Raw genomic sequence first — 143666 nt, 5'->3', positions numbered from 1 at the left:
ACAAGACCATACTCCCCCCAAGCCCCCTCCTTCTTCTCTTCCTCCCAAAAAGCAATTTTAAACTGCTTGACTGAAATCAGTATTTGAATTAGGATTTCAAATATGGACTCAGGCTTTCTCTTTAGCTCACTGTGAGAGAACAGCGCAGAGTAAATTGTTGATTGCAGCGAGCACACTGACTGCAATTAACTTCAGTATTTGCTAGGTAAAGAAGTGAGGAATGAATCAGATGCACCTAAAATGAACATGGTAGCACTAAACAATTAAAAAAGGGGGTTAAAACAAGGGAGAATTTTACCAGAAATTAAAATGTGGACTTCTACCTTCTTCCCCTTAGCCATCTGTAGTGGAGTCACAACATCAGGAATATTCAGTGTGAAGAAGGAAGCGGGGGAATAGGGCACAAATGTTGTGGTGAGAAGGCAAGTGGGAAGAAAGAGTTTGGTCTCAGTGGGTATCTCCCCTTTCCCAGCCCAATTCCAGCCTCGGGGCTGTGCTGAACATTGCTGAGCTCCCAGAGATGTTGCTCAAAGGAGATCTTGGATCTGGCCCTCGCTCTCTGTGTCACATAGTCTCTTCTGTGAGCTGCTTGGGCTCCATCTCAAAGCAGTCGTGCCTGGTCCCTCTGCACTGATTAGCAGGCTTTTCAAGACCCGGACTGCTTTGAGGGTAAGAAATCTGTGTCTAATTTCCAGATTACGTTTGTTTTCATGCTAACATTGCCCTCTCATTTAGTTTGTTCCTCTTTCCACCTGCTTACCTTGAAGATATTTATTGAGAAAGTTGTGTTCCAGCTCAGATGTGGTATTGCAAGGCTGACCAAAGCAAGTGCCTTCAGTCTCCCTCACACTCCTCATCACCCTGAACCTGCTCCAGGTTGATTGTCTCCTCCTGTACCAGGCATGGCAAGGGCAGGGGAGCTGGGAGTTGAGGGTGAGAGCAGGGCAGGCAGGGTAGTGGACTTGTTGGCAAGGCCCCTGTCCCACAGCACCGAGGATAGGTGAGCAGGGCACATCATCCACCAGTCACCAGGGTCAGACGCAGCCCAGTGATTGCAGACACGTCCATAGCAATGAGGCAGGTCTGAGGCCAAGCCAAGAAGTCAGTCCACGAGTCAGGGTCAACAACGCAGCTCAGGTAGGGACCAAGGGCAAGTGTTGGAGCTTAAACACAGCTCCTGAGCTGTCAGGTCAATGTCCCAAGAAGACTCCTCGCAGCCCTTTCTGTGACAGTCTGGTCAGCAGGGTAAGACAATGGCACCATGACAGGACTGAGCCTGCACTGGAGCAGCCCAGTCCCCACACGGGGGAGGGCAGTGGCAGAGCCCACTGGGGTGATTAGGAAGGGCTCTGGCAGTCTGTAAAGGGGGTAACCAGACCTCCAGCCATCGGCACAAATAAAGTCTTTCCACTGCTACTTATTAGTGATTCTCTACTGGAAATATATTCCCCGACAGACCTTGCATCACATTTTTCACATCTGTATAATATTTCTGGCTCATAGTTCTCTCTTGCTTGGCTGATCTCATATGAACTTCTACCATCTCTGTCACCTGCATTTGGCACATCCTTGTCTAACAGCAGAAAATCCTATTATTAATCCTGAAATATGTGCCTTTAGACATTTATCTGAACTTTGCTCTTCTAGTCCTCAATAACCTCCAGTTCTGAGACACTCTGACCCTTTTTTTTATTCTTTTTCTAATTGAATGAGTGCTTCTCCTGCTAGGTATTTGCTCACCTGAGTCTGCTGCTGGCCAGGAAGAGGAAAGGAACTACAGGGTTCTTTCATCCTGTGAGTATTTCTGATTTCTATAAATCTGTGACTATGACACAGATGTCCTTCTTATTTCTGTTTCGCTCTATTTCCTTCCATGCCCTTCTTTTCTCTTGTACTCTCAACATACTCTTTTAAAGAAGGAATAGTAATAATTATAGGAATCACGTTTCATTCAGAATTTCAAGTCTGGAATTGCATTTAGATGCTGATGCATATAATTTGAGCTGTGATTTTAAAAAAGTGTGCTGATTAGTGAGAGTTCTCTCTTTTACATTATGGTGGGGACACTTTGTTGAGTTGTATTTTGAGTAACAATTTTGTGGGTTTGCCTTGCTGCAGAAGTGAAAGACCCTTTGGCAGAAATGCAAAAATATCAGTTTGGTTTAAGAAAACAAGTTTGTCCTTTCAAGAAAATAATCTTGGTCCTAAAATTTAAATTGTTGATGATATGGATCGTTGCTTATGGAAGATTTTCATCTTGTAGGTTGGCAGTTTTGAGTCCAATTAAGTTCTTCAGGTGTGAATATTTAGTCCCATATTTCTGATCCTTTGAAAGCTTCGGGCGAGGTGAATTTTGGCACTGGCATTTTTCTCACGTGAGGTGTCACTGCAGATCTGCTGGGACCTTCTGCTTGTTGGGAGCACTTGCAAGAAGTAGAAATATTGGGTTTCCCAGGATAAATGTTTGTGAAAACTGACAAAACTCATGTTGTTGTGTATCACATCAGTTGTGAAAAGTATGTGTTTCTGTGTGTCTAAGAGAGAGAGAAGTTGAATACATAAAACTAAATACAGCAAAACCCAAACCTTTCTACATCCCTTCTCCCACTCTCTACAAAACCATGACATATTCACAAGACTTCTGGTTTTGGAGGGTCTGCTTTAAGATTTTTGGATTTTAGGAGTTGGTGAGCTGATCCCAACAGTTTCCTGTTTCCCTGTAGTTACTCTCTTTCCATGATATTTTGCTGAAAAGGCAGTCTTCTCCAAGATGGTGAAAAGCAGTGTGGTGACTGGCTACGAAGAAGGGACTATGTTTTCCGGTCACACAGTTACATTAGTTTCCACACTGGCACTCGAGCTTGCTCAAACACACTTTCAAACAGCAAGATCTTTGTGGCAGAGTCTAACAAAAGTCTTAGTCCCTAATGTGCTGCCAGGCCCAGATCATATGTGTGCAAATGACCCTGTGGTGTTGCCAGTGTCAGTAAGACCTGTGTCAACCCGTGGTCTGAGGGCTGTTTGCTCAAATTGTCTAGCTGGGGAGGGCAGCTCTGTGCGGTTTGCTTCTCTTTCAAAGTTTCTAAGAGGAATGTCCTTGTGTTAATGACAACAGCTCCCCTCTTTTATGGAGCACTGCCTTGTTCACTGCATGTCTTGCTTGTGCATGGAGAGCAGGCAGAGTCCCATGGGAGCGCTGCGTGGTCCCCCAAGCGTCTACTGGTGTAAGGTACTCCTGCTTTGCTTGCCTTAAGTTTTGCTGAACAGAAAGTTGTGGAGAATTTTGACTTCTCACCTTTTTAGGGTGAAAACTTATTGGAGCAGAGGGTGACCTGTGTAACAGTGCCAGAGCTGTTCATCAGACTGGATGTGTAAAGTGTGCTTTCCCCTGTGCTACTCAAAACTTACTACATAACAAGTCCATTAGCAGTGGGAAGAAATGCAAATGTATAGTGAGAACCTGAGATCATTACCTGTGAGTAATTATGGCATCTTTACTTTTCTGCTGCAGTACTTTCTCTGTTGAGAGTTTGTGAAATGCACTAGTAGTCAGCCATCAAAATATTTATTGACTTGAGCAGAAAAGGATAGTGGCTATGCATGCAGGTTCTCAAGGCAGAGAATGAAGGAACTGATGTGATGGGATGTGACAGTTTTTCTGTTGTTGATTTTCAATACTGAACCTAAAGCGCAAACTGCTGCCTGGGAAGGTGTTGAATGGGGACAGAGATCAATAGTCAGGTTATGCTCCAAAAAGTCTAGGAGATACAAATCCCCAGCTTGTATGATGGCAGAGCAGTTACTTGCTACTTGCATATATGACTTACTTTTCCTTCTAATTTTGTCTCATATTCACATTATTCTGTAAATTAAAGTGAATTTTAGTAGTCAGAGATACTCCTCAAAATAGGAAGTCAACTCCATTAAGGAAACTTGATGGAGATCTTTAAAATTGACAATAGGCTCTTAGCATTATTTGTTGGTAAAACTGAATGGGAGTGGCTTCACTCTGGATGGGATCTTGAAAATCCTTTTCATTTCCTGACAATCTCATTCTCATGTGTGAAGAAAAGTCACATGTTGCCAGACAGGGGTATTCCTGTTCATCTCTGCTGAAAATCATGGTTCCCTAGTGATTCTTCCCCAGTGCCTTGACACATCTGTACATGCCTGATGCTGCTGCTTATGTGTGTATAAAACAAAAGAAAAAAATCCTCGTTGCTAAGCTGCCTACCTCTGCAAGATAAACTAACTGAAGGTTACAACCTGGTGCTTAGCAAAGCTCTAGTTTTGAAACTCCATCACTACAACACTTTCATCCAGCTCCCTCTAACATTTCCGCCCGAAAATAGCTGTCACTGCCAGCACAGGATAGCTCACCCTGCCGGGAAGGCTACAGTGTGCAGCCTTTGGGGCTGCCTGATGAGGGTGGGCTACAGAGCAGGCAGCAGGGAGAGCTGATAGTGCAAAGCAGTCACTTCCCTCCCTCGTGCCTCTCTTCTTTGCCGCCTTTCACTTTCCTTGGAGGAGAGGCACAAAAGGAAACTCCACTTTTCAAGACTGTTCAGTTTGCATCAGGCCGAAATGTGTTTTCAACCGAACAATCACTTTCTGTGAAGACGGTGACAGCTCAATTGGTCCAAGAAGGGGGGTAGGAGGGGGTGCTAGGGTTTTCTTTCACTTCTTGTAATGTTAGACCATGTCAAACAAGACCATGAGACAGTTGAAACAACACCCGGTTTGTTTGTCTTGTGGCCTGGACTGGGGTGTGAAATATTAGGACAGCAGCAAAGTGTTTGCATCTCTCCACAGCTGGACAACACCTCCCACACAGCTTCTGCCCCTCTTCTCATTCAGCGGGGACCTCAAGAGCACCTTTTTCTGGATAAAGGCTCCCTTGGGTGCCAGGTTTCTGTCCTCGGACTCTCTCTTGAACATCTGAACAGATCAAAGGCATATTTGAAGAGCTTTGTTAAGCTTTCACCCTTAGAAGTTCCTTACTTGGGATATAAAGTTGATTGAAGTAGGATGCTCAAGTTTCAGGTTATCCCTGAGACTATTCTTTCATTCTAGGCTCCCTTTCTGTGCTTCTTTCCCTTAATGCTATTGCTACATTATGGTCTTGATTGAACCAAGCATAAACCAGTGCAGCTGGTAAACTTGAGAGCAGGGGAGGGTACCCACAACTTAGTTGTTATAAGCATGGAATATGTTCATATTTCCTTCTTAGTCTCTCTCTTTCCTCATAAAACACAAACTATGCTCTTTTTTCCCAATCTCTGCAATAGAGTAGTAGTGTTTATACCCTTTTCCTACAAAAGATTTTCCTAGTTTGTGAACAAGACCTGCTTTAACATGGAGTGTGGTTGTTGGTTTGTTTGTTTGTTTGTTTGTTTGTTTTTAAATTGTCATTACTAACTATTTTGGGAGGTTCTAAGCAGCAGCTGGGGCTGATAAAAGTCTCTAAGAGGTCAGTCTTGTCCCTACTTAATCTCTTCTAGAAAGTCTTTCTGTCTATCCCTACAATGACAGAACGCTGGTCTCACTTCTGCTCTAACTCTCAGAGAACAAGCAAACAGAGTAAGCACAAACTTTTAAGAGACCTCGTAGTCCTAAACAACATCCTGTGTGGACTGTTGAATCTGAAGAAGGAATGTTTTATATCGATCCTATAATGAACATATGTAAGTCAGTATGTCAGTCTAAGAGAGATGAGACTGGTAAAACTTCAAGCGTAATAAAAGAACATGCTGTCAATGTGAACAGATTTTTTTTTCCACTGGTCACATTTACTTGCCTTAATTCATACAAACATCTAAATAGGACATGTAAGGATCTGTGGTCCAGAGGGAGCTAACCCAGAAGGGTGTGAAGCAAAGTAGACCCAGAAACACAGCAGCTTTGTTAAAAGGTGCACAGCCTAAGGTGTCCTGTTGGGAATGAGGTGTATGGATTCAAGAGAAGCACTGCCCTGACTTGTGGGTAAGTTGATCCCAGACCCACACTGGTTGGCGTAGGCTGTGGCCCACTGGAACATGTGGGTATAGCAGTTCAGGTCTCCATCAGCTGTGGGATTTCTGCACTGTCCTCCAGTTTGTGATGCAGACATGACCATCATCTCCTATGTGACCTAGATCTTCCAAATCTAGTAGGAGTGCTGTAGATTATAAAAATGTCTTTTCCAGTCAGAAGCTGAGTGCTCCGTATAATGAGGCAAGTAAGCACTGAAGCTCTGCAACAGGAGTTTTGCTGTTTGTTTCATGATGCCCTTAGCTATTCTAAACTATCAGATACCAAAGAGTTACACAGTTTCTTCCTCTGCTAGGTGTTGTGGCCAGGCCCATTAAATTTAGAGAAGACCTTGAAAGTTTTGTTGAAGAGGCAGGGACTGGCCCTTCTTGAAGACTGAGGAAGCCTGTTTAGGCTGTAGGGAGAAGAGAGGAGAGGAGAGGACAGTTGAGTTTTCAGACAGGGAAACATCAGAGGATGGACAGACGACCTCTCTGGCTTGTTGGTTGAAGGAAGCGTACTGTGAGAGAGAAGTGAGGTGACAAAAAAAGTAAAAAGGTAATATCCTTATATGTGAATGGCTTTGAAGTAAAAAAAAACGGTTGGTTTGGGTAAAAGAGGCTGAAAACCACATCAATTCTTGCTTGTTCAGATCTTTTTTTCTCTGTCTACATATCTTCTCCAGAAGATAATAAAGCCGTTTAGACTGTGCAGTGCCTAGACATATCTGACACATCATCTCACTGAGAAACTCAATGAACATTAGTGTCTCTGTAGAAAGACTGTAGAGTTTACAGTATGTGTTAGCTCAGTATAATAGGAAGTCATAGACAGATGTCATCTTCCCCCTTTCTTTCAGCAGTTCTTTATATTCACATGATTTTTGAATTTTCAAAGTTATTCTGCTGCTGGTACTCTGTTGTATTATGTATTGGGAAATTACTAGTTGGTGAAGAAGGTGTGGAGCCAAAAAAAGCTAAACTCCTGTGCTTTGCTGCTCGGTGAAGGGAAAGAGTGAAAGGTTTTGAGGGTTTCCCTCAGCTTGAAAAACGAAAGCAGAGCTTAACTATGCATTGTCAAAGCCATGCTTCTGAGACACTGGGGTTCTGCTCAGTGGCAACTGGCTAATTTGCTGAAACTAATATTGTGAGTGTCTTTCCAGGCTGGCGCTCATGAAGATGGGTGCTTGAACCACTGGTAAATTTTGATGGTCTTGAAAGAAGTTGCCCCTTCGGAAGTGCTGGCTTACAGCAGCCAAAAGGTCCATTCCTGGAAAGGTGTGAGAAGGCTTGGCAAACATTTCCAGTATTCATACCTTCACCATTTATTTGTGATATTTGGTTGGTCAAAGCTCCCCTTAAATAAAGGAAAGCAACCTGACCAGCAGCAGCACTGGCACATGTATGAGACAGTTCTTTATTAAACAATTTCAGACATAACCCATCTAAGGATATGACACAACTTTCTTTTTCTTCAGTTTTGGAAGTAATAGTAGTGTTAAAGTTCTGAAGGGCCTGGGGCGAAATCAAAGCTCTGAAAGAAGGGTAAGGCCAGAGGTCAGTGGTGGAAATTAGGGTTTTGCCTTGGTTCTTATACAGGCAGTTTTGGCCAAGTAGTTGAGACAGGACCAAGAGACAGCACTAAGGGTGCAGTCTACTCATGATACTCAATGTTATGTCTTTGCACAGATTTTTTTGGTTTTTTTTTCAATTGATACATACATTTTGAAAAGTGACAGGGGATTTGGGATCTGACCTGTTTTGGTCAGCCAACTTGTCATAATGTCGAGCAGTCTAAATATAGCTGTACGAGATGTTACAACTGAAATCACTAGGCAAGATAAAAATATGTCAAATACTCTGTGGATTTAATTTCAGACCGAGCTAGTCTCCCTGTATAGCCACTCCACCTCTGTGTTAGTTGCTTTTATTTATTTCCTACAGAACAGACATTTGACTATATCTAAATGTTTTTTATATGCTCAAGTATTAACAAATTTTCCAAGTTTCATAGTGATGCTTGAAAAATTTTCATGTCCAGCATTAAAACATTTGGCTCTTCAAGCAATTCTGGTTTCTAGCTGATGTACATCAGTGGAGCTGTGCCAGCTTCCTCCAGCTGAGACTTCGGCCCTTCACTGCTGGCCATTTTGCAGTTTTCTTATCATGATCCTGTTTGAACCATCCAGACATATAGCACGAACTCTGTTAATACAGAAAACCGGTACTAGGAAATACAGACATCAAGTAAAAGAAGTATAAAAACCTCTGTGTTTTAATCCAAACCTTACAAAGGCATTGTTTCTTTGGGCACTTTCTTTGAAAAGACTACCATTTCAAACAAAACAGAAGGAAATTAGTAGGAAGTGATTATGGAGACAGGAAATCTGAAAGCCATGAAACTGTAAATAAAGTGTTATTTGTACTACTGTACTTGGTGCCCTGCTTTGCATTCCCATCACGAAATGTTAGACAAGGCTTTAGCGCTAGAGCAGAGACCAAGTTATTTGGATGTTTAAAAAAAAAAAAAAAAAATCAAAAAGGCTCCAACTGCATATTTCATATGATTAAAAGAAGAAAGTATTTTGGAAAATTATTTTGCATGGAATTCATCTGGGCAGATTTTTATCTGAAACTTGGAACCCCGCAGTCAGTCTCCATTGCAATTTGTTCCTCTCTGCAAAGGATGTGACTTGTTTAGACATCAAACACATATCAAGTGACTTGATGTTAGTATTCTGAAGCATCAGCTCTATGGCAGATGCCAGTGCTAACATCATTACACAACTCATGTTGCACAATGATAACCCAGTTCAGCAGTGCCTGCATTTATTGTTTATTTTTATCAGACCTATAAAGCTCATGTTTTCCATCTGTCAGCATTATCTTACGTGATCCATTAATACAGCTAAGAGGGACACATTACACTATACACTTGGATCTCAGTTAATGAACCACCTTTCCCTATAGTAACCACAATGAATGAATGAATGAGCACAGATTTTAATTATGTCCATTATGATGTGTTTGCTTTGGCAGTGGTTACTGTCATGAAAAATTAACTAGCAAAGTTATCCCTACACCTTTAGTTGTTTGTATATGTGCATTCAGAAAACATCTCTTTCCTCTCCCTTCCTCAGCAGTATGTATTCTGTTTTCTGCTACAGTTTAAAATCTATTTGCAAAACTCAGAGGGATAATAAAGCAAAGCACCTGAGCAAGAGAGCACATACAACTCCAATTCGGTCTGAAGAGATGCTCTGAAGTATATGATCTTTACAGGAGTTAAGATCGTGTGTTTTCATGTTGTGAGAGGCCACAGAAATCCTGTGGTCACCAATCAGTCCCTGAAAGACAAAGAGGGCTGACAAAACCAAACCCGAAAGTCTGATTGCTGTTTCTCATTGCTGTTCAAGCAGAAACAGCTACTTGAAACTGCTGTAAGGCCTTCAATTCCCAGTTAAGAGTTTGGGTGTAAAATCTGGACCTTGATGTTGAAGGGTCATCCGTTTGGAGGGAGCTCCAAGGAGCCTGGTGATAAGACCTGCAGTGCATTCAGGCTGGCACATCCACAAGCATTATGCCTTTTGCTGGTGGAGTCAGCTCTGCAAGCATTAGTGAGTGAAGCAAGTATAAGACCAGACAGAGCTCGACAGAGCAGATAAGAAGTCAGCTCATGTTAGGAGAGTTTTAATATAGTTGGGTGGTACTATTTCAATGGCTGCAGAGGCAGATGAATGGATAATATGTCTCCTGAGAGCATTTTGGACCAGTCCTGTTTAAAACATGGATATGTGGCAAGATAAATAGAAGGTAGCTGAGCCCTACTTTTGCAAGTCCTCACCATTCTGATGCCTTTAAAATCAGTAAAAAACTCCTTTGCAAAGGGAGGGGGAAAGGAGGAAAAGGCAAGGGTAGAAGGAAAAAGTTAGACTAACTTTCCTGTGGCATACCAGAGAGTGTGTTGTGTAATACCAAGAGACAGAAGATTTGAGGTGGGCTTCTTTACCAATTTAGAGGGTGTTCTCAAAGAATCTTCAGTGTGTAGTTGTGTATGGCAATGCCAAAATTATAGCTGTAATTTTTCAAGCCCTCCTTCAGCTTTCCTGCCCTAAAGCATGGTTTGTTTTTTTTTTTCCCCACTAGTCTGGTGTCCTTGTCAACTTCCTTGGAGACTAGCATTAATATTTTGGGGGGTTGTTTTGCTGGCTGTGCTAATCGGGCTTGTCTCTGTTTCCATCAGGGCTTATTATCCAGCCTTCTCCCCTGCTCCCCTCCCCTCCAAGCAAGGCAGCAATCTGTTCTTTTTAAACCCTTCATCATCTTTGCTCTCTCCATCTCTGTTTCCCCAGATTTTAGAGATTGTTGACTATTATGTAACAGATGGCCTGACAGACCTCCGACTCTTTGCAGTGATGGCTAGCTTGGCGCAGAAAATAACAGCACTGGAGTAAGTATTCAGCAGCATAGATGCTCATGAATTTTAACTCCTCAGTGACAAAGGAATTCAAGGGGGTAAGAGCCAATCTATCAGTAGCCGAAGTAATTAGAAGACTTAGATGGCTCTCTAGTGCAGAGTATCCCTTCGCCACTACAGGCTGTTTATAGTAGATTAGGATAGTCTATGTCCCATTGGTCTCTAAACCATAACTGTGTTTCAAAACAATGGGACAGCTTAATCCAGAAATTGAGACATTCGAGTAAGCATCAGAGACGGCTGTTCTTTTGGCTTGTAATGAAAAGTACTTTGCAGCATCAAGCTGGGACAATGTATATCGAGCAGAGTTAAATTCTGATTTTTTTTTCCTATTGCATTCCTGGTTAGCATGGGAAATCACTTACACTAAATGACCGATATTCTGTCTCTAAATATTTAACACTTGGGGAATTAATTTTCCTGTTCTCTTTACCTCTTCCATTTCGTTTGTTCTTTGTTATTCTTGTTTCTGTATATAAATATATTAAAAGAGTTCTTGTACATGACCACAGTTTTGGCACCGTTGTATAGTTTTTTGTCACCTTTGTGAAGTTTCTGAATATATTGTTCCTTTTCCCTGAAATCTAGCTACCTTCCTTTCAGAAATATTTATGTGTCTGACCAGTTAATGGAAGCTTTTTCTGGTAAAGTAGGGAAAACAGGGAGAAAAGACAGGCAGCTCAGAATAACGTCTTCAAAACAAATCAGTCAGGTATTTAAACCAGAGCTAGTTTATATTATTTTTGAGATTAGATTAGAATAAAATAAAATATAATGCCTACACTAATGAACTGCTGGGGCAGATGAGTGCGAAAGTAAAGATGAGGTCAAATGAGCTTCCACTGGACTGAAAATAAAGGGGGATTTGAGTTTGAAGCTTGACTTCTCATAGCTCCCTGGTGAGACTGTGTTTATATGCCAGTCTGTGCAACCTGGCTAAAAACTTGTCAAGAAGTGTAGGAGAGCTGGGCATGTATCTGAGCGGGCAGCATACAGCTGAGGTAGGTGCTGTGTGTCTCCCACGCCAGGGCCACCAGCTCCACTGGGGCACAGCCAGGGGTACCATGTCCCCACACCTGGCTCACAGCAGGGAGTCTGGGGGCTTCTTTTAGCCCAGAAGTGTTTGAATTACCTTGAATAACCTTCATTTTCAATAGGAGCCATACCAAGTTATCAGCAGAGGGGAAAGTCCAGGAGTGGGATGCCAACAGAAATCTCTCCTTTCCCCTGTTAGATGTGCTCTGATACCCCTACAGGAGAGGGGTGGGCTTTCCATCCATGCTCTTGCAGTTTAGGAATACTTGTCTGTAAAGTCTGCAAAGAATAATTACAGTATATATTTCTCAGCAAAATATGTGCTCACTTGTAGTTTGCATTGGATCCTAACCCAGAGCTAGCCCACAGCCCTAAACACTGGTAAATGGTACAGATAATTCCAGAGGGACAAAATTATCTCTGAAGAGCTTGATTACCCCTTGTCCACTGCTCTTGCCTATACATAGGTACACACAGACACCCCCCCTGTCCCTCAACACATCTCCAAACTGCAGTCAGTGCTGTAATACAGGGAGACCCCAGAGACCCTCCATTGCCTCTCTGGGACATAGAAAATCACATACATAGGTAACAATCTGCCTAGGCTCTGTGAGCGTTAATATTGTCATTTAGCAGTAATAAATCTCTCTGCTTTAATTTGAGTGAGAGTGTCCCAAATGGCCATTTTGATAAGGTTTAGAGATTCTGGACACAGAGCTTTCCCGCTTTTGCAGCCCATAATAACTAGTGCTTAAGGTCAAACAGCAATGTCTGGTCAACAAAATCTTCCTTTTACAAAATAGCTTAGAATGGGATGATCAAATGGCATCATTGGTGCAAAACTGGCTTCTCTGTCTCTGCCTATTGTTTATCCAAGTATCACATATATGAAATAATTACCACAAAAGGAACCCCAGCATTTAGTCTTGGGCAAAAGAATCCTTGGTAAACAACAGAGCCATCTGGAGATATCAAGCAGTGATACAATCATTTTGTTAATTCTTATGTTGTATAGAATGGGAGACTTGAAACATGATCTTTTTCAGTCATTAAAAATAATCATTTCATTCTTAGGTCACAACTGTTTCTGGGTGCAGAGCACAGCAGGGGAGGGATGGAGAGATGCTCTTCCCTCCCCAGTGCCAACATGTGGGCTAATCTCACCTGTGGCCTCACAAAAGGAGCGCTGCGGACGGCTGCCAATGGCCAGTATTGGCTTCCCCAAATAGTCAAGAGCAAACTTTCCCTGTCATCTCAGGCCACCAGAGGAAAGTGGACAAGGGGACATGTTTCTGTTGCTCATATTTTTAGTAGGGGAAAATTGAATCTCTTCTTTTTTAGGGCTGCCAGAGGGCAAAGAGGAATGGCTTAGGGAGCTGTTGCTTGGGCAAAGTGCCATGGCCTGTGCCTATGTAGTTGCAGTTTTGCTCCTGTTCGCAGCAGTGTCTCAAAGGACAGGGACAGTTCAGGGTGTTTTTCACCTCCACGTAGCCAATCTGAGGCTGCCAAAGTCACTCCAGACCGAAAGTCGTGACTGTCTGGCAGCTGTTGGGTGGTCTGTATAAAGTGAGTTTGGTTTCAGCCCAGTTGCTGAAGGAGAAATGGACACTTGGCGAAGCCCGTTGCTCTGCTGGGCACGTTGGGTGCCTCGCAGGGCCATTCGAAGCCCTGAAGGACAGGGGGACCTGATGCTATCAAGAGCACCAAGTCTCTTGCAGTCATGGCTGAGGTCTCTCTTTCAGCAGTGGGAGCAAGGAAGGTTTTGTGATTTGGGGGGCTGCTGCCAGGATCCAGGAAGCCAAGAGATCTGCACCACAGGGCAGGTGCTGAGATCTCCTCTGCTGTGGTATCCTAGATGCAAAGTTGAGAATAGCACTACTTATTCTTTCAAGTGGGCATCCTCTGGGGACTATAAAGTGCTTGAGAGGAAGAGCCATAAAATACAACACAGAAAAGCCTACTCACAAGAAAAACCTGCAGTGTAACTACCCTTAATGGGTCCATTCTGCAACTCTGGTGAAATATTTAGCACCTTTGAATCACAAACAGAAATAGCTGGCTTCTCTCTCCATCTTCACTATGCAGGTATTTTTCATGCAATTTTGCTCCTTTTTTTTCTTGTAATAATACCCTCAAAACTTTTTCCATGTGATGTTTAGGTAACTACACCTTGTAGTTTAATAGTTCGGGGAACTTTTCTTAGTGGTAATACAGGGCAGCTAACCGAGAAACATAGTAACATAGAAATCTCCTGCTCAAATCATACCAGATATCCCAGGAATTCTCTGACAGGAACCATGCTATTCTGCTTCATTTTTGCTGGGCTAATGTTTACACTGTCATGTAACAGCAATAATAATAATAACAATTCTAAAAAAGAATCTTTTTGCATTATTTCTTATTGAATTTATCTTATTTAGACAAACCACTTTCTGAACTTTAGGCAAGTAAACAGGTAGGAATAACCTGTATCTAAAATCAATAACAGACCAGTGCAGCACAGTCTGCTGCTTCTTTGTGAGTCAAATGTTCCAGCCCCAAAATAAACATCTGCAAAAAAAAAAAAAGGTCATTTTGATCGGGCATCACATGTGAGAACTACCTAAGGGCAAATAAATGTGAGGATCACATTCTTATCAGCTCTTTCTGATAATAATAGCCTGGTCACAGGGGACAGTCTGTTAGTGTTGGCCCATTGGGTCAGATAACAATCCCGAGTCTCTCCCTCTCTTCCCCCTCTGTGACCTGGCCCATCTGCTTCTCTCTGGCCATATGGTACAGAAGTATCTGGGACTGGAGACATTATAGTTTCATGCATCTGAATGCTCCTTGCTTTCATTGAAACTTTGCTGACATGACATTCCTTTGAATATTGCCTGACAAAAGTGGTTTTGGTTTTCATTTCAAACAGAGCATAAATGAACACTGGAGTTTATAGCAACAGAGGAGATATCTATCAGGTACATGGGTGGGTAAGAAGGCCTGCCACACGTTGTCTCCCCAATTTACCTTACATGCAGTGTTATTTAGTCTGCCTCTGAACAACTGAAACAGAACCCAGCATATGCGAAAGAGTGGGGTTTGTTTGGTTTTGTTATAAATAAGCCCAGCCTGACAGCATACCATGGATGAAGCTCAGTCACATTGCTTTACAAAAAGTGAGGAAAATAAGTCTGATGGGATAAGCTGTGTTTGGACCAGGCATCCCTCCCCTACTCCAGACCAGGCAAAGTGGGGTCCCAGGATGTGGCCGTGCTCTGCCTTGCCATGGCTGAGGTCTCAACCCCGATGCAGCCTGGCTTTAGCCCTGTCACCGCTTCTGAGGGCCGAGCTGACCATGATCCAGTGGTGCTGGCCCTTGCAGGTCTTCAGTCAGCCAGAGCAGCATGGTCCCAAAACGTCCCCTAAGGACACATCCTATTCCCCAGGCAGTCCTCGGGCATGGGGAACACACAGGTATAGCCTCCTCTGAGGTCATGTTGCAAATATCCAATTAGGCCTAATGAGAGTTCAGCCCAGTCATCAAAGGAGGGAGAGACAATAGCAAATGCACAATACTCCTCTTCAGTGGTCCCTTTACTAAGAGGAGGATGTAATTATTGTGTGGGTTTTAACATAACAAAGCCTATATGTTCATACTGCGCCTGGTGTTCTGGGGCCCCTCTCAGCTGGGACCTCTGGACATCACATAACCACCTGCATGATGGAGGCCTGAACTGGAAAAGTAAAATAGGGATTATTACACAAATACTACACTACCACAAGCAGCTGATTTGCATATTCTCTGAGGAAAGTGTCCAGAGGCACAGCTGTCTTTCAGTTTCTGTAAAAATTTTAAATAGCAATAAAAATCCGAACAGCTGAATCCATACCTATGTCACTCTGTCCTCTCATATTTCTTGGAGAGTCACCTCATGTTTTCATCTGCCTTGTGGAAAGCCCCACAGAATATGTCATGGAAAGGTCCAGGGAATTATAAAATCAGTGAATCTCTCTAGGAATGCAAGGATCTTGGCTACATTTTCACTTTGTCAATCAATCCTGTGACTTCACAGTTCCAGGGACGTGACTAAAATTTGTTCATTTTAAAAAATTAGTGCTTTTAGTTATGACAGGCTCATCAAATCTTGAGATTTACTATCTGAGGCTATTTTTAATGCCTAGAAGTCAGAAATCAATTAACAGATTTCCTTGGGACATCTGAAAACTCTGACTTGATTGAGAGTCTCAGTACTGGAATTTGATGTAGATAGGCTGCCTTTCCTCCCAGACAAAGAGGCTGACTGCCTGCTGCTTGTGTAAAATAGACCCCCAACCTCATGATGTCAGAGTGAGTTTTGCCTTACCCTGGGCCAGCATTTAGTTGACCAAAATGTGTAAGTCCATCACCCTCTACAGCCAAGTCCGGGTGTGTTGGAAGGGATATTCACAACACTGTTGGGGGAAGAAGAGGAGGTAAAGAGGAAGGTAGGGAGAGAGTTTGCTTCATCCTCTCTCTCCCCATCCTGTTGGTCAGTGAAACACAATGAGACTCACATTATCTGAAAGGTAATACTGTCCTTTTGCTTTAGCAACTTTCTGGTTTCTCTTTACCTTGGAAAATTTTATACTTACAAAGAAAGATTTGGAACCTACTAAGCGATACGTCATTTCACAAATAGTTTTGCACCTCAGCAGTGATTGTGGAGTAACACTGCTGCCCCACTGCCAAATTGAAAACCAGCTTCCTCCCAAAATCCCAGGCTTGACTTTCACTTACTTTCTTTCCCTTCAGAGAAATTAATACTCTGAATCTGCCTTGTGTGTGCTGGGGGAGTCAGGGAGAGTTGAAAAACCAACAGGGTTATTGTGCCCATATTAAGAGTTTGAAAGGAGTATAGCTTTCTGATGGAACTAAATGCTTAAGTTTTCCATATTTTTTTTCTTATTTTCCTGCTATTACCCTTTTCTGACATATTCTTCCTAGCCACAAGGCTTACAAAGATGTATGTGCATGTGCATGCATGTGCATACACACACATATGCAGAGCCTGCACGTGAAGCACCTAGTGGCTGTACGGTGCTGGCACTGCTAGTCTATAATTCTATAATTGGTACAACTCTAGTCACTGATCTGGCCCACATCATAAAATCATTCATTTAGAGTAAAGGATCCTTCTCTCTTTATTTAAGCTTTCACTGCCTAATTTACAAAGGAAAAGAAGAAAAAAAAAAACAACAGAGAAAATCTGTCATAAAAAAATTAATACCATATCAGAATGATAACACATTTTTTAGATGATATGATAGCACCTATCATGACATTGTTATTTCCTTTAAAAAGGTTACTCCATCGAACAGAGATGTGGAGGGAAGAGATGAAAGCAAACATTTGTTTACTTGGCAATTTCATTTAGTGATGACTCAGAAACCCTTTGGATCAGGGCCTTCTTGTATTAGATGCTATATGGAGATGGTTTAAGAGTCATATAATATAATCATGTTATGTTGTATGCATCATATTGCAGAATTTAACATACAACAGGAATAATTGCTAAAGTGGGTTTCTCCACAGTCTCATCATAGCTGTGATCTGCCTCCCTCTCTACAACATCTTTGTTCCTTAAAATGTGTAAAAAAAAATAAGAAGTTTCAGAATAATGTACTATTAAGTGTTTATATAACCTTATGTTTTATTCAAGAGACTTATTCCTAGTTCACTGCATCACATACATACATGCACCCCTATGTAATATATTGTGGAACTGAAGTGGTTATTGCAGTATACTTTCCACAGTTTAAGAATACACACTAACAAGATCTCCAATACCAAATAGAAATAAAGTGCCAAATACTTTGATATTCACTATTCTAGTCACAAACACACATTGTTTGTTCCACCACTTCAATCCCTGGTGGGAGAACTTGCACAAGTGCCCTGAGCCTGTAAGCCTTTAGGAACTGTACTGTGCATTTATGAAGCATTTATACTGCACCATAAGAATATATAGTCAACAATAGTCTTCAGTGAATGAGATTTCTTATAGGAAATCAGACTCATGCTAATCCAATATCCTCTTGCAAGAAGGGGCCATACATGTTTCACACAATGATGCAACCAGCCCAGAAGCTGGTGATTAGGAGATAATGTGCTCTTGGGGAAAGACTCTTCCCTAGCTGGCGGATGGGGATGATGCCCTCAAGCCAGCGTTCATTTCTTGTTCTGACTTTTTGCTTCTAATGCTTGGTGCTTTGATGCTCTGTTCTTTTATTTTCCCAGATAAATATTCAGTGACTGACCAAGCAAACAGGGGTTTGAGTTGTAAGGTAGGAGTAAGGTTGGGGGAATAGAGCGTGTTAAGTACTGGGGAGAGAGGTTGATGAAGAACAACATAAAAAGTATGAGTGGTGAATTCCTTATGGATTCACTTCCAAACATGTTAATAGAAGAGTGATTCTTTTTACTGTTCTCTTTTCCTTTTTCTAATGTGAACTTTTCTGCATAAAAGCTATTTTTAACACACAGTTATTTTTGTATTTGCATAGAAAAATCTCTAGTGCTGCCTCAACACACAGTCAGGATTTCTTATGGTTTGTGAATATATGACTGAAACCAAAATCAGTTTGACACCCGTCTGTATAGTACAAAGACCAAGATGGGGTGCAATCTTGAACTTGCTCAAAGGTGAGTAATGCTAGACTGTTATCTTGTCATTAAGAATTTCTTTGAGTCCCTATCTGTTCGGCAACTCTAATTAATGATCATTTAACTGTACTGTCAGCCCCGTTTAAATCTGAGTGTTGCCAGTTGCTTCCTTCATGCAGGCAGCCAATAGGTGCTGGGGGAATCGTTCATGCATAGCATTGCCCCAGTGGCGCTGGGCCTATAGCATCCCAGTTTAATAGGGCATTCAGGGCTCATTAGTGAGGAAACACATCAGGAGTGACCGCTCCACTGCCACACGTTGCAACTAATAGCCTTGCCGAACAGAATCGTTTCTGTTTCTGCTCACTTGTTTTTGAATCCTTTCAATGTCAACAAGTGGTCATGTCGGCAGGAGCCCACCATTCTCCCCAACAGTTTTATCCGTTGCTCTCCTGAGCCAGACTTGTGTCCTCCTCCATTGTTCCAGTCACAATGGAGCCTGAGCAATCACAAAGGCTTCACAGCCATTCATCATCAGCTCACGAATTCTGGGGTTGAGATTACCCGCCAAACTTTTGGGCCATCATCTTGGCATAATGTGTGAATGCCCGTGAAATACAAATGGTTTCTGAAGTTTACACTTTTGTTGCAAACGCACAGAATGTTGGTTGGAGGGGCTGGGGCAAGGGAGCTGGACAAAGGGAAAGAAGAGGAAATAAAACCTGACATGACTCTGGCTAAAATGAGAAAAGATCCTGTGAAGGGGAGATAAGAGACAATGAGATTGCTACTGGAACGAGAGGTGTAGGAAGGAGCAACTGGGGAAATGGAGGTGTGTCCAAAAAAGTGTAATCACACTTTTGGCTCACAGATTTGGAAATGGTCCCATGGCTTTACGAGGAGGCACAGGCAGCTCTTGTGTTGCTGGGCTCCAGGAGGCACAGGGACAGGGAGCCCGTGTGCAAGCTCCCCAGATGCTGTCTCCTCCTTCCATTCATGGGAATAACCAAGATTTCTTCCTTGTCACTGGAAACATGACTGGCAAAAGCCTTGCTGGAAGCTGTCGTGGTTTGGGCCTGGTCGGCAACCAACCACCACAGCTGGTCATGCTCCGTTCCCCCCCCCAACCTGGGGATGGGAGAGGGAATTAGAGGGGTGAAGGGAGACTCACAGGCTGAGATAAGAACAGTTTAATAATGGCAATAAAATGAGAACAATGTCAATGATGAGGAAAAAAAAAAGAAATATATAAACAGGCAATGCACGGCGTAATTGCTCACCACCCGCTAACCAATATCCAGCCCGTTCCCAGCCAGCGACCTTGAGATACCAAGATCCCACAATCGCAATCCCGGAAGCGAGAGAGCTCCTTCCCAACCACCCCTCCTCTATACAGTGAGCATGATGTTCCATGATATGGAATATTTCATTGGCCAGTTTGGGTCTGGTGCTCTGGCTGTGCTCCTTCCCTGCTCCCTGTGCCCTTGCACACAGGCAGAACATAGGGAGTCAGAGAGTCCTTGAAGTCTCAGCAGCTGATGAAAACATCAGTGTGCTATCAGCATTCTTCTCATACCAAACCCAAAGCTAAATCCAAAACACAGCACTCATCTAGTCCCTGAAAAGGAATATTAACTCTATTTCAGCCCAAACCAAGACAGAAGCGTACACCTGCTGCTTGTTATTTGAATTAGGCTAGCATTTAGTCCCTTTTGTGCTAAATAGAGAGTGAATGGATGATTTACACCTGGAAACCTGAGATCTGAAGATGTACTGACTTTACCAGGGCCATATGGTAAAGGTCAGAGATGAGAATAAAAGCTAGAGTGTGTGTGTTCCAGTTTATTTTGATATATTATTTTTACAGTGTCATGCTCTTCCCTACATCTGAAACGATGGGTTTGAATCCTGCCTGTGAGGAGTCAAACTCTTGCATGAAAACCTTTAGTTCTAGTTGTTCTGGTAATTGCCACATATAACTGTTGGGTGAGTCATCACCAGCAGTAAAATCTTTATGAATCACAGTAAAATAAATACCATGAAGTCAAAGTCCCAGCCACAGCAGACCCCCATGCAGGGATCTGTTGAGTGAAGGACTCGCAGATATGTCCATAAACCATATCTTGCACCCTCAAGGGCCCACAGTATTCATTATCTGGGGGCATCCACAGCCCCAAGTTAGGTGCTGAAGCTGTGTAAGACTGAGGAGACAAAGGCAGGCAGGAATGGAAACCACAAAAGCTAAGCAGGGAACTATCTAGGCTCGAAGTACCCCCTGGCTGCATTTTGCATGTGGATGATCTGGTAGATGGGCACAGGGAACAGATTGTCAAGTCCTGCAGACAAGACAAGCAGGAGAATATCACAACAAGGACTCTCAGCAGGTTTAGGTGTAATCTAAGTGTGTTTCAACTGCTAGGATTCAAATGGGCATGCCCTAGCTCAGCACAACACCTTTAGTGATCCTTGGAAATACTAACACATGGACCCCACCTGTCCCTGGGGTTAGGCAGTAGTTTTGCAGAACTTATGTGCAGATGTGTCTTGTGGAGCAATGGAGCAAAATCCTGACTTTGGTAAATCAGATGGGGTTTTGGCCTCAATATGTTTACAGGTACTTGCCCCAGTCACTCCTACCAAAGCCATAGTGGTATACATCTATTCAAGCTTTTCAAGAACAGAATTTTTCTTTTTTCTTTTCTTCCTTCTTTTTTTTTTTTTTTTTTTTCGCTCTCTAAAGCGGCTTATGAAATAGGTAACTACTCCTTTTCACAGTCAAAGCAGGATATTCTGAACTGAATGTTAACTATACTTGGGAACTGAATGTTAAGTAGACTTGGGGCCAGCCTGAAGAAGGGGTTGAGCAGTTCAGATCTGGGGTTTGGGCTTCAGGATCGTAAGTAATAATATAGAGGGAAAACTGTATCTGGAAAATTTATAGATAGCCTCTGAAATTTCTTTAGTTTTCCTAAGAGTTGGAAGTTTTACATAAGAGAAGGAGAATCATGGTATGTGAAGATGTCTCTCTTGTTGTAGTTGAATTTTGCAGCAGTTTTATGAGATTGTTGATTAGCTGCATGGACTTGAGGGCCTTGAAATTGAAAATGTTCCAGGCTGAGTAGGTAAAGCATTCTGGTGCTCTTCACAAAGCTCTCCTCTGAGTTTCATGTAGCCCTCTACGGCTGGATATCAGATCTCCTCTCAAGTTCAGGTCCTGCAAAGTCTTAACTGTATGCAACTACCTAAACATAACCTGATCATTTGCTTAAAGTTCCTCACATTGCAATAAGTTTTGGTAATTCTGAAAGAGAAATACAGAAAAAGTTAAGTGAATGCCTAAATTTGTGGATCTGGGGCATACATGTAAACAAAGGAGTAAACTGACAGGTGTGCTTGCCTCAAAAAGCAGTGGTTTCTTATTAAAAAAAGCTTTTTATTCATAGCTTTCAAAATCACATCTGAACATATGAATGTTTCACTATATATAGTCAATGACTGGAAGTTGTTTTTCTTTAATATAATTTAACGTGAAAGTATATAGGACATAAAAAATAGCAAGTAGGGAATTATTCTGAGTTACATTGAGCAACTGGCTGGGGGCAGGCTTTGTCTCTGATACTGAAAACATCAATACAAGATACTGATTTCTAGTATCAGATACCATGCTGGTATTTCAAAATGCCACATCCACACCATGGCTTCTTTTCTTATCATCAGCAGATACGTTGTTCAGTGGTAAGTAAATTGGGTGCCTAAGGTGCAACATAGGTATAAAAGAACGTAAGTCTTGTCTTGCTCAAGGTCTTGCTTTGCATTCCACATTGGGCTGCAAGTGTTATTTTTAGGCCCAAAAGTTATATCTGGATTGAGTCAAACAAAAGTCTCCCTTACTTCTGTGGTAATGCAGAAGTTCATTCTATCTTCTTTTGTTCCATGCTTCACATCTGGAACTTCTGTGTTTAGATAGCAATATTTATGCAGTAGGGCTAACCTTAAATATAAAAATAGAGAAAGATAGTTGAAGAGTGGTGGTAAAAGAGAAAACTTAGGTTTCAATACCAGTCCCAGGGAACTGATAAAAGGGTTAATATGGTGATCAAGCATGAGCCAACCCAGTTTTCACTGCTGCATGCTCCTCTAAACACAGGGGATTGTCTTTGGTACAGAGCTTTTATGGCCTCAAAAGTGCAATTGACCTCACACTTTCTGGGTATGTGATCTTGATTTTTCTGATTTGGGAGTAATTCTGATTACCCCATGAAAAACAAAGTGAGCATACCCAAACACTATGTTTTTAGTGCAAACCAAACTTTGTTGCACAGTTGTTAGTTTCCTCTTTTTTTTTTTTTCTTTTTTTCTTTTTTTTTTTTTTTTTTAAGGGCAAGTAACTTAAAGAATAGCCTTTCCTTGTTGATTGCTCTACCATTCATCAGACAGCATATGGTTTTTGTCTTGGGAATCATCCAACATGTCACAAAGGAAGTGATACTGGACAGTTACTAGGCAGCTTTTGTATACTTTGGGGATAGGGGAAGATGGTATTTTAATAGATTTCCTTGGGGATCTCTTAGAAGGGTAATTTAATTGTTGAAATCAAATTTTGGACCCCTGTCACAAATCATTACCTTATCTTTCATCCATCTATTCCCTTGTTGTTCAAACTAATAAAACATGCACACTGCTCTCCATTCATGTGATTTCCTTCATACATTTTTAACTGGTAACCCTGGCTAATAATGGGTAGGTGGCCTGTTTCTGATTGAGGATTTTTTTGAAGCAATGGATAGTTTCTCTAGCTATCATATCAACAAGGGTGATAACATTCATTCACTCAAAATGAAAAGCCACAGAACCACATGAACGTTGGTGAAATTCAAGCAGAAAAATGACTGAAGGAGGTTGATGTAACCTGAAGCATCTCCTCAAATATTCACGTTCTGATCACTTGCAGGTGAATTCTGGGTGAGTGAGCCATCAGTGAAGTGATCCTGAGACCCTTCTCAGTGGAACTGTTTGTCACCATTGCAAGGGTGGTGTTTTATCGGTTCTGGATTTCTCTCAGTAATGTTTTCAGAAGTTAGTTTGCTGAATATTGTTGCAGCTGTTTGATTGAAGATGAAGTGCACCCTCTTCTCTCCTTTTGCCTTTTCTGTTTTATTCTTTCACCCCGGGGATCTCCACCTGCCCTGTGTTGGGAAAACAGCTTGTGGTCCCACTGCTTCACCTGCTCCTCACCAGGTCCAAGCAATGTGCCACCTGCAGAAATACAATCAGGCAGCACCTGTGTCCATCCTGTCCCAGTCTCCCCAGCCTCTATAGATTCTCTCATTTCCTCAGGAGCTTGCAATTTTCTGCTGTTGGTCTGAGTGCTGCAGCTCTCTTAAGGACAGCATGAAGGAGTGAGGATCTTCATTCTAGCAGTTCAGATAGTAAGGAGATGGGGAGAGTGAGGGGAGATTTGAGCTGGCAGCAGTAAGTTAAGGCAAGAAAAAACAAGTGGGCAGAATGTGCTATGATGTTAGTGGTGTTGCTCTAGAGCATCCTTAACCCTTTGCAAAAGCTCAAGTGACCTTCAAGCTGCTTGAATTTGATCTGAAGGCTGTTTCAGCCTTCTGGTTGCCCCTTGAATCGAGGAGTGGAGAATGGAAATGTGTGTAGGCTGCTTATTTCCCACTGTTCAACCACACTGTTCAGAACATGGGGGCATTGAGGGATTTTGGGTTAAGTGATTGTGGTTATTTATAGACAGGATTTCTAAGAGTGCTCAGGCTTGGCCCAGTTCTACTTGCACAGAGATAACTGGAATTGTAAAAAAATGAATCACTGCATCATTAAAGAACCCAAAGTCCTCTTTAAGTCACAGTGCTCTCTTTGTAGGCACTGAAAAACATCATCCATTCCTCCTGTTAAGTATTTATAATCTAAAAAAAAAGAAAACAGAATATTGAGGAGCATCAGGTCAAAAAATAAAAATGTGTATGGTCAGGTTGAGGAGGCGATAACTAGCAGCTGTATGCTGTTTGCTCACTTGTTCATTGGCCACAATTCTACCGTCCCTTTTTTTTTTTTCACTACAGCTTCCTTTCAAACTCTGTTCCCATTCATCTTAAGAAATATTTTTGAGCTTGTGTGAGCTCAGAAAAATTATATTTAGAAATGCGGTGAATGGCCTAAATAATAATGACATTTAGGTGATGTTTCTACCAAAGTGTAGCTACAATCCCTATCATCTTAGAGTGGGAATCATTATGGAAGTTAATAGGTGAGCTTCTAAAATAAATGGAATTTTCTTCTAGTTACCTCAGTGAAAAGAGGATCAAATCTAGTGCTTCATGCGCTCAGGAGCTGATGCCTCCTAAGTGCAGTTCTTACACATTTCTTTATTCCCAATGCTAAGAAAGCCCTGGCTCTTTTTTTTTTTTTTTTTTTTTTTTTATGTTTCATCAGAAATGTTTTTCTGGAACAAACCAAAACAAACAAAACCCAACCAGTCTTTTGTTGGTCACTCCACTTCCCAAAAGGGTCCCAGGCACTTAGTGACACAGCATCTGTCTCAGATGCTATTGAAGGCATTCAGCTCTTCCACTGACATTCTTTTATACTGTGGTATTTGACAAACCCGTACAACTAGGATAGAGGAAAGGGGAGAGACGTCTTTTGAATAGAGTGAAAAATATTTAAACTTCTCTCCACATGATTATCTGTTAAAATTCTCAGGAACTCATCCATGTTGTTTCTACTTGTTTTCTACTTTGGGGGAAGCTAAGTATCTATGTGTCTTTTCATTATTATTAAAATTATTGTTGTTGCTATTAACAACAGCAATTGGAATAATCCCTGTAGGATTTAAAAATTGAAAGCTGGCTGTGGTCTCCAAGCCTCAGTGCCCTTTAGCTAAATGTGTGTTCAGGATTAGACCCTAGATTTGTGCTGCTTAGTTTGAAATATGTTTTCACTAATTTTAAAGGCGAAGATGAATGAATATAGTTTTTTCCTGTAGCAAAGCCTGTGGATGGAGACTAATGTTGGTCTTTTGAGGTCTGTCCCTTTAAACCATTTAAGGTGTTTATTTTGTGTATGAAGAAAGACTTTACTGCTCTGAGTAACATAATCCTAGCTGTGTGTAGAAATGGTGTGTGTATGTGTGGAAGAAGGAAGGACAATTGTTCTTTTTGTTCTTAAAAAACAATGTTCCTTTTTATAAAGAGATTTTAGTGTAGCACTCTGTATTCTTCCTCGCTATAGAGAAATCCAGTGAAATAGTATCTATTTCCTCAGATTGCTGTCCTAGATACCATAACACCACATGGGTAGTAGATGTTCTAAATTAGAGGGGATTTTTTTATCACCTTTGTGGAAGTGTTTGTTCTTGTATCTTTTATTTTTCTCCATAAAAAGGGAAAAAAGAAGGAAAAAGAAAAACTTCACAGAATAGTAAACCTGAGACATGGATTCGAGTGCCAGACAGTTGAATGAACAAGATAATCGGGGTATTTTTTTTGACAGGTGCGACAGCCTGCCTATGACTGGCATTATAATCATTACCATTTTAATAAGGCTCTAATAGGGGGGCCGATAATTCAATGGGGTGTGAGGATCCTAATTCAACTCCCAATCCCACATGAATGTGCTAGAATTTGTGGGCTTTGTTTTCCTCTTTTGTACCCCTGAATGCAAATAATTACTGGCTATAGATTCAAAAATTCTTAGAACTGGAAGCTAAATTAGCTCTCCTAATACTGCACAAGAATGTCAATACTCAAGGGGGAAAAAAGGAAGTAAGTGGTTTTTGGTTGTTTTTTGTATTGCACTTGTGGTACTGCAAAGGTTCTGTAGCTTAAGTGGTTTGGTTGGCAGTGTGAATAATACCAGCACTGTTTCTAAAGGACGTGCAGCTCTCTTTTTCTTTTTTCTTTTTTTTTTTTTTTTTTTTTTTTTTCCCCCTCCCCAAAAGGAAAAGTAAATGTATTTGTCTGAAAATAATTTATGAAAAATCTACACTGCTTTATACCCGCTATTTTTGTTAATGTTGACTCTGTCTATTCCGGATGTGTCTGTCCGCTCTGTATTCTCACCTCAAGCCACTGCTGAATGTTCAGTATTTGTGGCCATGCTTTCACAGGAGCCCTTTGGGCTTTAGTGTAGTCAGTTTGTACGATTCAGATGATCTTACAAGACTATTTCAAATATTGTGGCAGTGGCCCACACTGTAGTTTGAGGCTGGAAGGCACTCTGCCTGTGCAGGAACTGCCTGGCACCTGCAAAGAATTTGTCTCCAAAGTTAGGAGCAGACACCAACCTCTGGTCAGGAGAATACTTACATTTGTGCTCAGTAGGTGTTTGAATAGCTGTCTTAAACCCAGGAGGCTAAGCAGTAAGAAACCCGTTCTTCCTTGCTCCTGCTGACTCCTACCTTATGCCTGACTCTTGGGACACAGGACTGGGCGAACGGGAATGGACCCCTCCTCACCCCTCTCCCCAGTAACAACCAGAACAAAAAACCCAAGTAAGCTTAAGGCCCTTTGTTTTTGTTTTTGGTTTTTGTTTTTTTGTTTTTTTTTTTTTTTTATCTCAGCAGGCCTATGTAATGAATTTCTCCATTCATTTGTGATCAATAACACATATTATAATTTCTAAATAATGAAAACCAGTGCTACATGGAATAGGACTTTGAAAAATGGAGAGGGATATTTCCATATAACCCCTTGCAGCTGGAATCAGTTTCTCCCACCCACTATTTCTGATCCCAAATTAGCTGTGGAGTCTTGCCATGATTTCAGTCCTCTTGCTCTTTTTGCACACACATTGCCTGGTGTATAAGGAGTATGAGCAGCGCTTGACGTATAAGGGAGTGAAAGATAAACAAATGCACTTTATACCATGTAAGAGCGGGAAATAACTACAGAGGACTAACTGATCTGGGAAAACCAGCCTGAACCTTTGCCCCAAACTGAAATGCAAAGTTTTGGAGGTTTGCCAAAACCTGGTTAATCTTTCTCCCTCTCTGCCTTTTAATGGTATTTATGGTTTTGCTGCACTTCCTGGTTTCAGCTGGGTCCAAAAGCAGGAGACTGAAATATCATTGAAGAGGCTATTCACAGTGTTTCCAGCTGGCTAGGGCCATGGAATGAAAGATCTCTCACAATAAGGTCTGTTCTAGAAGGATTTTTGCCCAATTTCTATCCCAAAGAGATTCTGATGAGCAGCCAAACTGTTAGAAAATTATCCTAATTAAATTGAAACTTCTAAAGTAGGCCCATCCACAAAATAATTGGCATCCTTTACCTGAGGAACCTGCAGACAGAGAATTTATTAAGTTTTTCTTCTGCTGCTTTGTGCAGAAGATGTTATTCATGCTTGGCCTTGGAAGGTTCCTCACTGAATTAATGTGAACACAGGCTATTTTTGTCCCCTTCAGGATAATTTTTTGATGCATTTTAAGATTTTTATGGACACTAAGCTTCAAACATAGACAGTTTCTGTCTTGATTCAGACATTGAAACTCATTCTCAATCCCATGGTCAATGTGAGAGTGGGATATATGAATGTTTTATCTATTATGATGAGAGCCTATCACTTCAGACTGACCTTAAATACTGATTTTACAAGCAGTCTATCTCAACCAACTAATTAAATTTTAGTTATCTCAGAGAGCTCTAGGAGAGCACCCTGGAGATTACTCAGAAATGCTGTATGAAGATTTTCTTGTTTTCAGCCCTCACTGAAGGGTCTCCAGACATTCTCTTCATCTTCTGAGCATGGTGAGTCAGACAAGGCTTCTTACCATCTCTAAAAAGTTTTTGCTCTCTATCTTCTGAGCCCTCAGCTCATGTTGTGTACGCAGGACTAGTAACTGTTTGATTCAGAGAAGAGGGTATCACCATCCAGAGGTGGAACTGTTACATCAGCATTGACGGAAAGGCTCATAAGCATGCTTTAAATATTGTGCTATAGCTGCATGAAAAGAAAAATTATTATTATTTTTTTTCTATCCATACCAATCGCCCACAAACTCTTGACCAGCAGATTTGATCTGAACATTGGACATTGTGGTTAAACCAGATTAGCTGGTGCTAAACAGCTGTCATTGTGAGGAAATACCATGTTTCCTCAGGCAGAAAATGACAGGAATTGGAAATGATCACTGACTTTCTGCAAGTAATGTAAAGAATATATGGAGATCCATTCTCCATTGCATGTAGTTGGATTTAGGCTAGATGTTGTTACAGAGCAATCTGAGATGCTGGGACAGGCTGTGAAGAGCAAAACCCATAGTTGGAGACATTAATCTTTTCCTCTGTTTTGTCTTACTTTTTGCTGACAGTGTGGCTAATTATTGTTCCTGTATAAGAGTTTTCCTATTTTGGCTAAAAAGATTGTTGAGGAGTTTGTGAAGAACCAACTGAAGATGTCCTTCTTCCTTTAGGCCTTATTCAGCCTCTCTAGGGGACAGGGTAATGTCTTGTGGCTTGGGATATGACCTTGAAAGTACATGAAGCTCTACCTCTTGGCTTGGGCCACACGACATGATTGACATGCTTCTAGGCACTTACAGATAACTTTATTCTTCTGTCTCAGAGATCACAAAAGGCTGGGCTGGGCTGGCTCCTGTCCTGCAAATGCTGTCGTCGGCGGGACTCTGTACTCTGTGACTGTTCTTGTCACTCGTTAGGTTCAGGGTGTCCATGGGATAGCTAGGTGAGACAGTCAGGGGTTAAGGAGGTCTACTGGTTATATTCAGTTCTCAGTCTCAGTTGCATTGGCTTTAGTCAGTGCTGCTGGAAATTGGACTTTTTTTCAGCTACCAGGTTTGAGAGAGACCCAGGCACGGATGACAAGCATTTGGCTTTGTTTGGGTAGAAGCAAAAACAAGCAAAAGATTATGTTGTTACATCTGGGTGAAGGTGCCAGAAAAAAAAAAATACAAATATATTAAATATTCACTGAGGGTATGTACTAATTTGTGACTTTGTGGGGAAGGTTTTAGGGCATGAAGTAGGAGTCTGATCTGAGCTGCTGCCAGGTGCTCTGAAAGCATGGAAGTGCAGTGTTTTCAGATAAACTCCTTACCCCCAAAACGGAGCCCATTTCTTTTGCAGGTCAGATTTGCTACTGTTGTCATCACTGTATAATCACTGTGCCTAGCTGTGGGCCCAGAGCTAAGAACGGTTCTAGAACAGCTGTCCTGCCCCAAATAGTTCATCAGTATGAGAATAATTTAAAAAAAAAAAAAAAAAAAGCAAGAGGAACATAAAGGAACGTTTATCCATCGTGTGCTAAAATGAATGTAGTGGAGGAAAAACTGGTTCTAAAGTTAGATGATTTGTTTAGCCTATTGAAAGAGAGCCTGGGGTAACTTATCTTGTTTTGTAGCCCTCCATGAGCTCCCTATTGCCTGTTTGAATGAGGTTTCTTCCTGGGTCATCTTTCAGCCATTGCACCCACACAAGACACTCAGGCAAATGCTCCTGTGTGTTTAACAAGAGTGGCTTCCAGGACGGAGTTCGTGAGAGACCCAACCAGGACTCTTCCCTCTTGATACCAGCCCAAATGAATCCAAACCTGCCATGAGACACAAAACAGAGCAAAGTTTGGCCTTCCCTGTTGAGGGTCAAAAGGTGAGAGGAAGAGGAGTGTGAGGATGCTGACTTTCCCTAATCAGGCAACTAGGAAGTATTTAATATTGTCTTGTTGATCTTTCCATATATTTAGTAGGTATTAAACTTTCTTGCAGACGGAAGATTAGTTAGGTAAAGTTCTCCAAAAAATATAGAAAGGAAGCAAACACCACCTGATTGGTAAATTCTAGTAATGTTATCCAGGCCCAAAGGATTATGATACAGCAGTTAACGTTTTTGTTTCTGCCTTCGCCACCTGGCTTGATACCTGGCCCCAGCATTTAACTTCCCTCTGCTGTTGCTTCCCCCGAGAAAGCAAGATCTAATATCAAGCCGTGTCTGAGCAGGTCTGTTCATCAAGGTTCATAAAGTGTTTTGGAGAAGGTGCTGCTGCTAAGAGAGCTGCTGTAAAAGTTTTGACCATTAGCATTTACTCTGATGTGTCAAAAGTAACCATTTTCCTAAGGTGCTGGAAGTTTCATTGTGTGAACATTAAATACAGAAGGTTTTAGAAATCATTCACCTTGAAGACTGGCAAAACTGGCATATTCAGTGCAGAAGTGAAAGTCATGTTTTATCTGTGTTGTCCTTTGTAATTATGCTGCTGAATAACAGAAGTATTATCACACCAGGGTTAGTGCCAGAGGATTACCCAAAGTTTTTCAAATGGGATGGTAAAGTAGTGCAAACAGGTGCACAGACAAAGAGCAAAAAGAGGGGGGAAAAGTGAGAGAAAGAAAGCTGAGGCCTTCTAGTTTCAGCCACATAGCAAAATTAATGGTTTCTTTAAGTGAATAGCATGGCTAGATTACTATTGAGTCTGTAAAATTAGAGGAATGAGTCAGATTCTTCATTTCACTCCTGTTTTAATTTAAACGAAGGAGGTCAACCTTATTTGTGCTTCACCTCAGAAAAAAAAAAATCTTTTCATTGGAATAATTTTGCAACGGACAAAGTGACTCGTAAGAATAATATGGTCTCTGAAAACTGCTTGACAATAGCTCCCTTTGCAAACTGGATCTTGCTAACCAGGACTTCTTTTTGAATGTTCAGCATGTGTGTATTCAGCAAGACAGGAGGATGCATTTCTAAATAAAGTTAAATATGTCTTTACAAGCAAAACAACAAACATAAGCACATGATCATTGTTATTCTTTTTTGGTGTTGGCTTTTTAATCTATCGTGGTGTATTGATTTATTTCTGTAGATTAGAGCCATGTGGACATTTCCTAATGACGTCATGTCAGAAAATAACAATGTGTTTTTCACAGTTCCTTTGCAAGATTGAACTAGGAGAAAGTTTTTGGTGCTACTTTTGAATATGAAACACTGTGTATCAAGAGGTGTGTTTCAGTATTTCCTGTAAATTACCACAAACATAGCTGTTAAGTGTTAAAGATTTGGATGTGGACATCTAAGGGAAGGAGGGAGAGAAGGGGACATTTGGGTCTTCCTCATGGGAAGCTCTCTTGCATGGTGGCTTTGAGAACATTTTGTGGTGGGAGGAAGCAGGACTCCAGGGATTTGGATCACTGGGAAAAGTGGCCCATCTTGCAGATTTCTGCATTAACTCTGTCTGTTGGCTCTCACTGAGAACAGGGCCATATTTTTGCTTATTGATTGCCCTGCATTTGAGAGAAGTTTCCAGGTAACCATAGAATTGTTACTACCACCTTGCTCCCCACAATGCCAGGAAAAGTCACAGAAACTCTGTATGAGTAAGTAATTGGGGGTGGGACAGGGGGATGACATATTGGTATTTCCCCTGACTAGTGCCCTATAGTGGGATTTCTGTGATTCTAAGGAAGTTCTTTTAGGCACCTATGGCTTTGCTTTCGAATTAGAGCATGGTGGTCCCTGAAAAGAGACATCCTGAGAATACTTGCTATAAAGAATTGTTGGTATAAAATCTGAAATTGCTGGTCCCTGAGTCATGTGGTGTGAGCAAATCATGGGCTTCGCAGCTATGCAAATAAACAGCAGCCTTGCAATGCCCCATCCCCTCTGCTCTCCTGTCAGCTCTGTTCTTGTGCATCACTAAAGGGCATTGAAATTGCACAAGTCAGTCCTCTCAACAGGCTCGGTGCCCTGCTGACTCACAAGAAAGGGGACAGCAGGGAGCTTAGGGGCAACAGAATACACATGTATGTGCTCACTCCACATGCACGTCCTGCCTGTCATCCCAGCAAGACCCGTCACCCTCCTGATTGTTGTTTTGATCCTACTTCTTCAGCTGACATGCTCCGAGTCCTCCAGCCAGGGTTCTGAAGGATTGGCACTTTCCTGTCCCAGAAAGAGCCCTGAGATAACACAGAGCAGACTTTATGGTAAATCAGATTTGGTTTCTATCTGAATTTAAAGTGGTGGTGTTGACTTGATCACAGTAACTGACCATTCCTGTCTTATTTTGTCTGTGTCACAATGTAGTCAAGAGGGGACATCTGAGATCAGACCTTGGTTTAGAGAAACTTGGAGACCAGAAATTCATTCCTGGTGGATTTTTTTGTGTATACATGTGAATAAATAGTACTTCCTTATGGTTTAGAACTTTACTATACCAAACCATTTTGGTTTTACCAAAACAAACTACAAACTTCTTTTACTATTTGTAAAAGATCAGTAAACTCAGCTTTGTTTGACAGGGTCTGCATTGCCTAACAGGTAATTGTTTTATTTGAAAACGCAGGGTAAGTCCAGTTGGATGGTTCTCAGGACAATTTTCAGTAGGTGAATGTTTCCCTGGTGTTCAAGCCCTTCATGAGATTTTTACTTCATATGTGATACTGCAGTATCTGGGATCATCTGAGGTGTTTAAGATAAGGCAGTGCTTCAACAAATATGGCTGACTGCAGAGCTCTCCACGTGGGGCATTCCTGCCTTGCTGGTTTGCCTGAAGTTCAGTGCAAGGATATGGATATGGTGAGGTTCTTCTATATTCCTCCTTTTCAACCCCATTCCCTAGGAAGTGATGCATTGGTAAACTGGCTCTAGGTCTCTGTATACCAGCTCGCTCTCTAATTTTTGAACTCAGCTGATGGGTGTTTCTTATGGGCAGGAAGTCTGAAACCTGATCTCAGCTGTACTGCTAACAACTGAACATCTACAAAGTGGGGAGGGAGAGGGACATGCAGGTCTCCAGCTGGTCTGCTGGGACAGCACCTCCTTCCTTTGACCTCTTGTGGGGCATTACTGAGACGGATGACAGCAAAACAGAGTTCGTTGTCAGGCTGAGAAGGTCATTCACAGTCTTTTCTGCAATAACTTAAAACAAAACCAAACCAAACCAACAACAAACAAACAAACCAAACCAAAACAACAACAACAACAAAAAAACCCAACCAAACAAAACATTTTATCTCATTTTATCTAAGCCAGATTGTCAGGGGACACAAATCAGTCTTTCTCCATGGATGATCCATTTTTCATCAGCAATGGGTCTGGCCCATGAAACTTGTCTAGATTTTGGATTAGTGTGTTCACAGGACTAATCAAATAATCTAGGAGAGTAAAGACCCTGTAGAGAAGTTTTTTCAGAGTCAAAAAACCCTAGCTGCTAAACAATTTGTAATGGAGGTTCAGACACACTGACTACATAATGACCCATTTAGAGTAGAGCACGGAGATTTTCTCCTAAATAAATAAAGGTCACTTGGTCAAGCAAGCTGGGACCTGCCCCTTATACAGCACGTAAAAAATCCAGGTAAATTGTGATTTATGAAAGTGCTGTATGACAGGCGTAAGTATGGGGTGTAGAGCACAGCGCTTGTCACATAACAAGCATAACTGTGCCCAGAAGTAACATGAGAGCCCAGGAAAACACAGCTAATGGAGAAATGGATCCTTGGAAAGGAGAAACAGTTTATTTTTGAGGTGCAAGAGAGTAAATATAATGAGAATAGTATTGGTTGTCAAGTTGGCTTGTGTGGCACAAGGTTTGATTTTCAAACCTCTGAGTGAAGCAATGTTTTCAATCTTCCATAGCAAGGGAGGAGAGTTACAAAGGAGACAAGCTGGTTTTAGCTTTGTTTAGTCATGGTTTTTTTTTGTTTGTTTGTTGGGTTGGGTTATTTTAATAATTATTCCTCACTTAAAGAATTTTTTTCTGGAGCCATCTGAAATAATTCTAAGACTTCTTGCCAGTGTGTTTATTTTGAAAGGGACAAAATCTAGAAAAGGCAATATTTTCATTGTGGTCCTCTTTACCTCTCACAGCTTGGCTGGACCTGAGGTCTCTGCTCAAGCCTTAGCTCTGATCTGGTTCATCCCCCTTATCCCACCTGCACAAGAACAGATGTGATGGTGTCAGACCACAGACAATTTGGCTGCTGTCTCTGTGGGGGACTGTGATACCTGGTGCTGATTACACAGGTAATGTGTGTGCCTGGCTCTCCTGAGATCTGTGCCAGTCTGTGCCGCAGGGTGTTTGACAACTCTAGCTGGTGTCTTCTGACCATGGGCATCGTGGCCCGGAGTTTGCAACTGGTAGACACCCCCCTGAATATAGTAATGTCATAACAAATGCACTCCTCTGCGCTGTGAAGGAAGCAATGAAAGTGCAGTGGGGTGGTTGAGGGGCCCTGAAAACAGAAAGATAGAGGAGACTAGGGGTCTGTGGCTGAGTGGTGCAGGCTTTCTCTTAAAGTGGTCTGAAATGCTGTATTCCCCCATACCAGGATTCAAAGGCATAAATCAAAGGGCGATGGGGGTGTTGAGGGAACATGCTCTAGGAGTTCAGCATCACCCCCTGGCCTAGAAAAGTATTAATACTCTCACTAGCAGGTTACATTTTCTTTCCAGAAAAAGTTTTCTGATATAGATAAAAGCACTCCAGACTACCACTGTTTATTATACTCACACACCCCTCTGCCCCCCATTTATGTATTCTTACAAATTTCAGCAGGAGAGACTGTACATCAGAAATGACAAGTGAAATGTAATTTTCTCTTTTTTTTTTTTTTTTTATTTTTCTTCTCTTTCTTTTATCTATCCTGAAGAGCACACTGCACCTGCAATATCAACTTCTTCAACCAGATTCCTCAGTGACCCTCAGCCTTAATTTGGAGGAACTGAACTCTGCATGGGAGAGAGGTCAGCTCAAGTATTGCCTAAGCTTGTCCCCACTCAGCTATGAGATCCCATGATCTTTTTGATCTTAATGGTCTCATTGGTTTCAGCTCCCTACTGACACACAAGGCTGGGGCTGGTAGGGGGATGTTGCAGTGTGTACCCAATGTTGGCTCCCCTTGCTTAGCCATCTCTCAAAACAAGCTCAGCTTCCTTCTTTGGTTTTGTCAATCAGCTTGGCAGCAAGGACAGACAGCAATAAAGTAGTATGATACAGGGTGGGGTTTTTTTCTGTTCGGAAGGTGAAGTTAAAAAGTGTGTAAAATCTGTTGTCAATATGCTCCTTGATTATTCCCCCCCCAACCTCCCCAAAGCTGAGCACAGGATCAGGAGAACATGAAGGCAACCACTAGACCTTAAGTTCAGGCGTTTTCTGAAACTGTCATGCAGAAATCTGTGCTCATATATTAAGTATCTGGGATACAGGGCAAGTGGATTTGCTTAAACTAACATTTTGTTCATTTGCAAAGTTAAAGACTGGTGCACAAACATACACTCACACCCTGCATATTTGCAGGTGGGAATTTAGCATTTGAACTGAAGTTCCTCTGAAACTCTGGCATCTTAGCAATTCTTTAACCCTCTGCTTGTAACTTACTCTCCAGAGGCTGTCACAATTTCCAATGCTTCCTAAGCATAGATCTGTGTGCTGCAGTATAGAGAAGTGGTGTGGTTTAACCCTAGCCAGCAACTAAGCACCACACTCACTCACTCCAGGACAAGAACATCTTTTCAAACTAGCTCCAGCCATGGAAGTACGGGGGAAAGAAAAGACCTTGCTCCTTAGCTACCTTCTACTGCCTTCAGAACATCACACCTCAAATACTCCTGTATCCTCAGCAGGTATCTTTAAATCTCTTTTTACATAGTGAGAAATAACAAAGTGGACTTTATCTAGAGGGATTTTAATTACTGACAGTATGTGAGTCTGTCATAAGATGTCACATTTTTTTGCACTGATCACTACAGACAAGAGGTAGGACCTTCTGTGTCACACAGACAGGAGGATGGGGAACCCTCCACTGCTTTCCGGAAGTGTGCCTTGTAGGCGAAGGGCATGTTTATCCTTCTTAAAACCTTGCTAGTATGCCCTTGTCATCCTCCTCTGTGAACTGGTATAGAATTGGTGGTCAAAATATCTTGTTGGAAGTGCTGTAGCCCCAGTCCCTTCACCTTTCCCTCCTGTAGATGCAGGGACACTCCACACTTCCTGCTCGTATCATTCCTTTCTCTCCTGCCATTGGTTCTCAGAAGCATCTTCCTATAACTTTTCTTTATTTCTGTGCAATTTGATACTAGCATTTTTGCAAAGTATGAAAAAAATGCTGTCTGTCTTCCCCACCACACATTTTCCTCTATATGGCCAGAGAGACATAAAGTTATTTTTTGATGTTACTTGAAATTCGAATGGTGAAAGTTCTGTACCCCTTCGAGTGGGAGCAGGATGTTGAGTTTTCACTGCAGGCGGATACAGAGCTTTTGTCCCACCACGTCCTAGTGGGGACAGTTTGCATCACCAAAGATGGATGCTCTGTCTGGTGCAGTGGGATCATCTCACCCTTGGCTTCTTTCTACATTAAAGGGATGAAAACAGCCCATCCACCTTCCACCACACTGGGCGTGAGCTGTGACTTGCACCAAGACGTCCTCGCAAAAGCCTAATGTGATTAATGGAAATCATGAGTTTAGGGCTAGCCAAATCTGAGCAGAAATTGCTAGATAAGAGTAATAACCTCATTGTTTTCCAGCAGTCATTTATATGCAACATTGACTTCTGTTCACGCAGTGCTGGAGCACTTGAGGGGAACTGAGTGCAGAATGGAGAAGTGAAGGGCACGAGGGAGGTGTGAGAAGGGTACTATGACACATCTGGCAGCTGGGTATCCCAAATTTCCTAACCTGCCTGCCCCTTGTCCTTCAGATACTGCTGACCTGATGGGGGATTTTAGGACAAAGTGACAAACTAACCCAGTGCGAGTAGGAAGGAAACCAAAATCTCCTAAGATCTTCCAAGGTAAAGTTTTCCTGCAAGAGCCACTATGGTGGTAACACAGAGGTTGTGAGGAACCAAAACTAATCAGCAGCTCTCATTGTGGTGGCCTGCAGAAGGCTGAGATGTGGGATAACACTGACTCCTTGTGAATGTACATTTTGAGAAGAGGTACCCCTAGAAAAAGGATACTGTGCACTAGTACTTCTGAAAATACACCCAGAAATTAAACATGTCTATGAAGGTACCAAAAAAGAGAGTTTTATACAAAACTATGAAGATTTCCAAAAAAGCTAGACAGCTACAATCGTTCTTGGTCTGTATATTTTATTTATATGACTCCATGGAAATATCTAGGCTCTGGAAAAAAAAAAAATAATAATCTGCTACTATCATATATATTATTCAAACAAAAAGCTATTGTACAGGAGGATGATAATGTCAGGAACTGACATCTTCCTCCTTCATTTATCTCAGCAATGCACTCTTAGTCTGGTGGCTGTGATATTGAGTATTGTCAGGCTGGGTTTCCACTAATTAATGAAAAACAGGCTGAAAGCACAAAGGATTAATTTGGCCTATTCAATCTGATCACAAACATTTTGAGAATCTGTTTAGTTTTTTTGAATGGTGTGAGGTAAATCAAGAGAAAAAACATCTTGTTTCAGCTAGTCAGCCGCAAAAGAAATGTGGATTTACCTAATGGGGTCAAAGCTAAGAAAAGTGGAGTGCTGTTCCCAGGAGCCAGGCAAGGCTGTTATCTTATGGAGAAGTCTCACACTAGGGCTCTAACAACTTCAGAGCTACTAAATATCCTTGTGGATTTAAGAAGGATGCTTTGCTTTGCCTTCAGTGGGAGTTTTGCACTGCCAGTATCAGGAGTATCTAACAACACCTCCTGTGCTTTCTGGCAGACACAGGTCCTTCTACAAGGATTTTGCTGTCTGTAATATGAAGCATCTGAGTTGGGTTCTCAGCTGGTGAAATCAATGTACTTGGCTATCAAGGAGACTGGCAATCTATATTCAGGTCCTACTTGCATAGTATTGAATGCCTTTGATTTAACTATGATCAGAAACTAGCAAAGAGGTAATTGGCATATGTATTACTGAAAAACACACATAAAACAATTCTTCTCGGCTTAGGATATAAATATGCCTAGGAGCTGGTGTGCTAGCAATGAGCTACTTGCTTGCTTCAAGAAAAGGTGTACGCTGACTTAATTACATGTTATGCTGATCAATGAAAGGTCAAAACAGTTGAATCAATATTTTATTGCACTGTTGTAAACTGTAGTTATAGCATATTAGACTATGAATGGCTGACGAGTTTAAAAGCATGTAATTGAATCAAAGTCTGAGTAACTGTTATGTGTGCAATTTAGAAACAGTTAATACCTTCAAATTGAGAGGAATTGTTTCTAATTAATATAAAAGCTGTTTATTTAAATCCTAAGCAGGCAGTATTTAAGTACAACAACAAGTCACTTAGGAATTCCATCTAAACCACTTTGCGGAAAGCTTTATGTTTGTGCTGAAATAAATCCAGCATGAAGTAACCGTACCTGCTTCATTCAGAGTTTAGAGTTGTTCTCTGCCTGCTGCTTTCTGTTTTTCTTCTTCCTGAATATGCTAAAATATTATTGGTCATGTTCCTGATTAAGGAATGATGCAAGTTACAGTTTGGCTGCAGTTTCCTGAACATTTATTGCCTGCATATCCTCAATCATCCATCTACAGCTGTTGTTTTGATGAGGTATCATGTATGTACAAAGTGAAAGACAAGCCCAGGCAAAAGGAACAATAAGTTCTTAAAAGTCAATAAGCTGGAGAGGTGCATGGAGACACACTGTGTGCTGATCGACAACATTTACAGACTTAACATATACTAGTGTCTAGAAAACATGAGAACCTGGCTTCATTTTCTCAACGGAGCATTTCAAGCAGACTTCTTATAATATTTTAATAACTTTGTAAGATTTTGAGGGGTTACAAGTAATGAGGTTAATAGAATCAAACGGTCTTATAGCCCTGTCACCAGAACAGTCACTGATATAATTTTTTAACTTTTAAAATTTATATTATTATTTCCCCTTGCTTGAAAGGGTGGTGTGGAATAAGTAATGATTTGATATTTTTTAAAAAATGAAACATACACTTAAAAGAATCTTTTTGCATAATCTGGAGTGAAAAAGTATCAAAAACCCAATTTCATTCAAATCCATCTTTCACCGGCTGTATGGTCCTCTCATATATTTCCACCAGATACCTTAATTTTTTCCCACTTTTCATCTAACCTCTCCATTCCTTATCTACGTGCACTGTGGTGACAGTAAGACCTGCAGCCCATCCCAGTTCATATCAGGATCCATCTGGGTCAAAGAAAAAGCCAGTGTTGGTGAAAGGTGATATTGGTAACTGCCTGATCCACCTGTCATTCCTAGAGTAAGTTGTGAATCTTGCCAAAGTCTCCTATGGGGGTGGGGAGGAGTGTGGAAAGTTGTTCTTTGCAATCTGATGGTTTGAGCTAGATCTTCTACTGAGATTTTGGCAGGGTTTGTTGAGTGGGTCTGAGTAAGGAGTCAGCAATGACTAGTTGAGTTATGCTCCATCTTTAACATGTCCATCACATGGTGAAAAAGTTTGTCCATTGCAGACTTTGGGGACTAAATGCCTTTATTTCATTTTCACCTGGCATAGTTGCAAAATTAGCCTCAAATACCTTATTATCACACAATTAAGAAGCAGAAAAAATTATTTACTGATTATTTCTTCCTTCATATGCCTTTCTCCAACCCTCTCAGCTGACCTCAGGCCCCAGCATTGCTTGCCCATTGCCACCTGCCCTTAGCCCAGGGATGACTGTCCTGAAGGTGAGTGACATAAACGGGAGTTTAACTGGCAGGTCTTTCAATGGCACGTATCATATTCCTCTGAAAGACAACAAACCAGTAGTTTAAGCATGTAGCTCTATTTCTGCAGGGCTTCCCTGCCACAGATGTTTTCGGTGGTATGTTTTGCAGCACCTCCATAATGTACAGCTTTAAAGTGTCTCAGGAGAGTAAAGCCTCGTATTTCAATTGGTGTGGAGGAACAGCATCATATCAGGACTGGGGAGCAAGGAATGTTGTGGTCCTGGCACATGGGAATGTTTACCATGTAAACAGTTGTAATATACAGGGAATAAATGAATCCATTTAGATAAAAGAAGAACAAGGTCAAGCCTCATCTGTCTCTCTTAATTTTTTTTTGTTTTGTTTTGTTTTTTCTCCTTGTGTAAAAGTAGTTGCACAACCTCCTAACAAACTTCCTTCTGCACATCTGTTTTGCTGTCTGTTGTGCCTCTCAGCAGTTGCCTCACACTGCATATTTTAGGATGAATGTGTCACTAAACCAGGGAAGGTAATTCCCCATAAAAATGATAAATCCCACTGTAAATTGAGGCCCAAGCTCTGCATTAAAAGCTTTTGGATTTTGACTACTGACTGAAATATAAGAACAACATTCATCAGCTTTCAGGATGCCTGGGCTCTAATAATAAGCTGGGTAGCTGGTGGTGTGAAGGTTATTGGGAAGATACATGCCTTCTTCAGCAGCTCTTGGAACAGGTCCTCTGTAAACCACAGGTGCACTAAATCAAGTTAGGCCATTTCAGGTTGGACTGCACGCCTTGGGGTGAATCCAGAAGGATTCACTGTCCCTGATCAAATATTGATATATTGACATACCAACTGATGTTACTGTAATTTGAGTAATTTATGAGTCTTTACTTAGCAGAGACTTAGAAGTATGCTAACTTAGAGCCTGAATTATCTCTGTGCCTGCAGAGCAGGTGGCCAGCCAATGCTCAGGTGGGGATTATTGCTGCCGACAGTATTAGAAAGCTTGCTTTGCACCTGCCTCCTCCTCATAACAAGTACGCAGATAAAAAGAGTCCGGTTCCCTGGCACTGCCAACCAACTCCTCCAATCTTTCAAAAACAAATATTCAACCTTGACTGTAAAATAAAACAGAAAATAAGAGTTACCACTACCTTCTATTGACTGTTGATTGACCTGAGCGCTCTCCAATAGCGAACATAAAAGATTAGATATCACTTTCCATACAGGTGTTTAAGCAAACCATTTTTTGTCTTACCAGGAGACTGAATTGTTCAAAGTTCTGGAAAATATATGTGTGCAGCTTTACATGTGTACTTCGTAAGAGGAAGGCACTGCCTTATACCTTCAAAGGTGGTGATTTACAATGTCCTGTCTAGTGTTTCCAAAATCAAGAGTTTTGTTTAAGCTTAGCAGAATGTACTGAAAGGTGATTTCTGACATGGTGTGTGTATTTACAGTGCAAATACAGGGACAGGCTTTTTAGAAATTAATTACTCAAAGTGATCTCACACAGGAAATAGCCAACACTACAATGGATGGGGATTCAGTCTTCTACTTCTTTGAGACTGACATAAGCCAACGGAAACTCCAACAAAGAGTAGGTTCCATGTGGTAAAGACAACTGGGGAGGGGAGGGCATCAGAGTGAAGACACAATTTCTGCTCAGAGGAGATGGGCACCATCCTTGACTGTCATGCATGGTTTTGAATCCAAAATTCACTAATGGTCTTTAGTAAAAAAGCTATGAAAATTTAGGAAAATATATAGAAAAGGAGACCATGTTTCTGGCAAGGAAAAGTTGTCCAAACTTGGTAACAGTGCTGAAAACAGCTCATGAAAATTTTAAGATCAATTTTCAGCAAGTACTAGTCATTTCTTTCAGTAAAGACTGTGCTGTATTCTTCATATCTAAGCCTAACAACAATTTTGGACTTGTTTCTCAAATGGTTTGCTATTCCCCAAAATATAGGGTTCCTCAATTTCTCCTTCAGTGCTACCGAGAGCAATCTTCTGCAAGAATTAGAGACAGAATTTTTGTCCCATAGTGATGGGTCACCATTGAACAGATATCACTGCAGTTGAATTTCAGTGCCAGAGAAACTTTCCTTGGACAAATAAGGCTTACTAAAGTGGCACTGAAGAATTAAGGGGAACAAAAATGGATTTAGCTTCAGCCCCCAGCATCAAAGGGAAAGGACATAATTTCCTAAGTGGTGAGCCTGCAACAAAAGGCCTACCTTTGCAGCACTTACCTCAGCAAAGAGAAAGAGTAAATCTGTCCCTCTGCTTTTCTCTGGAAGAATTAGTTACTTCAGAGTCTAACTGTCCTAATCCGAAAGGATTTATTCATCTAACAGTTGAAAGAAAAAAAGCCACATTGACATTTCTTCAAAGACATCTTTTTTTCCTAATTGAGACAGCCTGTTAGTTGGCTGCTGCTGTGATCTATATCCTTGTGGCTACTTAAAATTAAGGCAAGGTTGTCCTTTTCTTCACCACTGTGTTAGTGTAGTGTCTCATGACATGGAGTAGCCACTGAGGAGATGCAGTGTTTTAGTGACTGACGTGCTTCAGGGCATGGCCTTACGATGGTCAGTGTGGTGACAGGCTAGTGAACATGTTGTGGTGAACACAAGGTCAGGTCCAAGCTACTTGTTGAGTGTCTCCATGTGGACATTCTCTAGACCTGAGAGACCACACATATGGACAGATGTGGGATGGGTCTGGGCCACATGTGAGCTCTGAAGAGTTGGTACTGGCACTCTCACCTGTGCAGCACACACCACCATCACAGCTAGTGTGGCAGACACTCTTCCATATAATATAAACACAGTGATTTGAACTGGTTCTTTTTTTTCAGATTAATTTCAGACAGTTCTACCTAAAATTGCATTTCTCCTCTTTCATGTAGTCACTGTCTGTCTTGCCTTGGGGGTCAATATTCCTGCTTTACTGGACACTGATCCTAAAATGATTCACCTTCTTTCACGTTTGTTTTGAAAATGCTTTTCTATGATTATTCCTTTCGTAGTCATTTTCTTGACTGATGATTTGGGCTGGGAGATGATCAGTTGTCTTTTAAGGCCTTCATACTTCTTGGTCTTGATATTTTCTTTTCAGTGAGCTCTACAAATCACAACTGCCCATCCCCTCTTAAGAGGAAAGGGTTAAGGCCTCTTCTGGAGTTTACTGCAGGATGTGTATACAGAAGTTATATAACTTCTTCAAAACAGAAATACATTTACTAAGTGATGACCAGCTGTGAGATTTAGCCCATCCTAATGTGGTGTTGAGTTTTACTTTGTATGCAGTACCTATACAGTAGGCCACTATTAGCACCAGTCAGCAATAGAACTTTATTTTTTTGTTATTATGAAGCTTTAATTGCCACTGATTTGTCCAAGTAGAAATAGATTGTTTCACATCGCTTAAGGCTTTTTCCACTCCTCAGGCTTTAATATTCAGGATGTTCAGTCCCATCCAGGAGGTTCAAGCTGTAACCAAGTGCCCTGCTCACCAAGATGCGTAGGATCTATACTGGTTTGTTGGACATGTCAGACTGTATCACTAACCAGCTATTCACCAGAGCAGAGAGATGCTGACCTCCAAGTTTGTTTGCGCATCTGCTCTTTGTCTATGGGAGATGTGTGTTCAATCCTCCTTTCCAACAGTGTAAAGCAGAGATCTGCTTCTCCAGTTTCTTATGGTTCTGCTAACACCTTAACCCTGTACTAGTCCAAAGTGGTTCTGTATTGGCAGGCAGGGGCTGGAGCCCTGACTGCACTGTACCCCCCTGTGCTGCAGCAGAGAGGAGGAGATAAGCTGCTTAAGGGATTGGGCTACTGCAAAAATGCTTCCTCTCTGGGCAAAGGCCAGCTTGGGCTTTCCGAGCACACACTACATCCCTTGCTTCCCAGCTCTGTACGGCCTGCATTCAGTCCCTGTGGGGATGCCATGAATTAGACCCAAATGTTAGGTGATAGCCACAAGTCTGAAAAAAAAAAATGTGGTGATAAAGTCAGTGCCTATCTGGTACCGTGTTCATTATGAAGGGCTATTGCAAAGAAATCTAAAAAGTTAGGATTGGCAATTAATGATAGGAGCAAATAAAGTGTCTTTCCCTGTTTCAAACTGTACCTCAAAAAAACAAACAGAAAGCAAGAAGGGGGAGGGACAGTGGAGGGTCTTATACTCTGCATGCTTGGCTGAGCCTCAGACAGGGTGAGAGAGATCATAGCTGTATTGTGATGGCGTTCAGTGAAAAGACACCCTGGTGGCTCTGAACTTTCTAGTCCGAGGCTGTGCATGTGCTGACAGAGTGCTGAGCCCCAGGGAATACTCCTGGCCCAGAGGAAAAGCTCATGTGTGTGTGTGTGAAGCTGATAAAGCTTCTGATCCTGCTGCAAGTATGTCTGCATGGCAGTGTGCTCTTTCATGTGGAGGTACGGTCCCTGTGGGCACTGGGCTCCCCTGGGCTCTGCCCCCTTTTCAGACTGCCTCAGGGAATGGACAGTTTGCTTGTTATAAAAGGGTGACTGCAAAGCTTCCTTTCTCCCACTTTGTGCCTGGTTTTTGACTGTCAGATCTGTCAACAGCTGTGAAGGGGTTGTATCTGGCACATATACACCCCTATTTCCCATAAGCATTGCTAATTCAAGAGCTTCTGGATGTGTTTATGGATGGAAGAACACTACAGGACACTATGAAGGGTCTCATGGCCATTGGACAAACCCCATGCTCTGCACAGTACCATCACAGAGACCCAGACCACGTTCTCTTAGGCATATTTTAAAAATCCCAGAGGAATGACCAGATACAGCAGCTGAGAATCACTGTTTAACTGTGCATTTAGTCCTACAGCTGTTGTCCTACAAGGCTCGAGGGTTGACCATCTTAATACTGCTGTGTAGCATCCAAAAGCTTCTGGTACCAGGAAAGACGGTGTTGACGTAGAAAAGAGTGACTGTATACTTGATCAATAAATATATTAACTGAGTCCTTGATGTTGAATATGTTAGATTGAACTTTGCACCTGAAGTCTGTGAACTTGCACTTCATCTAGACCAATGCAGTGTTAGCATAGCATATAACCAGTCACTCTCAATCTGCTGATGTGTCTCAGACCAGCCTGCCAGTCATAGAGCTTATTTCCACACATAGACTCCATGTCATCCTTCTAACATGTATGGACCTGTTTTTTTTAATCATCACCAGAAGGCTCGGCTCATTCAATCTTGCTGCTGAAGCAGCCTCTTTGGTGGCCAAGTAGTGAGCATTAAGACTTGGTGAGCTTCATCGAGTCCAGATAACGCTAAACTTTCTTCCACCATTCTATGTTCAGCAAGAACCACAACCACGTGGACCTGAAAGCTGAGAATCATCTCAATCAGGCCATAATTTTTTAAGTCTTCGCTGGCTAAAGAAGAAGTTATTTTGTGGCTTCGTGCTGGGGCATGAGGGGATGTGCTATTGTTACAGTTTGTGTTACCGTGTTGGACACAAGTTGTTAAAAATGTACACAAGAAGACATTACCATTATAGGGGGAAATGCCCATGCCTCTGCTGTCCTGTGGTGCCACGTGGAAATAAAGCTCTTTTTGTAAGAATGGTTTCCAGGTAGGCGTATTCACTCTCTGTTTAAGCCAGGTGATTCTAAAAATAGTCTCTTTGAAAAAAAAGGGACTTGGCAGGGATTTTGGCTCCTGCTGGGAAGTATTTCCAGCGTGGCTATGCCTCTCACTCCCGGAAGTATTTCCACGTGTTTCAAGCCGGGCTGCGATCTATGCCCACAGCGGGCACGGCCCTGCCAGTGCCGGGCGGGCGGGCGGGCGCTGTCCGTGGTGCTGCCCTGCCGGCGGCGCGGGGGGCGGTGCGTGGCCGTACACGCGTGTGCGGGTGTATCCAGGCTTGTGCAGCTGCCATCGCGCGCACGGTCGTGCGCATGTGCACGTCTTTTTGCATGCGCGTCTGTGTGTGTAAGTGCTTGTGCGTGGTGCTTCCGCCTGCGCATGTGGGTGAGCGTTCATGCGTGCGAGAGTGCACCCGCTTGTGCGTGTCTGTGTGTACGTGGGTGCATTCAGTGGTGAGTGAGTGTGAGTGGATGCTTCTGTGGCTGCGTGCACACACGTAGGGGTGTATCTGTATGCGTGCGCATGAGCGCCCACAGAGGTGCTTATGGGTGGGCGCATGTTCTTGAAGTGTACTTGTTTATATGTGTGTGCATGAGTCTGGTCACCTGTGTGTGCAGGGATGCATGCATATGCACCAAATCCTTTCCCAGGATCACAGCATGGGTGATGTGACAGAGCCACTGGGGAGCTATTTGGGGCCTCAGGGTGCCCACAGCAGCTGCTCCAGATCTGGAGCACAGAGGCAGCTGCTGGTGGGCTTTGCGCTCACCGAGGATCTGGGGATGTTGTTCCCATTGCCTCATGCTCTTGATTTGAACCTTTCAATGTCTGTATGCTGACCTTTGCGTACTTACCATCCTCTTACTGGAGTGAAAGGGACGAGTAGTTCTTGCCCCTTTGTTTCAGAGAGCAGTTCATTGTCCACTCTGTTTTCTAACACAAAATAAATAAGGAAATAATTTCATCATTATTTGTTAGTTTGGCTGGTTTTTAATAGGGGTGTAGGACAGCTGCACAGAGCTCTCAGAGTTTCCTTAGAAAACCTCAGGCCTTAAATACTGAAGCAAAGTTTTGGAGACAGTAGAGAATGACAATATACTTTGCTCTCTGTGATTGGCAAGACTGCCAAGTAGAAATAGAATGTGTTGTCTAATTACAAGGAAATCTACCATATGATCAATTATCTTTTAGTTTCTTTACTTTACTAATAGTCATTTTGGATTTGTGACACTGTCAGACAGCACATATGATCAAAGCTGGGGATTTGGCCTTTCTCAGTGAATAGGATCTGCTTGGCTTCATGCTTGCACCTGGTGTCTCAAAGGTGGAGGTGCCTGATGGGAGGCGGGGATTTAACTTTGCTCCCTTCATCAGCAGGTTCGTGTTGCTAGGCTGAAAATATGTATAGGATGTAAGGGGAATTATATACAACTAAAAAATCCATTCTGATTTACAATTTCATTCAGAATATTTTCTTTTTTGTTAGAAACTAGAAAAAAACAAAACAACAACAAAAAATCCCAGCCCTTCTAGGACCCCTGAATGCAGGAAAGGTATTAATTTTAGTTATTTATCTGGCCCATTTCCTGGAAGCCTCACACTCTAATATTTTCTTCTCCACCACACACAGAATGAAAAATAGGTGATTATCCTTACTTTACAGATGGAATCTAAAATACAAGGAGGCAAACTGTAGGGCCAAATTGTAGGCCGAGGCCCCACCTACTTGACTTTTTTAGCTTGCCTTTCACTGTAACACACCTTGGTTCATGCAGGCAGGACTCTCAGCTTCCCCTTTTCCCCTTCCAGCTGCAACTTTTGTCAAAGGTTAGTAATCAGGATATGAAAGGTAAATAATGCTTTCCACCAAAGCATCTCTGTTGAGATAAATACCTCTCCATGAATCAGATTGACATCAGGAAAACAGCTGAAGACACAGTCTGAAGCCTCAGCCCCACAGGATCGTTAGAAATATTACTGTCCCAACCTAATGAGCTACCACTGATCCTAAACAATGCCTAGGACAAAAGACTAGAGGGGGATTGGCTGCCCTCACTGTGCTGCCAGCAGACTTCTGACAACCCATTAAGGTTATAGCTATTCAGCCTTGTTCAGACAGCCCTTTTTTTCTCCTTCCCCCAATCCCCCCCCCCCCCCCCCCAACAACTCCCAGCTAATGAGCAGACAGTGTTATTTTTATTTTGCACAGGGGATGTATAGCTAAATAGGCATCTGTGCATGTCTCTGGAAATGGAATGAGGTGCGGGAATGAGAGGAAGAGACACTGGATATTTTTCAGAAATGTCCCCCTCGCCTTCATCCATCAGGCAGAGATGCCTGTTTGAGGAGCCTTCCTCGCCAGGATGGATGAGGTTTTGAGGCTCAGTCTATGCCGTGTTGGGCTGGTTGAGACAGCTGCCCAGCCTTGCTCTTTCCCTGGTTTTGCAGAAATGAGCAGGGGAGGCGAAGCCAAGATCCAGCTTGGCATGTGCCTTCGGCTCCAGGCGCTCCTTGGATGCTGCCCTTGCCATGTGCCTCCATCCACTTTTACTATAAAAACTCCCGAAGGCGCCAGTCTCTCCCTCCCTGTGCCTGCTCCCCCCTTTCACTTGTACTTTACTAAGCGATTGGAGTTGCCCTCTTCCCTTTGCGCCTTCCCACCTCCTTCAGGGTCCCTCTTCAGAGACAAGCAGCATCACTAATTGCTTTTTAGGGTCTCTTTTCTGCTCTCTGTTCAAAATTCACTGGGCATTCCCTGGCTCCATTATTCTCCTTTCTGAACCTTTTCAGCTTCTTTTACAAACTTAGCACTTTCTGTGCTTCTCTTAGCCTTTGCAAAAAAGAAAAAAAAAATAAAAAGAAAAAGTTGGGATTTTTTTTTTTTTGGCATGAAGGCCCCCTCCCTCTGCAGCCCCCCTCCCTGCCAGAAAAGCACACGCACAGGCCCGCCTCCCATTGAATGGGGCGCTTTGTGTTGGGAATTTCCGGAACACAGCCCAGGGCTGGAGGCGCAATATGAGTGGGGAGACTTTGGGCAAGGAGCCTCCCTTAAGCTCACCCCATTACCACGGTCGCTATTTGCCCTGGGCTCTCTAAAAGGGCTATTGTTGCCTGTTGCCAGGTATTCCCTAGCAACACTTAAGCCAAGCTGCCTCCTCTATTTATGGCAGAAACTTTTCAATGGTCTCCAAAACACGTGCTTGTCAACTTGGGAGAATACCTTCAAACAGACACAGAGGGGGGAAAAAAAAATAATCCCAAGTGCTTGCTTTAGTTGAGATATGTGTGTTGGGGGTGTTTTTTGATTTCTTGTCATTTACCTTGGATCAGCAACCCAAACAATTACAATTTGAAAAAAAAAATCCCTCCCCATCACCCTCTCCCAGCCCCTGTTCCCTGCACTACTGAGCCTTTCTACTGACCAGTGGGTTGGGGGTCATTTATTAGGTGGATGAGTCTTTGCTACACTTGGAAACTTTTTGCACCAAAGATTGCTTCATTATTTTAAAACAGATTTTGATTTTTTTGTGCGTGCCAGAGCTCTTATAAGAACCACCATACTTCTTGTGTTGTCTGCCTGCAAATGGCCTATTACCAAGAGGGGTGTAGGGTTGGGAATGGAGACAGCTGTATACCTGTACAACACAGACATAGCACCACTAAGTTACATCACCATATGATTTAGGTAATCACTTGTGATGGATGCTGGGTTTGAATACAGGGGCAGACGTGTATTTATTCCAAGAAGGACATATTTCCATGCTTGCGTTATCTGCAGTCAGTTTGTCAGCTACAGACAGCCAGTGGTCCAGTCAAGTTCAAAGAGGGAATTAAGATGCTGCATCTCCAAAAAGATGCATACACATTTTGATGACTGAATGGAACAATGTGACAGAAAATTTCTTTATGGCAGGTCTTCCTTGATAGAAATAGTCTTTGCTCTTTGTGTGACACATCATACAAAGGGTTCTAGCATAAACTGGTGTCTGCCTACTAGCATCATATTACTTGCAGATTATAATTGCTACAAAGCAGTAAAGTCATTGTCACTGGTGGGAAAATCTTATCAGATAACAGGAAAATATAAGGTAAGGCCAGGATTTACAAAGACAGCTGAAGCAGTGTGGTAGCCAACTCACAGTGAATCTCAGTGGGCCATGAATATCTCTGAGTGGCCCACCCATATATCCATGCTAGCAGTGGGTCCATTTCCACTGCCACAGAGGACAACTCACTGATGTAGCGTCAGCACCATGTCTGGAATGAAAATCTGAAGTTTTCCCATCTGGAAGTTCATACCGGTTTTCCTGACATGTCCTTTAAAGCTTCAGTACATCAACATAACATCCTGGCCCCGGGGACTCGTTTCTCAGCTGTAACCTCGGAGCTGCTGTGGTGGCCCCAGGATCTGAGCTGTGCAGGAGGCCAACCCGCAGCAGCCACCCGTGGGGCAAGAACCACGGAGGCCTTCACAGATGAAGCAAAGCCCCAGGAATGAAATGGGACTGGTGCTTTCAGGCAACCTCAGGTCTGACTGACAGGGAAATACTGTGCTGCTGTTTGCTGCTCTCTTTCCACGGTAGATTGCCTCTCTTGTTTTGACCGATAAACTGAAAATATTGCATAGATGTTATTCATTCTGTTTGTGATTTTGGGTGGCAATCCTCTGATGAGCTGTGTCAGGCTTGTAGGAAGATCAGAGTATATAACAACATAGTAATTCTCTTTTATGACCTGTAACTGTGGAAGCTACTCAATCAGTGAGAGTGTGTTCTTACTATAAAATGACATGCACATTTTGTGATAATACATTTTTGCCCAAGCATGTGTGCCGGTGTCACCACAGAGAAGTAAAATATATACCAATCTGTCTGCAACTGGCCCTAGTGCTTCCATGTTCCTGTCTGCCATGACATAGTCCCTGCTCCCAGCTCAGCCTTCAAAACTCAGTTTTGTTTCTGTTTTATAGAAGTACTGTAATTAGAAGATGCTACATTTCCTGTGTTAACATATTCCCCTGCAGAGCTTGACATTAGAGTGAATGTAAATGGTTTCATGAAGTGCAAGATTAGGGTTGTTTAAATAATTGTTGTAATTGAAAATATGTGTATTATTATCTCTCAAGATGTTTTAGATTAAATTAATGAAGTTCACATCTGCAGGAGCAGATATTAACCCTTTATGTGATTCTGATCCCTTAACTGGGTAATCTGAAGCTCAGGGTTTTGGTCCAGCCCTCATAACACAACAGTTCTTAGGTTTGAAAAATACTTTGTCTTAGCCTTTGCTATCTATTCTATTAATCTCTGGATTACAGTGCTCATCTTAAAGAAAATACAGCAAAAACTAACAGCTTGATCTGTGGAAAGTCAACTGCATAGTTCCTATTAAAACCAATAGAGTATACAAGACCTGGTAGAGTTGCCTGTCTTGTCCTGCATTTAGATACCAAGCAGAATAAAATATATTAGAAGTCCAAGATTTTAATTTCTGGAACATACACTACAGTGTTTCTTTGTGACCACAAGCAGTGTAGAAAAAGGACATTCCTATTCCTTGTAAAGTTTCTCCCAGTTTCTTAGCTATTTTAGCCCTATGACCCCATTTTACCTATCCTTGGCATATAAAGGTGCTCAAATAACTTGGAAAGAGGCATGAAAAAAAGGATCCCCTATAGAGGGACTGATCACTCAATACTTAGTATTTATTTTCAAGGGTTAACTTCTAGCTTCTGTCTTTGCAAGTGGCTGACATGCATCTAAAAAGCAATCCTGTAAACCAGGCAAAAATAATGGTTCCCAAGTGAAGAGAGAGATACAACTCTGGACAAGTTATTCTTCTGTGGACAGACTTCCTTAGAAATATCTGTGATCATCCCTGTTTGCCTGTCTCAGATGGTATACTTAAGACTTCCAAAATAACCCACAAAAATGGAGTTTGCAACTGTCAGCCACTATTTGCCAACACCCAGCATGATTGGTACACTCATTTCAAAGAAATTATCTATTAGCTCAGATATTCACTGTGTGTTAGTTTGTCAAATAGTCAATATATATGTCAGTGTTTGAAGTGATTCTGGGGCAGATTTTTCAGCTTCTGATAAAATTCATAGTTTTCTCACTGCCTTGTGGAAAATTACACACTTGTCCACTTGCCCACATTCTTAAAACTACAGTGCTTTTACCTAAACTCACTTTCTCTCTCATCAAAGGAGATATCTGTCTTAAGTAATTCTCAAATTCCAAAACACATTAGTATGTGCCTTGCAGCCATCTGTAAAAGGCTGTAACTTCCCTAAAACTTGAATCCCATCACTGAAACTCTGGCCCATGAGGGGTGCTGAGCCATCACGAAAGAGCAGAGTCTTGCCTCTGAAACAGCTGTACTACAGAAACTTGCCAAGGGCAAGGCTGGAGTGATTCTTATTCCTCCTGTGTTCATATGTGAGTCATTCTTGGAAAGTACCAGTTAAATTTAATATGCATACAAACTGATGGTCACCTCAGCATGACACAGTTTCTATCTCTTCCATATTGCTAAGTCACCCAGTTTCAAAGAGAATGACTAATTTTCTCTCTATTTTCTTTATTGTCCATCCTTGTGGTTGTTGCACACTGAGTAGTACGCACAAACATAGGTACACAAGCATCACCTGGGAACTTATAGTGTATGAAATGCCTTGGGATGAGAAATCAGAGGAAAGAAATTCTGCCCTGTCCAATATTCAATGACAGTATTTGAGCCACACCTCAGCCGAACATTTTCTGAAAGTTGAAATGGTTTAAATTACTTCCCCTTCTCTGGCACATGATCCTGTTTGTGCTCCTTTTTCTGAGTTGGAAAGGAAAATGCCAAAATACTTCAAATCACCTAGTTTGAGCAGGTTTCCAGTCTGACTGGATCCAAGGTGGTGTGCTAAGAAACCTGATGGACAACTCATCTTCTCATCCGTTTTCCAGTTCAATTTGTAGATGTACATGGTTCATGTCAAGTGTGAAGGTGACTCCCTCAGGTAACTGAGAATATGACAAAATTTGTGAAAGAGTTTTTCAAAAACTGACTAGGAATTCTGAGTGTTCAGGGAGAGATATCTTGAAGGAGCTTGGTTTGTGAAAAGCATTGAAAACATCCTTCAAGAAAATTAAACTCCTGAAAAGTTCCCTCTTGCATATTCAGACACCATGGTCCTCAGACTCACTCATGACCTCTGAAAATCTTGGTCCAGTTCACATTTAAGCAACAGTTCAAATTAAGGTCACTAAACACAAGGAACTGAGCTGTGATGAACCTGTGTGAAATAAAGTTGACCTTATCACACTGCCTAGAAACTGGTTGGCTGTCTCTCAGAAAACACATCCCATATTTGAAACAGCTGGTTCCAGAAGAAAAGCCAAGGACATAGCTGTTGTGGAGACTCTGTGTCCCTCTGAGTGCTAAGTTTTCCACAGAGGGTGGTGGAGGTCTGATGCCAGTGGGGATCCTTGTCTTGCTCCCATCCGAGGTACTATCCATGTGGATGCAGAGGTGCAGAGCAAGCTCCATTCACACAGAAAGCAACTAAAGAGCCTTTTAAATTAGCATTCATTGTTTATTGATTTTTCTCATCCTTTTCAGAATCGCCTGAGGGCTCCCAGGCAAAATATTTCCTCTGAAATCTGCTCTGGTCTTTTTTTCTTGTGTGGAATGTGCGTACTTTTGCTGCTTCCTGACTTTTATGAAGTCAAAGAAGAGGAGTCCCAAAGAGATTTGGAGACACCATCCACCTGTAAGGATACCAGGTACTGATTTACAGAGTCACGGGCAAGACTGGGAGCTAGAGGCCATGGAATCCTGAGAGTGAAATCTGAGAGGATGAAGGGCTCCCTGCTGCTACCTTTCCTTCACTCCCTGAGTCACCAGGAGTGGTTGTTTCACACAGGCCAATGATCCCAATGCAGCAGCAGGGTTATGCCTCTCTGAGAGGCAGTATCTTCCAGCTACTGATGAGCTCTGGCTGTCTGGTATAACCTCTGCTTCAGGGCTGATAACCACAGGCTAGCAGAGCACCACTGAAAGGTTGTTGACCCCGGTCTAGTCCATCCCTTTGCCCTGGAGGCAGTGTCAGCTACACAACTATTCATAGATTAATAGACTAAAATCCATAATCAGCACTATCATGAATGTACAGCAGAGTGCTCACAGCTGATTTTATTTATTTATGTAAGTATTTGAGGCAAAGAGGAGTTAAACCCCTACAAAATAGTAGGACCTCTACAGCACATTGTTATGGGTTGGCCCTTGTCATAAGGGTGAAAGCACCTATACAGAGGAGGGAGAGTAAAAGTTGCTTTGTTTGAGTTTGTTCATAGCCAGAGATTTCTTACTTCTTCCTCCTCATCAGCAGGAAACTAATGGCTCTGAGCCTTTGAGATACATACTGTATGTTTCCTATTTCTATTTCGTATTAAAAATGTTTCTTTAAACAGGCACTCTCTAATATGGTGGGCTCTGAAGCCAGATCAGGGGGAGGTTGCTGTTGCCTACAGTAGGATCAAAGAGCTTCTTCCCAAATGTGTTGGTGTTATCACAGTCTTCCCTCTGGACATAAACTAAAGTGTGATGTATTTGTTTAAGCCTGGATGCAGAGAAGCACGTAGACTTGTACTTAAATCTGGAACCATGAAGGCTTTGCAAAATCAGGGTCTCAGCTCATTATGTACAGGACTAAGAAATACCTTTCATCGTGAGGGTACAATGTTATTATGAGGGCTCAATGATAGCACAGCGGGGCTCCATCCTTGCTTAAAGCTTCCAGGCACTTTCATAATAATAATGATGATAATAATAATAATATGATGTGCAGGATGGATCTGCTATATGCCCTTCTAGTTCTCATCTCCTCAAGTGAGACAAAAAGGAAGCTAAAACTGGATTAATCCTTAAAGTGAATGTGACTGCAATGAACTAATACCTTTTGGTTATGACTTGGTTATGACTGAATTAGAGCTCTTTTGGTTGTGACTGAATTATTTGGGCTGCATGTAACAATTAATAATGGAAACAGGAACATCTATAGATTATTCTGTAATTGTTTTCCATAAGATAACTGACATCCTTCTGAAAGATGGACTCCATCTGTAGCTCTGTCTTCACTTTTCCTTTTTGCATTTACTTTTATTGCAAACAACCTCACAAACAGGTACTATGGATTTTCCAATGTAACTCTTATAGGGACCTATGTTTTGAACAAAAAATAGTTTTTAACACAGTTATTCTACAGACAGTTTTTAACCGGATACAGATCCAATTGAAATCTATAAGTAAATTCTCATATCCTATTCCTGCATAGAAACTGAAATGAAAACAAAGCTTTCACTTCAAAATATGCTTAGATTGTCAGATTTCATTTATGACATAGGTTTCCAAAGATTAACTTTTTTCTTTTAAACTGCATTAATATCATTAGGCCTCAATTAATCAGATTCAAAATTTGGAAACAAAGAAAGTATTTTGTCTGTATAATCACTGAGAGGCCATACACCAGGATCTTTTCTTACCAGCCTTTTTAACGATTATTTCAGTCCAGAATTTTTTTTTTTAAAGGAACCGCTGAAATCTAGGCTTTGAATTTTGTAAATGAGCTTGCTGCCCAACACACTTCTCAGCAAGATAAGGGCAGAATGGCATTTGCAGAAATGCTTGGCTATCTCTCTAACAATCCTGCTTGGTTGTGGGCCCCTTGGTAACAGCTTGGCAAATCTGCAAAAGGAATGCAACTATATAGTTTGTGTGTGGATTGTTGAGTCATTATAGCCTCCAAATTGCACAGCAGATCATTAATCATAGGCCAAGATAGGCAATCACTGCAGAAACCTGATGAAAAGGCTCCAGAATAATGCCTGCTAAATCATGTTTAACATGCAGACCTTGCCTGTGCAGATATGGAAAGGGGGAGGTAAGGAAAAAAATTATTCCCCTTTTAGGAAAGAAAACTTCTACTTATCTTTGATTTGCATTCAGCCCTCCCTCAATAGTCCTTAAGCCTGTTATTTAATTCATTTTGGTGCCAGGTCCCGTCACAAAGCAAAAACCCTAACCAGGACCTATGCAGTCTATGACCTCAAAACCCCCAGTCTTTTCTTGTCACTTCTATGTCATTTGTGCAGTTGAACTCCACCAATTTGAAATGCTGACCTCTTCCATAGACAACCTTATTCTCCTTGAGTGAAAGAAAGGGCCAAGGCCTACAAACCACTCAAGCGAGAGATGGCAAGAAAAGAGAAAAGTAGTTGACTCGTAAATCAATTTCCACAGCCCACCCAAAACCCACATGGACAATAACGACGGCATTTTTTAAAAGTTGTGTTGTTGTGGTTTTCTTAATTGAGCTCATTCTCTTTAGAGAAAGTTTTGAGCAAAGTAAAATTGTTTGTTCAGGGTGGAAAATTAGACTAGAACCCACTCACAACCCACTCAAACCAGGGTGTATTTATATCAGACCTCTGTTCCTACCTGTCATCCCCGCAGAAAAGGAGCGCAGCCTCATAAACAGGTCTTTTTCCGCACTGGAAGAGGTGGCAATATCTAAAGAAAGAGAAACATTTGTGGCATAAATGCGTGCTCGGTCCGTACAGTACCGGTATGTGGGAAAAGCGATGGTACCTGGTTTCGTGCTGCTCAGCCTGCCCACGTGGACGTAGCTGTGGATGTAGCCATGCAGCTCTGCCTTTGGGCCCCCACAGCCACATGCGTGCCTCTGGCCTGTACGAAGCCCCTGGTGTGCTGTAAGCGGGGAAGGAATGTGCACACGGAGGGGCTGTGCCCAGCGAAACACACGCATTGTGCTGCAGAGAGAGGCAAGCAAGCATCCAGGGGCAAAAAACAGCTAGGAACTTTCCACCACACAATGAGGTAAATTTTTAAAGACCCATATTTCAGTCCCTGGGGGTCTGATTCTACCTCTGTTTCTCTCTCAGGTTTCCTACTCCTCAGGTGGTCCCACTGGATTCAATGATTGAGTCTTTGAAGAGCAGCTGCAGAAATTGCCTGGAGCACATCATGCCCCAGGCCCCCATCCCCATTAGCAGCTTTCCATGTTTCAGAGGCCTGGATCTGGCCGTGCTGTTTCTTACTGGACAGTCACATCTCTGGGTTTAAGGCTGGGACATCCTATAACAGCATTACACATCTTCCCAGCAGGAAGGAGTACCCGTCCCCTGCCAGGCTGGTGTGCCTCAGTCCTGCTTTCCCGGCATCATAATCCGCTGGCACACAGGGTGACTAGTTACTCTCTGTCAGCAGAGGCAGGTATGACCCTTAGGATAAACATAATGAATTTATCTTTAAGACTTCTCATTGATTGGTCTTAGTTTTAAATGCACCCAAAGCTTAGTGACATTCGCAACGTATTTATACAAGCCCATGACAAAAAAAACAATCTCTGGGAGGAATTAAATACAATGTCACTGCCTTTGGCTCTGAACATCCTTGAGCTGTACGTCACTGAAGGTAGTATCACCACGTGCTCCTCTTTTCTTATTTTTTCCCTTCAACCTCTGGCATTGGCCCTTTCTGGACTACTCAAACCCTCCCTCCAGCTTCTCCTTCTTGAAATGGAATGATGGTACTTTGTGATCTAAAAATCCCTGATACTTTACAAGCAAAATGCAGTGTGATATGTTGTTACGGAAATAGAAAAGTTACTCCACCAGAAGAGAAGTAACTACAATGGCAGACTAACTCCTCCAAGGAACCTGGCCTATTTCATTGGATTTTCACTAAATTGCTATGAAAATGCTGATGGGATACAGTCAATGGGAGGGGTTCTTCATCTGGGAGAGCAGATGCTCCGATGGAATCTGCCTGTGGAGCCTGCTCAGCCAACGTGCCCCCGTCAGGTCTGCGCCTGCTTGCCATGGGGCTTACCAGCTCCGAGCTCTTGGGCAGAAGGGAGATTTGGAGCTGTTTATACCACTTGACCCTCCATCCAGATGACCTTCCATCATCTGAGGCCAGCTGATGCTAAGCAGTAAATTAAATTCAGTGGTATGCTGTCTCACTTCTCAATGACGTTTTAGTGTGAGAGCTGGAGTCCATAGAGTGGGGCTCATTACACGCTGCTACAGCAGCTGGAGCTAAGGGGAGTGTCAAGCTCATTACCTTTTATAATATGCCCACCAATAGAGCTAGGTGTGCTGTAGATGGATTTGCTGGAGGCCAACACTTTTGTTTGAGGGTGAAGCACTGCGTTAATCTGACAGGCAAGACTCCACATTATGAGAAAGGAATAATTCAACAGGAAAGAGATGCATATGGATAAAAATAATCAATGTTTTTGCAACCTGCACCTTTGAGTGCGGCAGCATCTGTAGCAGTAGAAAGGACATATCCTCTCCTTCCTCATCTCTTTTCTGCAGCAAACCAAGGCTTACAGCAAGCAGTTTTCAAAGCATCACTCCAGTTCAGTGAAATTCTGGTGTTACCAAATTTTTCAGCAATAATTTTGTCAGCTTTCTTAGTCAGCTCTGTAGATGTCATTGTCTAGCCCAATAAATCAGAGATGATTTTGCTCCTGAATGTGTGAAGTAATGCACCAAGACCTGTATTTGACTATGCATATTAGTATTCTAGCACACACTACCATGCAAAGCTAACCTTGCAACATCATTTTGTTTGAAGTGCAGTGCAACATATTTCAATAATCAATGTGCATTCACCTAATTTGCCATACCCCAGAAAAAAGGTGCAACATGCCTGTAAGGGAGAGAAAATGGCAAAACTAGAGAAGAAAACTGGCTGTCCCCAGGCTCCCTGGCTACATAATGCATATCTTGAATCTGTCCATTAATATCTAGATCTTTTGGAAAAAAAGAACCTCAGATATGTAATGGTGATGAAGCAGTCAGAAGAACAGGGTCTGCAGAAAGTCTCTTGCTGACTACTGTCCATATAGTACAGCAATAGACAGATGAACTTTCAAGAATAATCCATTTGTCATTGCAGACTGTCTTCCTGGGAGCTTCGCTGCTTAAGATCTTGAAGGATAAGGGGCTGTTTCTGAACTTCTGAGCTCATTAGTACTTATTGGTTATGGTCACTGCATTACCAATGGTGGACAATGTCTCTGTTAGAGGATAAAGAAGAGTTTACAGAGCTAAGAGGAAGTAAACTCAAGGGAATACACTGACATTGTAAACCTTGTCCTTTCACAAACCCCCCTGATTCACATTTCACACATCCCTGTTAGAAGAAGTAGCTGTTGTCTGGTAGGTGGGAACCTTGCACAGGCCCATCACTGAGGTAGCCAATTTTAATTTCCTGTTTTCTTAGATAGAGAGATGGCAAGGATATGTGTGTGTTGTCTCAATTACAGCAGTAGCAGCTAGCAGGCATGCATTTAGCAGTGGTGTTAATAAGGCACATGCTCCTGGTCATGTCTCACAGAAGTAGTTGTGCAGCCCTTACTTCTTTTCACGCTGTGGTGGCATCTGGCACAGCTAGATCCTTGTTTGGGTTATTTAATTGCTTCTTCGCCTGCCTTATGCAAACTACATTTGTAGCTGGGTCTGACATGGGCTTTTGGGCACTCGGACCCATGACTGCATTGCATTTAGTAAGCACTCTGCTCTGTCCTGTAGGCAGTATTTCACATAGTCACCCAGTGACTTTATTGAATTCGCTGGTCCCCAATGTTACTGTCATTCTGCATCATTTACCAATACAATTTTCACAAACAAAATTAGTCATTGCAATGTAGATGTATGGAAGCCGTCCCACTCTGGAAGGATTCATTAAAATTCCCATAATAGTCTCCTTGTCAGGACTGTTGCCTGCTGTCTGGGAAGTATTTCAACAAGTCTGTCCTACTGTTGTGTTAATTAAACATTGTTCTATTTATAAATGCTCCATTGGTCAGTAACTGTTCCCCACACAGAGAGTGAGAAGGAGTAGTGGTAACTAAAAGTGATGTGCCAAGAAGACAGGATTTGGCCACTCAGAGAAGCCAAGGGACAGCCCAGGCTGAACAGAGTGCCCCTCGTGGAACTGTCATTGTTCTCATCACCTGCCCCTATGGCCACGGTGGTCTTCTGACAAGAAACTTTGGATCAGGGGAGGAGTGAAGGAGGTTTGTTCTTCAAACAGCAGCTGTTTTGTTTCTGTTTGTCTGTACATCATAATCCCTTCATGGTGACTGTCACGAGGTGTTGTAGAAGGCTAAAATATACCTGGGTTCAGAAAGAGACCAGGTAGATGAATGGAGGATAAATCCAGCCACCACCATCCTCCTGTGCTTGTCTCACACTCCCGCCAGCCTCCTCTACGAGCCACTTGTACAAATACACCTCTCTTCTGACATACGTGTGAACACGAGGGGAGGGAGCTGTGGGAACCCTGGGGTGCTGCGTGCCGCTACAGGATCGTCTCCTGCAATGGCCTGACAATCTCAGACTGATACCACTGCCTGGGTCTTGGGGGTGTCTGCCCAGCATTGCTCTTTCTACATGCTCCCATTTTGCTCATCATCAGCCCTGCCCTGTGCTGATGTCCTGCCCAGCAGTAAGTGGCACGGCTGTTTGGTAGGGAGCCTCTCTCCCTGTTGTGATTGCTGTGACTTTCTGGCACAGCGTCTTGTACTGCGTCCTGTGATACTGGAGGCCTGTGCTGCTCCCCTTTCTGCACAGGTCGGGGCAATTGCTGCCATTTTTATCCATGTCCTACAGGCTCACTGGCCTCAGAGGCAGAAGTTGGTTGATGAAGATGGTGGCCCTAAGAGGCAGAACCCAAACATTTGGTGAAGCCCAGGTGAACTTGGAATTCACTTGGGCAGTATTTGCAATGAGATGCTTCTGAAAGTTATGTCTGTGCTTTCTCCTTGGTTTGCTGGTCTCCTTCCACCCCATACTTGTTCTCGATGTACTGCACTGCTGCAGGATGAGAGTGCCTGCATGAAGAGGTATGCAAATGGATACTTAACCTGGAAGCTTGTTCAAGACATAACGCTTGAGCTGCCACAGCCCCAGATATGAGAAGCAGGAGGCCAAAGAGGTGGAGGAGAAGGAATCAAAGATTTGAGAGCAGAAAGTGTAAAGTGCTGCCGGGCTCATCCATGGACATATACCTGTCTAGAAGCTTACCTGAGTGCTCAATTCCAACTTCAAATCATTGAGCATGCAAAATCTGTGAGAACCACAGGAAACACTGCAGTTTATCTGGGTGGCAACACAGCAAGTGAGAGATGGAAGAGATACAGTTGTGCTTTATTTTTTCTTTGGCAGTACCTCAAGTTTCACAGGATATGACACTGTAAGTGTCCTTCCTGGGTCAGGGCCCATAGCTGGGTAGACCAACATGATGCGCATTACAGTAGCCTAAAATGTGGTTTGCTATGAAAGATAAAACAGGATGAAGCGAAGTGTGTCCCACTGTCTGTTCTTCAGCATTTTGAGTCAGCAGCTCCAAATGCAGTTTGTATGGCGTGGAGGAATATACACAGACATTGCTTAGAAACTTCAAGTAAAAGTTTCAGATCTTTGAAGAACATCCTTCATCCGAAAGGCTCAAGGGATTGATTGTTATATACCAGTGACCCTTTGTTTGTAGACCAACAGTCTGATATCATCCCCTTTATTGTTTTAAAGCTATCGCTGTCCCACAGTGACACAGTTGTGGATGAAGGAAGGACTGTGGGTTTTACGTTAACTGGTTATACCACCATTCACTGCTGTGCCCTCAGAGACACAAAGGTGAAGCTCTCCAGCAGAGGCATTTAGGCAAATACTTAAATGTAACTGACAGTTAACCAGGCAAGCTGGCCTCCTGCCTTGCTTGGGGAAACCCTCCACCACCCCCTCGCAGCCCCTTGGCAGAGCAGGGCAGGGAACCTCTCTGCACCATTGCCCGGGCTGTGTTTGTCCTGGATGTGATGCAGGACTTTGCTCTCCCACATTGTCAGTCGGGAGCCTTTCAGGAGCACTGCATTCACTTCTCCAAGTGCACATGTGAATTATTGTTTACTCAATAACAAATCAAACAAATTCCCTCTCCTATTCAAAGCAAACTGCAATGAGAAAAGAGGGCTGATTTCCAGTATTATTAATGTTGATTAATATCTTCCCTTCAGTTGACTGTCTTTATTTTCTTTATTTCGCATACAGGTGGCTTTTTTTTTCTTTTTTTTTTTTTTTTTTTCAATAAAGAAATGTCATCATCACTTAATTAGCAATGTGTTGTTACCTGAAAGTAAAACCAAACCTATCTTAGGCCATATGGCAGGGTTTTAATCTGCACTGTCATGGTATAATCCTGTAGAAATGGCTTCCCTTTTCAGTTAAAACTGAATTTCACACTTTACTAATATGAGGCTTCTCCTTTCCTGTTCCAGAGTAATATAGCTCTGCTGGTGCAGCAAGTGCAAATTGAAATAGCTCACAGCTCTGACCAGCAGCAGGAGGGGAGGGAGGAGGACCCCATCTCAAAAGGGGAACACGTGCTCTTTCTGTGATCTGCTTCTATGAGATTGGACCAAATGAGTTTGGGCTTCATTTCATTGGACAACCCCCACCCCTACTGCAAAGGCCTGGACTATGCCACTGGGACTGCTTATAGGGGTCTTTGAGATTTTTACCTTTCCTTCCCTAGTTCTGTTGGGAGTTTATAAAAGCAGAAAGCAAGAAAACAACATGTTGCTGCAAAGGGGTGATCAGCAGAAAACTCAAGCAACTTGGCTGCTGCAGTTGTTTACAGGGTGTAAGAGAGGGTTGAAACACATGGCCTGGTGGGTGACATTTTCAAAGGAATTTTGGTCCTAAGCAGCTTCCAGGTAACATATAAGACAACATACAGAGGTTTGCTCTGATATTTTAAAAGAAGTGAAGCTCTTCTAGGAAAAATATGTAACTGTCCCTTTCTGGGGAAGTAGGTGAAGAGCACAAAGAGAATTGAATCCTGTTCACAGTGGGATGAAAGGAAACATGGATTGTCTATCCCCTAGAAAAATAAAACAGACTTATTAATACACACTGGCCCTTCCCACAGCACTTTGCACAAGAGCAGAGTCTGGATCAGCGACTCCCTCTGTCTTGCCAGCTTTCCCATGTTCTCCGAATGCTGCACATCCCCAGGCACCTGTGGGGAACTTCTCATGGTCTCTGTCCGGCATTTGTGGATCTCAGGCTAAAATAGGTTGAGACAGGCTATTGTGGTTTGAGCCTGGTCAGCAGCCAACCATCACAGACGGTCACTCACCCTTCCCCCTCCCCACCTGGGAATGGGGGAGGGAATTAGAGGGGTGAAGGGAGACTCGCAGGCTGAGATAGGAACAGTTTAATAATGGTAATAAAATGAGAACAATGACAATAATAGAAAAAAAATGTAAACAGGCAATGAACAATGTAATTGCTCACCACCCACTGACCAATACCCAGCCCATTCTCGGCTAGCGATCCTGAAATACCAAGATCCTGCAATCGCAATCCCAAAAGTGAGAGAGAGAGAGCTCCCTCCCAACCACTCCTCCTCTATACAGTGAGCATGACGTTCCATGATATGGAATATTTAATTGGCCAGTTTGGGTCTGGTGCTCTGTCCGTGCTCCCTCCCTGCTCCCTGTGCCCTTGCGCACAGGCAGGACATGGGGAGTCAGAGAGTCCTTGAAGTCTCAGCAGCTGATGAAAACGTCAGTGTGCTATCAGCATTCTTCTCATACCAAACCCAAAGCTAAATCCAAAACACAGCACTCTTCTAGTTCCCAAGAAGGAATATTAACTCTATTTCAGGCCAAACCAGGACAGTATCCATCCCTTATTCCATATAATTTATGTTATGCTCAACTTCCGTATTTCCCAATACATTCTAATTAATCATTATCCTTTTCCCTGGTTTTAGGCATGTGCACACAGATATCATTCCCTCAGTCACTGGACCATCACTGCAGAATGTATCATAAGTTCTTCTGGTTCATAACTTTGGGTTCCATCCGTCATAATAGTCTTTTAAGGCGGGAAGGGTGATGCTTGGTCAGTAGGGCACAGGTGACCAGGTGACCTTGCAGGAGGAAGGCATGCAGTCCCTGTTACAGTTGGGGCTGGTGGCTGATGTGTTTGATGCCGTCTGTATTCACAGTCTACAGAAGTCACTGGGCATCAGCTGCTGAAGCCAATCCTGACTTTATCTGAGTTCATGTGTTCCTTCACGAGTGTGATGCCATTATATAATATGTCAACCATAGTGATGCATTGATAGGGTTGTTTGGTGATTGACCTAATACAGTTCAATTTATTGGCTATTTTCACCTAACATTAAGTCCCCTTGAGGCACACATCGGACTTCCCTGTCCTTCTGCATTACCCACCAAGTGCACCCAGGTCCTTGTGCAAAGGTAATTCCACGTATGGGCTTACCTTTACCTGAAGTGGGAATAACTCAGAAAGTCTTCCCTAGCATGTTGTTAAGGTGCACTACTGGGACTTTATCTCCGTCTACAGTATGCAGAAGGTTGGAATGGGCAGGGCCAGCCTGGTTGGTAGATCCTCTAGTATTGACTAACCAGGTGGCCTTTGCTAAATGTGTGTCCCAGTGTTTAAAAATCCCACTTCCCATTGTTCTCAGCATGGTCTTTAGTAGCCCGTTGTACTGCTCAATTTTCCCAGAGGCTGGGGCATGATAGGGAATGTGATATATCCACTCAATGCCATGTTCTTTTGCCCAGGTGTTTATGAGATTATTTTGAAAATGTGTGCCATTATCTGACTCGATTCTTTCTGGGGTACCATGTCGTCACAGGACTTGTTTTTCAAGGCCCAGAATAGTGTTCCGAGCAGTGGCATGGGGCACAGCATATGTTTCCAGCCATCCGGTAGTTGCTTCCACCATTGTGAGCACATAACGCTTACCATGCCGAGTTTGTGGGAGTGTGATGTAATCAATCTGCCAGGCCTCCCCATATCTATACTTTAACCATCGCCCTACATACCAAAGAAGCTTCAGCTGCTTAGCTTGCTTGATGGCAGCACATGTCTCACATTCATGGATAACCTGTGAGATAATGTCCATAGTTAAGTCCACCCCTCGGTCACGAGCCCATCTATATGTTGCACCTCTTCCTTGATGGCTTGAAGAGTCATGGGCCCAGTGAGCCATAAACTTTTTGCCCTTATGCTGCCAGTCCAGATCCACTTGAGCCACCTTAATTTTAGCAGCCTGGTCCACTTGATGGTTGTTTCGATGTTCTTCTGTTGCTCGATTCTTGGGTACATGACGTACTCTCACAGACATGTTCTCTACCCAAGCAGCAATATCTTGCCATAAGTTAGCAGCCCAGATGGGTTTGCCTCTATGCTGCCAGCCACTCTGTTTCCACTGCTGCAACCACCCCCACAGAGCATTTGCCACCACCCAGGAGTCAGTGTAGAGGTAGAGGACTGGACACTTTTCTCGCTCAGTGATATCTAGGGCCAGCTGGATGGCTTTCACCTCTGCAAATTGACTGGATTCACCTTCTCCTTCAGCAGCTTCTGCAACCTGTCGTGTGGGGCTCCACACAGCAGACTTCCACTTCCGATGTTTCCCTACAATGCGGCAGGACCCCTCAGTAAACAGAGTATATCTCTTCTCATTACCTGGTAGTTCATTATATGGTGGTGCCTCCTCAGCACGGGTCACCTCTTCCTCTGGTGACATTCCAAAATCTTTGTTTTCTGGACAATTTGTGATCACTTCCAATATTCCTGCACGGCTGGGTGTCCCTGTTGGAGCCCAATGTGTGATGAGTGCGACCCAGTTACTCCACGTAGCATCAGTTGCATGATGTGTTGAGGGGACCTTCCCTTTGAACATCCAGCCAGGTACCGGCAGTCAGGGTGCCAAGAGGAGCTGTGCTTCTGTACCAGTTACTTCTGAAGCAGTCAGACCCCTTCATATGCTGTCAGTATCTCTTTTTCAGTTGGAGTATAATGGGCTTCGGATCCTCTATATCCTCGACTCCAGCATCCCAGGCGTCGACCCCAGGTCTCCCCTGGTGCCCTCTGCCAAAGACTCCAGGTAGGGCCATTCTCCCCAGCTGCAGTGTAGAGCACATTTTTAACATCATGTCCTGCCCAAACCAGCCCAAGGGCTACTGCATGAACTATTTTGTGTTTAATTTGTTCAAAGGCCTGCTGCTGCTGCTCAGGGCCTCATAAAAAACCATTTTTCTTCCAGGTCACCTGATAGAGAGGGCTTACAATCTGACTGTAATTTAGAATATACATTCTCCAGAAACCCACAACACCTAGGAAAGCTTGTGTTTCCTTTCTGCTAGTTGGTGGGGACATAGCTGTTATTTTATTAATCACATCCATCGGAATCAGATGACGTCCATCCTGCCATTTGATTCCTAAAAACTGAATCTCCTGCACAGGGCCCTTGACTTCGCTCCACTTTATGGTGAAGCCAGCTCTCAAAAGAATTTGCACGTTTTTTTCTCCCTTCTCAAAAACTTCTTCTGCTGTATTTCCCCATACAATGATGTCATTGGTGTATTGTAGGTGTTCTGGAGCTTCATCCTGTTCCAGGGAAGTCTGGATCAGTCCATGGCAAATGATGGCACTGTGTTTCCACCTCTAGGGCAGCCAATTCCAGGTGTATTGGACACCCCTCCAGGTGAAAGCAAACTGTGGCCTGCACTCTGCTGCTAAAGGGACCGAGAAGAAGGCATTGGCGATATCAGTTGTGGCATACCATTTGTCTGCCTTTGACTCTAGTTCATACTGAAGCTGTAGCATGTCTGGCACAGCAGCACTCAGTGGTGGCGTAACTTCATTCAGGCCCCAATAGTCCACTGTTCTTCAACCTGCAGCAGCCCCACAGTGGAAGGATCTTCTGAAAGACCAGGCAGAGTAGACAGCTGTTTGATTTCCTCTGTCTCCAAGGCAGCTATACCAAAAGCCCACCGGTACCCTTTTGGGTCCTTAAAATACCCTCTCCTGAGGTAATCTATACCAAGAATACATGGGGCTTCTGGGCCAGTCACGATGGGATGTTTTTGCCACTCATTCCCGGTTAGGCTCATTTCAGCCTCCAACACGGTCAGCTGCTGAGACCCCCCTGTCACTCCTGAAATACAAATAGGCTCTGTTCCTTTAAAATTCGATGGCATTAGGGTGCACTGGGCACCAGTGTCCACCAGAGCCTTGTACTCCTGGGGGTCCGATGTGCCAGGCCATCGAATCCACACAGTCCAGTAAACCCGGTTGTACCTCTCCTCCACCTGGCTGGAGGCAGGGCTCCTCTAGTATCCATTATCAGCGAAGGGGTTAGTGTGGTCTGTGCAGGTCTCAGTCTTATTTCAGTTACTTACTTCTTGTAAGTATGAAACGGAAGTCCTCCTCATAGGATCGGAAGCCAAGTCAACTCTTCTGCTCAGTTTGGGTAACTGATTACTGGAGACTGGAGCAGCATTTCTCCTGAAAGAACCTTGACTTGTAGCCATTCATCCTTTCAACTCTTGAACTCGCTCTCTTAGAAGGTAGGCAGGTTTCCTATCCCATTTCCTCATGTCTTCTCCATGGTCGTGCAGGTAATGCCATAGGCTCCTCCGTGGTGTATACTGTCTCTCTTGAGTAGGGAACCATTTGCTCCTGATAGCTGAGACTTTAGTCCATGCAGGTGGAGAGTAAGACATGTCCTCTTTGAGCTGGCGGGATAGTTCCTTTAGTTCCTTCACAGCTGCGATGATGGAGGGAGAGAGACTTTCATCATAGTGCTGGAGTCGGCGTACCAGCTCATCCACAGTTGGTCCGTCTTTGTCTCTCCAGTCCATTACTGCTAGTACATTGGCATGTGATGATGGTGCACTCCGTACCAACTTCCACCACATGGTCAGGGTACGGTAGACTTCATCTGGGTCTGTGGGTAGCTGTACATCGTCTGGGTCAAAATAAACCATTTCCTGCACAGTTAATTCCCTCAAGTATTGGATGCCTCTCTCCACGGTGGTCCGCTTACTTGAATGACATACAAGATCTTCCTTGAATGGATATCTGTCTCTCATGCCTGACAGAAGTCACCTCCAGAGGCTGAAGGTCTGTGTCTTTCTTCCAATTACATTGTCAATGCCTGCTTCCTTAGCCAGAGATCCCAGCTGCCTGGCCTCCTTCCTCTCTAATTCCACACTGTTGGCCCCGCTATCCCAGCATCGGAGCAGCCAATTCACCTGGATGGTGGCTGAAATCCTTCCTCATGTCTCGCAGCTCACTCGGGGATAGGGATCGGGTGACTACCACTGGTTCTGCCTCCTCCTCCTGTTCTCGTGACAGCCCTGGTTCATCATCCTCCTTTACAAGGCGGGGTGCTTTTTTTTGTATATTTCTTTTTCTGTACAGGAGCAACTGACACAGTTGTGGACTGGTTCTCTGGTTCACCCGCAGTACCTGTCATGGGGGTCGGATTAGCTGCAGTGCCTGTTGCTGAGATTGAAGTGGCTGCAATGTCTGGTGGGGGTTGTCGGAGCGGTTGCAGTGCTTGTTGTTTTGTTCTCTGATCCAGAGACCTCTTTTTTTTGAGGGTACTGCATACTGGTGAGCAGGGCTCGGTAGGCATGGGCCAGTCCCCAGCATGTTGCCATGATCTGCATCTCTCTTGAGTTACCAGGATGACAGCATACCTTTTCTAAATATTTTACTAGCTTCCCAGGATCCTGCACTTGTTCAGGGGTGAAGTTCCAAAACATCGGAGGTGCCCACTGTCCTAAGTACTTGCCCATGCTATCCCACACCCCCAGCCACTCATAACTCTCCAACCTTGGCGGGGGGATCTGCAAGTGATGTTCAGAAATGGTCACTTAACCCTAAACTCAACCCGAACAGCCTTCAGGAACACGACAGCTCCCAGCAGTGAGACAACGTTAGTGTGAACATCCCACGGATGTTCAAAACTCCCAACATTCTCAAACACATTTGCAAGTAGCCTGGAGAAGAGGGAAATGGAAAAAGGTATCTCCCCCATGGCTTGGCTCTCCGCGGAGAAAAGGGAGAGTGTAATTGTTAACCCATTCTGCTTGATGACCTCCGACATGCGCAGATGATGACCATGCTGAGTACAAATACCAGACTAGTCTCAGGACTGACAACTTTATCGTGCCATAAATCAGTATTACATAGTACAGCAAAGCAACAGTCTGAATCCAACTCCCACGGGTGATAAGCAGCATGGGGAATACAAATGGCAGGTAAGGTGATGTATAACACAACTGTAAAAATAAAAGCCACAATTCTAGGAGCCATTTGATCAACATTAGAGCAGGATGAGCAGTCAGCATTTTAACAAATTTGGTAGAACACACAAATCAAACCTGTTGTTATCTCAATCCTGCGAGCCCCATGTTGGGCACCAAAAAGGCTGTTGTGGTTTGAGTCTGGTCGGCAGCCAACCACCACAGCTGGTCACCCACCCTTCCCCCTCCCCACCTGGGAATGGGGGAGGGAATTAGAGTGGTAAAGGGAGACTCACAGGCTGAGATAGGAACAGTTTAATAATGATAATAAAATGAGAACAATGACAATAATAGAAAAAAATATAAATAGGCAATGCACAATGTAATTGCTCACCACCCACTGACCAATACCCAGCCCATTCTCGGCTAGCGATTCCGAAATACCAAGATCCTGCAATCGCAATCCTGGAAGCGAGAGAGAGAGCCCCTTCCCGACCACCCCTCCTCTATATAGTGAGCATGACGTTCCATGATATGGAATATTTAATTGGCCAGTTTGGGTCTGGTGCTCTGGCTGTGCTCCTTCCCTGCTCCCTGTGCCCTTGCACACGGGCAAAACATGGGGAGTCGGGGGGTCCTTGAAGTCTCAGTAGCAGCTGAAAACATCAGTGTGCTATCAGCATTCTTTCCATACCAAACCCAAAGCCAAATCCAAAACACAGCACTCATCTAGTCCCTGAAAAGGAGTATTAACTCTGTTTCAGCCCAAACCAGGACACAGGACCAAACCATAGCCAGCAATGAGTCTAGATAGCTTCAGTCCAAGATCAACACCTTGTCACAAAAAAAAAAGCAGCTTTGCTTCAGTTGCCCTTACTTGTGTTTTCACCCAGTGTCTCCCTCTGCAATTAGTATGGTAAGTGCCAGGTAGTCAGATAGAGGGAGAAAAGAGACCTCATGGAACTTCCCCCCTCTCCTACTGGTTGTTTGTGCTTGTCCAGGATGAAAGTGTCAGCGCCAAGGCAAGTACCAGTGCTCAGTGGGGCTCTTCCTTTGCTTATATCCTTCTGGGGACACATCTGGCTCCAGAAACTCAGGAAACGTCCACCTTCTCTGGAGAGGGGCTGCAAGCACCATACTGCCTGGATGCACTGTGCTGCTCCAGGCTGTGCATGGGATGGAGGGCTGGGGGTCCCATCCCCGAGGTCAGAGCTCCTTCCCCATAGGATATGTAGGAATCACACAGCTCTCCAACCGTGGGTAAAGTCTGACTTGTGTTTCTTGCACATGTCATCTGAGCTGTGTCACTGTGTTCCTTTACTGATATAACCCCCTAGAACAGCTCAGATGAGGTTTGGAAATAATCCTTTTCTTCAGTCACTTCATATTTTGCTGGAATCTTTTTTTTTCAACCCACACGCAAATACTACAATACACAGCAGTACCCTCCCCTGCTCTTCCCCCCTCTACTCCCAGCAAAAGCCTGGCTATAGAAGCTGTACTGTACTGACCTGTTCCTTATCAGATATTAACATATACATTTATTTGCAATGGGACAACAAAGGCAACAAGGGCAAAAAAAAAATTTAAAAAAAAAAAAAAAAAAAAAAAAGAAGAAAATATTTAAGTGGTGGTGTCCTGGGCTGAGTGAGTGGTGGAGTTTTTTGGTGGCAAGGGAGGGGGCTATGAGGGCGGCCCGCTGTAAGGTTTTGCTTACAGTAAGAGAAGGAGCAATGCTCTGTTGTCATTTAAATGCTGGGAAAAAATCCATGCTTTGGCCAGGAAAGTCAAAGCCTAGATGTTCATTTACAGGCAGTGCAAGGGAGGCTTTAAATAGTTTGGTGTCCTTTTCAGTAGATATTTCACTAGGGAAAATTACTCAAGCTTGTGTGTAGTGGGTTTGGGTAGTTAAAGCTGTACATTTGAAATATGCTTGCCTAAAAATATTTAAAGAGCAAGCTCTGGTGCTATACATGCACACATCTCCTTTGACATGAGGTGCCTCAGCCCAGCTGCGGGTCAGCCACACTGGACATCTGCATGGCCACCGTCACAGAGTGGGTTAGAAGTGAGGCTTCGGAGGGAGCAGAAAGCAGAAGATGGTAACAGCTCTGCATGGCTGGTGTTTCACTGGGCACCTCGTATGCTTTCTGAGACTGGTGCAGGAAAGAGTTGAAGACGCAGAGAGACGGTGTGAGTGTGTGTGATGGTCCTGAGAGAAAATATGATTCTGGAACATGAAACAGAGGGATGAATATCAAGAGAGAACATCCAGCTGCACGTCCTTCCCCCTTCTTTTTCCTGCTTTTAGATGAACTGCAAAGCCGAGGGGGACTGTTAACTGCCTGGGCCTGTCCATTTGTCTCTCTCTCTCTACTTCTCTGTCCCTAACCCCCCCTCCCACTCCCCTCCCGCAGCTCCAGAGGGTGGAGGTGCAATTCGCTATGCCAGTTTTTTATTTCCAGCACGCTTGACAGGCTGGGCGAGGAAGGCGTTAATGTTTTCTGACAGGCCCCCTCTAATTGTTGGAGCTTTTCTTCTCTGCCTTTTCTGTGAAATTCTGACTTAGGCGAGCAGCATAACAAAATGCTCTGGCATTGAAATGTGCGCTTGCACTACACCGGGCTCAGGGAAACAGCATTATTCATGAAGATTTTCAGCTGTTTTTGTCTTTTAACTAACCTTTGAGTTTGATCAGAGGCTAGTCGGGCTCCCTTTCTCAAAAGGCGGTCTTGGCAACCCGACAATGGAGCCAAACTGTTTTCCCTGTTAAAGAGATAACTATGCCGTTGAGTTGGTACATGGGGGAAATTAATCTTCAGGCGCATACAAATGATAGCTTTTCCTCGGTCTGCAATCGCCTGCGTGGGATTATTAATAGGACGAGGGTAAGGAGCAGGAGAAATTCAGTCTGGGGCAGGGAGCCTTTTTTAAAAAAAAAAAAAAAAAAAAAGTCCCAACCCCAAACCCATCATCCCTTTTGATTGCATAAAGCCTGCGATTGATTCCTCACCACTTGCCTTTTGCAGCGGGAATTAGCCCTGCATTGTGTGGGCTGACACGCTAAAAGCAAGCTTGCTTGGGAGCAAGAAGTTGCAGCGCGCTGGGACGGACCGGGCTGGCGGCCGATGGGGGCGGGCAGGGGGGGGACGGGACACGACGACGTTTCTCCCCGCTCCTCTTTTCAAGAGGCGGGGGGGTAAGGGGGGGGGACGACGACTCAAAATCCTCCCATGCACTTCAAGGCGAGCTAATCCCTGAATGCACTGAGTAATACGCGCTGCGTTACGGAGCTGAGAGCAGCGGCGAGTCGGGGCGTCCCCTCGGCCACGGCCGCCCCCCACCCCGGCCACGGCCGCCCCCCACCCCGGCCACGGCCGCCCCCCCCCCGGCCATGGCCGCCCCCCCCCCGGGACACGGTCGCACCCGCCTCGCCCTGGGCAGGTGCCCACTCTCCGCGCGTGTTGCCCGTCTGTGTCGGTGTCGTCCCGTACCCTCCCCACCTCCCGCCCCGTAAGCCCCCCCCCTCTACTGCCAGGGCAGAGTCGGCGCGGAGCGGAGCGGGCGGCAGCTGCGGCCGCTCCCCGCCGCCCCCGAACCCCGGCCGGCCCCCGAACCCCGCACCCCTCCCCTTCCCGGCCCCCCCCCCGAACCCTGGCCGACCCCCCTGCCGCCACCGGGATAAAGGCTGAGGCGTGACACGCGCGGGGGCAGCTCTACCCGCTGCCTGCCCGGCCCCCACCGCCTCCCCAAACCCCGCCGCCCCTTCACCCCCCCTCCGGGTGCCCCTGGGAGCCCACACACAAAAGGCAGGACCTGCGGCGGGGGGACTGGGGACGGAAGCAAAAAAAAAAAAAAAAACAAAAACAAAAAAAAAACAGTGGAGGGAGGAAAAAGATGGGGAATAAACAAACAAACAAACAAACAAATACAAGGAAAAATAAAAAAGGAACAAAAGTTTTTAAAAAGGGAGAAAGCTCCCCGACCCCCCCGAAGGCCGGCTCTTGCGGAGCTGGGTGCGGGTCGGCGCCTCTTTCCGTGGGGAGGGGGAAGCGGCGGGCTGGGGGCAAGGAGAGCAGGGCCGGGGGGGCTTCCCCCTCCGCTCTTACCTGAGCACGGGGAGGACGTGGGGAAGGGGGGACGCGGAAGCTCCGCGGGGCCGGCGCTGGTCCCGCGCGCGAAAAAAAGTTTGGGCGGCGGTGGGGCCTGTGGGGAGGGGGTGGCGGCGGAAGAACGGGTGGGGAAAACCCACGCCGCGGGGAGGCTCCTCTCGGCTTTTCCCCGGCTCCGCGGGCGCGGACGTCGCGGGGGGGGGGGATGTGGGATGGGGTGTGGAGTGGGTCTGGCCGTGCTTCTCCCGTCGCTACCCAAAGATCTTGATTGGGGGGCGGGGGGGCGGAAGGGCTTGGGGAGAGACATTTGTTAACGGGACCCTTTTCCAGCATTATGATAAATTAATAAATATCTATATGTAGATAAATTAATAAATCCGTGGCCCAGCAACCACCATCTGCAACACACCCCTCCCGCACTCCCCCCCTCCCTTTTCTCTCCCCCCTCCCCCCCCCCCCCCCCCCCCCCAGCCCTGAGCAGCTCTAAAACTTATACTGGGCCCAAAGAAGTCCCTGATTTATGGAGTTTCCTAATGCTAACTGAATATTGTCTGTCAGGCAGCGCTGAAAGGCTCTCCGCGCTAATACAAGAAAAGGCTTTGTGTTGCTAAGTGATTAGAGCAGATGTAATGAGATTTACCCCAATCCTGCTTTGCCCTTTCCCTATCTTCAGTAAAATTGTGTGTGTGTGTTTTCTTTCTTTCTTTCTTTCGGGAGGGGGCTGAGGGGAGGGAGGAGGTGGTGAATTTCTGAGCCTGCCTTATACATTGTAGCGAACAACAGCGTAACTTTGCCTTTAGTTTAATGAGTCTAGATATTTACTATTCAGAAGTGAGCAAAAAAGAACACCTGTCTACACAAGGAAGAGAAATTTCGCCTTTGTAACAGAATGAAACATTATCCTAATGTTATATTCATAGCTATAAATTACTCGCTGCACTTTCTTTGCATACCTTATCTGTACACTTGCAAAAGTGGGTAAATAAAAAAGGAGATGCTGTAAAGGGGGAGCGGATGGAGGCATATAACGGTTATTTTCATAACTAAACATTAGTTCCACGAGCGGTTAAAACAATGAGTGTTTGTGCTGAAGTAATGAGGGATTTCGTGACCTCGGCGTGTCCCGTCCCCGTCCCCGATTAAATCACATATTGATCATTTCGGGGCGTGAGGGGAGGAGGCAGAGGGGCCAATGTGCGTATATTTTTAAAGCAAAGCAGAAAGGATGTGTACGTCCGTGTATGCGTATGCGTGAGTGCATATACCTATAGGTACACATACGTATACACACCGAGAAAATTACCGGGTGGTCCATCAAAGTTTTTCCCTCCTCTTTTTTAAAATTAGCGCATCCCTCACAACTCGACGGCAGATTTGTAGCGGAGCGGGCTTGATTTTTTTAACTCCGTACGCCACACTGGCTTTCCCCTGTCTTTGTTGGGGTTCTTTTGGGTGGGTGTTTTTTTTTTTTTATGTGTTTTTGTTTTGGTTGTTTTTTTTTGTTTTGTGTGGTTTTTTTGTTTTTTTTTGTTTTTTTTTTTTTTTTTGTAAGATGCATTTTGCGCTTTGCTTTCCGCTTGGCTTGGTGCACGCAAACTGAATTTGCAAGTGATGCAGGAACCAGGCAAAAAGGAGAAGGCGAATTCTGGTCACGTCCTTGCTAACTGACAACAAGCAGGCTAGCCAAAAAAAAAAAAAAAAAAAAAAAAGCGGGGCGGGAGGGGAGAGTCCAATTTCTTTTTGAGTCTTGGTAATTGGGCACTTTTACAGGCAGATCACGCTATTTGGGTAGAATAACAAGCTTAGAAAGACCAGCGTCTCTATGCTGCCACCCATTTCTACTACTTTATTTATTTATTTAAGTGTATCTCCCCTCGCCTCTCGCTTCCCGTCTTCCCCCGACGGTTTTATTTATCCAGCCACTATCTTTGCGGAGGCAACACAGCGGCCCGTGTTTTCGGTGGCGGCGGCTGTGCCTCCCCCCTGGGTTTTTCTGCCCCGCTGGGTCAGATCCGCGGAGGACAGGGTCACACCGCCGAAACGCGGGATGCAGCGCCCTCTTTATTGTAGGACTTGGGCTTTTGGGGGAATTCTTTAACGTGCAGTGATTTCAGGAAGGACAATGCAATCGTTAATCATCCCCTCGCCTTTTGATTTGGATAGACATTTTCACCACAGAAGGGCAAGAAAACAATGGTGATACCGCTAGATCTTTGCATATTTATATAGAGATAGATAAAGATATATATGTTACATCCATCAGATACAAACACTTCATATGCAACTTAGCTCCGGCACAACATCGTTTAACATTTTGTCCTTACATTCATCGTTGTCAATGGCAGGAAGCAAAAAAAATTGTATGCAGTAGGCAGCTGATCATTTTAATTAAAAAAAGTTTTATTACGAAACTAGTTTGTATAAAACAGGGTTATACAGGACCTTTGTAAGTTTGTAATAAAACAGTAAGAAAAGGCAGTGGCATAGGGTTTGTTTGTTTGCTTGCTTAGGGGTTGTTTCCTGTTGTTTCTTCTTTCTTTCTTTTTTTTCTTTTTTTTTTTTCCAAAAGGCAGCATATAAAAACAAATGGCTACCATTTTGCGTTTGGACAATAGCTGCATAAACTTTGTTCACTTTGAACATTGTTTAATAACATTATTAATACATTAACAAAGTTCCTATAAAGTAAGACACGTTGGTGCTAAAGTACATCTGGAGGAAATCCAAGTCCTTTACAAAACCACATACAAAAATGGCAGTTGTAAGGTAACGTCGACTACAAGTCTAAACATGAAGAGGTAATAAGCATTACATATTAAAAAAAGTATCAAGATATACACATTTTAAACCATTTGTACAAAACCTCTATAAATCTCTCTCTCTTATGTACAAAAATAGCTTAATTTATCCCCAAACTGGTTAGGATAGATACAAATAGACTTTCTTATAATAAAAAAATTCACAAAAAAAAAAAAAAAAAAAAAAAAAAGATTGGAAGCATTCTATGATGGAAACGAGAGGAAAAGCGCAGAGGGGAAGGAGAGGCACGGCCAGGTGGGGAGATGGGGCTCCGGGGGCTTCTTTGAGTACAGCATAGCTTAATTTCAACATCTCCACAAACATCGGGGAACTAACTTTGTCCACAAAGCGATGAACGCCAGTCTCTGACGGGCCGCGGCGGGGCGGGGGTGGGGGGTGGGGGGGAGTGGTTCGGTTTCTGCTGGGGAGGAGGTCGAGCTCCTCCGCAGGCCGAGGAGCGTAGCGCCCTTCCCCGCGGCCCGGGGCCCTGCCGTGGCCGCCGTGGCTCCCTCACGCGGAACACCCACTCCGCCGGGGCACAGTCCGTGGCGGCGCAAAGGCCGGCCGGGCTGCGGGGCTGGGGGCGGCCACCCCGCCCGCTCCTGCGGCGCGCAGCGCTGCGCCTGCCCGCCCAGAGACGTGCCCGCACCGCCCTCCGACGGCGGGGGAGCGGGAAATGCAACAGGTTCTTTTTTTCTTTTTTTTTTTTCTTTTTTCTTTTTTTTCTCCTGGGTGGATTTTTGTCTGTCTTTCTGGGTGCGATCTATTATTTTTTCTGTTTCCCTTTCGCAACTGTCCTGTAACAATAAAAGAGAGAGGAGATCAGAGCCGCGCCGGGACCTGCTGCCGGAGTCACTCCGAAGTACCGCGGAACGAGCAGCGCCCGGCTGCGGGGTTTCCGCGGCTGAGCCCCCCCCTCCGCCCCCCCCCCCCATCCGCGCGTCCCGCGTGTCGTTCCCCCCCCCCAGCCCCGGACTCCCCCCCGCCCACGGCTGCGCACACCGCCCTCCGCGGGCGCGTACCCACCTGCCGCGGGGGCGGCCGGCGCTCAGAACCAGCTGGTGAAGTCGAGCAGCTCCTGCTCCTCGGGGCTGAGCGGGTCGTAGGAGCCCTCGTCGGAGGAGTAGGAGGAGACGGGGGAGCCCGCCATGGAGTTCATGTCGTGGGAATAGCTGGGCGAGATGGTGGGCGAGAGGACGCCGGCCTGGAAGGCGGCGCTGACGGCGTCGTGCTCGTCGAGCAGCTGCTGGAGGGCGCGGATGTACTCGACGGCGGAGCGGAGCGTCTCCACTTTGCTCATCTTCTTGTTGGCGGCGCCGTTGGGGACGTGCTCCCGCAGGGTGGCGAAGCCCAGGTTCACCAGCTTCACCCGGTTGCGCTCCCGCTCGTTGCGCCGCGCCACGGCCGCCGGCTGCTGCTGCGGCAGGCTGTACCCGAAGCCGCTGAAGTTGAGCCGCCGCTTGCAGCGCATCAGCTCCGGCGAGGCCGAGCGCTGCCTCTTGGCGGCCCGCGGCCCCGAGGCTTTGCCTCCCGGCGACGGCTGCCCGCCGGCCGGGCTCAGCTGCGGCGGCGGCCCCGGCGGGGGGGCGGAGGCGGCGGCCACCGCCGCGGCGAAGAAGCAGGCGGGCTGCAGGAAGGGCGCCTGCCCGGCGCCGCTCGCCATCCTGGCGGGGCTACCGCTGGCCATGGGCGCGGGGGGCGTCCGGCGAGGCGGGGGCGCCTGAGCGGCCGCCGGTCCCCGTCCCCCCACGACTTCCCCCCCACACCCCCCCCCCCCCAAAAAAAAAAAATGTAAAAAGAGGAGGAAACAAACAAACAAAAAAACTACAACAAAAAATAAAAAGACTGCGGCGTTCCCTTCGGAAAAAGAGCGCTGGGCGCGGGCGCGTAGGGGACGGGGTCAGCGGCGGAGCCGGTCGGGCGGCCGGGCTGGCGGCGGCGCTCCTGCCCCCTCCCTCACCCTCCGCGCGGCGGCCGCGGGCAGGCTCGTGGCGCTCGCGTGTGCACGGGCTGCTTTGCAAAGCCCCTTTTGCAAAAAAGCGGCCGGGGATTGTGTCTCTTATAAGGGGCGGACGGGGCTCGCCCCCACCCCCCCCCACCACCACCCCCCCACACACACTCTCTCTCTCTCTCCCCCCACCGCCCCCCCTCCTCCACCCACCCGCGCTCACACACGCACACTCTGCACCTTGCGCCTTCCACGCTCCCCGGCTTTGCCGGCCGAGGCGCGTCTCCACCTTTTCAGCGCGGGGTGGGGGGGGAGTGTGTGTGTGTGTGTGTGTGTGTGTGTGTGTGTGTGTGTGTGTCCTCACACCCACTCACACAAGCACCCCCCACCCCACCCCCCACCTCCCCTTTCCCCCCCTCCCCGCGACTCCCGGCGCACACGCGCTGGCCGCCGTTCGGCCCCGCCTCCCCCCAGCGCCCCCCCCACCCCAACCCCCGTGCCCGCTCCCCCGCCCCCCCCCTCCCTCCCCCCCCTTCCACCCCTCGCGGGTTTGTTGTTGCAAGTGCGTGCGCCCGGCGCGTGCCGCGCTCCCGGCCCTGAGCAAACACCCGCGCCGGGGCGCCGCGCGGGGCGGTGACGGCGGCGGGCGCGGCCCGACGAGGCGGGAGGCGGCGCGCGTGGGCCGCCGCGGGGGGGGGGGTGTGGTGGGGCGAGTCGCGGGCGCCAGTGGAGGGGTGGGGGTGCAGGCGAAAAGTGGGGGGGGATGAGGGCGAGGGCGGGGGCGGCTCTGGGGGGAACAGGGGTGCCGGGGTGGGGGGGGGGTGTGAGGAGCGGCCCCCGCTCCGGCTGCGGCTCGGGTGCTGGGGGCGACCTTAGCGGCACCTGCCAGAGTTTGGTGAGGGGAGGCGCGGTGCGGAAAGGGCTGGCACGGGAGGTGTCCCGTGGCGTGGGCAGGCAGGCCGGGGCATGCACACGGGGGAAGCGCCCTCGCCAGCGCCGGGACGCGGCGTGTGCGGGTGTGCAGGCAGCAGAGGAAGGAAACTTCTCCGTGTGCGGGACCGCGAAAAGGCGGGTTTGTCCTTATCTCCTGGGAAGCCCCGGGATGCCCGGTGCCGCTTCCTTCGCTCACCGAAGTCCCGTGGGAGTCCGCGACCCTCTGCCCGGGGCCCGCTTCCCCCCGCGGCGGCCGGAGCCGCGTGTGCTCGGCGCCGCGCACGCCCCACGGGCGGCCGGATGGCTCTATTAGCTTGCCGCCGTGGCGGGTGGACCGCTGCGGGGGTTGGGAGGAGTGCTGCTCGGAGCAGGAGCGTGGGTAGCCTCGGGAGAAGTCACCTGGACTTACCCCCTTTGAAATGCAGAGCGACAGGGGGCGAGTGCCTGCCTGGAGAGAAAGAATAAACCCCACCTTGGGTGTGTCTGAAGTGGACGGTACCCCTGCCACAGTCCTGTCACCGGCACGGGGGGAGCAGGTTTGTCTGGGAGGGGGGACATAAAGCCCTGACATGCGAAGCAGAGTGTGGAGTCAGCTCTCCCCTCGCTGCCAGATCCCATTTCCCAGATCATGCAGTCCGCTTGCTGGTCCCAGGGAAGCCTCCGAGCCCCTGCTGTCTGCCATGGCACCCTGCAACGTGGGAGCAGGTCACCACCTCTCCAAGTGGATGATGGAATTTGCTAGTAACGGGGGGAGTCAGGATGGACCTGGCCTATGCGGGGGGAAATTCTGCCTGCTGCCAGGTGAAGTCTCCCTTGTGGCTTGGGACCAAATGTGGAGAATTGGTGATGAGATGCTTGAGGGCTTGAGGCTGGCACGACTTGGTGGTCACACTGACCCTTGGGGCTGCAGGGATGTGGGCAGCCCAGGGGACGGGGCCAGGCTTAGCACCAGGGCATGTTGGTGGCCCTGCTCTGGGCAGGAGTGGCAGTGAAGACCCCGGCATGGCCTCCCCCTGCTCTCCTGCCTTCCCCACACTCACATAGCTCTGCAAGCTTTAACACACATTTGGCTCTGTCTCACCTCCACCTCTCTCCGCTCTGAAAACTCAGATGTGTTCAACTCTCTCCCCTGCAAAAAAAAAAAGCAGAGCTATGGCGTGACAGTCTTGCTGTGGATGAGGTGATGGTTCTAGGAAGTTTCTGGCGGCAAGTGGCTTTCATCTCTGGTGCTCACACCAGCCCTAAAAGCATGGAAGGAGGGGACCTGCACAGCCCCTGTTGAGGTTTCAGTGGAAATGAAGGCAAAAATAAGCCCTGCTCTGCTGCTGGCCTCAATTGTGGCAGTCTGGAGCTGTAGACATCACTTCTCATCCACCACTGGATCCTGGACCCTGGCTGAGCATATGAGTTTAAGTAGTCATAAGAAGCAACGACGTGTGGAAGAGCCTTAATGTGTACCTGCTAACCACTCTTTTAGTAATTTTTAACCTGGGAGCTTTTAATGCACCTGTATGATGAAAAAGGTCAAGTAGTTCCATCTGGTCTAACCTCTGTCATATTTATTTCAGGGCCATCTTCACTGGTCACTGAGTTTCTGTCTGATTTTTAGCCTATTGCCTCATCGCATGTGAAATGTGCACATTAAAGGGGTTTATTCTCTTGGGCAGGACAGCTAGGCCTAAGCAGGATAAACCACTCGGTTTTATTTTCCATATAGGGAGCTCTCCCTCTTCAGTTTCAAGTCTTCTGGATGGTTTGTTCAACATCCCTTGTCTGACATCAGAATTTGCTGCACTGGAAATAGTTGTTGCATCATCAGCTCTGCATCGTGACATCACTGGAGTGAGAGAACCATCATGAGCCAGCCCTGTGATTCACATCCCAGGGCTTTAGGAAGCAACAACAGAAATACCAAAATAATTGCAGCCCTGTAAACTATATCGATATTTAAACAGAGTAATTCTTCTGGAGCAGCCCCTTCTCAGAACTGTTGTAGAAACACCACATAGGGAAATTCTTGCCTGGAGTTTCTGGGTCCCTCCTTCTTGAGCCTCTGAGGGCTCTTAAAAAGGCAGAAGACGAGAGTCCCAGAGGTCATCGAGTGTAACTTGCATGTAATTTTGCCTCCTTGGCTCTGGCCCCACTCGGATCCAGGGCCCGGGGGGGGGGGGGGGGGGGGGGAGGGGGGGGGGGCAAGGGAGGAGGGCAGAGCCTGTTCCTCCGGCTGCCCAGCACATCCCCCCATCTGCTGCCGTTGGGGAGCAAACGCACCCCTCGCCTTGTCCAGGATAACGCCGACCGTGCCAGCTCCCTGACCGCTCACTGTGCAGAATAGGGGCTTGGGGGCTGCCACATTTATAGATAACAAATAACAAATATTGTTTCAAGGTCCCCCACCTCTTGTATGCACAGTCCTGCACCTGCACTTGGAAATTCTTAATTCTAATGTAATGATAAATAGCCCTTGCCCTTTTCATTGGGCTTTTTTTTTTTTTTTTTCCTTTTTTTTTTTTAAATCTTGAACTGTCATTATTTTATAGTGGCTTTTTTGTGTGCCTAAATTGTAGCCACACTCATGATGAGGTCTTTTGAAGTCCTTGCCCCTTTTTTTAAACTTTGGTATGTTTTTTTTTTTTTTTCCCTATCCCCCCCCCCCCCTTTTATTTTTTAAAGGCCATTTACGTTATGATTAAATGCTGTCTTGGAAAAGCAGAACGAAAGTCGTTAATCTATATAGATCTTCAAAGAATCGATACATTCGGGACTTCTGTAGGATTTGTTACACTCCATTTTGTTACAGTAGGCAGCTCGTCTGGATTTGGGCACATGTGTTTCTCTCCCTCCCCTCGCCCTCCCCCTCCTCTTTCCAGCTTCCCCCCCAAGAGTGAAAATAAAGTAAAAGGTCTTTCATGGTAAACAAAACCAGCTTATTCTCCACATAGAACACATGAATAGCTGGAAAAAAACTTACAATAAATGGTGCATTTTTTTCTCTGCTGGGTATAGCATTCAAGATCAGTCCAGTATTCAAGAAGCAGTCCATTTTTTGCTCAGCAAGAGAGTTTAGAAAAGAAGCGTGGGGTCTATTCAAGGATCTTTTCCCCCTTCACAATTGCTGGGCTTTATGAAACCTATCTTCCATGCCTTGTCAGAGTATTTCTGGGGACCAATTAGTGCTTTGTTGCAAGGCTTCTTTGCTGAATCTTTGAGCAGCAAGAAAAAGCTCTCTTGAGTCTCCCCTTATTTTGACTATTTCAGTCATTACTCAGTGTAATAATTAATATGACAACTGGACGCTGAAGTTTGTATAGAAACACCTCGGCTGCAGGAGAGAGCGTGCAGTGGGTGGTAACAAGCTACAGATCAGACCGAGAAGCCACACACACAAGGAAGGGAAAAAAAAAAAAAAAAAAAAAAAAAAAGAGGTAGAGAGAATAATGAATGAAAAGAAAGAGAGAAAGAATAAAGATAAATAAATAGTTGATGCAACCTGAAGAAACATAATACAGACTTGGAAGGAAAAAAAAAAAAAGGCAACTGGGGGGGGGGGGGTGTGGGAGGGCAACCCCAAAGAGGTAAACTTCTTTTGAAACAGTTTCTATGTGAATATAATTTTCAAAACTTTGCTACTTTCAGAAAGCAGGAAAGCGATTTTTCCCTGATGGCTATTCCTTTGGTAAGTAATTTTCAAGGATTATCTGCCTATACTTTTCCATACTTGATAAACTTTAATGTCTCTTCCTGAGGGTCCCTTTACAGAAAGAAGGACTTTGAGCATTAAACCGTATTTCGTGAGTAATTGTTCCCCATCCTGACCAGGGTGGAGGAATCCTGGTTCTCTGGATAGTGAGTTGTACGAGTGAAAACTAGTGTTGTACCGTTTCGTGAGGAATAAAGCCTGTGCCCCAAGGAAGAATTAAAAGTGTTGTTTGACCAGGGACACTGCTGAATTATTCTCGAAAGGCGTCTTGGGATGAGCACTCATCACTTTGCAGACATTTCTTGGGCTGCCAATTAGGGCATAATAAATAATTAGAGGTTTTAAGCATATTAGATACAGCTCATGCTAATGAGCTACATCAGGTCTTGTGCTAACCTGAAGTGACAGTTTGCATATAGGGCTTAAAAAAAAAAAGGAAAAAAAAAAAAAAAAAAAGCAGCAGCCGCGGCAGTGGCCCCTCCGGCCCCAGCCCCGGCCCCGGCCCCGCCGGCCCTTCCGCCGTTCCCGCGGGTCCCTTCGAGCGCTGCCGCCGGGGTGCGCGGTGCCCCGCGGCCCTCCGCGCCCGCGGAGCGGGGCCCTTCGCCCGCCGGCCCCGCCGGGTGGCCCCATTGTGCGGCCACGCGTCCCGCGTCCATCACAGCCCCGGGGGATAAATCACATCGGGCTGCCCTCCCCCCCCCGCCCCCGCTCCCTCGCTCCCCGCCTCCCCCCATCGCCACTTTTTGGAGAGCAGCTCCATTTTGGAAGCGGTGTGTGTGTGGGGAGGGTGTTCCTGGCGGCTCCGAGGTGGCAGTGCCCTGGCAGGAGGGGGGCGAGGGGGCTTTGGGTGATGCTTGCCGCAGCCTGGGAGGCGGACACCCCCCCCCCCCCCCCCACCGGGGGCAGGCGGCGGGGACAGCCGGGTCCCCCCTCCCAGTCCCGCTCCCGGCCCTGGCGGCCGCTGCCGTGAGGGCACAGTGCCACCTCCCGGCCACGCCGCGCCGCGGGGGGAAGGAGATGCGGGGGGAAATCCTATGGGGAGGGGATGGGGTGCGGTCAAAAAGCATTTAGCGGCGTGCTGCGAGAGGTGTCGGGGATCCCGGCTCTGCAATGAGCGGGGCATGTGGCTGGGCAGTTTTGCAGCCACGGTGTAAACCGAGGTGTGAGGAAATGCAACGCGGCTGGCGCGTAACGGAGAGCTGCAGCACCTGGAGACCTCTGGTAGATGTGGACACAATATCGGTAAGGGGGGGACGGGCCCGGCCTTCACACACACTCCCTGAGATGGTCGCTGAACCCTCATTTGGGAAGTTTTCAGGAGCTTCTGGTTTTACTAGGAAAGCATCTCACCATTGCTCACTGCTCCCTCAAATGGCCCGGGACATCCTGAAGCAGCAGGGCAGCCAGGGAGCTGAGGGCCAAGGACATTTCCAATGTCCTTCCACAGGAAGGGGCATCCCTGCCCAAACCAGAAAACACACAGCTCCAGGGAAGCCACTGCTCAGCAAATACTGGCTAAAGGCAGAGGCGGGAAAGAGCAGTCTGAAAAGCAGCCAAAGTCCGTGGCCCTTTGAACTTGCATCATGCTGGCCAGGGGAACCTGCCAACTTCCAGTGCAAAGAGACCTCTTAGCTGTGGCTGAGCAGCGCAGCCAGGAATGGTTCTGTGTGTGTGCGTGTGTGTGTGCGCCCCAATAAAGTCTGTGTTTCTGAGTGTGAAAATATGTTTTTAGCTGGAGGCAATGTGGGACATTGGTGCATATCTGCATGTCGTTGAAAGGCATGGGGTTACAAGGTACTGCAGCACCCAGAGCAGGATGGGTAGACCCAAAGCTCAGGTGCTCATTCAGGGGCTGAGGAACAAGACTCATGGGGTAACTTGGAACCCAAGTGGGAAATCCCAGTTAGCAACGGCACTGCAGGGAGATGAACCTGTGCTTGGTATGCTGAACTCGTGCTTCAAAGGGGTCAGGGAAGCTCAGGCAATTTGGACTCTGAAATGGTCCAAGGTAGCCAGTACTGATGCAATTGTGAGTTCATACTGTAACAGCACTGGGCACTCACACACGCACACACACACACACACACACACACAACTTTGCTCCAGAACAAGAGAATTTGGGAATATCTCCTGGCAAGAAGGAGCTTAGCTTCCCCCAGCCGATGCCTTTTGCTACCAGGCAACCTCTGACAGTGCAGATCGATTAAACAGTGGCCTGTTGGCAATACACTGGTGATGCTGTTATGATTATGTAGCAATAAAAGTGAGAGGTAAGCTTGCAACAGAAATAGAAAAAGCAGGCAGTAGGAGGAGGCAAAGCAGATAATTACGAGGATTTAGCATGAGCAGTATTTCGCATACCTGATACTGCACTTTGCCTTGCCATTCCTGTCAGGTTAAAGAGAACAGAGGGTGTGATACATATGAAAAAGGATGGAAGAAAGGAAGAAAAGACTAAATGCATGTAAAAGACACAGAAAAGGAAAAAAGATTGATCAAAGGCTAGTGAAAAGAGAAGGAAAAAAGGAAGAAAAAGGAAGGTGTAAACAAACAACAAAAAAAATAGTTTATGACTTTGGATGCCACTGTTATTTTGGCCAGCCTTAGGACATGCATTTAAGTTTTCTAAAATCTAGTTGCAAAATATACCAGGTAGCAAGGCATGGTGTGTGGGGAAAGTAAACAAGACCAGTTGCTGGAGGCTGTCCTGCCCTCTACAGGGACTACTGTAATCAATGCTGTCACCATTCTTACCTCACTGGATTGGGGTTTTTTGCAAGGTGGCTTTCAATGTCCCTATCATGGATAGGACCGTCCCAGTTGCTGCACAAACACAGGACACAAAATACTGCCTCCTGTAGTGAACTTACTGGCAGAACAGGTAAAAATGAGTAGTTTTTCTACTGCTGGCAATTACCTAGGTTAACCTCCTTTTTTCCTACTGCCCCATGTCTCCTTGCCCCAGCCTGCTGCCACAGGGTCAGCAGGGCCCACTGTGCTATGTGTGCATCGCATTTGGCTGCCTACCTTCATCTGCCAGCCCCATAACACAGCCTTGCTGATCACTTCAGAAAGTCACTTTCCACCCCTATGTGCAGCCACAGGATGCATAAACAAGCAGCTCTTCTGAAAAAGGTATGTATTCACACCCAAAGCACAGAGCTACTTCAGATGCACATTTTACAGTTAATCATTTCGGTGGGCTGGGTTCTGACTTTACAGTCATGGGGTGCAACATGGGTTTGGACTGAGATCCCTGAAAGTGGCTCCACTCAATTTCCCTGCTATAAGACTGATTGGATTTAGCAGCTATTGGATTTTGTAAGTACCAATAATTCACTGTAAGTCTTATGTTAGTACTCACCAATCTGAGTTTGCACTAGTGCATGTAGTAGAGCTTCCCTCAAGGCTAAAATAACTGTAAAGAGATGATTTATTTATTCCACAGAATTTAGCTTTATCGCAAAATTGTAGCAAGATTACCTGCCTTGACATAGTTTGTCTTGGTACAGACTTCATCTTTCCAAATAGCAAGATAGATACTTGACCAATTGGTTTGGATATTTTATTTTGTTTTGTTTTGTTTTTTCACCTGCCCTCTGGTATTGGGCTACAGCTTTCCATTACTCCCTCAACCCCTTTGATGACTCTTTCTAAACCAAATCTCTTTATATACCAAGCTCTTTTATACCAATCCTTTACCAACCTTTTCTGAAATAATTTACACCCCCCTCTCCCTGTTCCTTTTGTATCTCTCCATGGATAACACGATACACAATCACACATAACACCTTCTGCTGTTCTTCTGCATCCTCCTGCCCTCTAGCTCGGACCTACTCTTCTCTCCTCCTTTTCATCCTTTACCTTCCTCCCTTTCTCCATGTCCATACTCATATCCCAGTGTGAGGTGTACACAGCTAACTCGTGTTTCACTCTTCTTTTCCACTGAGTATCTCTCTACAGTGTCTGGTGTGTGGAGCGATGTCTCCTGATCTCTGACGTCTTAGATATAGCCCAAAAGGACAAATCCCCCAGCTGCTGTCCTGTGCCACAGCACTCCCTGGTCCCATGTCTGGCATCCAAAGAGCAGATCCTGGAGAACATCTGATCTCTGGTCACATGGAGCAAGCCCCGATGGGAAACCCGCTTGAGGCTGAACACGCATGCAGCAGTGGGAATGGACCGGGGGGGGGAGGCTGAACAGAAGACGACATGTTGACGTGCAAAAATGAAAACAGCAGCTGATGTTGACCAGGAGGAGGGAGGCTGTTAATTCAAAGCATGCTGCTTGTCCACGTTGGGCGCAGATAGAAACAATATGCTGGAGAGCCGCTGTGTGCCAGGGTGGGACTTGCAGGGGCTGGCTGGCATGGAGTGGCTTGTCCATGTGCCAGGGGTGGGTGGGTGGGGGGCGTGTAGAGAGAACGCCCCCTTGGCAGAGTGTCCAGGGGAGGGAGCGGAGGGGAAGGGCGGGGGGAAAGGGGATGGCTTTGCCTTGTTTGCTCCACTTTAAATACCTTTGCACAGAGCTCTGGCCGCTGTAGTAAGGTCAGAAGGCTTCACCTGCAGCAGTGAAGGGGCCTCCCTGTGTGGGCATCGCTGCCTCTGCAACATGGATGCACAGCACTGCAAGATGAACGGTGACCCTTTCCAGGTAAGAGATGGGATCTGTGTGCTCACTCTTCAGAGGGCAGAGGCTGTGGCTGCCTCCCTCCTGCCCACCCCCCCTTGCAAATCTTGTCCCCTGCACTCTGAGAGGCAGTGTGACCCAAGATAGGAGGAAACTATCCGCCTGTCTTGATGCTTTGCCGTGCCTGGTTGCCACCATTCTCCCTTTAGGAAGCCGATATACTTGTCTGTTGTTAATCGTGCTCACAAAAGTGCAGTGAGAACAAAAATGAACATTGCAACCATATCATTGCATATATGGCAAAGAGAAGAAGAAACAGAAAAGACCATCAGTTAATTAGAGGTCTTAAACATATGTGATGAAAGCAAGCTGTCTTCTTCTATTAAAGGAAAGCAGCTGAAGTTATGTGCTCCTTCTGGTGGAGCTATTCGTTAAATTTTGGGACTCTGACATCCCCTCTTTTAATGTTTACTGACTTACTTTGAACCCTTTGCTGTGGGAAATACAGGGAAGTCCTTTTTATTACAAGCAGTATAGTAAGTGCAGGGGCAAGTGATGTAACCTGAAGTCAGCATGGTTAATTATTAGGACCAAATTCTGCATGTATGAATCCTATGCAATGCTGCTCAAGCCAGAGACATACTGCAGAAAATGTGCAAAAAACGGCTTCAGTTTCTACAACTCTTTTTAAGAGTGGAACAGCCAAGGAAGCCTAGTTTCCTACTGCTCTGTGTGCTGAGGTTGAACTCCTATAACAATTTTATAGGGTCTCACCTTGCTGCTTTTCCAAGTTGTATAATTGCTTGGTTCCAATGGCATCTATGAGAGCTGAGCATCTAAATGCCTTAAGAAATCTGACTTGGAAACTAGTTCCATTTTCAGAAGTAACTTAGAAATCTTATTTCCTCTGAAATATTTATTTCTCTTCTCCCCCCACTACTATTTTGTGAATCTATTAAGTCTGGAATTTATGACACAGAGGTGACATTCTTCTCTCACTGAAACTGGAAGCAAAACTTCTGCTGGCTTTATCAGTGTTTGAATTCATTTTGAAGGGCTTTATCTAACCAGCTCAGAAAAGGATTAGAAGGCAGACAGGTCTGTGTTATTGACCTCCAGTGCTGCCACGTGTATCAGGAAGGCAATAGAAATCTACGTGCAAAGCAGTTAAATAAAAATGTAGATGTGCATTGTGCTCAGGTAAACCCATCCTTGCACCTACACATCACCTACCTTTGAGACTGTACTATGTCCAGTAATGGATGTTCATGTTCATCGACTGGTTCTTATTTTACTTCCTGGGAAAAAAAAAAAAAAAGGAGCTGGAAGAAAGTTAGAGCTTAATTTATTCCACATTATATTTATAAATCATACATGTCATATACGCAATACTTCACTGACAGTGAAACAATTTATTCAACTCTTAATCATAACAACAGTAGTAACGGAACAGTAGAACTACCCCAAAGTTGCAATTCCTCTCCATATGTTGAACAACAAGAAATGAGAATTGAGAAAGGATAAACTGTGATCAACAGATAAAACTATGCATATGTACCACTAAAAAGCTCGGCAATAAATGTGACTGCCTGTGTGTATGTTGATGTGTATTACCTCCAGTGTATTTGTTGCTGTATAGTGTCTCCAGTGTGTATTGATGTATATTGCCTTTATATATATTGCTAAGGACTGAGTACTGGGAAAACAGTAATTTTACTCTTCTTTCCCCTTGCAATGAAAGCTGTAGTCTCTGTGGACAGATTCAGGCATGAACTAATGTTTGTACAAAAATCTTCCAGTGAACTGAGTGCATATGCAGATGTGCAAGAAATTAAGCAAGTATCACTCTGTTCACAGGATTAGTGCCTACTCCCTACTGCAGTATGTCTTAGTTTTAAGCACCAACATAAATCAATTTACAAGACTGGGAAAATGAGAGAGGACAAATTGAAACTGGCTGATCTCAACACATCAAGGCTAGCAACGAATGAGACTATATTTGGGTTGGAAAGATGTTTTTTAAGGCATTTTGGGGTAATCTCATGACACAGAGATCAATTAACATCAGAATTACTTGCAAGACTCGAACCTTGCATTATATCTCCTGCAGTGTCCACACCACAAATTCTTACTTTGTCATGCAGAGTCAAGTCAACCTGTCATAGAAGTTGCTCCCCACAGCATGTCTTGGCAAGAGTATTTTAAATACATAACTGCATGGCTTTTAAAACAATTCCAGTGCAGAACATGAAAATTAATTTCTTGGTCCACTGGGCAGACACTGGTGTAGAACAGTTCTGTCCTTAAGATCAGTTTTGGTTGTGGTGGGGGAAAACAGAAGGGCAAAGGAATGCATGGACAATATTTCAGATGAGTTTTGGTTACACTCTCACTGAATTTCTGGACTACTGATGATTGGTTTGCCTTTCTACTGAGTCCTTTGTGGTTGCTTGAGGTGTAAATGTGCTTCATTAGCCAGCTGCCACATCACTCCTGACTGCTTTTTCCCTTGGTCCCCACAATTTAAGAGCTGGACCAGCTCCCTGCCTGTGTGAGGACTCAGGAGACACAGAGATGCTGCGGAAAGTGTCACAGTTGGACAGGTGTCAATCTTCCCTCTAATGCATAAAACCAGTATTTCTACTACAGTTCCCACCAGAGGTTCCCCATAAAGGTGAAAAACATTTGGATAACCTTTGCAACCTCTGGAAATAAAGCCAGATAGAAAAATCTGTTGCCAGTCTGGTACTGAATTCTTAGGTTAGCAGCAGCCTCAGAAACAGCCCGAAGAATCAGCCATTATTTACTTTACAAAAGAAGGCAGTTCCTTATAACACTCGGAAAATGCAGCCCCACCAAGAACTTTATGGCTTCAGGGCAGCTGAATATGATTATTAATTTTTCTGCTACAAAGACTGTCTTTTCTAAGGACAATATTTGGGAACTGAGACTCTTTATACTTTGATTTCTATGTTAAATTAAACAATAGCTCTAAAGAGGACAGGCTCTGACTGAAAATACAGCTCTTCATAAAGAATAATTGAATGGATGCCTTAAGTCAAGTGTTGGCCCAGGACTTGTTATATCAGTACCCATCTATGTTGGAGATGTCTGGTGTGATCTTTGAAATACCAACCAGGGGCAATTTGTCGAAGGCTAGTACATGTTTTAAAACTCCCAACAAATAAGGTGTTAATGTGACTTCCAAAAGTTTGTAATGGTTGTGCCTCAAATTTACTTTGACATCTGAAAAATTAAGCGATTCTGGAAGTCTCAGCAGGCATTTAACATGCCATGTCAGGTACCCAGATAGTTTTGAAAATCTGGTCCCACTCAGGACTCAATTTACTGTTTCTGAAGTGGTGAGACAGCTCTTCCCTACTTAACAGGGGTTTTGTGAAGAGAAACACATGTACTGAAATGCACTAAGACTTTCTGGTAATGAGAACCATGAAAATAATTAAAATAAACCTTCTATTTGCTTGAGAATACTGGAAATTGCCGTTTGGAATTTGCAGAGCGGAAAATCAATAAGAGAAATGGAAAAAGCATAAATGAAAACACATCTTGCCCTAACTGTGTCTTTATTCACTGTGGAATTTAGGGAAGAGCTGAACATTTGCTCCAACATTTTTCAGAGTTTTTTTGTTTGATTGTTTTTTTTTTTGGTTGGTTGGTTGTTTAGGTTGGTTGTTTTTTTTTTTTTTTTTTGTTTGTTTTTTTTTTTTTTTGTTATTTTGTTTTTAGACCACCTATCATATCTCTCTTGTGAATACTACCTCTCCTGGGGCTACTTAGAAGGCACAAGCAGAACTGAAGGGAAACAGATCGTGGGCTGCATCTCTGCACAAAGCTCATCTACATTGTTCTTCTTAATCCTGTGTGTTAATGAAAAGAAAGCCTGAAGGAAGGGCTTTGCACTGTAGCCGAAACCAAAGTGCAGTAACGTTTCCATTCCCCCCTGAGCTTGATACACTTGAGAGGTGAAGCAAGGCAGAGATGATATTAGACCATTTTCATGTCCTTTTTGACTACCTTGCTCCCACATGGGCCCTAGTTTGAGAGAAGGGATTTGTGTCTCTACCATCAAAAATCGGAGCAGCCCCAGAGCTGCTCTACTACTTCTGACAGCAACAGTTGCTTTGATTCCCACTTAAAGCAACTTTATACTCTCTTTACATTGCTGATGCTGTGAAAAAGGTAAATGGAGCAAAGAAAAACTGACTCCTAGGGTGAATGTAAATCTTTTTGTTTGTTTGTTTTCTTTTCTTTCAGGAATCTATGTACATTGAAGAGTCCTCAAATAAAAATGGTGTGATTTCTTTGATTTTCTCTCTGAAAGAAGAAGTTGGGGCATTGGCTAAAGTTTTGCGCATATTTGAGGTAAATATTTTCCTTCAGGAGACCCAATCAGGTCTTTAAAGTTTTCAATTGCAACACCATTTGCTCAGGGTATTTGTGGTCATGTTTGTGATTCCATTTCATTGCCATAATGGGGGAAAGCAGCATGCATTTCTTTTCTGGGGTTAATATCCCTTAAAGCCTTGGATCAGAAGTAGCCTTTTAAAGTCAAAATTTTATTTCAAACTTTTAAATTAAAACCTCTACTTTTAACCGATATGAGGGTGGAAAAAATGCATATTGTCCATTTAAGAAGGAAATATTCCATTGTAGCTGCTTGAGTAAGAGGTAGAAGGGAATTGGGTCATAACCTGAGATTGACTTCTGAGTATGTGTAAGTGGATGTGTAAGTGTATGTGTATGTGTATGTGTATGTGTATGTGTATGTGTATGTGTATGTATATGTATATGTATATATATAGAAAGGCAAGTATAATCTGCACATGATCTGAGTGGCTTATAGTGCACATGTTGTATGAAATATTTCTACAGGGGCAGCTACCATCCTCTTAGCTCTTGTACGTCTCAGTAAATCTGATACAAATAAGCCTGCCATCTCCCACCAGTGGTGCTTATACAGAGAGGGTGGAGGATACCTACAAAACAACATAAAAATAATAGTACTTTGTTTATGCCAAAGAGTCTCAAAATCTGTACTGGAAAATTTGGAATCCTTTTGGGGAAACAAGAAGCCATTTACCTTCCAGGACTTTGTGTGCCTATTTATTCTTGCAGAAATATCTCCCAGATGTCATGGATGCTGTTTAAAAAGCATGAAAGCCTTACAGTTCAGGATGGTTGTGTTGCAACACACAGAGCTGTGTACTCAGTGCTTCCACGCAAATAATGTTCTATTGGTTTTGTGACTTCCTTTTTTTTAGAACATCATCATGTAATAGTTGTGCCTAAAAGTGGCTCTTTCTATAGAACACTGTAAAAAGTTGTGGCCTGCATACTTTCCATTCATAAACACGGCTGACTAGGAAATGAAAGGTTTGTGTGGTATTAATACAAATGAAAAATAGTTATGTGTTATAGGACATATTTGTTTTATCAAGATGAAGGGAAATTCGTACCAATGACAGCAGAGCTAGTCTAAACCTGTGAACTGAATACTGTAATACAGTCCTGCAAAATGTCTGTATGTCAGTGGCATGCATGTCTGTAAGTGAATTAAGGAAGTTGTTAATATCCTCTGGTTAAATGCACTGCTGTCTACTAACCAAATTGCTGTCAGCTCTAAAGGAAAATCTGCAGGGGAGCTAGGAAAGGAAAGAGAGAAGTAGCCAATTCTTAGATGTGACTCTTCTTGCCCCAAAGCAGGTTCCTAAATTAGACCATCTGAATCATGGATTTCCCCAGTGACCCTGATGGCAACTGAGGGGATGGGGATCAGCTAAAGATGTCTGCTCTGGTGACTGGATAGTTTCCCATTCCAATGAGGCCAATTCTTTCTGTGCAAACTTGCAGTCTCCCCCTAGCACGAAGGCTTGACAAGAGACCTAGCATAGGTGCTCTTATGTCAGTTTTGCATTCAATGTAGTAGGGAAATGGATGGATGGCTGGAGGAAAGGGATTTAATGGTACAAGCCTGACTTGCAGTTTCAGCTCTTCAGGGCTGCCATTAATGAATTAATGAGCACTGGGGTGTGTAAACCAGAGCAGCCCTCGGGCTGTTCTAACTCAGTGCAAAGGCTGAGGTAACCTCCACCCTTTCTCACCTGGGCCATAACCATGGTGCCTCAGAGATACAGACTTTGTGCTCAGTGATGTTCACAGAAGGGAAAGGTGGTGATACACAGGTGAGAAAAAAGGAGGAAGACCTCAAGAGGAATTTTTCTTCTTGTACCCTTTCCCTGCCTAATAAAATCAACTGTGAGATGCAGGTTAGTTACAGGAATTAGTTCAGACTCTCTACTGGTGGACTCCTCTGGGCAGGGAGAGCCCTCGCCTTGTCTCCAGGGTTTCTGTTGTTGGCTCAGAGCTGGCCCGGGGAAATGCAGTGGGTTTGTCTCAGAGGGGCGGCACAGGGAGGATGTGAAGACAGCTGCCCTGGCTGTCATTGCCTCATGCAACCACATGAAATGGGAAAAAAGAAACCACAAAAGCCACAAAATATGATCACACTGTTCCCTGGCGCAGACGCGGCACTGCAGCCGTTGACCCTCACGGAGGGCCAGACCTTGTGCAGCCACTGGTGCTGGTGGCCATGCGTGGCACTTTTGGAGCCCCTCTGACTCTTGCTGAGCCTGGGGGCTGCCCAGGCTGCCAGGGTCTCTCCAGGTACTCGTGCATGGGAACGCAAGCGGAGAGCGTAGCTCAGTCCTTTCCTCCTCCCAGCTCGCGCTTGGGAGTGATTAAGGGACAGTGCCTCCAGCACTGGCTTTGAGGATTTTGCCTCTTCTCTAGCCAATCTATAAAACTACCCTGGGACATGAAGAAGGGAGGAGGAGGATTAAGTAAGCTATAAATATGAAAGTTTTCAAAATAAATCCTCTCTCAAGACAGGGAAGAAAGTGTGGAAGCAAGATCCAGATGGAGACACAGGGAACTGAGGGTATGCCTAAACAAAGGAGAGCTCTTATGGTGCTAGCAGCAGCCAGGCTGCCTTTCTGTAAAGGAGGTGTCTGTGTGTACCTGGGGATGTTCATCCTCTACTTGGTTTAAGACCTGGAGGAAAAATTTTTGTCACTCTGGTAGGGCTGTTCAGTTAACGATTGTGTCCCTGCCCGGGATGAAGGAGCAGCTCCTCACTCCCAGGTTCAATCCCGCCCATGCCCTACTTTTGTGCTGGGGTGAAACTTGCCCAGGCATTAGCACCCACCACAGCTTGATCTCCCCGGGGAGCAGGAGCCCAAAGGGAGCAGCGCTGTGCTCCAGCCTGCCCCTGCACCTGGATAATGGGAGGTCCAGGGCTGCTGGCTCATCAAGCACCATGGCTGTACCCCAGTCCAGATGTAATCTGTACTCACCCAGGAGGCAAACCCCCCAGGGAAGCAAGTAGTGTCCAAACACAGCCCAGCTGAACTGGGTGAATCCCCATTGTGGGTCAGAATGGGCTGAAGGTAGGGGAGCCTCATATGCAGGTAGGTGAAGGCACAAGGCTGGTGGCTACAGAGAGAGCGCTCACGGTACAGAATGACATCCTGTAACTGAGACACCAAGTTTAAGAGAATTTCAATGTGTTTTTGGGGAAACATTAATGTTTGACCTAGGCAAACATCCCTCAGGGTTGCTCAGAGAGTTGACAGGCATGCTCTCACATTTGTGTTTTCGCTTAAAGACCCAAACTCTTCTGTTCAGGTCCCAGTTGCACACAAGTATGTGGCTACAATGACAAACTGTTGTTTTTCCTATATAGCTTGAAGGGTTTTTTTTCTGAGAAATCTCCTCTGTGTACTCAGCTCCTTATGTCTCCTGGCTTTATGTCCAAAATGTACTTGATTATATCCACATTTTTTCTTATATTTACTCTTGATTCGTATTCTCTCTAATGCTTTTCATCTGCTGGGCCAATGCACAATGTTCCAAAAGAGCGAGCAATCTGTATGGAAGAAGGGCTGGAGTTTCAGGAGGGCAGGCACATATTTGAAGAAAGACTATATGACTTTTTAAACTGAAAAGCTTAAATCTTTATCTGTTCCAGTGTGCATACAGCTTCCTTATGGGTTCTGCCTGGGCAACATCTCTGTCCTTACTGCAAGCTTGAGGGTGGCTGTAGAGAAAGCATAAACCCACTAGCAGAGTCTTTATGCCAAGTTCATTTTAATAGGACCTGCAGTATACTAGGGCACTGTTGGTGCAGCCATATACTGTTTATCTGGTTCATGCTGTTATAGAAGACAGTATCTAGGAAGCCAAAGCTTGAATAAATACTTGTTTGGAACAGAACATTACACATAAGCAAAATACCGTGCTTAAAATCAGGAAGACAGAATAGTCATTGTGGAATTATGTTTCTTTTTTGATTTACTGGACACATCAAGAAGTTACAAAGTATAAGTCCAGGTCAGAAAAAGACAGAAATCTCCCAAGGTTCTTATCAAAACTGAAACACCAAAGCAGAGCATTTCGGGTTAACCCAAGTGATACACTTGATAGGAATGTTTATTTTAATCTGTAGTGATAAAAGACTATTGAAATTGACATCACTTTTTTAAACAACAACAAAGTCCATGCTGAAAGAAAAAAAGTGGGGAGGAAAAAAAAGTTTTTCCTCTTACAGGATTGTTATTTCCAGAGTTAAATTCATCATTAAAAAATATCAGAACTGAACATTTTAATACGTAAATAGAATTACCCTCAGTTTAAATTGAAAATTTTCTGTGTGACTTTGTGTCGTGGTTTGGGCCTTGTTGGCAGCCAACCACAATGGAGCAGCTCTCTCTCCCTTCCCCTCCGGCAGTGAGAAGGGACAGAGAGCCAGGCTTGGGGTCAGAGATAGGACTGGGATGGGGAGAAAATCTCCCTTTTATGATCACGAGCAAAAGGCAGACTCGTTAGGGGAAGGAAAAAAAGAACATACATTTATTACAGACACTAACAACACGTAACAGAGTAGGTCAGTGAGAAGCATTGTCACATCTTGAGAACACCTTCCCCCCACCCCTCCCTTCTTCCCGGGCTCAGCTCTGCTCCCGATATCTCTACCTCCTCCCCCAGTGGCGCAGGGGCAGGGAATGGGGGGTGCAGTCAGCGCTGCCACTTCCTTCATGTTCGGTGAGGGGAGTGTCTGGAACTTGTTCCTCCTGCTCCATCGTGGTCCCCCTCTCACAGGAGACAGTTCTCCACAAACTTTCTCCGACTTGAATTCCTCCCATGGGCCTCAGCATTCCCCACACTGCTCCGTCATGGGTCACTAACTTCCTCCAACTGGATTCCCTCCCACGGCTGCAGCCCTTCCTGAGCTGCTCCAGCGTGGGACACCCTCGCATGCTGCAATCCTCCCAGCACTGAATTACAGCAGCGGGGCTACCTTTTCCCATGAGACCCCAGCCTTCTTCGGGCACAGAACCTTGATCAGCCGAGCAGGAGCAACAGGCCATAAATCAATGTCTGCTCCACCGTAGATATTCATGGGTGGCGGGGGGGGCCGCCCTGCTGTCTCACCACAGGACACAGGGGGGTCTCTGCTCAGGCACACCTCCCTCCTCCTTTCTTCCTCCGCTCCTCCACTGACCTTGGTGTTCATGCAGCTGCAGCAACTCCTCCTCACAAGTCCGACTGCCTGACACCATGTCCCTTCTTAAATACGTTATCACAGAGGAGCAGCTGATTGGCTCAATTTCCCAAACAGAAGTGGACCTGACTTGGAGCTGGGGGAGCTTCGAGAAGCTTCTCACAGGGGGCCGCCCCAATAGCCCCCTCCCCTGCCACCAAAAAACTCCACCACTCACTCAACCCAGGACACTTTGTGAGTACATTAATCTCCTTCACAGTTCTTTTCCTGATGGGTTTACAGATAGTAGAAGACATGTCAGCTGTAGTATGTGGCAAACAGTGGGTTGGAATATATTATATGTTTGATCAACCCATTCTCATAGAGGAGCCTTCCATCTTCTCTTCACTGATGTGACCTTCCCAGAGACAGAGCAGGACTTCAGTGCAAGGTCCAGATATCAGTGGTGTTACTTACAATGGATAGATCTAGCTCAAAAGCAGCCCCACTGATTTGCACCGAGTAGTACTTCTGCTCCTGGAGTAAGTTACTGCTCCGTGGGAGGACTGGATGAGAGTAACGGGCTGTACTAAATAAGACCTTGTGCTTTTCAGAGCCAGCAAAGATGACTGTGCTCTTTTTCTGTTTAGGAGGTTACTTTATTCAACAGAAAGTCCAAAGTGACTGTTATCTCTCTGTTCCTCAGGAAAGTATTGGCTCTGCAGTGTTGTGGGTTGTTTCCAAATCAGGAGAAGCGAGCAGTCACTTTGGCCAGGGGGTGTGTTGGAGGTCTCTGCAGTGATAGGTGATCAGACCAGGCATGCCTCTACCAAGAGACTTCTTTTTTCATCATAGCATGTGTATGCACAGCTACAGTCATTTTATTACACCTGAAATCACTGCTCCAAATCCATGCCCTCAGTCTGAGCTCTCCTCTTTCCAGGGCCAGGAGAGCAGGACTCTTTGATCTTATAAACCAACACGAGTTTAAAGAGAGGAGTGCTCTCTTGTTAGGTGATCGTTGAGTGCCACATACTGCCAAATACGCTTTTTGGTTTGTCCTGCTCCACATGTTTTGTGGATAGATTGTGCTGAAGCTTCATACCAAACCTTAGGGTTGGAGCAGAAGTGTTGAGTGATGGACACCAGGGGCTGCTCCAGGGCTGGCTGTCCTTTGGAGCTCTTTCCTGACACAGGCCAGCTCTGGGTCCCTTTGCCCCCATGAGTTTGTCATGGGAGAAAGACCCTAGCAGATGTGAAGGAGAAGATGGGGAAGCACTGTCTTCAGCTGAGAAGCAGACATTTGGACAATAAATCTGAACCAGACAGCTGCCTTTGCCTTCGCTTTGGGAAACCACAGATGAAGGCATTGCTGTAATTTCCTAATTCCCCTGATCTCCTGTGAAAATTAGGCACTGAGTTTCTACTTGTGCTTCTGAAACTGTCCCCCTTCAGGAAGCTCTGAACTAGCCCATGACAAGGGTGTTGCATTTAAGGTGCCACATAAGGGTTAAAAGAATATGTAAATTTTTTTGTTTTGTTTTTTGTTTTTTTTTTTTTTTTTTTTGTATCAGGAAGTGCAAGTAAATCCTTGTTTTGGGAGTTTTCACCCAAATTCTCACTGAATGTTGATTAGCGGCACAGTAGAGCTGCTGACAGTTCTTCATCTGGTAACAATGTGGGCTCTCCTGATGAAGCCAAACTTACTTTATGACAACAGTCATGAAGACAAGCTGCAGTTGGAATTCACAGCTGTACTTAGTTTTAGCAGCCATATACAGGAGCATTTAGTAATGCAGAAACAGAAGGACATAGGAATGCCATGAGAAGCAGTAGCCCATAACATTCCCAGAAAGTATCAATCCTCACTGAAAGATTCCCTGTGTAGCTATGAAAACACAATTTTTTGTTTCCAATGATCAGGCTATTAAACTCTCTGGGGGTGGAACTAAATTCTCTTGGCGGTGCCCTCTGCAAGACAGCCGATGTAGTATAACACCAGGCTGGTTTGATCCTGCTGGTGTGGGGCAGCTGCAGTGCTGGAGACACCTGATTGGCGTAACTGGAATAACCCGGGGAAGGGGCTGGAACTGCTTCATGGCCTCTGAGAGGGACCCAGGGCTGCAAGCCAGCACTGTGGGATGAGGCAGGCAGGGAGATGGGTGATCTCCTGTGTCCACCATTGTATCTGTTGTAAATGGATATCTCTATTACTAACCCCTGTCATTCAAAAATGATGGCTTACACAAAATGAACTTAGTTCTAACTTGATTTTTGAGCTCTGAGAACATGTCTTGAGACTTCTTTCTCTAATGGGGAGTGATAGAGATACAGTTGACTTGGATATTCAAATAATGAAAGCTGAGATCTTTCACACCCAGGAGTGGAGGTTTTAAGAAAAAAAGCAAGAAATTTGGAGTGACCTCTGCTAACTTCAAGGGATCTGGCAATGCTGTACACTTGTGATCTCCATTAGGTGTTACACCTAATGCTACCCTCAGTCCCCAAGGCAAAATCTGTTCTGAGATTTTACTTGCTAAAAAGTATATTAATGCTTTGAAATAAATGCAAGGTGAACAGCTACCCCTCATCTACCAATACAGAAGCACTCCAGCAGACACTTGGTTATATGATAAAATGTGTCCATGTAGGAGAGACTCAACCTCTATGCTGGTCATAAACCTGAGGAGAAGTAGAGAAGCACCAACCTACTGCAAGTTCTTTGCAGCTGCAATGGATGATGGGGCAAATTCAACAAAAGCATATCTAATCTCAAGCCATGGGCTCGTCTGATTCCTACCAGCTCTAAAACAGGAAAAGCAGAAGAGACCAATTCAGGTGTGAATCCAGTCTCAAACATGTGACATCCCAGGTCTTCCAAAACAAGTTAGGTTATGAATTAGGTTCCATCAACAAAAAATATCTCAGAAATCATCAAGTGCCATAAAATAAATACAGAATTTTTAGTAGCTGTCTTTTAAGGGCATATATTGTCAAGACTTCAAGCTCTACTAAAAACACAGAGAGATCGGAAACCTGCTCAAAATAAACAACTAAACCAAAAAATGCCCCTATTCTCCTTTTTCAGGTAACCATTTGTTTCCAGAAGTTGGAGCTTTAAATAAAGCATCAACTACTGTGAGAAATGATGCAATTGCAAGATTTGACACTACTGAGGATGCAAAAAAGTGTTGAACAATGTGAAACTATGAAGATTAAACACTAGGTGGAGTAGTTGGACTAGCATGAAATTGAGATTTATAAAACAACTCTAGTAACAGATCCACTGTAAATATTTTGAAATCAGGGGCTTAGTAGCAAGGCACAGCATATGAGAGCATGTTTCTCCAGGAGTGCCAGTTCAGGGAGTTGGACATATGCTGCTGAATTCTTGCTTTGAAAACAGCCACCAGAAGGGTTCTCCCTTCAGCTTCTCTGCTGTGAGGTCCTGAAGCCTCAGCACGAAGAGGTAACGGGTTGGCTCTGCACATTGCTGTGCTGCAGGCACCCCTCAAATAAACATCAAACCGGCTTCACTCTCTGAGGGAAGTAGTTCTGCTTATTTCAGGTGTAAGAAAGGAGGTGATTCTCTTCATGAGCTCCTTTCTCCTTGTCTTCTTTTATTTTTTTTTTTTTTCCATTTTCCCACTCTCTTAGGTTGTCGCAATACTTTGGGAGGCACTGGTGATCCTGCTTCCTTAATCATGGCTTGTGCCAACCTTGCCACTTGTCACTTCATTCCCAACCCCTGCACCATTCCCCCCCATTTTGTGGGCACCACTGTTTGTGCAGCTGCTTGTTGAGCCAGTTTGGAGACCTGGCACAGTGGAAAAGTCACCTGGCCAAAAAAAAAAAAAAAAAAGGATATAATTGAGGTGTCTGTGTGATCTCTGAAACAGCTCTGCTATCTCCAGGGGTGGGATGCCGAGGCAGGGATGAACACTTGTGGGTGGGGGAAGGAAGCAGGGGATAATGGCCACCAAAGAGAGGTCCATGTTATCATAGCCTCTGCAAGAGGCAGAAAGCCTAGTTAGGGCCCAGGACCCCATTCCCCTGAAAATCTACACAGAGACAGAGAACAACACACCAGTGCAAAGTGAAAGGAAGGCAGCACCTCAGTGTGCCTGAGCCGAGCCTTTGGCAGGGGGAGGTTTTACACTCACTCTCCACCTTTGTGAGTAGCTATACGGAGCAGCTGAATGGCGCCAAGCTCTGAGTGCCAGCCACATGTTGCCACAATGCTTTCCATGGTGTGTCCGTGGCCAAGGGGCTGGCAGCCCCCTCTGCCTGATCTCTGTCAAAAGCTTTCCAGCCCTGAGTCATCTGAACTTCCAGCTCCGGGCAGCCCCACCTCCCAGTGCCTCATCAAGTTGAGGGTACAATGTGCAGTCTGTTTGTGAAATGGGGCTTTGGAGGCCTAAAACAAATTGTCCTCGGGGCCCAGGACAGTGGTAGCCATTCTCTCCCCCAGACAGCCCTGTGAGGAGAGCATCTCTTAAGAGCAGCAGTTGGTGAATGCGCTTTTGACCTTTTCAACTTATTGTATTGGTATCTAGCCAAACAATTTAAGTTCATCTGTAGCGTGCGACACTCAGAAAACAGAGGAATGACATGAATGCTGTTTCCTACCAAGTAATAAACTGCCTTTTGTGGTGGAGTGAATGAGGGCTTTGCCACTGATGGCCAGATGCCCCCCTGCACTGTGCAAGCACTGAGAGGAGCAAAGAAAACCTTAAAGGCTTGAGGAGCTCAAACTAGAGGGAGGTATAGAAAAAAAGCTTCCCTCTTTCTTCCCTGTAGGTCACAAGTAGCTCCTCGCAGCGTTTCTTCATGGATGAAATCCTGACCCCACTGCAGCAGGGGGTTTGACACTGACACCAGCGGGGCCATCGCTTCCCCCTGTGTAGTTTGGGGTCTTCTTAAGCCTGAAAGCATCAAAACAAAAGCTTCTCCGGAGCTGCTAAGCACTCTGTGTCAGCTCCTCTGAGTCTTCTGTGGTTGATATTTAGGCCCAAATTTCCTTCAGGGGTTTGCCTATTCCTCCTAGGGGACAGAAGCCCAGACCTGGCCTCAGCATTCTGTGGCCATGGCTCCAGTGTGAGCCTGACAGAAAGGTCAGGTGATAAAGTCAGCACCAACCAAAATCTGTTTAAAAGGTTTTTCTCAAAAAAAAAAAAAAAAGAAAGTAACATTTTCATATTCAAATAACAGTGCTCAGGAAAACATCTGAGTTCAGCTAAACTAAGGTAGATTTTCCTGGACTTGTGTTTAAGTGACTGGAAAAATAGGACTTTTAGCTATTTGGTGCTTTACAAATTGACATGGTGGCATGTGTGAGGTCAGGTACTCAGTAGTCAGAGTCATCAAAACTATAGTTGTCAATAATCCTTTTCTTCAGAACTAGGAAACACTGCTACTGGTCAGTGAAGATATTTAGTGAGATGGAATTTGAATTTCTGTGCTAAAAAAAAAGACTACTTTGAGAGTGATCGGATTCCGGAGCAGTTGTCCAGAGAGGTTGTGGAGTCTCTGTCTGTGGAGATACTAAAAACTTGACTGGACTGAGTCCCGAGCAATCTGCTTTAGCAGATCCTGCCTAAGCAAACTGTTGGACTAGATGATCTCTAGAGGCCCCATCCAACATCAGCTATTCTGTGATTCTGTGATTTTGTGATTCTGTGATTTAGAACACCCATGTTTTTATTTGCACAAACCTGGGAGGCCTTTTTGGTGCAGATCCAGGTTTCCCTTTGGATCTCTGCCCAGCACCTGCTCACAGCCCTGGAAACTCAGAAGGAAGCTTTGCAGGTGACTCTGCAGTGTCTTGATAGAAGCGTATCTCGCAGGGTGCCCAGCTGCTTGATTTTCCAATCTCCTTTCAGGGTGCTCGTAAATACTGAATTAACTTTCTTCTCTACAGGTGGAACACCTAATTCCCATGTTGAACCTGGGGAAATGGTCTTGCAAGCTCCCTTTATGTACCTGTGGTACTGGAGTCACCATTTACAATACAAACCTTGTTTACAACTTATATCCCACTTCCACCTTTTTCAAAGGTTTATGTAGAGCATGGTCTTTATGTTGGTGCTCTGCACAAGGGTGATTCCCACATCCTTCTCATTCTTCCTTTTTGTCTCTCTTCCTGTTGAGAAAGTCCAGTGGCCACCAGAGGCAAGTCTCTACTTTTGAGTTATTTGGATTGTATAGTATGGGTTGTTGACCGACACATTAATTTTAGCTAGTCTTTATGTTGTATTTCTTCCCCCAAAACCTGTGGGACCAAAATCTCTCTTTCTCATAGGAAAAAGGTATAAACCTGACCCACATTGAGTCCCGACCTTCCCGTCTCAACAAGGATGAGTATGAATTCTTCATTAACTTGGAAGGCAAGAATATCCCAGCGCTGGACAAGATCATCAAGTCCTTGAGAAATGATATCGGAGCAACAGTCCATGAGCTTTCACGAACAAAGAAGAAGGACACTGGTAAGGATACACGGACAAGGATTACATTGACAACGGATATTTACATCACATACTTAAATGACTTCTTTTTCCTGTAGCAAAAGAGGTCCTCTTGGATCTCTATGGCTGCATTTCCATACCTCTGCTTATTCTGACTATGTTGTAAGCTTTTTAATTTGGAGATTTTCTCTCCGTGTAAACTGCCACACTCTACCTTTTGCCATGCTTTGACTATGTCTCCTAGGAACTGGTGTTAGGGTGTTATGTTGTCATCTGACTGGTTAGTTGGCATCAGTCACAGTCTCTTAAGCAGCCTTGTTGTGGTAGCTTGTTATACTACCTGCAGAATTTAACAGGGATCAAAGGATGATTGGAGTTACAGGATAAGGGCTCAGCTTGTAAATCCCCAAACAATGGTGCAGGAAGTAGGTACATCTACTTTCTGCTCTATCTTTTGATACACATCTGTAACGTGAAGGAATAACAGGGGTGCAGGTGGGACCTACACAACCTTATTTAATGCAGATAGGTTAGCTTGTCAAGCCCAATGACATGTCCCCTGAATCTCTGACTACCATCTCATAGCCTTTGGACCACCGAAAGCACTGCAGGGCTTGTACACTTTAAGCCTTTTCCTATGTTCTCTGACCACATGAGAATTCAGACAACAAGGATCTTCATGTGGGATGCACTACATCTGTTTGTTTACTGTCCACCCTGATTCAAAAAACCCACATGAACTTGATCAAAATTTAAAAAGGCAAATGGTTCCAGCAGAATCTGCAGCTGCATGCATGGACTTGGCTTGCAGATGGTAGATCAATTCTCCTGAGAAATCCAGGACTTGGTCTGCCTCATTTTCCCTCCCATGCTGTCCCCACAACAAATCTGTGTCTGTTCAGTACCCAGCAGTCAAGCCTCTACAGTGCCATTTTGTGGAAAAAATGTCATCTATTGAAGACTGCCTTTCACCTTCCTAAGGAAGGATGGATTCCTGGAGTCCCCAGGGATGTCACCAGAACGATGTCCTGGAGACATTTACAATGCCTGTGTGTTGTGTATCCCAGCTGGGGAACTACGCCTTCTTGAACATATATCCCAGAGAGCACTCAGGTGAAAAGAAGCTGTATTTTAATATTTAAGTGCTACACAGACCCTGTGGACCCAGTCAGACTTTGCCATCTTGTATAGTGAGTCCATTCAGAGTCAGTCCAATAAAGCCTGCACTGGCAGGTGAGTATGTTACAATTGTGATAGAGCATCTTAAAAATAGATGTAAAATTTTAAATCATAAGGTGGGGAGGAAAGTCCTGCAAGAGGTTATGTGGTTTATCCCCTGGCAAAATGCAGGACCAGCTAAACCATCATCTGCCCTGAGCAGTGGAGATCTGGGCTCCACAGCTCTGCGCTGCAGGGCTGGCCTGCTCTGAGCAGTCTCCCTTGCTGCACTGAGAGCTGATGACTTCTCCCCCTGCCTGCCTTGGACACTGGGAACAGAAGATACTCTTCATCTTTAGACAAGCCTTTTCGGTCTCAGGTGACAGTACCCTGCCCAACCTCAGCCCTCCCTTCTTGGGACACCTGGTTTCTGGGCTTGTGGTTGGTCTTGTTGCTCTTCTCTGGAGAGTGTCCAGTAGATTAGATAAAACCTAGATGCAACTATGGGCTATCAGGACTCCATTGCTCTGGTGAGCAATTTGTTAACTATTTATTAAACCAGGGGTTGCTCATTTGCTGTTTATTTGATGGATCCTTCACACAAAGTCCAGTTGCCTTCCAGATTCTCCTTATTCAGGTAGGAACTGATGGTAAAGGGAAGCATAACAAAACAAAAAGTGTCAGTGAAGTGCTGACGCAGTGCCTTCCCCCATGCCAAATATCTCTGGAACTTCACAAATCATGCTGGCACAAACCTTGTGGTGTAGCAGAGGTGACAAGAGCCCAGTCCTGTGCAAGGCCTGGGATGGAGTGGTGGCATCCTCATGGGGCAGAGGGAGGGATTTCCCTCCTGCACTCCCCAGGGCTGGCATGTCCCTTTGAACACCTGGATTCACTTTCCAATTGGAAAGACCCTGGCTGCTGGCTGGTGCAGCCCCATCCTTGTGGGACTCTTGCACCTCTGGGCTGAGATGAGAGGAGGGAAGGAAAAGTCCCATGGGGTCACCATCCCCCCCACTCCCTCCACTCTCTCCCTCATACAGGTACATGTGAGTCCAACACCATCCATCTGCCTCCCCACTTTTCAAGCTTGTGTGTCCCTCACTCCTGCTATTGAAACTAGGGAGGGTCTGCCATCTACTTTGGTGGGAGCAGGAATAACTCTCCATTCCTGCAAGAAATCTAACTGATGCCAGTTGTAATTCTGCCTTCAGAGGGAAACAAGGAAAGATTTTGTGAGTTTTCCATGCTCCTGATTCTCAGAGATTTGATGGAGTTGAGGCTGCTTGGTACAGTGGTGGCTGTCCAGCATCCAGTCTGAGACATACTTAAATGTCTCTTCAGATAACAGATGTGAATTTAATAGGATTTCAGACTTTAAATACTTTAGGTCTGGATCTTCCTCTTCCTTCCTAGGAACAACATGAAAGGACATTAATACCTTCTTGGGATCAGTGCTGGTAATCCTTTTACTGTTTCCTTTGTGTCCTACCCATGACATTACATTTGAAGATGAAAAAGAAGAAGGCAGCTACTCTTTGGAGTCAGTTCTTTCCATTCATGAGACGAAGGGACAAAAGGTTGATTAGGTGATTTATGATCATGTCAAATTAAAGAGGTTCTCTTTTGGGGGCTTTTTTATTTCCAGAAGAAAGCTACAGGGTTTAGCAGGGATTTCCATTACTTTTATTTTTCTAATTATTATTAAGAAGTTAATAATAAAGTTTATTAAATAATAGAGTCACATATAAGCATAGGCCAGAGTCAAATAGAGATACAGCTCTAAATATCAGTCAAGAAAAGCTTGTGAGTGAAATTCTGACCTCACAGAAGCCAAACTCCCATGGTCAGCTGTAGGATTAGAATTTCACTGCATGTTACTGGATTGATCAAAGGTTTTTTGAGCTAGATTATCCTGTCGGTGCTGCAGAAAGGGACTTGATCCCCTTCTGTCTGAGAGGATAACTTGTGCTTGTTTGTTAGTTTCAGTAATTCAGAAATAGTATAAAGTGGGAGCAATTTATTGCCAAGGAAAGAGAGAAAGATTGATATTTCTTTTTGCCCTTTCCTTTTTCCATTTTTTTTTTTTTTTCCCTCCAGTTTCAACTTCTTTCATGAGCAGAAGGATCCAGTCAAACTGCAATCCCCAAAGGACCACGTTTTGAAAGGCCAAAACAAGCTCTGTTTAGGGGATGAACTGTGGGTGGCAAATTCTGGGCTGAGCCAGCTACAAGGACAGAGTGAGATGGGAACAGCCTGAGCTGTAGGAAGTGTGGTGAGATGCTGTCCTTTATCAGTGATGGCATTAACAAATAACAGGCCTCGTGGTGTCTTTTAGGTCAGCTTGCTTTTCAAATGTATCCTCCTAGCAAATCCAGTCATAATTCACAGATGCGCTTGTGTGAAATTTTATTCCTAAAACACAGAATGAGAACAATATGCTTCCAGGGAGCAAAATCTCATAAATATCGTTTATGGGGATATTGTCACACTCTTCTCAGTGGGCAGGTAAAGGCTGGGAAGGTTTTCTCCTGGAGGCAGTCCAGGCTCCCATGTGACCGATTCTTTCGCTATTGCCTAAAGATGCTATCAGCCTTTCCTTGCTAAGGATTCATTTTGCTCATGCTCATGATTTGAGAAAAAAAACACCCTTATTTTGCTCAGTTTCCTGTAGGAAGCACACAGTGCCATTCTTAGGGCACTGCTTTGTGGACAGTCAGGAAATATCTGTATTCTGCCCCTTCTGTGTGGTTCAGTATTAAACATGTGTGTACGTGCTTTATTGGGCAATGGATAAATGAAATGCTTATTTATTTATTTATTTATTTGTTTGTCTGGTCACCTTAGCTGCTTTTAGGGTCTTTCCTCAATTAAATGAAAAATGTAATTTTGGTTTCCCTTTGACACACCCAAATAGTTACAATTACCAGATTTAGATCAACAGTGTAATTTTAGCTGAGAGCAGGTCAGCAAAGTGCTCTAAATCCAAAGGTAGTTTTAGAACTTCAGATGAGAGCGGCTAGCAGTCACTGGGCCAAAAGCCCTTTGTAGAGATGGGAAGATTTGTTGTGAAAACACAGTGCATGTCTTCATGGCTCTTTTGGGAAACAAGAGGGGTATGTGCAGTCCACTTGGAGCCCATGAAAAAAAAGAATTAAATATTATTTTGTTGCAGCATTAGGGAAATGCAGACAATTTATTGCATTTCTGAGACAGGCTGGGAGCTGATGTTCTGTAGGGGCCTTGTTTGCCAAACCCTGAGGCTGGCCAAAGCATTTGGAACTGTTTAAAAAAGGGCTAAACCTGGGCCTTGAACTGCTATAAATTGCATAGACCTGTCTTTGACCCTCCTCACAATGGTCCAAATGGAAGAGTTCTGCAGAAGTCCTTGCTGCCCCTGCTTTGCTGCCTCTCATATAAATGGCTTATTAGCATTCTGCTAAGCATTTGACCCCATGGTAATTTGGTCACCACTTGGGTGTCCAGCACAATCCCATAAATGCTGCTGTTTCACTTACAGACAAATCAATATTTATTACTGATCAGCCCACGTTTGCTCTTCAGACCTTCACAGAGGCCCAGTGTTGCAACAGCCTGCCCTGGAAATTCATTAATGGCCATGCAGACAGACAGCGAGTCTGGCAGACAGGCTGGAGGAGGATGTTGCAAACAAAATGTGGGATAGATTCAGTCAGGGGGTAATTTGATTTGATCTTTTAAATAGCTGCTGAGAGGGATGAGGACAGCCTCCTGGCACAGCACAGCTAGGCAGAAGGCCCAGTAGTCCTTTTGCACCTTGGTCCCCGACGTGAGGGCTGTATGTACTTGATGCAGTGCCTGCCCTGGGGTTGTGCTCAGGACCATTGATTCTTGTTTCCACGAGAGCTGAGAAGGCTCAGAACTTTCCAGGACCCGACTTAACTTCAGCCATGCTGTTGCAAATAGCACTGCGCATCCTCAGGAATTCCCTTTCACAGCCTGCCCCTTTCATCCAGATCTGTGAGCTCAGAGTTGTGCTCTCTTAGCTACTGCTGATGTGTGGGGGAACCTGGGAGGAGGGCAGAGATCTGCTGAAAATAGGTCAGGTTCCTATAGGGGCTGCATGCCTAGAAAATAAGGTGCTGCTTCTGTGTAGGGGAAAAACAAGCCACCCACCTATGTGTCTGGGACTGACACTGCATCAGCCCAGGGGTCAGTCTGTCCCAGAGCTCATCATGAGCTCTTCACCAAGTACTCTGAGGGTCTTGAGAATAAAATGTATTTGATAAAAGTAAGTCACTTATATATCCATTTTATCCATTCTTGAAGTTGTAGTGATTCAAACACTGCTCACATAGACCTTTCTGATTCAGGGCAGCAAAACCTTACAGACATCACTGCTGGAATCCAGTGCAGACTTCAGCCACTGCCAATTTGCCTGTGCAGCCTGGACACTTCAGGGAATATCATGTCCCTGGCAATAGCAGTTTTTCACTCTAACACTGACAAATCCCTTTCTGTGGGGCTGCCAGACAGCTTTTATTTCCCACTGCCTAATCCCAAAACATTTATCAGCATGCCTCACTCCAACCTGCTAGCAGGGGGTCTGAAGCACAAAACAGCAAAGTGATTCCCCCACCATCACACAGAGCTCAGTGACAGAGCTAGGACATAAACTCAGTTCCCTGCTGCCCAGCTACAAAACAGGGGTGTGATAGCTGGGTGTGCTCACCCTACAGAAGGTGTGAGTGAGTAGTGACTCTTCTCTAGGACTCAAACACACCTTTTTCTAATCGCCCCCTCCGAGTAATTTAGCTCAAGGGGTTGGAGGTGCAGGAAGGTTGCTAACAGCAAGGTATTTCTGGAGAAACTAGAAAGGTAGGGGCGCACACAGCCAGGAGTCTTTTGGGAAGATCTTCCTGGGACTGCTGCTGCCATCTAGTGACTTGTTCAGGTCAGGTTTTTAGGGCAAAGCAGAAGAGCGTGCAGCTCGGAAAGCGGGGGGACCAAAACCCGCTTGTGCTGGGCGGGAGAGGGGGCGGCGCGGCCGGGAGCGCTGCCAGGCCGGGTCTGGGTAGGCCGCGGCCTCCCCCGGCCGGCAGCCACAGCTGCCCGCGCTCCCCGGCTGGCCTGAAGGCTGAGGGTCCCGGCCGGAGCGTTGGATGGAGACAGGCTGGTGGGGGGGGGGACAGTAGGTCAGGTCATTCTGCGTGGGGCTGAGCCGTGGCCGCCCAAAGTGTGCCCTGCAAATCGGCTGCCTTTGCTCCAGCGGCCCACCGGTATGGGTGCCCTCCAAAAACCCGGCACCACAAGTGCCCTCCGTGTTGTTAGGCTCAGCAGAAAGCAAGGCTGAATAGTCCTGAGTGATCTTCTTATCCCGTAGGTCATCTGTCAGGTCTGGGATGGCACCGTGGGGAGCTTGTGCAGCAGCTGCGGGGTGGGGATGGGGTTCACTCCCCCAAAATCAGACGGGGAGGTATGGCTGAGTGACTGTGCCCCTGGCTGAGCAGAGAGCCATGCAGAGGAATGAGCTGTTTTCCAAGCACTGACTGAGCAAGTGATACTCGTTTGTGCAAGAAAGTCACTAAATAAACTGCAAACATTTTGTTGATAAACTGCTGAGAGCACCTGCAGGCCTGTGGGTGATAATTAGCCTTGAAGTCTGTGTTGCTGACTTGTGCTTGGTGTGGGGAGCATATGGGACTTGGTTGCATGGCCTGAGCATGGGGTACATCTTTAGGTGGAGGTCTTGTGTCCTTTCCTTAGAAAAAGCACGGTATAATTGAAAGTGGTACAGAGAGAAGTGATGAGAGTGCTCAAAGAGACCCCATGGTTTCTGTGCCTGAAATACCCAGGCATGGTCTCAGCCAGAAAGACGGATGGTAGATGGAGGGTCTGACAGAGAGCTATGAAATCCTAAGTGTCCTAGAGAAGGTGAATAAAAACAGATGATGTTTGTATGCAGCAAGTAATTAATATCAAATTAAATAATCAAGTTTAAAACAAAAGAGAGTAATTTTTCAGATTACATGTAAGGAAATGATAGAGCTCAGTGCTGCAGAGTTTCCTGGTGTCGGATGTGTACATGGGCTCAAAGAGCAGTTAGTTGTATTTGTGAGAAGTTCCTCACAGGCTATTAAATCCAGGCATGGCTGTAGCCCCTGACTCAGGCAGAAGGGAAGGGGAGGGAAAATGAAAAGGGGCAGGCAGCTGGGGTCAAAGGGACAAAATGGTAAGAATGGGGCAGCAGAAGGGAAGCCTAAGCAAGCCGAACCCAGCAGCACTGGCAGCTCCCAAGATGTGCCCAGCTGCTGGTGGTACCTACTGATGCGCTTCCCGAAGTGATGACAGGGCAAGGGAGGGGAAAGGGCCCACAGTCCCTGCTCTCCTTCCATTGAGCTTCCCTGTCTCAGCGTTGCAGAGGGCTGGGGTGGCCAGGACTGGTGGTGGCTGACAAGGGGGTCTCTGGCTTACTATGCAACTGGATCCTGCTGGAGGAGATGGAAGAGGGAGCTGCAGCCTAGTATAGCCACTGCACGTGTGTGCCAGGCCTCTTGCTGTCGAGGGGACATGTGTCAGGGGACTGCCTGGATGACTGGGTGAATTTGCTTGTGGATTCAGGAAGGAGGTCTGACCTGGGATGACTGCTTCATGTACCTCACAAGCAGCAAAGAGCCTCTCCTCATAGTGCAATTGCCATGAAGACACTTGTCTTCTGCTTTCCTCTATCTGAACACATTATTTCTCGAAAGCCCTGTGATTCTTCCTTGCCCTCCACCTTGTGTTCTTCTGTAAAGGGAGGGCCATATGGGCCTCACCTGCTGTGTAGTCAGTATGGTTTCATTTCATATTCCAGCTGTGCCGTAGGCAGGGCATATAGTATGTGAGTTACAAGGTGATAGAGAACCAGGCCCAGAATGTTAATCAAATGCATGCATCACTGTGTAATGACTGCAGTAATACAATGCTCATCTGAGGTATCAGGGTGCCATTTATAATTTTATTTCAGCATCCTAGGTCTTGGAAAGAGATTTTCAGAGGGTCAAATAGTCCCTTAGCATTCTTATTGAGGGGTTTCTTGCTGTTCCTTTGAAATGGCTGATTCTAGCTACTGTGGAAAGAAAGATACTCTGGAAAAATTCCTATGTTTTGGTAAGCCAAGAGACCAGAATAATAAACAGAAAATCATAAACATTACAAGCTAGCTCTGTGCCAGGGGTTAGGCATTCCTGATGCTTTGTATTCTTCCAACAGTGCAAAACAGCCACAAATTCAAGATGTGATAAATAACAGAAGAATTTTGCTTTTGCTAAAAGTGATTAAACAATTACTTTTATTGAGTCAGGCTAAAGCTGTTATTAAAAATTAGTGTTGTTAAAATTATAACAGTTAAGCAAGCCTTTTTTGATCACAAGTTAGGCATATGGTTGGGCATTGTGTGGAGCTGGGCAAGCAAAAGGATGGGGGGTGTTGTCTGTGGTTAGGTATCATGTAAAGAGGAATGGAAGACGGCAGAAAAAGGGTTAAGCGAAGATCTCCTGATGAAGAGGAACCTGGACTTTGCTCCCCCACCAGCCCCCACCCCCGGAGGACCACCAAGACCACTAGGGGGAGGAAGGAGTTGGGGGGGAGGAAGCGGGGAGGGGGGGGAAGAAGGAAATCGAGTGGACTTGTTGCTTGACGTGGCTGTGTTGTACTGTTCTTTGTTTGATTTCATGTTTAAACCGAAGGTTACATATAACATTGCAGTTGCCTCCCCCGCTCAGCAGCTGTCTGTTTTGTGACAAAAAGTAGTGAAGCAGTGGAAAAGTGCAGGGAGAGACAGCCCTGAAGAAACCAAGAAGAAGTAACTGCGCAGGTACAAAAAGGAGGACTGGAACTATAAAAAGAAGCCCCTGCTGGGGCAGGTTATGCCATTGCGCCCAGCGCTGTATTCTTTGCTCCACTGACTTTGTCCCCAGTAAAACTTTTTTTTATATATATGTGGGCTTGTTTCTCACAAAGACAACTTGCATGTTTTGCTCTTGCCTCCTACTACAGGGAAAGACCATTGCTGCCCCAAAAATTTATCCCCTTGCATATACTTTAAATCTATGATGAAAGGACAAGAAGGAGGCCCCTAACCAAGTAACAAAGAAGCATACTAGTCTCTATTTCTTTTCTGTTTTGCAGTGCCATGGTTCCCAAGAAGTATCCAGGAGCTGGACAGGTTTGCCAATCAGATCCTCAGCTATGGAGCAGAACTAGATGCTGATCATCCTGTAAGAAACAGATCTTTATTTTTTTAACATGTTTCTAGTTATTGGGACCAGATGTTTCTCTCATTTACATTTGCTCTGCTTTAAGGCAGAACTAGTAGACCAGGTCTCACATGGTACAGGACAAGAAGGGTACTACATTTCTAGGGTTAGAATCAGCCCAATCCCTGGTTATGAAGTAAAGCAGACCAAAGGTTGCTTTAATTTGAGCAAATACCAGGAGACCTTAAAAGTCACAGTGGTCATCAGAGCACAGGGCCACCAAAAGGAGGATACCTCTACTTTTCCCAGGTGGCTCTGATGTGGTAACTTCAGACTCGTTTTGTGAATGACTAACAACAAAACCTTCAGAAGCAACATATCATTGCCCAGAGGTAGGAAGACTGTTTTTTTTTCATCCTTGATTGCATACACATGATTGAGCTTAGTGCCTTGTTATGCAGTTGTTAAATCTGACATGATTATTGTATGGTGAGACACAACAAAAGAAAAGGTCCTTGTTTCAAAAAGTTTGTGGTTTAAATAGTAGGGTTGGAAAGTTTTGTTCATTGGCGTAGCTGATAAATTTATTCAGCGTTTTTTTAGTTCTTCCACAAACAAGACTACTTTCCATCTTTATTCCCTCTCCAAGCAAACAACAACTTATTTTCATTTGTCAAAACACACTGAGTTCCATGCAGTGCAACAGAAATTGCTGCTATTAGTTTAATTGAGATAGGGTGATTATAAATAAATTGCATGCAGTGCAACAAAAATTGCTGCTATTAGTTTAATTGATATGGGGTGATTAGTCATTCACTACCTATTGCTTAAATCGAGATGTGTTATGTATCATGTACAATGATTCATGATGTTCAGTGTGGTCATATGAAAGGCAGAATGAAAGGAGATACACTGAGTCAATGGCCCCCTTGTGTGTCATGTGGGAATAGACCAAGGTTGTATTTGAAAAAAGAAGCCAGAAAAAAAAAAAAAAAAAAAAAAGATATTGAAAGGAATGAAACATCTCTGCTCCAGTTCCTAGAATTAGTGAGCAGTTTATCCCTTAAAAATAAAACCCAACTGCTGAGGTAAATAAGTGTAACAGTACATAGGGTGCAGAAAAAAAGAAATTAAAGGAGCCTTTGATTTTAGTAGTTAAGTGATATGGGATTTAATCACAAATACCTCTATGCCAAATTAATCTTGGACAGTGCATTTTTTAGGCCACTGGCTGTCTCTTTTTGACTCACAGTCTTAGATCTCCACTTTACTTCAGCTTGGTTGTGTTTCATGACCCCTCAGTGCTGTTGTTGCTATTTGCCCTGCAGAAGTGTGTCCTAGCTTGGAAGGACATTTCTGCACTTTAGCTGGTAAAGACACTCCTAGCCGTGAGGACCTTTTAGTCTAAATAGCAGGCACACTGGGATAGGAGAGTGGTTATCCAAGTTGAAGGTTTAAAGACTATATTTCTTATCACTGGTTTTATTGGCAATTAGCTGCAAAGGTCAAGCTCCCAACCACAAGGTCTATTAGACATTCTCTGTAGTAATTAAATCCCTTCAAATGGTTGAATTTGTAGTGCAATTAGGGCTTCTTGGCCTGGTAAGTGCCTACTGATCTTCTAACACTTTGAAAATGAGCAGCTTTAAGCCTGGTTCATGCTGAAAATCCATCTAAAAAGTCTGACTGAGTTGATGAGTGTGTTTCTAATGTGTTTTAACTCTGCTCCTCTACATTAGCCCATCTGTGCCAAGAACTGCAGCAAGCTTCATGAGAAACCACAAGGACATGGCTATCTAAGTGCCATTAATTCAGCATATTGCTCTTGCGGGAGCACCGTGTTGGTGCTGTAAAGGACCTTTTTTCCCTTTTTTGTAGCAAGTGGAAATAAGAAAAAGAAATGACTTGGGGGGGTAAGAGGTGCTGGGGGGGTAAGAGGTGCTGGGAGGCTGTGGTTGAACGGCTGCTCTGGTGGCCCTGCAGGCTGGGAAGGAGCGGTGCCCTGCGTGAGCAGAGCCAGGCAGGATGGAGGCAGCTTCCCCAGTCACTCTCCTGCACTTCTTGGACTGCACCAGCCATGCCTGAGGGTGCTCAGTGAGAGGAAGTTGTTCACCGTCTGCACTTACACAGGGACTGACCATTGCTGTTTCTTTTTAGGGGTTCAAAGATCCTGTGTACAGGGCCCGGAGGAAGGAGTTTGCGGATATTGCCTACAACTACAGACAGTGAGTGCTCAGCACGTGGGCAGAAAGCAAGCCCACATCTCCTGCCCTCTCCTAGAGCTCTCACCCTGCTGGAAAGCCTTATTTTTCCACAAGCATCCTCCTGTTGTTGTCTTTTCTCTGCCATGTGTTTAAATCTTCCTGTTCACACATTTATCCCCAAATCGCAGTAAAACAAAAGTAAATTGTTCCAGGCACACGTTCAGAAGAGAACATCACCTCCCTTCTTTCCCCACAACACCCCTCTTCCCTGGCTTTGTTGTCTAATTGAGCAGCAAACTCCGTTGCTACTACAAAGACCTGAGTATTGAATAAAGCCGCTTCTGCTATTCTCCCTATTAAATCAGGGCTGGGGGAGGAGTGCCTATCATTTACATTAAAGAAGGAGCTACACACACTATTAAAATAATAAATAACTTATGGTGCTGATGCTAATCCAGTGCTTGATAGTCTACTTTTATCATGTCTGACCCAGCTGCAATCAGCAATTTAGGCTCTAATTTCCCATGAAAAAATAAATGGAGAAGATAAATTCAGTTAGAACAGGCTTGCTTGATTGCTTTCAGTGACCAGATCTGGAAGAGATAAAATTCTCTTTCTGGAGCGATTCACACATTTATATCAGGCCTATTGGGCCTGATTCTTGCTGAGACTGGTAAAAACTGTGATTGCAAAGGATAAAGTAACATATGTTGTACATTTAGGGCTCCACTTTGTACAGAACTGTGATGAAGAGATAGTCCCTGAACCAAAGAGCTAATAATTTAGATTAATGTCTCTCAAAATGAGAGACAAAATTGGACTGATTGATGGAAAGTGAAAAAAGTCAGGAGCCCAGTTTATAGCTAGGAAATTTGGATAAGTCTTTGTGGCCAGATGTGGATGGATCTAATGTTCGTTTATAGGTATCACACAGAAGATTTACCTTTCCTGCATAATGGATAGCAAATTCTGGTTTCTAGTTTGCAGGCTTCCACCAAATTTTACATAGAATTGAAACAAAAAGCATGTTAACCACCCCCTCTCCCTAAAATTCAAACTGAAACCATCTTAGGAAGATGAAACCATTATATTCCAAGATTTAACTAATTAATATTTAGTCTTTTATCCAGATATTATCCTCAGACACATTGGAAACAGAGCCTATACAGACCTAGAGCTACGTCCAAAAAGTACAATTTATGTGAAGTAAGTTCTTGGACTTTTCAATCAGGTTTTTCAGTAACAGAGCAGTAAGTAGGGTGTGAAAGCCCATGTCTGGGCTTCTGGGGCTTGTGGAAAGAAGGCCTGAGGGTTTTGTGACTTTGGGTGTTGATTCAGGAAGGCCCAGATGGATCTGTGATGTCTTTGCCCTGGGTGCTACCCCTGGCAGACATACCTTTCAGGGTCTACAGTGTGAAGTAGAGGTCAAGGGGGTGTCTCCAGCATGGCACAGAGATGTAGAGAACCAGGCAGAAGGAGAGGGACAACTAGAGTTATCAGGCTTCATGGAAAGTATGTGAAAAGGCAAATGTGCTTAGCTTGTAAAGGTTCTACCCAGCTACAAAGGTGAGGTGGGTTTGTGGTTGCTTGTCTTATAATCTTGTTCCCACCATCAATTTCATCCTCTTCTGTGTCCCTTCTTTTGCACCTATTTTGTCCTCTTTACTCCTGCTGTTTGTCTCTCTACTCTGCCTTTGTTTTTTTGCCTTCTTTCCTGATACATTTACCCACTGTTTTTGTTCAGTGCTAAATTTCTCTGACTTCTCTTTTCTTTGCTTTTAGTTTGCTTTCCTTTGTTTCTGGCCCTGTTGATCCCTGAAAAATTTTAATTGAAACTTGAAAGGTTTTTAAGCCATAACTTCCCCCTGTAGTCCTGTAAAATGGTTGAGGATTATTTAGGAGTGCTATAGGAACAACAATCCCACAGCAATCCTCATAATTCAACATGCTGTTTAAAGCTCCACAGATCAAGGAGGGCTGATACAGAGAGACAGAAAATGATGGTGCTCCAGAGGAGCTGCCCTGAGGCTCAAGGAAAAAATGAGGGAGTGGGAGATGGTGGGGTGTCATCAAGAGTTTAACAATGGTCTCTGGGGCTTGGAAAGCTCCAGCATTATTCCAGCAGTGATGTTAACCCTATTAAGCTACTTAAACCCCTCTGATTTTTGAAAGCTGCTGGATTCACCTAATGGCCCTATCATTATTGCTAAGGAATTGACTATTCACAGGAGGCCAAACTACATTGCTTGTGATCGTCTAATTCCTGCTAGATTCAACATGAGCTAAGTGCATGGGGGCCCGAGGGTGGGATTTGACTCAAAATTACTCATTATAATTATAAAAAGTCAAACTGTCTGGAGTCTGCATCTGCTACAACAGAAAGCACAGATCAGAATTTCTCTGCCCCTCCAAGAAACAGAGTTTTCTGGAGCTGATGGTTTCCCTGTTGTAACCAAAACAATGAATGTAATGTGTATTAGAGCAAGAAATTCGACAGCTGCTCCATATCTAGAAATGCAAATAACTTGAAGTCAACAGACAGCAAAAATTTTCAGTGGAACATCCTGATAAGACAAATAAGCACTAATTTATTTTTACCATGATAATGCAAGGAGTTGTCTAAAGGCCAGTATCTCAGCTGAGGTCAGTAAAGTCCTTCCCAGCCTCTGACCACGGGCAAGCAAGGCTCCTTTTCCACCTGCTTGTTAGACCAAAGGCATGTCCCCTCCCGCACCATCAGCTCCTGGACAGGCAGTATAAATCTCCGGAGTATGATGCTGGTGGCATAGGACACTTTCTCCGTCGCTCCTATGGAGGGTATCCATTTTCTTTCCAGTGGCCAACCTATTCCTCGAGTCACCTACACGGAAGAAGAAAAAAAAACGTGGGGCACTGTCTTCAGGGAGCTGAAGAGTCTCTATCCAACTCATGCTTGTTATGAACACAACCATGTGTTCCCACTGCTGGAGAAGTACTGTGGCTATCAGGAGGACAACATTCCCCAGCTTGAAGATATTTCAAAATTTTTGCAGAGTAAGTTTGAAGCATATAAAAAAACCAAATCAAATGAAAAACTTCAGCTGTCAGTGGGGGTGGTGTTTCCAGGGATGGAAAAGTAGTCCCTGCTTTATCATGGCTCTCTATGGTGCTTAGACGCGTCACTTACCCTGTGTCCCAGGTCTCTCTCTAAAACTTCCAGGGGTACGATAGCACAGATGCTCAGCTACTGTGATGGTGGTATACATGGGTAGAAAATTCCCTGCTCTTTCACAATTAAATTTTATTTAACATAAGGAGAACGAAGAAAACAATCAGCAAACTTTTTCCTCTGTGGGGAGTCTGGATAAAGACAAATCAAACACACTGGCTGTTTTTAATATGCCATTTTTTTTGTCCTTTCAGCCTGCACTGGATTTCGCCTGCGTCCTGTTGCAGGCTTGCTCTCCTCTCGGGATTTCTTGGCTGGGCTGGCGTTCCGGGTATTCCACTCTACACAGTATATTCGCCACGCGTCCAAACCCATGTACACACCAGAGCCGTAAGTACTTTGGCACAGAAAGTACGTAAGGTTGCAGCAGACTATCAGCAGGGTCAGCCCTACTGATAATAACCATGTGGGACTCTGCAGTACTCCTGTGAACAGAGCTAATAAAGAGCAGCCAAGTGACTTCTCTCTTCTGAAAACATTTACAGAAGATTTCTAGTATTTTTAACAAGCTGCATCCTCTTCTGCAAGTTCTTATGGGACAGATGAGGCAGTTTTGCTACTGAAGGCATGCTTGCATGGTGGCTGGGACATGAGAGCAGTGTACAAAGGCCTTTAGCTTAGCTATTAGCACCCAAACAGTGATGTGAAATTTAGTGCAGAAATGACTCAACATGTTTCAAGCAAGCTTCTGGCAGCAAGATAGAGGAAGACCAGATCATTGATCCTTTCACTGTTTCAGTTTTATGCTGTAATGTTTCTCTCTGTCCCTGTCCATTGTCCTTTTCCACTTGTCATTTTCAAAACAGTTTTCTTCCTCTGCTTCATATTGTTTCAATTCTTCCCCTCTCTTACCTACTTCTTCCCACAACCTCCTTTTTCCCTCCATTTTTCTATCCCTCATTCTTCTGCTTTTCTTTTCTCTTTCTGCTCACCCCATTCTCATCCTGCACAAAGCCAGGCTAAAATGTCTTCCACAGACCTGGCCCTCTTGGGAGCATCTTATCCGTCTCCCCTTTCCATCTTGCTGAATCACTTCCGTGTCTTTGAAAAATCTAGCAGTCCCTAGGTGAGTTCTTCCCCAAACATGCCTGTCTAGCTGCCAACTTCAACTTATGATGAAAGTAGTCCTACCTGAGGAAGGGTGACCTTCAACCTCACAGTGGGAGGCTGTGGGCCTGAACAGGGACTAGAGTTGAGGTTTTGAGGTACATGTTGACACCATGGTGAATTGTTTTAGTAGCCTGAGCATCATCTAAAGAGGTCTCTTGTCCTTGACACTGAAAAGTCCATGTTCTTTCTGGGCTTTCCTGAGCTGGGCAGGCAGTTGAATGGATGGTTTTCTTCCATAAGGAAAACCAAATAAAGTATCATCCTTCCTCTGAGGGATGTATGATGATAAAAAGCACTGAAAACCCTGGACTGTGCAAGAGTTTCTATCCCAAGAATAATTTTAAAGCAAAATATTTTCCTGTGAGTCTTGAGGATTGTTTGCTGGTAGGAGCAAATGCAATGCACTCTTGACTATGTACTGACTCTAGATCATTCATCCAGCATTGCTGGACTTTTTCTGAATTAAAGTTATTCAGATGTCATGTTTTCCTGCAGTGATATTTGCCATGAGCTGCTAGGACATGTGCCTCTTTTTGCTGATCCCAGTTTTGCTCAGTTTTCCCAGGTAAGTTACTCAGTGGTTATAGTATTTATATAATTGAACACACCAGAGACTAAGTAATTCATTGGATAAGCCAAGAACTATGAGGAGTGGGGTGGCTTCACCTTTAAACATACTGTTTAAGAGTGGCCGAAGCGGATTTATTTATTGCTTGAAATCCTGACACAAGTCATTTAAGTGAACTCATACACTCAAACTCCAAATGTCTGTCCTGTGTTAGTTGTTTTTGTTTTTTTTTGTTTTTTTTTTTTTTTTAAGTCAAATCCTTTGCAAAGCCATCATCTAAAAACCTTTCTGTAGATGTTGATCCTTCTGAGCGAAGTTAAATGACTCATGAGTCAGATGAGTTATTGCCCCACCATGCAGTCCAAGTGTTAGGGAAAGTGGAAGGGTTTTTTTGTTCTCTATTGAAGCCACAGAGGATGCCGAGTAAAGTGAGGGACTATCTCAGCTGCAAGCATGGGAGAAGGCTGGAGAGGAGCTTTCTCTTTGGTAGTGTTAATGTCTCTGGAAAAGAAGCCAAACCTCTGTGAAGGAGTAAGCTTTTGGCTGCATCTTCCCGGAAAACATCAAAAGACACAAAGAGAGAAAGTCATAAAGACAGATAGACAGACAGAAAGAAAGAAAGCAGGCAAGAGAAGAAGGGAAAAAAAAAAAAAAAAAAAAAAAGAAAAATAAAGGGGAGGGAGGAAGGGAGGGAGGGAGGGAAGGAGGAAAGAAGGAAGGAAAGGAAGGAAGGGAGGGAGGGAGGGAGGGAAGGAAGGAAGGAATGAAGGATGGAAGGACGGATGGAAGGACGGAAGGAAGGATGGAAGGATGGATGGAAGGACGGAAGGAAGGATGGAAGGAAGGAAGGACAGAAGGAAGGACGGAAGGACAGAAGGAAGGGAGGGAGGGAGGGAGGGAGAGAAGGGAAGGAAAGGAAGGAAGGGAAGGAAAGGGAGGGAGGAAGGAAGGAAGGAAGGGAGGGAGGGAGGGAGGGAGGGAGGGAGGAAGGAAGGAAGGAAGAACAGAAGGACGGAAGGAAGGACGGAAGGAAGGAAGGGAGGGAGGGAGGGAGGGAGGGAGGGAGGGAGGAAGGGAGGAAGGGAGGAAGGAAGGAGGGAGGAAGGGAGGAAGGGAGGGAGGACGGAAGGAAGGACGGAAGGAAGGGAGGGAGGGAGGGAGGGAGGGAGGGAGGGAGGGAGGGAGGGAGGGAGGGAGGGAGGGAGGAAGGGAGGAAGGAAGGAGGGAGGAAGGGAGGAAGGGAGGGAGGACGGAAGGAAGGAAGGAAGGAAGGAAGGAAGGAAGGAAGGAAGGAAGGAAGGAAGGAAGGAGGAGGGAGGAGGGAAGGAAGGAAGGGAGGGAGGGAGGGAGGGAGGGAGGGAGGGAGGGAGGGAGGGAGGGAGGGAGGGAGGGAGGGAGGGAGGGAGGGAGGGAGGAAGGGAGGAAGGGAGGAAGGGAGGAAGGGAGGAAGGGAGGAAGGGAGGAAGGGAGGAAGGAGGGAGGGAGGGAGGGAGGGAGGGAGGGAGGGAGGGAGGGAGGGAGGGAGGGAGGGAGGGAGGGAGGGAGGGAGGGAGGGAGGGAGGGAGGGAGGGAGGGAGGGAGGGAGGGAGGGAGGGAGGACGGAAGGATGGAAGGAAGGACGGAAGGGAGGAAGGAAGGACGGAAGGGAGGAAGGGAGGAAGGAGGGAGGGAGGGAGGGATGGATTTGAAGTAGCATCCTGCTCAAAAGACAACCTGATGTAATTAGTAAGCACTCAGTATTGCTCTCAGGTTCTGCCCCTTCCAAGAACTGCAGTTTCCTTCAAGATAAGATCTACTTCACCTTGGATTATTAGGATTTGACATGGTGATGGCTGCTCCCATGCTTTTGGTGTGTGTGTGGGGTGCTCTGATTTTTGCACTGTATGGTTTTCACTGGAGCAAACTGAGAAAGGGACCTGGTTATATACAGTCTTGTGAGGCTGTTGTCTGAATTCAGCTATTGCATACCTCCCAGGAAAGTCTCCATTACTTCCCAAGTTATGAATAATCTCTTTCAAATCATGCTCTGTCATTCAGAAAAAAAAAACTCATTCAAGGCTTCAGGAAAACTGCTGCAATCAGGGCCCATCAAAACAAAGATAAATATTTAAGGTGTGTGGGTGTGACTGATCTACCTCCTTTTGACCATATCATTCTCTCAGATATTCATTGTAGACTTGACCAAAAGCCTGTCAAAGCAAGAGGAAAATTTTATTTGACCTCAATGGGCTTTGTACCAGGCACAAAGGATCATGCCTTGTAAACGACATTTGGACAAGATCCTTTGTTCATTTCTGGAGAGACTTCTGGTTTAAAATTGATGTTGCATGATAGGAACATGTTCTGTAAACATTTGTGTGTGGATAGTAAGTGATCGTAACATTTAAAATATGAGAAATTACATAAGACAAGACAGGAAGAATGTTTGCAACAAACAGCTTGAAGAATAATAGTTTATTGTTACAGGAAATTGGACTGGCATCTCTGGGAGCTCCGGATGATTTCATCGAGAAACTTGCTACGGTAATTTAATAAATGAGGGCTCAGTTTTCCAAAGCGCCCTGTGTTGTCATAATTCTACTGCCACTGAAGTCACTGATAGAACTCCCATAGAGTTGAATGGGAACAGAATGAAGTCTTTGCTTGGAAAACCCCACCCTGAAACAGTTGCATTAAAGGAAAATAGCTTTGGCACCCCTTATTCAAAGTGACAGTTGTGATTAAACACAGAAGCCTAGACAAGATTTCCTCCAGCACAAACATATTGGGCAAGAAGAGATTACATGTTACTACTTCCCCACAGAAAATTTCAGGAGGCAGCTTCAGTAGCAGTTCTATCTGCAAGTGTCTCTTCTATTCCACTCCACCGGACAGATAATATCCTCTGCAGTCAGTGTGGCTCACCTGAATCCTACTCTGAGACTACTGAGACCCAGAGTTGCAAACTTCAAACAAAAACAAGGATATGCCTATTAGATTAGCGTCCCCAGAATCTACTCACCTGGGCAAAGCGTTGCACCACCTTTGCTGATTCTGATAGATGAGGTGGTTCTTCTGAGTCAGAGCAGATATCCCTTCAAAATGACAGATCAAAAAGTCAAGCTAGGCCACACACCATCTTCCTTCAGTATTGCACTAACAGCCCATTCCCTCTTCTGCTGCTGCAGCTAGACACTCTCTGTGTGAAACAGGACACAAACTTCTATCAACTAAGGTTCAAACTTTAACTGGGTTGGCCAACCAAAATTAAATTTTATTGCTGTAGTTTCATTGTCTCTGCTCTGCTGACAAATGTAAGCACAGTAAACCACAACTGTGTTTGTCAGGGAACTGAACTGATTTGCAGGCACACTGGGTCTAGCACTATGCCCCTTCCAGGAGAAGAATTTCAGTCTGTGGGGACATTTATTTTATTTATACAGTTGATGTTTGACACATGGCAATATTTTAAATAGAAATATAAGCTCCAAACGTATTCAAATCAATGATGTGCACCTACTCTTTTTGATCAAAGAATCCTGTTTCTGTCTATTTTTCTTGATAGGTTTATTGGTTTACGGTGGAGTTTGGACTGTGTAAGGAAGGCGATTCACTCAAGGCATATGGTGCAGGGCTGCTGTCTTCATATGGGGAGCTGCAGGTGTGTCCTATAAAACAGCAATTCAAAGATTTTTATAACTGCTCGAATTTCTCTTCTGAATGTCTTCAGATCCTTATTTTGCTTCATACTTTGTGCATAGAAGTAGCATGAAATGTCATATTTCATTGAAGAGCTCTAATAAATGTGTCAGTGTATGCACACATAGGGGACTCATACCTGCTTCTTTCCTAGTGAGTGACATTGCCATTGTATTCCACAGGAGCAACTCTTTCCTGTCCAAAACTGGGTGGCATTCAGTATCTCTGTATTTCTTTCACAGAAAATTCAAGCACATTTTAACTGAAATAAATTTCTTACCTTTTCGCTCATAGTATTGTTTGTCAAGTAAGCCTGAGATTCAGCCTCTTGTTCTGGAGAAGACTGCCATGCAGAAGTACCCTGTTACTGAGTTCCAGCCTGTCTATTATGTTGCTGAAAGTTTTAAAGATGCAAAAGAAAAACTAAGGTAATCCAGTCATTCCACAGAAGACCCAACTTCTTTTCCATTACCAATACAGTGAATTCCATTGCCACAACAGTTCTTGGGTTGACAGTACTGTTTTGAGAGGCACTAGAAAAAGCTGTGCAATGTTTAAAGAGACTAAGCAGCTGTTACACTCAAAATCTTGTTATGGGCAATAAGGGGAATGTACCTTATACATGAAGCCAAGAATTTGTAGTTACTCTAATTGAGAGTTTCATCTGTATAACTAAAATGCAACAAAAAATTGTTATTAGTCCAATTGCAATGATACTAACAGTGTCAAAGCTAGCTAAGTAATGCAAGCCGAATCTTTTAACTGTAGTTAAAAGTTCTTGTACAAAAAAAAAAAAAAACCAGAACCTCCTGATATCTACTCCTTTTCCTCTTAAGTTATGCTCACCTTTACACTTTCTTTTGTGTCTTAAGTCAACAGTTCCAGTCTGGTGTGTGAGGGTATGGATTTGTCTAGTAATCAGCATCTTGAAGTCTTCAGAGCAGGACTGTGATGTTAATGAATGGAGTTTCTTCCTCTCTTTTGTGAGGCGTTGATGCTTCCTTTCTTCCTCCTAAGCCCAAGGTCTCCTCAGGGCCACTTTTCTGTTTTCTAACATGCTTTACATCTTGCTCTTTCTACATTGGTCTGCAAATCTGTGTTACTTCTGACTTTACTATTTATGTTAAATATTTTTTAGTTTGTCCCTTTTGCTTCCTCTAAAATTCTTTTTTTTTTTTTTTTTTTTTTTTCTCAGCTCCTAAGTTTGCTTTACTGTGAATAACAGACCAGTGGGGAGTTGTTGATAGTCCAGAAACCACTAACATTATCCTATGCTTGCACCTTTATGGTCTCTGTTATCAGACCATGCTAGTACTCCTTTATGCTGCATCATTACTTTAGGGTCAGACTTAGTTCACACTGTAGAGTGTAACTACTTGCTTTTCCTGCCTATATAAAAATTATTAATGATAGGCATTATAGCACACAACTATTCAGAATTAGGCAAAATTAAAACAGATTAGGTAATAGCTACATTGTCATTAGACAGTTGTTATTACAGCTAAACAAAACATCAAGCAAGCCTAATAACCCCAATCCTGAGGCCTCTGTGGTTAGCTTAATACAGAGCCTCCTCCTTGTTACCAGCAGTGTGTTTACAAGACTACAGGGCTACACAGTAAATCATTCAGTCATCTGTGACTCAAATACAGATTCAGTTCCAGTTCAACAGGACTTTGAAATAATTGTCCAAGTTCAGTTCTGGTTCTTGAAACAGGAATGGCTCAGATTGTGTTTTGGGTTCAGTTGGGTTCCACCTCACAATAATATTTCTGTTTAAAAAAACCCACCACCATATTTCTGGATGTTAGCCAAGCCACTGGGGGCTTGGCTTTTTCACTTGGAGATGCCACACAGGGACTTATCTCAGACCTGCAGTTTCTTCTATCTCTCTTTACCTTTCACAGATAAACACATACTGACACTCAAAATATTCTGCAGCCCCAGGCTCCCTGGCTCCAAGCTCTTCCTAGCTAACTCCCTTGCTGATTCCTCAGTTGTCATAAGCCTGCAGCATCTCCTTCTGCCCTTTTCTCTGGGATACACCTGAGAAAGATGGTCTTCTTTTCTGGTTTGTGCTATTAATATCCTGCACACAGTTTCTATCTTCTCTGTATACTTCTCCAACTGAATAGAAAGTTCATTGAGAAAGCAGAAGATGCTGCCTTACTCTATACAAACTATCTTGGAACTTCTTTTATTTGTTTCAGTGACCAAATTGGAAAAGTGGTTAAATTGAATTAGAGGTCTGGGTGTTGGTTCAGTGCCTGCATTTGTGGCTTGCACCTGAACATGTGTGTTTGTGTGTAATAGAAAACCTCACAGAAAAATTATTCTGAGGCTCACCTAAAATATTTCATCTTAAGGCTTTCATCTTCTAACTAGGATATTACCTTCAACTGAGATTTAGGAAGACCGCCTTCTAACATGGAGCTCTCCTCTTAGAAAAACTGGACTGATGGCACTAAATACTTTCATCATAGTCAACATAATTTTTTTTCCATTGTCACATCTTGTGGACTGCTCACACTGCACTCTATTTGAGACAATGGCCTTAGCTGATAATAATTAGGACTAAATTGAAGGAGCAATGTGGAGGTGGCATCCAGCAGACTCTGCTGTTGTGGGCATAAGGGATTTACCATACTGAGTCACAGCCTGTATAGTGGGGCTCCATAGTCAACTCCTGCATGCTTTCCTTCCTCTTCCAGCAATAACTTCAGTAATCCGAAGCAGATATATAAGCCAGTATCCTGCTGGGGTCTACAAGGAGCCTGGAACAATAGCTCTGACCATCTCATCCTGTTCAGAGTCCTCCTTGCCACAGTTCTGCGATTATGCAAATTAATATTTTCCCAAGATATCAAAATCTTAATGTTTCTGCCATGGAATTTACTATTTTGCAGATGTGAAGGCTGCAAATAAGGGATGGCAAGAATGCTGCTTCATTCCATTGACTATCTATCTGTCTTTGCAATGACCTAGAAACCACTACCAACCAGGCCAGAAGGTAGCACTCTGCTTGCTCCTTGATATGCCAGGATGGCATAGGTACTTGACTTTATTTTTCTAGAAATTGCAGGCTTGGATCAGAATTCCTATATTTTGCATTACTGAAAGGAAAATGAGGTTTTCAAGTTTGACAAATCCTATGTTTAGCTACATAGCTGGCCTATAACAGAAGCAGTGTTGCCATGCCAATAGCATAATTAGTCCTGTTCAGAAAAAAACAAAGGTGGTAAGGACAAATGCAGATTCAAGCATGTTACAGAATGCTGTAGGTTTCAGATCACTCGGCAGGAATTTCAGTTATTTCCTCTCAGAGATTTTCTTATTCCCCTCACCAACAAATGCACACACCAAGAAAAGAGTGAGTTACTGTAAAAAGGATCTTTTCAAGTTTGTATGTGTTTTTGTATTTTTGCCTCAGGAAATTTGCTCAAACAATCCCTCGACCTTTCTCTGTTCGGTACAATCCCTACACCCAGAGGATTGAAGTCTTGGACAATGCAAAGCAGCTGAAGAATTTAGCTGACACTATCAATAGTAAGGAACTACAGATTTGTTATCTTGAATTCCTCGAAGCTTGGACCAGAAATAGCAACCACAAAGCAGATTTCACCTGTTTGCATTTAATGCTCTGAGTGTGACCAAGATAAAGCAGCACACATTTTCTTTCTGGTGCAAAAATTGCTTCCTGATTCTAGCCAAGCTTCAAAATAGCATTTCCACTTGACTGTAGTTTGTTACATCTGAAATATCTAGCTTTAGTGGAGGTGCTAGGAAAGGCCAGAAGGCCTTGTGATGTATTCTGATGTGTTTCTCTAGCTGTTCTCAGTAAAGAAGAAAAGGAAAAGCTTGGCTTTAATCACATTTCCTTTTTCCATTCTAGCCCTTTTCCTGATACATTTTCCCCCTGACATTAGCTAGCCTGTTGAAAGCCAGCATCCTTGATCCTATGAGCCATCTTTGTATGGCTGATGAAGGCAAAGGGCTGACTTGACCGTACTCCAGTAAAACCCTAATAAATGTGTCCAGTCCAGCACTTTTTTACTCACCTTATTCTTTCAGGGAATAGGTAAAGGGTAAATATATACAGGAGTGTTAGAAATGGGTTAGATGTAGAATTAACTACTCCGATTATTTCTTTTGCAGGTGAGATGGGGATCCTTTGCAATGCCCTCCAGAAGATAAAATGAAGATTTGCTGTAACTTGCTAAACACTGGCTACTGACTAGAAGGTGTCATGTGCAAATGCCAGTCTTCATCTAGCCTCAGTCTATTATCTTCCTGTGTACTGTATAAATGCTTATGTTATATATCTTAATTACTATAGATTAGGAGATAAATAGGCATCTACAGGTGACCCTTAACTCTTTTGGCCTTCAGACACTAATCCAATTTTTCCCACTAATGCATAAAAATGATCTTAATTTTGTGAATCTGGGGAAAGCCTCCATATCTCCTGTGCCAAAGGTTAGCAGAAAGAGGAGATCTCCACCATGCAGAGCTATAGTCTGCTGCAGCTGTGAGGTTGCATTACCAGCCTGGTCCCAGGGGCAGAATGACAACGACTAACGGACTAATCCACCTTGCTTTCTCTCACAGTCATTCTTCCCTCAGTCCCTCATATTTGTTCAAGGTTCACATGAATTCCCAAATGCTACACCTTTCAGGGGGTATACATATACTGCTTGGCCCTCTGTATCTCTACTTTTACAGACAAGGACCAATATCCTGAAATATTTTTTTTTTTCCTAAAAATGTGATGTTGCCATTGATCCAAAGCACAGATGTTAGCAGAGAAGACAGCAAGTGTGCAGCAGCCTCATTAGCAAAGATTGATCACCGTGTGTAAATATACTTACTGTATTTGCACAAGCATCAATCCCAAAAAGGTTTGTGCAAGTCAAGAACGCAATATGCTGTGATGTGTCATTGGTCTGCAGAGAGGAGTCCCTCAGCAAGACACTGAGACTGCTTATCCAGAGCATAGAGTCTGTGCCTCAATACAGTACCCACCAAAAAACCCCTTCAGGGGAGAGTTACATAAAGGCAAGTCTGTGTGTTTTTTTGCAGTTGGATATGAGGTCAGTTTGTCAATACTTTGTGCAAGCAAGAAACCATGCCAATGCTTTAGCAGGGCACCAAGACCTTATTAGTCCACTCTCAGAGTTGTGCTGGCTGTAATTTTGTGTAACACCATGGATTCAGAGCTGATTCAGGATCAGTCAGTTTATGGAAAGAGGAGACCTCTCTTAATAGACATACTCAGCTACTCACTATGGAAGACTGATGTGTGAAGGCTACCTTGTGTCCTGTGTGTATCCTTTCCTGAGAGTACTTTATTCAGCACTGCTACAAGGTGTCTCCTAACTTTCTGGACTCACAATACTAGCACCTTGGAAATGGAGAAGTGGTTCTTAAAATGCAGCTGAAGACATCAGAGCCTTCCAACTCCTGACTCACTGTATCTGTGGCTAGAGCCCCCACCAAAGCTATGGAAGACCTGGGTTAGCTGTGTCCTAGACTGAATGCATTCAAACCCAAATATGACGTCTTTCAAGAGAGCCCCTGAGTCACGGTTCTTTTTGGAGTGTTCTTCCTTCTCCCACTTGAGCTTTAGTTTCCATTTTTTGGTGAAAGCAGTTTTATTTTTCCTGGACTATAGCTTGACTGAGGCAGCAAATGGAAGCAAGGTTGATTCCAACTTAACACAATGGTTGAGCCATGGAGAGAGAAGAGCTTTGCTGCTCAGGAAGTTATTTCTGTATTTTGTCCAATAACTTTCAATCAGAACAGCTAAACGACCTCTTGGACTGGCTCACGTTTTATAATGCCTCCCTGTAGCTGTCTAGTTGAAGAAGGGAGGAGATCAGCACTTGTACATTGGAACAGAATGGAGCAAAACAAAGCAGAACAGTATTTCCAGCTTGAAACAGTTATGCATCATGATACTAACATGATTCAGGAGTCACATTTCTGTTAGAAGATCCAAAGATGGAAAGGGATTTGAAAGTCCATGAGTCTTATACCTACTATTGTACTATTCTTGTATTTATAGTTTGAAAATCAATGGAGCTTTAATGTAGCATCACCCTTTAGGAAGATACAAACTACAGCTGTTTCCATTATATTTATAGTGGATAATAACATTAATCTAAGGATACCAGCTGTAACCCTTTTCAATAGACATATACTTATGCAAAATGGTATCATTTCGGTGCTTTGAAGTAAGCTTTTCTATCTCTGTATCTTTTTTTCTTCCTTTTTTTCTCATGACAATGTCTGTGTAGATCTTTCAATCCTGCTTGTCATGTATTTTCAGTGTGAAAGTAGCCCATATTTTTTTCTCTTAATATAATAAGACCCATAAGGTAACTGTGTACCACAAAGAGACAATTTCATCCCAAGGGTGAAGTCTTTCAAACTAATGCTCAGACAGCTTTCCAGGATCCTCTGATTCTGGCTGTTGTTATGAGTGACAGCAGCAGTAAATCTATAGTGATATTGAGAACCCAGGATTCATGGATGTCTTTTATATGCAAGTGGAATAGTCAAGGAGTATTGATGCCACATGTCTGATTCTGTGTCCCTTAATGCAGGTTTAAATGAGCAATAACTCCAGCCAAAGCAGCGTAACATAGCTGTTCAGCAAGACTGAGAGTTGAGAAAAAGTCATTTTTTTTTTTGACTCAGTAATTTAAAAGAAGAAGAAATATACTGAAAGCAGATTTTCTTGCAAAGCCTTGATTGCTTTACCTTTACGTAGTCTGCGCATCTTTGTATGCTGGTCTGACTAACCTATCCCAAGCTAATCTTTTAAGTAAGCTTCCTCTCTTCTATCCCACTGTGATCACATTTCTTGATGTCCCTATCTCCAGCTCTGTTTAGGTGATCAGAGAAACCCTTTCATGAGGCCCTTCTCCTTTTCAGTGATCTTGGCCAAGGTCATTGATGGTGATGGAGGGAGGGCTTGACAGCACAGGTTACACAGGGAGGTGGTCTCCTCTGGGTGTCTTAAGATGCCTAGATCTGACAGCATACTTGGAGAAGGGACACTTTATTCCCCAAATGATGCAGAAATTATTGAAAGAGGGATTAAGCACAGGAAGAATCCACAGGAGTGCATTATTTTAAAACCTGTCTCTTTGTTGCTTCAAACCATGCTGGATGTTGGCAGAGAAGACATTTTTGATTCAAATGTAGACATTTAAGTTAACCTAAATAAACAGAAATATTAATGCTGTATCCATCTCAAATGAATAGCACTCTGCTCATACAAGGTGGAGATATCTGCAGTGGTAACAGATCAGAAATGAGCAGGTTGTGGTGATCAGCCATGGTCTTTTAAAGCACCACCCCAGGGGCTGCACAAGAGGGGGTGAGCCTACTCTTGGGGTGGGAGAACCCCACCTTCTGCAGAGAGAAGCTGCCTGTACCCATGGGAAAGATTGACATGCTGTGCTCCAGTCCTTGGAGAGCCCTTTAAACTGCAGCACCCAGCCTGAGACCTCTCCTCCCAAACTCCTAGAGGTCCCCAAAAGTGCTCAAAGCAGGATTCTGTGATGTCTCAGTAGAGCTGACTTACATGGTGGGTGAGGCCTTCTTGGGCTTCTCCCAAGCACGGATTAAAGTTGGTATTGGAGTGTCTACTCTCTGGTCAAGGACATTTCACCACCTGGAGAGACAGGGCTCTCTGTGCTAGTTCTGCAGTGGGCTGCAAAGTTGTGCTGTGAGCTCTGCCTGTGCTACTTCATCTATCACACTGGTTGGCGAGTCCAGTCTGGTTCTATAGAGAAAGCTCTGTTCATACACAGACCCATGTACAATCATATAGAGATGGGACTCCGACACTAGGGCATAAAGACAGCCATAGGAGCCTGATGTCCATGCTCCACCAGTCTTTGTGACCAGTGCCTTAAACATGCATCTTGAGCACTAGGGCTTTCGCCTACATGTTCACACATAGCTGGACTAGGAGAACTTGTGCCTTGTTGTTTGTGCCATGCCTGTGGCCTTCATGCACCCACCCTTCATGGGAAAGGCCCAATTTTGACTCAGACAGTCAGACTCAGCTCAGCTTGTTCTCCTTTGGCCAGCCTTGCCACCACAGCTGGGGGAGGGTGGGAGTGGGAAAAGCCTTTTTTCCCCCTCAAAGCCTGCTTCTTATCCCCCCTCCCCATTCAGTTTGCAGCTGCAATTCAGCCACCTCTAAAGTGCCCCCTGGCCCTCCCCGAGCCCCCTGGGCCATGAGCCGGCCTGGGGGCGGGGAGCCCGGGAGCGGGTTCAACACAACAGACAAATCCTGAGACTTGTACCAAAACAGGCAAGATACCTGTGGTGTATGAATTTCTCAGTCTGTTTTTAAAGGTAGGATTGGAGGAAATGGCTGCAAATCAAGAAGTTTCTATGCAGTTTGCAAGCCAACTTTTTTTTCTCATTTGCCAGAACTTTTCTCCCTGACTGGAAACTCCACCCTTGCTTTTTTTTCTCATTTCTTCTTCAGTTCTTTTGCCCTTATGGTGGCTTCTTTGGGCCAGCGTCCTTACTAAAAACAGATTTCTTCTCTTTGTTGTAAAGCTCCTGGGGGCTTATAGCAACACTTGCCTCTTTTGGTAGAAGTCTCAGGACTTGTCTGGGTTGACCACCGTGGACAGCACCCTGCCCTGCCCACAGGCAGCTCTGGGCCCCACTGGCCCCACAGCCTGGCCCCGCCCCCTGGCCCCAGCTGGCGGCTCCTCTACCCAGGCTGGCACTTGCCCCAGCCTGCAAAGCCCGCAGTGCCCGAGGTCTGGATGGGCCGGTGTTCCTCAGGACACTGAGATCTGCCCCCTGGGCACGGTGCTCCAAAATTTGGCCTTGGGTTTGCTTGCTTCAGCCAGACAATGGAGGGGGAAATCGAGACCTTTGTGGTGCTCTGTCTTGAGCCAAGAGGAAGCATGGTGCTGTCAAGGTTTCCGGAGAACAAAATTTGGTTGCTCTGTCATTGTCTTCCCTGTCCAGGGAGCAGGCAAGAGCAATATGCACTGGGGTTTGTGACCCAGGCAGGGTCATCTAAGGGGTACATCAGAAATGGCTCCATCTGCAAGGGGAGGACGGAGAAGTGATCTTTGGGCCTGCAAGATGACTTTCACAGGGATTCCAGCACACTATATCTTGGGTTGTGAAGATACAACTGCTCATATTCAGAAACGTATTGGTGGATGTCAAGGGATGCCATGTGCTAGCAGGAGCAGAGCTGAATGCACCCTGAGCTTGCCCTGACAGATGTGAGAAAGATGTGACCTTGAGTTTTTTGAGAGCCTACTTCACTGGAGAGAAAATCATGACAGGAACAAGTTCCAACAAAGGAACTTAGCCTAGAGGCAGCATTCAGCTCTTGTAGGGCTACGGTAGCACAGGTCAGATCCTGTGGGCAGAAAAAGCTCAGAAGTAGGCAATGAACTCTGACTCTGGATCATGTCTCTCAGGCATTTCCACAACTGCATCTGTGCAGAGGGGCACCACTTAGATTGGGCTAAGGTTTGGGGGAAGAGCCCATTTGGTTCCCTGGAGGCATGGTCAATGCAGAGAGGGCCCCAGTGAGGTAAGAGAGAGTGGGGAGGAAAGGCAATCTCAGACATTGTGCAGGGTGGTCAAGACTGGGAGATGTAAATGGGGATCTGGCTAATTGCCTCCCCACAAAGGAGCCCATCTCCAGGGTTGAACAGTTTTCAGATACCTTCAAACAGAGCAGGAGGGCTGCGCTTTGAAGTTACCTAGAGGAGGAGGGTTATCTTGGTCTCTTGCGCATATCCTACGCAGGCAATTTCCCTTGATGTGTCTGGCATGGCCAGCATAAATGTCCCTACACCTAACACAGTAGCAACCAGTTTGCTTCACTGCTGTCCAGCAGCTCTCATCTCACCACTCACATAGACGCACTGCATCTCCACTCCCACCACATCGCCTGGCCATTGCTCTGAGAAAAGCACTCACATCCTCAGGCAGTTTCCTCTCAACACCTGACAATTGCAATCCACTCCCCTGTCTCCCAATGAAGACTGACTTGGTGGGGATCCCAGGCCAAAAGGAAGAGGTCAGCAGAGAGAAGGAGATACATGGCATAGAGTCATTGAACAGGCAAGGCAGCCTGGACTCCAAAAGTGAGGATGGCAAAGTCACTCTCATCCAGACCCTCACCCTCTGCAATGTAAGGAAGACTGAGCTCTCTAAGGCAGCCAGAGTCTTTGAGGTACAGACCTCACCATCCATTTCATCCATCGAGCCCTCTCTTCTGTCCCTATTGCCTTCACCTCTCCCACCCTGCATCTCACCCTCCTTCACCCTTCTCCTGATACCTGCCCGACTTATGCTGCCATCTGCCTTCCCCCTTTCTCATTGTCCCTGTTCTGCTACAGCTGCTCAGAGAGGTTGGCTGGCCTCTCCAGGTAAGGAGGAGAGAGCTCTGGAGGGGAGCAGCTGGACACAGTCATTTAGAAGAATCATCATTTTAGGTAAGAGTTGTTTAGAGCAGATACCAACATATTACTTCTTTCTAGCAGTTGTGGTGGCCAGCCATGACTGAACAACAGGCCAGCATTTCAAGCACTCAGGATGTGGTGATGTTAGAAGCCAATGAATTTTCTCTGCATATTCGGCAAGAGATACAGAGAATACAAGAGCTGTAAACCATACAACCATTATATATACTAGGCACTTGAAGTATCCCTACCAGGTGCTCACTCTCATCTGTGAAAATGAATAATTAAAAGAAAAGTGTGGTATTTGTTACTTATTTTTAATTGTTAGCAATTATTTAATGATTATGGTGTTATTATACATCAATAGATCTGCCTTCATTCTGCCAGGGTTTTAAGAGTTACTGAGCCACTCGTTTGTTTTTTCTGCACAGATGAAATGCTACAGTCAACAGTATCGCATCTTTCATCTCCATCTACCTCTACCTAATTCTACAGTGTTTAATCTTTAGCTCTGCCTGTATTTTAGCTCCTTCTAAACTGGGCATTATTGGGCTTCATCACTCAACATGCATTTCATGTTAATACCTCTTTTAGTCACCTTTCAAAGGCATTGTAGAAGTGTGTCTAGACTTACCTGGATTTTCAGTCTTTGGAGAAGCTTCATCGTACAAACATCTGGCTCTTGCAGATGCTTGAAATTCAGATCCATCACTTTGAAACCAGACGAGCCAAAAAGCCCAAGAACTCTGATGATGATCTTGACATTTTTGTTGAATGTGAAGTTCACAGTATCCTTATCACCTCCTTAAGGAGAGTAGCAGAGGATGTGAAAACTAGCAGAGAATACAAAGGTAAGAATCATGCATTTATTAATGCTATTCTGTTTCTTTTTTGAGTAACTTTTTAAACTTTATCTTCATAATAGTACTTTAATTTGTCTGGAAAGCAGGTGAGTGTGCATTCATTTTTCTTCACTGCATGACTATTTTACCTGAACTGGCACCATTGCCATTGGTGTGGAAAGAGAGGCACTTTATCATAGCCAGTGGAACTGAGGTGAGAGAAAGCATTGCAGCAAAAAGGAAGATGGGAAGGATACAGCAGCAAAACAAGAAGCTGAGGAGAAAGTGGAAACTCCTAAATGACAGGAAGTTTGTGTGCTGAGAGCTGAGAGCTGTGCAGAGAACTGACAGCTCTGAGGTGAACACATACACTTGATGGGAACATAATGATATAGCAGAGAGCCTGAATGTTTCGTTTGCTTGTAGTGCATTGCATTGTTTTGTTAAAGGAAGAAGTAGCTGTCTGTTTATGGTGTCCTGGCTACTGCCATCTGGATCCAGTGGGACTCTCTGGAGGTAGATTGCTCCTTCACTGAAAAAAGCTAAATGCAACAAGCTGTAAGAAACTTCCAGAGTGAGAGAGGGAGAGAGGGTCAGCAGAAAGTCTTCAAGTACTGGGCAGACTGGGAGAACCAGGGAATGATCTTCTTGTAGAGAACAGATCTACTGCCAAAGCTGGAGTAATAGAGCATCAGGCATTTTCCCAGGCACCTGAAAAGCTTATTTGGAGGTTGTGCAGCTTCAAAGTTTGCACTTTAGGAACAGTATTTCACCTGGAAAATTGCTGCAAGTGACTACTCCACTGCCTGTGCTGTATTTGAGTCACCATCCCTACCAGTCACCAAGATGGAAAGTGAGTTTGCCAGAGGTAGACCAGTATTTTTCCTGTTTGCAGGCAGGTAGGGGATCAGTGAGTACAACAAGTTGTTAGAGACCTTTAATACAATCCTGAGGATGCCAGATGTGCCCATGATAAATGAGAAGGCTGACGGTTCCAGCTTATAGGTTGAGTTCTCTGAATACAGAATAGCCATGAGGTTTCCCACCCTTGATAAGGCCAGTCAGAAATTCCCAGGGTCCTTTAGCTAATACAGGCTTGTTTGGACACCTTTGGGTGTTGCTAGAAATTCACCTTCAGGCTAGTGATGAGAGATAGTCCATGCCAAGCTGTTTTCAGGGACTGTGGAGATATCAAAAGAGTGTCACTGTCATTAGGGAAACTGGAGAGCCAACGAGAGTTTGGGAGCTGAAGAAACATTTATTTAGGACTTCCTTGGTAGTTGAGAGGTTTGCACTCAGAAGTAGCAGTTAGTTCCAGGTGTGCTGGGACTGGGATCTACAATAAAAACTAGGGACTGTTAAAAGAGGGTGTGCTAATGGTTAAAGCAGAGGAATATTAAGAACATAATTTTCTTCACATTTTCCTTTTCTTATGGTTCTGAACAGCAATCATAAAAGTAATCAGGCTTATTTTGGATATAAGGATGCCAGAATTGATATACTTGGCATGCAAATGTCCAGAGTCTGTTTCTAAGTTAGTTTAGACTTACACACAGCACTGTTTAGTTTGTAAAGAGTCTTTTCTGGGTGTTTCAGACCCCAGAATTCAGTGATGCAGTTAATTTGATTTCAAGATGAAAGGGTCAGACAGTTGGTATCTGTGGCCCACAGAAACACCTTAGGTGTGGGCACCAGCAGGAACTGGGAATTTGGAGGTTTTGGCCTTAAAGCTCTTAGTGGTTTTGGTTCTACTGAGGTGAATTTGGGGGTGCCAAAGTGTCAGAGGACTTTCAGCTCAGCTATCCTATAGTTCTAAGATTGGCTAGTGGTCCATTTTTCTGGTATATCTTATTGAAAATGGCTGTGCCTCTTACAGAGGCTAGCTGCAGCTTCACTTTCTTGTGGGGTTTGCAGATGCCTGTGAGACCGTATTGGTAATGAGAAGTTAAGTTGTATAAACATGCTTACTGGTCAACAATTATTTTTCTGGGAAGATGAAAATATGTACTTTCTGGCTACTCCCATCACCCGAGGCTCCAGCTTCTGGATTAATCTATTTTTTCCCCACATGGACTTTTTATTCTTTTCTTCAGAGTTTTTAGATGAGCCAGACACATCTTCCCAGGCAGTTTGGTGAAGGACAACGATAATACGATGCCCCGCCCATAGTGGCTTTAACCCAAATGAATTTGGTGCTCAGTTGAGAAGGCAGTGGTTATCTCTGCTTTCATGAAGCACAGATGCAGCCAAACTAGCATCTGTGAGCACTGTCCCTGTTTTATTGGCTGCATCCACTTCTGTGACCAGGCCAAGGATTCTGCCATGGTCCTTCCTCCCCTCTCCTTTGGTCTGTCCACTCTCTCCCAGGACTCAGTGAGGGATAGGCAAGATATATATGGGGATATACATTGGAAGACTTATGATCAGGTACAGGTTTTGAGGAGATATGGTCAGATGTCAGGACAGGCACCATTGCATGCAGAACCATTGGTACAGCCAAAGACAAAGGCTCAGCAAAAAAATTCTGCGGTGATGTAAGACATCTGTCAGACTAGTATTTCTTCCTTCTTATCGCAGAATTGACCATATCTGGAATTTGTTCAATGTGAAGTTCAGAGTGTTGATATTAATATCAAAACTGAAAGGATTGGAATTTCCCAACATCAGTATGTATTTGTAGCCCTATACCTTTGTGAACTGGCTGTGCCTGGATATAATATAGTTCTAAAGCTAAATTTGCCATTCAGCACAGAGATGCATAGTCTGTTGTCAATTATGAGATTAAGGTGACACAAATCAGACCTTTTCTGAATCGTAACACACTAAATCTGATCACAACATCAGTCTGACCTCAAATCAACTTTGTCTTTTTTCAGTATCTTTTTTTAATTAATTGGTTATAAATGCTGGTACTTAAATTAAAATGAGCACACTTTATTTTTATTTTAGTTACTAGAAAAGGTCCTCACTTCAGAGGAAGGAGATTTTGAAAATTCAGTTATTGGTAGAATAATTTTGAAAAAAAAAAAAAAAGAGAGCCATAATGAAAAATATTAAAGTCAAGATACTTCTTGGCTTGTTTTGTTGCTAGAAATTTCATGTTTTCCTTTTAAAATGTTGTTTTCACCTTTAAAGGTATGAGAATTTAAGACTACTTTTTAGACATTGTCATGGTTTGAGCCTGGTCGGCAGCCAACCACCCTGCAGCCACTCACCCACCCTCTCCCCCCAATCTGGGAATGGGGGAGGGAATTGGAGGGGTAAAGGGAGACTCACAGGCTGAGATAGGAACAGTTTAATAATGGTAATAAAATGAAAATAATGACAGTAATAGAAAATGTAAACAGGCAATGCACAATACAGTTGCTCACCACCCACTAACAAATATCCAGCCCATTCCCAGCTAGCGATCCTGAAATACCAAGACCCTGCAATCGCAATCCCGAAAGTGAGAGAGCTCCTTCCCGACCACCCCTCCTCTATATAGTGAGCATGACATTCCATGATATGGAATACTTCATTGGCCAATTTGGCTCTGGTGCTCTGGCCATGCTCCCTTCCTGCTCCCTGCGCACGGGCAGGACATGGGGAGTTGGAGAGTCCTTGAAATCTCAGCAGCAGCTGAAAACATCAGTGTGCTATCAGCATTCTTCTCTTACCAAACCCAAAGCTAAATCCAAAACACAGCACCCTTCTAGTTCCCAAAAAGGAATATTAACTCTATTCCAGCCCAAACCAGGACAGAAATGATGAAAATATTTCCTTAAGTCCAAAATGTAGAAATAAATTTATTGTGATGTGTCAAACAGAACATTTAATTTGTCTCAAAAATAAATTATTTCACCTTTAAAAATTGTTTCTATGAATTAAGACTGAGGGATTAACATTGTAAAATAGTTTCAGATAATTTTTCATCCAGCTTGCCACTTTGGTCAGCAAATGAATTCAACTACTGACATATGTTGACATGTAAATGTGAATATTCTCAGATATTGATGAAAATAAAGCTTGTAATCTTTAACAAAACTTTTATTTTCAGTGTCTTTTAAAAATTATTTGATCTTATCTTACTTAACTCTTTCTGCTTTCTCTCCAGTTCCCTGGTTCCCCAGGAAAATCCAAGATCTGGACAAATGTCACCATCTGATCATAAAATATGATCCCAGTTTGGACCATGATCATCCTGTAAGACTGACATCACTGTTATTTCATTTTAGAAAAAGAAACTCTGAAGGGAAATTTTTGTTAGGAATTAAGAAATACTCATGAAAGGACAGAAAAAATGACGGATCAGGTAAAGGCTGATCTTCAGTGGAATTGAGGAGTATAAAATAACTTAATGATGAGAAAAGCTTATGGGCCCTGATTCATCAAGGTACATATGGTTAACATCAGACACATGTTGAAGTAATTTATATTCAACATATTCTTTAGCATGAGTTTACACTTCATTCTTTAGTTTAAAAAGATCTCTTGTTTATTATTTCACCCCTTATATATTTGAAGTATGTCCACTTTGTACTAGCTGGTCCACATAGCAGTCAAGTTCCACAGCTTTCAGCTTTTTGTATTTTCTCGGTTTTTGACCTTGCAGATATTCCATATTTACATTTTTAATTTTGCATATGCCAGGAAACTCATTCAAGTGCAGATGTACAGAGGATGGTAACAAGGACAAGTGGCAAAAAGCTAGTCACTAATAAATACCAGATCCTCAGATCCCACAGAGGGGAGTATTATGCTTAAACTTGCAAAAATATTCTAGACATAAGATAAATATGTGGCAGCACTGATTAATGGATATAATACCTGAACTGAGATTTAAATGTGACTGGAAAAGCTCAAAAGTTCTAGTGATTTCAGTTGAGGTAAACATCTAAAATTTAAATAGGAAGCAAATTTGAAAGATTACAATCCTAATTTACCTCTGACTTTTCACAATGTCTTTGGAGCCAGGATTTTGGCAGCATTTTTTGATACTACTATACAAAATATTGTTAGAATGTTTGTGATGAGCTTCTCCTTGGATTTAGGCAGTAGGTCTTGGTTATGAGTGGGCCACATAGCAGTTTTGTGTGTGCGCTCAGCCTTGCTATAAGCAGGAACTCTAAGAGAGGGAAGAGGAAGAATGCAATGTAGAGTCCTGATCTAGTGATGAGAATAGTAAGGCAAAGTACTGGGAACAAACAACCAAACACTCATTTCTCATCAAAGTTTTCCAACTTTGGTATGATGAAATATGAGTTAGGTACAGACAAATAAGGGACTCCAAAGGGCCTTTTTCTGGTCGACAGGGTAGGTCACAGAATTGTGATGTGTTCTGCCAAACATCACAAAGAAGTGATGCATGAAAAGGAAAAAAAGCACAGGCTTTGCACTGAAAAATGCAAGGAATATTTAGATGGATGACATCCATCTAAGGTAGATCAGAATCTACAAGACTTTGATTCCCTTTTCTAAATGTATGAATTCTGTTTAGACCCTTTTATTAACCTATACAATGTTAACATTATTAGCTATGTATGGTTCTGTGTGGTACAAAAATATTTTCAAAGTCTATCTTCTATTTTTTAAATCACTTATTGAACTGTAATTCTCTGGAAGAACTTCATATCCTCCTTAACCAGGACATCTTTCGTTCTTCCTCACAGCTTTCTGATAGAAACAATCCAAGTGTTTGACATTTTTCTGAGCTAGCTGTGAGGCTGTTTCTCATGAGATAAATTAATGCACATTGGGATTTCTTTGGACTAGACTAAGTTCCCCTCCTACTTTGACAAATAGGATGTATGAGCACTGAAGAAGATGAGAGAAAGCACCAATCGTTCAGAGTTACCAGAGTATTGAGTGGGGATAAATCTACACTGCAGAATGTAGTGCAATGTAGAAATACCTAAACTAGCTTGAAACAAGTTAGCTCAGGCACTGCAAATCCTTTGTCTGTAGCCGGAGGGAGCACAACATGAGCTCATTTGCTGTGCTGCTAAGCATAGCTCAAAAAGGGACGGGTTGGAGGAAAGTACCAAATACGCTGATGTACAGATGACTCAGCAGAGTCTGCATATACCTTTAGTACCAAATAGGCAATTTGGGCTGACCATCTTGACAGCTTCACTTTGTTCTTTACTGTCTCTTTAATGAAACCAAACCAATGACACTGTGACAACAGTCTCTAGGGCACCCTGACACTGGCTGTAGGGGCCTCACAGAGAGACTCCTACTGCCCAGAGGGTGGGTACAGAGCCCTGGGAACAGCAGGAACAAAGCTGGGAGGTCACAGCATCAATGCTAGTCTGGCCTGATGGCTTCTCCACATGCTTTGCACGGACTTGCTACAGCTACTGACAAGCAAGGGTGGCATCTGAATGAGTATATTATCCTTAATACATGACACTGGGCGTTTTCGGCCGGTCATTTTAGGCCGAGAGTCGAACATCTGCCCTTTTTGGCCGGTGGTCAAATGTCGGGCGTTTTTGGCTGAGTGTTTTTGTCTGGGTGTCAAATGTCTGGCGTTTTCGGCTGAGCATCGAATGTCAGGTGTTTTTGGCTGGTCGGTTTCAACCAGGCGTTGAATGTCTGCCGATTTCAGCTGAGCGTAGAACGTCGGGTGTTTTCGGCTGGTCATTTTCAGCTGAACATCCAACGTCCGCTGTTTTAGGCCGAGTGTCCAATGTTGGGCATTTTTAGATGGTTGTTTTTGGCAAAGTGTCGAATGTTGGTCATTTTCGGCCGAGCGTTGAACATCAGGCGTTTTTGGCTAGTGGCTTTCGGCTGAGCATTGAACGTCGGGCGTTTTCAGCTGAGTGTCAAACATTGGGCATTTTTGGCTGGTTGTTTTTGGCCAAGCGTCGAACATCGGGCATTTTCGGCTGAGCATCGAATGTTGGACATTTTCAGATGAGCGTTGAACGTCAGGCATTTTCAGCCAGTCGTTTTTGGCCGAGCATCGAACCTCAGGTGTTTTCGGCTGGGCGTCAAACATCAGTTGTTTTCAGATGGGCGTTTTCGACCGAGCATCAAACATCGGGTGTTTTTGGTTGAGCATCAAATGTCAGGCATTTTCAGCCGGTTGTTTTCAGATGAGCATTGAACATCCGGTATTTTTGGCCGGGCGTTTTCGGCTGGGCATAGAACATTCAGCATTTTTGGACGAGTGTCAAACGTCAGGCGTTTTTGGCACGTTGTTTTCAGTCAAACATCGCGCTTTTTCAGCCGAACATTGAACGTCAGACGTTTTCAGCCAGATGTTTTCTGCCGAGCATTGAACATCAGGTATTTTCATCTGAGTGTCAAACATCGGGCGTTTTCGGCCGACATTTTTCATCCGAGCGTCAAACTTCAGGTGTTTTTTGCTGAGCATTGAACATCTGGCATTTTCGGCTGGTCATTTTCAGCCTAACATGAAACGTCAGATGTTTTCCACCTAGCGTCAAACATCGGGCATTTTCTGCCAAGCATCAAATGTCGGGCGTCTTCAGCCAATCATCAAACGTCAGGTGTTTTCGGCTGAGCACCAAACGTTGGGCATTTTAGGCTGAGCGTTTTTGGCTGTGCGTCAAACGTTGGGCATTTTCTGCCAAGCGTCAAATGTCAGATGTTTTTGGCCAATTGTCGAATGTCAGGCGTTTTTGGCCAAGCGCCAAGTGTTGGGCATTTTAGGCCAAGTGTTTTTGGCTGTGCGTCGAACATCAGGTGTTATTGGCCAGGCATCAAACTTTGTGCGTTTTCTGCCAACTGTTGTCAGCCAAGCTGCGAACGTTGGGCCTTTTCTGCCAAGCGTCGAACATTGGGTATTTTCAGCCAACCTTTATCGGCCGAGGTTCAAATGATGGGTGTTTTTGGCCAGGAGTTTTCCCTGAGCGTCAAACATCAGGCATTTTCAGCCACGCATTGAATTTTGGGCGTTTTTATATGAGCGTTTTTGGCCGAGCGTCGAATATCAAGCGTTTTCTGCCAAGCGTTGAACATCAGGCATTTTCGGCCGAGCATTTTCGGCCAAGTGTCGAACGTTGCACGTTTTTGACCGGTCATTTTCGGCTGACCTCCGAATGTCAGTCATTTTCCGCAGGGCGCTGTCAGCCGAGCATTGAATGTCGGGCCTTTTCAGCCAAGAAATGAAAATAGGGCCTTTTCAGCTGACCTTTATTGGCCGAGCGTAGAACGTCAGACGTTTTCGGCCAGGTGTTTTCGGCTGTGCATTGAACGTCAGGCATTTTCAGCTGAGCTTCAAACGTCGGGCGTTTCTGAGAAGGATCGAATTTCAGGCATTTTCGGCTGAGCCTCGAACATCTGGCATTTTCTGCCAAAAGTCCAAACATCAGGCATTTTCGGATAAGCGTCGAAAGCCAGGTGTTTTCGGACAAGCATCGAAAGTTGGGCATTTTTGGCTGGTCATTTTTGGCCAAGCATCAAACACTGGGCGTTTTTGGTCGATCATTTTCGACCATGTGTCTTATGTTGGGCATTTTCAGATGAGCATCAAATGTTGGGCGTTTTCAGCCAAGCATTTTCGGCCATGCCTCAAACATAAGGCGTTTTCAGCTGAGCGCCGAACATCGCGCGTTTTCAGGCAAGTGTTTTTGGCCAAGCGTCAAATGTCAGGCATTTTTGTTTGAGCATCGAATGTTGGGCGTTTTCAGCTGAGAATTTTCAGATGAGCATCGAACGTCGGGCATTTTCATCTGAGCATCTAACATCAGGCGTACTCTGCCGGGTGTTTTCGGCTGAGCGTCAAACATCATGCGTTTTCGGCTGAGTGTCAAATGTCAGACGTTTTCCACCAAGCGTTGAAAGACAGGTGTTTTCGTCCGTGTGTTGAACGTCAGGCATTTTCGGCCAAGTGGTTTCAGCGGAGCGTCGAACATTGGGCGTTTTTGGCCAAGTGTTGAACATCGGGTGTTTTCTGCTGAGCGTTGAATGTCAGACATTTTCAGCTGAGAGCCGTATGTCGGGCGTTTTCGGCCTAGTGTTGAACATCATGCATTTTCATCTGAGCGCCGAATGTCAGGTGATTTTGGATGAGAGTCCAACATTGGGCATTTTTGGCCAGGCCTTTTTGGCTGAGCGTCAAATGTCGGGAATTTTCAGCCGGGTGTTGTCGGCCGAGCAATGAACGTTGGGCCTTTTCAGCCAAGCATCGAATGTCGAGCATTTTCAGCAGCCCGTTTTCAGTTGAGTATCAAACATCGGGCGGTTTTGGCAAGGTGTTTTCAGCTGAGCATCAAACGCAGGGATTTTTCTGCTGAGCACTGAACATCGGGCATTTTTGGCCAGGCATTTTTGGCTGAGCATTGAACGTTGGGCATTTTTGACCGAGTGTCAAATGTCAGGCCTTTTCATATGAGCATTGAACATCAGGTGTTTTCCACTGAGCGTTTTTGGCTGAGCGTTAAATGTTGGGCATTTTTGGCTGGTAGTTTTCTGCCTAGTGCCAAACGTCAGGTATTTTTGGCCAAGCGTTTCTGGCCTAGTGTCGAACTGCGGGCTTTTTCAGCCGAGCGTTTTCTGCCAAGC

The 143666-nt window shown here is 44.5% G+C and overlaps 2 protein-coding genes and 1 long non-coding RNA gene across 3 annotated transcripts in view; 1 reads left to right on the top strand and 2 right to left on the bottom strand.

Annotated features, from left to right (window-relative positions):
* Positions 1–15933, bottom strand: part of LOC116965337 — a 20314-nt gene extending 4381 nt beyond the window's left edge. Inside the window, exons 1-2 of the long non-coding RNA XR_006165322.1 lie at positions 15867–15933; positions 11652–11799 (exon numbers count right to left, since the gene is read on the bottom strand). This is a non-coding gene — a long non-coding RNA (uncharacterized LOC116965337). The remainder of the gene's footprint in view (positions 1–11651; positions 11800–15866) is intronic.
* Positions 15934–76225: 60292 nt separating this feature from the next.
* ASCL1 (achaete-scute family bHLH transcription factor 1) lies at positions 76226–77253 on the bottom strand. Its single transcript, XM_033005564.2, has 2 exons — positions 76493–77253; positions 76226–76263 (listed from the first exon to the last, which is right to left on the bottom strand). The coding sequence occupies exon 1, from the start codon at positions 77151–77153 to the stop codon at positions 76515–76517; it is 639 nt and encodes a 212-aa protein (XP_032861455.2). The 5' UTR covers positions 77154–77253; the 3' UTR covers positions 76226–76263; positions 76493–76514.
* A 9352-nt stretch (positions 77254–86605) lies between these two features.
* Positions 86606–128935, top strand: LOC104367747 (phenylalanine-4-hydroxylase). Its single transcript, XM_033008020.1, has 13 exons — positions 86606–86701; positions 90953–91060; positions 102538–102721; positions 112010–112098; positions 114235–114302; positions 117118–117314; positions 117684–117819; positions 119095–119164; positions 121634–121690; positions 122712–122807; positions 123140–123273; positions 126276–126391; positions 127001–128935. The coding sequence occupies exons 1-13, from the start codon at positions 86660–86662 to the stop codon at positions 127042–127044; spliced, it is 1341 nt and encodes a 446-aa protein (XP_032863911.1). The 5' UTR covers positions 86606–86659; the 3' UTR covers positions 127045–128935.
* Positions 128936–143666: the final 14731 nt, after the last annotated feature.

The sequence above is a fragment of the Tyto alba genome, unplaced genomic scaffold, assembly GCF_018691265.1.
Source record: "Tyto alba isolate M040663 unplaced genomic scaffold, T.alba_DEE_v4.0 Super-Scaffold_2, whole genome shotgun sequence".
Lineage (NCBI taxonomy): Eukaryota > Metazoa > Chordata > Aves > Strigiformes > Tytonidae > Tyto > Tyto alba.
This window is presented reverse-complemented; position numbering and strand designations above follow the sequence as displayed.

What these genes read in the sequence shown, in the direction of transcription:
- ASCL1 (XM_033005564.2), bottom strand. Translation starts at nt 77,153, where the DNA reads ATGGCCAGCGGTAGCCCCGCCAGGATGGCGAGCGGCGCCGGGCAGGCG.
- LOC104367747 (XM_033008020.1), top strand. Translation starts at nt 86,660, where the DNA reads ATGGATGCACAGCACTGCAAGATGAACGGTGACCCTTTCCAG. An exon ending in AACTAGATGCTGATCATCCT is followed by an intron (nt 112,099 to 114,234) that starts GTAAGAAACAGA and finishes GTTTCTTTTTAG; the next exon opens with GGGTTCAAAGATCCTGTGTA. An exon ending in CTTCATATGGGGAGCTGCAG is followed by an intron (nt 122,808 to 123,139) that starts GTGTGTCCTATA and finishes TTTCGCTCATAG; the next exon opens with TATTGTTTGTCAAGTAAGCC.